The sequence below is a fragment of the Pelodiscus sinensis genome, chromosome 5, assembly GCF_052426305.1.
Source record: "Pelodiscus sinensis isolate ZL-2025 chromosome 5, ASM5242630v1, whole genome shotgun sequence".
Lineage (NCBI taxonomy): Eukaryota > Metazoa > Chordata > Testudines > Trionychidae > Pelodiscus > Pelodiscus sinensis.
In genome coordinates, this window is record NC_143056.1 from 35,352,976 (window position 1) to 35,497,154 (window position 144,179).

Genomic DNA, 144,179 nt, shown 5'->3' on the forward strand with positions numbered 1-144,179 from the left:
CCAATTTCTCCGCATCTTTCTTGAAATGTGGTGCCCAGAACTGGACACAATACTCCAACTGCTGCCTAATCAGTGCAGAGTAGAGCTGAAGAATAACTTCTCGTGTCTTGCTCACAACACACCCGTTAATGCATCCTAGAATCATGTTTGCTTTTTTTGCAACCGTGTCACACTGTTGACTCATATTTAGCTTGTGGTTCACTATAACCCCTAGATTCCTTTCTTCCATACTCCTTCCTAGACAGTCACTTCCCATTCTGTATGTGTGAAACTGATTGTTCCTTCCTAAGTGGAGCACTTTGCATTTGTCCTTATTAAACTTCATCCTATTTACCTCAGACCATTTCTCCAATTTGTCCAGATCATTTTGAATTATGACCCTATCCTCCAAAGCAGTTGCAACCCCTCCCAGTTTGGTATCATCTGCAAACTCAATCACCTAACTTCCCTTTTCCCTGTGCTCTGGCCATGGCCTGGAAAGGCTGGAGCCACTTGCTGCCTACCTTCCCCCCATGCTTTGGCCAGGGCTTTGGGCTGCTCACATTCATGCTCCAGCTAACCCAGGGAAGGATGGACTGGTATTGCCACACACATGCTACCCACCCACTCTACTCCCCTATGTTCTAGCTGTGCACCCTCCTCCCATAATCCTGGGCTGATGGGGAGTGGGTAAAGCTAGCATTGCACACCACCCACTGAGGGAAGGTGTGGCTTGCCCTTACAGTGGGGGGTTGCTTGTTTTTCATGAGGTCCTGGGTGGTAGGAGCAGGGCATCAGGCAGCAGGCGTAGGGCTGGGGGCTTGTTCACCCACTACTCATGGAACTGTGTGACAGACTATGAGTACTTCAAGGCTGCCTCACTTGTGCACTTCAGAACCGTCCATGCATGAGTTAGAGGAAGTAACAGTTTAAGTATTAATTAACTAGAAGACATAGTAGAGAGGGGTAGGTTGGAAGGAAGTGCCAGCGAACCCCAGGAGCTCAGAGAGGTGTGATTTCTCGCCTCTTGCCCCCCCCTCCCACCATGCACTTAGGGAGACCGTAACACTCTTGAGTTGAGGGGAACTTGTTCTGTTATATTCCCACTGTAAATCTGGTATTGAACTTGCCACTGGTGTGCATGAGGACTGTTCAAAGAGGAATCCAGGATGAGGAAACAATACTTCTATATAACAGAGGGTGATATAATGTACGCTAATTGACATAGGTTTATGGAAAATAGATCCTGTCAAACTAATTTTTTCATGATGGTACACATATTTGTTTCTAATAGGTAATAGTGTTGATGTGATGTAAGGTATCTGAATTTGGTACTGTACAACATTTTGATTAAAAAACTGAAAAATGGATTAAAAACTGAGGGTATGTCTACACTACCCTCCTAGTTCGAACTAGGAGGGTAATGTAGGCATACCGCACTTGCAAATGAAGCCCGGGATTTGAATTTCCCGGGCTTCATTTGCATAAGCGGGGAGCCACCATTTTTAAAACCCCGCTGGTTCGAACCCCGTGCAGCGCGGGGCACGAACTAGGCAGTTCGAACTAGGCTTCCTAGTTCGAACTACCGTTACTCCTCATTTCACGAACTACCTAGTTCGTGCCCCGTGTAGCCGCGCTGCACAGGGTTCGAACCAGCGGGGTTTTAAAAATGGCGGCTCCCCGCTTATGCAAATGAAGCCCGGGAAATTCAAATCCCGGGCTTCATTTGCAAGTGCGGTATGCCTACATTACCCCGCTAGTTCGAACTAGGAGGGTAGTGTAGACATACCCTGACTAACTAATAGCAATGTAATTAAAAATGGGGAAATGCCATCACTCAGGTGTTTTGGGCGTGGTCCTAGAGAGAATGGTTCTTGATTCTACACTAATGAATTTTTTTTATCAATGACCCGGAAGAAAACATAAAAATCATCACTGAAGTTTGCAGAAGGCAAAAAAATAAAATGAGTGTTAAATAATGAAAAGGACATGTCACTGATACAGAGCTTTCTGGATTGTTTGGTAAGCTGGTTTCAAGGTAATGATGTCTGTCAAATGGCTACATTTAGGAAGAAAAAAATTAGGCCTTATACACAGGAAGCAGTGGCTCTGAAAAACATTTGGGGGTTGCGGTGGACAGTAAGTTGAACATGATTTCCTAGTATGACACTGTGGCCAAAATAATTAATACAATGCTTGGATGCATATTTTACCTCTCTATTTGTTAATGGTGTGGCTTTGCTGGTTATTCCAGTTTTGATGTTTGAGAAGGATCTGGATAGATTGGAGAGGGTTCAGAGAAAAGGTCAAAAGAATGAGTACAGATTAGAAAACATGCCTTATACTGATACACTTAGGGTATGTCTAGACTACAAGGCTCTTTCAAAAGAGGCTTTTTCGAAAGAGCTCCTTCGAAAAAGCCTCTTTTGAAAGAGATCGTCTAGACAGCAATAACACTTTCGAAAAAGCGATCTGCTTTTTCGAAAGAGAGCACCCAAGCAATCTGGACACTCTTTTGAAAAATCCCTGTTTGCATTCAAGAACACCTTTTTTCGAAAGAGCTCTTTCGAAAAAAGGAGTTTTTCCTCGTAAAATTAGGTTTACCGCTGTCAAAAAAAAGCCACGTTCTTTCAATTTAATTTTGAAAGAACATGACAGCAGTCTAGACGCAGGTAAAGGTTTTTCAAAAAAGACCACTTTTTTTGAAAAAACCCTGTAGTCTAGACATAGCCTTAAAGAGTTCAATCTAACTTAACAAAACAAAAGTCAAGGTGTGACTTGATTTCAGTCTGGGAATACCGACATAGGAACATATATTTAATAATGGATTCATTAAGCCAGCAGAAAAAATATAATGTGCTCCAATAGCTAGAAGTTGAAGCTAGATAAATTTAGACTGCAAGAAAGTGTATTTTTTAAAAAAATGAGAATTAACCAATGTACCAATGGGTGTGGTAAATTCTCCATCTCTGATCATGTTTAACTCATTATATGTATTTAAAAGAGATATGTCCTAGGAATTATTTTGTGGAATAATCTATGTCCTATGTTATACAGGATGTCAGACTTGAGGATGACAGTGTGTCCCTTCTGGCCTTGTAATCTGTGCATTTCACCATAATACAGCACAGTTTGCCTTTACTTTATGCAAGGAAGTGATAGATACTTAGAATTCTGCTGTAATTTCTTACAGAGGTCCTTGAAGGACAGGCCTGACTGCAAGTGATTTAGAGACTTTTTTCCAGTTTTAGTGACTTTGTGTTGGAATTCTGTCAGCAAAATGTATCTTCAAAGACATTTTATCCAGAGCATTTATTACTCAACCAGGTTCACAGAGTGAATAATATTCCTCTGTTGTATCACCATTTTTCTTCCATTGAACTTTCTCCATATCATTAGGAAAATGGCCACTGAAACGTCCTGTTTGAAAATGACCAGAAAATAAAGGTGATCTTTTGCATCCAACTCCTGCACTGAATAAAATGAGCCCTTTAACTAAAGGCAGTGACAATATTTTGCTCTCCATTAGCATGGTATAATACCCTCAAGGTGACCCCACTGATTATATTTGATTTACTCTGGATTTACACCAATGTAACTGAAAGCAGAGTTTGTCCGGTGACTTTTAAATGCCAGGCATCGGGAATGATTGAAAATCTGCAACTGAGGCTTGATTATTAGAAAATATATATTGAATTTCTCTGTGACTGCGCCTGCTACTTAATCCTAGCAATAACCATGGTGACCGTTGTACAGAAATGCACACAGAGGTCAAATTCAATAAAACCTGCTGTGTCACAAAGCACTGACTAATTTAACTCTTCTCAATCTGCTTGTTTCCATTTCCCATGAATTAAACATACAATAGATGCAGCTATTCTTATCCCCCAGATTATTATGTCTGTATAAAATACACAGATGAGTTTGAACTAGTCTGTGTAAACCAGAAATAGTTTTTACGATAGCATAGATCTTCATACCACTTATCCAGCTGGCATTATGCATTATATGTCACCATACAGCATACATTACCAGCTAAAGGGCTTTAGTATTGTTTAATCCCCAATAAAATTATTTACCAATGTTTTCTGTCCTGTTAATCCAAGCTATTCACATTCCACTCAGATTCCTCTATACAAAACAGCCTAGCTGTCTAAAGAGTTTAAGCTTATGTGCAATAAAATGATATTATCTTTTCTTCTGATTGGAAAGTTGTGCTATCTAGGGGATTACAGTGGAATTGCAGCAACCATCACACAGACACGGGTGGGAGTGAGGGGAAACAGGAGATTTTGTCAATTTAAAAATGACTTTTGTAGGAGATCAAAAGATACAATAAAACAAAACCTGCCAACACTAACCCCTTCCTCCCCCCATGTTGACTTTCACATGCTCTAATCCACTCTTGGGTTTTTTCCAAGGGCTTCATGGGCCACTGTATGAAACATGCTGTCATACTGATCACACTGCAAGAGAACACTTCAAAAAATAAACCCAGAGAGAACTCGATAACCTTCATTGTCAAATGGAAGGCAAAAAAGGTGGCAAATGCACTCAAGTGAGATTTTTAAAAAAGAAACTAAGTAGAAAGGTGAAGTAGAAAGACAGAAGAGTTTGTGGCTTGGTGGTTGTCAAGTGGCTTGGTGGACTATGTGGCTTGGTGGTTGTCAAGACCAAAAGATTGTGGATGACAGACTTTTTCTTACTTTATTTTTGGAATTTAAAATAAAGATAATTTCAGATTAAAAGGATATTGTCCCTACAGGATATATACATTCTTCATGGAAAACCCTTATTTAACAATTAATAAATATTTGGAGAATAAAATAAATCAGATGAGACTATTACCTGCCATTTCCACCTTGAGAGAACAGATTATTTTATGCCAGAAAACCTCTGACTGTTATGGCTCCTTCTTAATAAAAATATAAAACAACTATGTTTTAATGTAATGGGAGAAAAATTGTATCATAGTTTCCTTTTTCATATATCAGTTTAAAGCAGAAGTTATATAGATGTAAAACAAAGGAAGAATGAACCTTTATTGTTCAAACATCTAGCAACATTATACGTACAGGCAGTCCCCGGGTTACGTACAAGATAGGGACTGTAGGTTTGTTCTTAAGTTGAATTTGTATGTAAGTCGGAACTGGTACATATTGTAGGGGAAACTCTAGCCAAACATTTCTCCAGAGTTCAGTTTTATTCTCCCACACCTCACTTCCCTCAGTCCTTTATTCTCAAGCTGAGGTGTCTGTTGAGAGAAGCCGCTCCGCGTCTCCCTGGTCTGCTGGGGGGAGCGCTAGCTTCGCGTCTCCCTGGTTTGCTGGGGGGAAGCAGCTAGTGCGGAGTTGCCTCACCCCATTTGTAAGTAGGGATCCGATGCAAGTCGGATCCATGTAACCCGGGGACTGCCTGTACTTAAAAAAAATGCTAAAAACAAACTGATCTTCTTAAATTAATTAGTTTGCTTAATTTTAACTAGGACTTGTTTTGTTTCCTTTCTTCTCTTTGCTGGTATAAACCCCGTTGTTTAACTGGAGCTGTGCTAATGTTAAATCTTTTCAAAGACAACTGTGATCTTTAAACTAATTTGTTTTCCATTATCTATTTTTTTAGTTTAATATCAGTTTAATGTCTTTTTTTTTAGTTTAATTCTCTTTTGGGGGATTTCTCTGACCCTTTAGGATCCTCAGATGAATGAAACAATAAATTTTTTAGTTGAAAATCCACCCACAAAAAGAACAGGGGACGATCAGCATCTTTATATGTGATGTTTGTCCCAGCTCATTCACATTGGTGTATTTGTAAGTGAGGAGTTTGTTCTCAGTATGGTGCTCCATGTTATATTGCACTGCATGAAAACAATGCGATAAGCACACAGAGGAAGATGGCATGCAGTCTAACTACATCTATCCTAAGAACAACTTTCAGTACACATCTTCTTGTCTTAAGCAATGACTCCAACATTTCCCTGTATGGTTTATAGAAAATTGTGTTCAGTTATTAAGAGCTGTGGTTCTACTAGGAGGCCATTTTTGAGGGTCCTGCATGTAGATTCTTAAAGACAAGCATCAGATCACATATTTTCCAACATATGTTGTATTCATTAACGTGAATTGTTAATTATCACTGAGCAGAACTAAACAGCGTGTAGGGTGCTTAAAGCTATGATTATGCCACAGAGGTTATGGGAGTCATGGAATCTGAGACTTCCATTGACCTCTGTGACATTTTCTGCCATGGACTAGACCTCACCATTTTGTCAGGGATATTTTTAGTGAAAGTCAGGTACAGGTCACAGGCTTTTGTGAATTTTTGTTTATTTCCCATGATCTGTCTGTGACTTTTACTAAAAATACCCATGACATAAACTTAGACTTTGTGATGCCACTCAAGTGTCACACAAGCTTCCTCCTGCAGAATGGCTCTGTTGTACCAATGAACCTTTTTGACTACTTATAATATTGACTTCTAGCCAGACATCCAAAAATTGAGACAAACAATCAAACTCCTAAAAGACGTTAAACTTTGATTAACTTTGGTTATTCACCTGTGACCAAATATATATTTAAACCCAGATATCAAAAGATGAAATGCTGAACTGAATATATTTCCAAAATAATTGTATTTTTACCAAGTTTTTCTGAATTAACCCATAGTACTTTAGTATCATAGCCTCATGAAGAATACACGAGGTACCATCTCTCTGTTGTTCTTCAAAATTTATAGAAGGATTATGGCATAAGGCACATAAAACAATTTTGTGGAAGATTTGTAAAGACCAGTTGCCCATTTTTCAAAATCTCCATCCTACAAAACACTCTATTTGAAAGTAGTAAATGCTGAGGTAAGGCATTAGTTGGCCTGCTATTCTTAAAGCCTTCCTGTTTTGCATTTTGGAATATGTTTGCTTTAACTAAACTGGCAAGGATCACTCTCTTGATAATTTTCTTCCTACGCTCTACCAATGAAATTAATTATGTAGCACTTGTGATGAGTACTTGAAATTAAGCCTTCAGACCCCCATTTCCAGTTTCTTTACAAGGCTGCAACAGAAACAAGCAAGGAAATGATATATATTAATAATCTGTAAAACTGAAGGAGTAAATAGCTCTTTTCTCTTTTACTGATTCAGTATCTTGTCTACAAATTAGTGCCCCATAGCCTGGCAATTCATCTTCACTCAGTTCAGTTCTGCACTGCAGGAATACCAGACATCCCAGGGAATTGAAGCATGAAAGCACTTTTTCATGTCACAGCCAGTTTTCCCATGAGCCATAGCTTCACAAATAAAACAAGAATGTATTAGATGCATTTCTGTCTATTTACTTTTAGATCTGTATTATTTTCTCCTCCAAATCTAATGTAAATTAGAATGCACACAGCTCACCAAAGGCTGCAGAATAGCTTCTCTCCTGTGGTCTAAAGTTTACCACCTAAAATATGTTGGCATCTTAACAGTTCCTTATGCCATCCATGGATTGAAGGTTGATTTAGAACTCTGACTTAAATAAACTGTACAGTGAATCAACAGAGTCAAAGTGAGTGTCTTTGCCTCCCAGTTTCCAAAAGAAAGATGTGCAATATCATGAAAACCATGATATCCCATGATACTACCCTTGTTGATAAGCTAAGGATGGAATGTCTATGGAGCTTGATATATTTTCTCTCTAATCAGGAAATTCCTCAAAGTCATGTAGGATAGGGTGGGGAAACTGCCCATGGTTATTAGTTGTAAACCAGATTTTTAGTTTGTGAAGATGTCACCAGCACTAACATTAATACATATAGTTTTTAAAAAAGAAATAAATCTTGTGAAGCATTTTCTTTATTCTGAAAAATGTAAATATATGAGCCATATATCCATATAATCACTCATATTTGAGATAACAGACTTGTTCTGCTTTTTGTCTCAGGTCCTTTTTTCATGAAGAAGGCCTGGTCTTCATGTATTTTGTTAGGAAAACCTCCTTCTGTATTCCAGGCTGCATGTAAAATAAATGAAGAGGGTTCATAAATATGATCAATATGCTTTGTAATATACACTACAGCAGCAGATGGAAAAGATTAAAAATGGCTTTATTACATGACAGGAAAGTGAACTTGGATGTCCACCAATTGATGAGAATGTGTGCAGAACAGGATAGCAGCTGATGCCAACGTTTCTAAGCCTCCCAGCTGAACTTAAGAAAAAAACAATGATCTGAGAACACAACAATCAAGAAATGTGTAGCAACAACCTTTTCATAGACTGAGCACACATTAACAAATTAAGCTTTATGAGGGTTTAAGACACAACTAACCCCTACGGTTTCAAAAAGAGACATTCAAAGACCTAATTAATTTTTCATTTGTTTTATAGCTTGAGCAGATGTTGCATTTTCACAGATGAGCTCATAGCTGAGATGCCTAAAAAAAAGTCTTTGTTAAAATCCAAAATAAAGTATTTTTCAAAACTCATCCAGAATGAAAGCATAGTCTGAGTGACTGCCGTATTGGATTTACCAGGAATATTGTTCTGGGGATGATAAATCTGCAGTGTATACTCTCCTACCATAATATATTTATGATCTGGCAATTAAAAGAGCCAAGAATGCCCTCATGGCCATAGTAAATGTAAAGGCACACCTAAGATAATCCCCTGGAGTGGACTGGAATTGAAAGACTGAAAGCATCTATTAGTGCTCTGCTATGGAAACTGACACAATCTCAAACTTCTACTGATGACCGAATATTGGCCAACTTACAAAATCAAAATATTGCCATAGCTAAATTAAGCACACACCGTAATTCAATTAAATATAAAGGAGTTCCCTAATGATATATAACTCCCTGATGGAGAATCAGTGTGGATAGCCAAACCTACTGATCAGTTTAGATTAGATAGCAATGTAAAACTAATTGTACTTACAAATGTTATGATTTGCCCATTAAAGGGAACCAAGGTTTTAAAATACACTTACACAATGGTTGCATTAGGCATGAGTAAATGATGAGTGGCCATGGAGAAATCAAGAAGTTAGGTAATATACAGAAAGCTATTAAGTGTGCACATGAAAATTTTGAATTTGACAAGAGAACAGAAAAATTAAGCCACTAACAATAAAAAGTCCCTGGATTTGACACCAAATTTATTATATTGGACCACTGTCAAAAAATGCCCAGAGAACTTATATATGTCTTGGTCATTGTAGATGCTTTCTTCAAACATGTAAAACAATCTGGATAGGAAACAACAAGGCATTTACTACTGGAAGATTCTGCTCAAGCTTAGTGTAGTAAGATGAGGGTCTGGAACATAAGCCCATGTATCATAGGCCTGTAGCCTAGATAACAGTGTAAGTCCTGAAGCCTAGATAACAATGGCCAAGATTTTGCTAATATAAAGGAAAATGAAGTTATGAGCAAGAGGCAGGCCCCTGCTCACAGATATTGGCAAGAACAGGGCTGATATTACAGAAATGCTCTTACCTAAGAGGTACTAAGCATAGGCCGTAAATACATTCCAGAGATGTTGTAACAGAAAACCTTATAAAGAAACATCTTGGTGTCAACACACACCCCACAGATAACAGGAACATACCAAACTAAGTTTAGGACAGGGTCTAAACTGACAGCATGATAGATAGTGATTGAATCCCCATGTAAAAGGTAATGGATGGATCTGGTTACATCAGAGGATGGCAACCTGATATGTCAGGAGTGATGTGAAACTTGTTTGTATCTGTCTATAAAATGTACCCCAAAAAATTGCCTTTATCCAATGGAGAGGACAGTGTCTCATTCCTGTGCTGTGTCTGTGTCCATTGTCAGAGTGTTCATATGCGTAGTGGTTCAGTAGAGCCTACTAACAACTATTATTATACTTTATTTGACAATAAACCTGGCACAATGCTTTCAAACCTTATCTGATTTTGTGGTCTTTGGGGGCTTCCCCAGAATCTGCTGTATTGACTACTTACACAAAGTGCTCCACAGCACACAGGAGGAGCACACGCACACACACAGCCAAATGATTATCATCATTGAAAAGCAAGAGACCTGTCAGAACACTCTGTCAGTGACATCTGACTGCCACATTTACCAATAAAATAATGCATAACATTAGAATAATTATTGGAATAAAACACAAACGTCATATTGCTTATCATCCAGAGTCATCAGAACTGGTAAGAAGAAGTAATAGAACATTAAAGGTTATGCTTATTACATATTCTAAAGAAAATTAAATGTCTGACGTGAAGTCCTAGGGTCTATGACACCCATTTGTTGCATAAATATTAGTAATGAGATGGAAACCAATGGAAAAACTAATCTCTGCTGTCTAGTTTGATTTTGTATTTGGCATAAATATCAAGCATGTGCCACACAGGTGAGAAGTACAGAACACTGTGTGGTTACACAACAGTTAAAATACATTTATGAAGGGAAGGTATACCCAATCAGTCAGTTCAATTGATATTTTTATTCCTACATTTGAAACTATCATTGGATCAATCAAAATTTCATATATACCCAAATATGCTAAACCAGTAGGGTTAAAAAGTCAACCAAGCTTTGGCTTCAGGTCTAGGCAATTACCCCCTGACTTGACAGTATTTGTTGCTAAATTAAACCTACTTTTAAAATCTTCGCTAAAATAGAATATAAATCATTGAATTCACATACAAGCATATTAAATATAGTAAACAATGAAACAGAACAAATATTAAAACTAGTTAACTGGTGAAACGACATACATACAACTGGAGAACATTCATCTGTGTCATTTAGCTTTAAAATAGTTATAAATACAAGTGTTGATAGTTGTATGGAAGCTTATAGTGCATTGTAAAGTATATGTTAAAAATTGGCTTAAGAAATGAAAAAGGGAAAAATAATTGGAGTATACTTTTTTACTCATCATGAAAAATAAGTGTCCCCAAAGTATATTTTAAGAAATCATTTCCTACATACATATATAATTCTTTAAACACCAACTATGCATACATCACACTATGATCTATGTGTCACAAACTTTCATTTGATACTACTCATACTCTTTGCTGATAAATACTCTGAGGCTATGTCTACACTATAGGCTTTTTCAGACAGAGTATGCTAATGAAGCACTCATTAGCATTTGTCATGCTGTCATTTGCATATTCTCTGCCGATGCGTTTTGTGCAAGAGGGTTTTGTGCAAAAACAAGCAGTGTAGACAGGTCCATTTTGCACGAAAAGACCCTTTTGAGCAAGATCTTTATGCCTCAAAAAAGGAGGTATAAGAATCTTGTGCAAAAGGGGTTTTTATTGCGCAAAACAGACCCATCTACACTGCTTGTTTTTGCACAAAACCCTCTTGTGCAAAAAGCATCGGCAGAGAATATGCAAATGACAGTGCAACAAATGCTAATGAGTGCTTCATTAGCATATTCTCTGCTGGCAAAAGCCTGCAGTGTAAACATGGCCTGAGGGTAGTGTATCAGAGTTAATAGGAGCTAGTAGGTTCTCTGCCTTCATTCCACCATTTTCTAATTTTCTATTTTTGCAATCTTAATACAATCTGTGTGCGCGCGCGCGCATGTGTGTGTATTCATTCTAATTGCAAACCCACATATACCTACATGAACACCATTTCTGTCCCTCACACTCGCCATATCTATGACATTTCATATATATGTCTACACTGCAGTTTTTTTCGGAAGAGGCTTTTCCAACATTTGGCCCATCTACACGGAGCCAAATGTCAGAAAAACCTCCGCTTTTTGGAACATCCCTTATTCCTCATAATATGAGGGATACAGAGATGCTGAAAGAATGCTTCCGCTTTTTCAAAAACTGTTCCGTAAAAATGGAAGCGTTCTTTGGAGTGGCAGAGATTTTCCAGGATACCGGAAGTATAGACATAGCCATAGTGAAGACACAGTGTAGACATAGTGAAAGATACAGTGTAGACATAGCCATAGTGAAGACATGAACAAGGGAATTCAGACTTCAGTGTGGATGAGAAAATTATTTTCCTTGTACATTAGACATTAGTTGACCTACTTCATTGTTCAGTGTCTACAAACAGGCTTACACAGGAATCCATTGAACTCCTTTGAGCTTCTGAAATGAAAGTCACCACTAGAAACATCCCTATTATTGTAAGACATTTTTCATTGAAGAAAGAAGTTTATTTGTATATTTTCAGAAAATTAGTTTTTACCATGGAAATGCAGTTGAAGGTCTCTAGATGACATACTGTGACATCCAGTTTTATCATGGATGCATTCATTCATACTGAATTTATTGTAGACCTTACACATAGGAAAGTACATTTTTTCAGCATTTTTAATCTCTCCTAAATTCAACTGTGAATCTATTCTGGTTGCACAATCAGTTGTAAAGGAATTAGCCTACCTGAACTTGAGAATTCAGGAAAGGAAAGGGAGAAAGAACAATGGCAGACTGAAAAAGAAACTTAATTCTTCACACAGATTCACAGTTTTTTCCTGATGTTTTTTGAACGCTTCAGGAAAGAAAGAAAGAAGAAAAAGAGCAGAAATTGGTCCACCTTTGACGATTTCTGGTAAACTGGAGGCTGGGATTAATAAAAAATGACAGATGTACAACATTATCATTTGGCTTCACAACCACAAGAGCAGAACAGAGAAATGCCTAAGAGGCATTATTGAGTACACCCTGCCATGCAACCACAATGAAACATTTGGGGATTCCTCAAATGACACTGAAGACCCATTTAATCTCTATGCCACTCATCTGTTAGCAGGCAAGCTGATATGTGAGTCTCAGTTAGAAGGATTTTGAAAAGTCTGGATATGTTTAATGTAAACAAGTAGCAAATGCAGCAACTAGTCTCTGGAAGTCCATACGATGAGATGTGTCATGCCATAGTTATATGTGAACTAAATTGAGGATAAAATTCTTGAGCTAGGAACGGGTGGAAACAAATTGGAAAATGGAGTTCAAAACAAAACAAAATCAATTAAAAAAACAGATATAAAAATCTTCCAAAAGTGAGTTTGGCACATATGTGTTGACTGATTATCCTGGAGTTTATCTATTATAGGTATTTATATGGTCCCCATCTTGGCAGTATCTGAGCATCTTACAAACTATAATGTATTTCTCCTCTTAGCATACATATTATTAACTAATTAAGAAAACAAAATGTACAAATAAATGCTCAGTTTTCATAAGGAGAAATAGTGTTCCCCCCCCCCCCAAAATCTGGAACCTGTGCTAGCCTACATATTCATGAATGGTCGGGACAAAGTCAGAGAGATGTCAAAGTATTAAGATGATACAAAATTATCATAAATAGATGAGTCCAAAGCTTACTGAAAAGACTTACAAAGGGAGCTCACTTGACTGGGTAACAAAATGGCAGATGAAATTTAGTTTTGATGAGTACAAAATACAGAAAATTGAAAAATGTATTTCCAAATATACATATAAAATGATGAGGGCTAAAATAGCTGTTCCCATTCAAGAAAAAGATCCTGGAATCATCATGGAGAGTTCTATAAAAACACTCAAGTGTACAGTAGCAGGGGAAAAAAAGCCAACAGACTATTAGGAATCACTAATAGAGAGGTAGCCATGTTAGTCTGATCTTGCTAAAACAAAAGGAAAAACTATGTAGCACTTTAAAGACTAACAAAATGGTTTAATAGGTGATGAGCTTTCGTGGGCCAGACTCACTTCCTCAGATCTGAGATGGAACAATCTGAAGAAGCGGGTCAGGCCCACGAAAGCTCATCACCTATTAAACCATCTTGTTAGCCTAAAGAGCTACATAGTTTTTCCTTTTGTTTTAGGAATCACTAAGAAAGGGATATATAAGAATATAGTAAATATCATAATGCCAGTACTCAAAAAAATCATGCTATGTTAACACCTAGAATCCTGTCTGTAGCTCTAATTGTTCCATCTCAAACAAAAAACAACAACAACAACAAAACAAAAAAAGAGAGAGAGATTGGAACTGAGAAAGGTACAGAAAAGGGCAACAAAAGTTATTACAGTTATGGTACAGGAAAGCTTCCCCAGGAGGACTGGCTAGGGCTGGGGTGGGACTCTTCATCATCAGAAAGAGGAAAGTAAGAGGGATAGGACAGAAGTCTGTAAAACCATGGCTGGTATGAATCAAGTTGATATTTACTCCTTCACATAACACAAGGACAATTAAATGTAAAGGTAGCTGGTTTAAAACAAAGGATTGCATTTTTTAATACTCCACATAATCTACCTTCAGAATGTATTGCCATAAGATGCTGTGAAGTTCAAAAGTATAATGGGTATTCAAAAAGTATTAGGTAAGATAATAGAGGTTAGGTCAAACAATATCAATCAGCATAGATGTTCAAAGATGCTGCACAAATCACATATCTTATTTCGATCTTATTTTGTAATTGGAGCTGTTTGCACGGCACCATATTTTGAAAATAACCTGCTAGTCCAAAACATCCCTTACTCCTCATGCAATGAGGTTTACAGGAACATCAGAACAACAAGCCTGAAATAACACACTTGCTGTTAAGATGTTGGATACCTATTTCGGGATACAGTGTTTCACTGCAGATGTAGCCTGAGAAAGCTTTATTTCCACTGCAGATATGACAGTTTCCCAGTAATACCAAGCCTGGAAATGTATCAAATAACTAGGAACTATGGGTATGTCTACACTACAGCGCTAATTTGAACTAACTTATTTCGAATTAGTTAATTTGAAATAACGCATCTAGACCCAAAAACTAATTCGAATTAGCATTTTGCTAATTCGAAATAGCACGTCCACATTGAGTGGACCCTGAATCGAAGGTAAGACTGGCCAGAACCAGTTCCTACCCTTATGCCTCACTTTAAAGCAAGAACAAGGAGTTTTGTGGCACCTTAGGGCATGTCTAGACTACATGGCTCCATCGACAGAGCCATGTAAACTAGTGTACCCGACTTAGTCAATGAAGTGGGGATTTAAATAATCCCTGCTTCATTAAAATAAAAACTGCAGCTGTGCTGTGCCGATAATCAGCTGATCTAGCACAGTGCGGCAATCTAGATGCAGATCGGTCGACAAGGGAAGCCTTTGTTGACCGCTCCCTTATTTGTCGTGAAACGGGGTTTATGGGATTGGTCGACAAAGGCCTCCCTTGTTTAGACTACTGCACTGTGCCGGATCAGCTGGTTGTCGGCACAGTGCGGTGGCTATTTTTATTTTAATGAAGCGGGGATTATTTAAATCCCCACTTCATTGACTATGTCGGGTACACTAGTTTACATGGCTCTGTTGACGGAGCCATATAGTCTAGACATACCCTCAGTCTCTAAGGGTATGTCTACACAGCAAAGTTATTTCAAAATAACAGCCGTTATTTCAAAAAGCTTTACTAGCATCTACATAGCCAAACAGCTATTTCGAAATTAAATCAAAATAGCTGAGCACTTATTCCACGAGGAATAATGCCAAATTTGAAATAGCTATTTTGAAATACAGGTAGTCCCCGAGTTACACGGATCCGACTTATGTCGGATCCGCAGTTACGAACGGGGCTTTTCTCGCCTCAGAGGACGGGAGTGGCGGGACGCCTAGATGCGCCGCGGTCCCGCCGCCTGCGTCCTCCGGGGCGAGAAAAGTTGTTCCGCGTCTCCCTGGTCTGCTGGGGGGGGAGCCCCCAACAGACCAGGGAGATGCAGAGCAAAGCCGCGGAGCACGCGGGCAGTGGGACAGCCCCGACCTACCCGGCAGCACCCCAGCTGCTCTGTCCCAGGCGTCCAAATTCAGCCGCTGTTGAAACTGATCAGCGGCTGATTCCAGGAAGCCCAGGGCAGAGCAACTCTGCCTCAGGCTTCCTGTAGTCAGCCGCTAGTCAGTTTCAGCAGCGGCTGAATCTGGACGCCAGTTCCGACTTACATACAAATTCAACTTAAGAACAAACCTACAGTCCCTATCTTGTACGTAACCCGGGGACTGTCTGTAAGTGCTGTGTAGACACTTATATCAAAATAAGGGGGCCTTCAGCCTTCCCAGGGTGCCTTGGTGGCCACTCCAGCTTTAACCAAGAACACTCCTCTCCCTCTCCCCTCCCTGGAGCCCTTAAAGGGATTTACTCTGGCCACAGTGCCTGTGCCAGCTCCAAGCCTGCCATCCCAGAGCCAGCAGTCACTGCCCCGACCCAGTGGCCCCAAAACATGAGCCAGCAAGCCACTGGCAGCTAGCTCTCCAGGGTAAAGATCATGGACTTATTCAAGTTTGGAGGGGGTTGCCCCCAACATCCATGATCTCCGCACTAGACAGATAAATGTGGCCATCTATGGCACGATAGCTGCCAGCCTGGCCACCAAAGGCCACATGCGAACCAGGAGAAGGCTTGCATGAAAATCAAGATGGTCCGGCAAGACCCCCAACCATGAGCCCTGAGCTTCCCCTTCCCCTTCCAGCTCTCTCCTCCCAGGTTTTCCCCTCCCCTCTTCCACCCTCTCTCCTGTCCTCTCCCGCCTCCTTTTCCCCGTCTCCCCACAGTTTCATTCCCCCTCCCCAGTTGTGTTGAATAAAGAGAGTTTGTGTTCATGAAAATACATGTATTTTATTGGACATCAGGAAGGGGGATTAGGAAGGGATAAGTGGAAGGATGTGAGGGAGGAATGAGGCACAAATCCCCACTGGGGCAGACCAGGGAGGCTCTTAGTGCTCCTCAGGGTGAAAGCTCTCCCACAGGGCCTCCTGGATACTGACAGCCCCCGATGGACCTCCCAGAGGGCAGCCTGCAACAAATGCACCCAGGCTCGCAACAACGCATTCAGGAGAAGTACCAGAGTGCCCAGGGGCAGCTTTGGTTCCATGTTGCAGAGTGCTGTGGTGTCCCAAGTGAGGGCAACCAGAGCACGCACAGACACAAATGCTTTGCTGTCCCTCATCGAGGTAGGCAAGCAATCAGGAAAAGCTGAGAACTGGCTGCCTGGGGTGTGGCTCCCTTTAAGCACAAGCCCCAGATCGCCTCAGGCAACAGCCACACAAAGTAACTCCTGACCTGATGCCCTGCTGGACCTGGTTCTGGCTGGCCTTAAATGCGATTCAGCGTCTACTCAGTGTGGACGCACTATTTCAAAATAGCAAAATGCTATGTATTTGTCTCTGTTTAAAATTCCCACCCATTGACAGATGAAGACAGAACTACTCTAACATTCTCCTTTTGTCTATTTTTTAAATTAAATAGGATTAAGATTGTATATGCATATTCTTGTCTGAGCTTCTAGGTTCTTTTACATCTAAATATCTACTGAACATACATAAATTAACCTGCAAAATATGTTATAATTTAGAGACTGACATCCATATGAAGTCAGTAAATACAGAGTAAAAACAAATGTGGTCCTTAATTCATCTTATTGGGTCTAGCTATTTCAGCATATATGGTACCTTAAGGAAGACTTTTTCTTGTTTTGGGGTCCCTTCTCTTCCAGAATACCATTCCAAAGCAATATACTTGGGATTAATGAAATACATGTAATCATTATCAGATACTGGAGAAATTAGAGGTGACATTCAGGTTTTGGTTCAGCAAGTATATCACAACTTGAACCCAGCCACAAACTCTGCTTCAATTCAATGGCATTTGCATTGTAATTGTCATCACCTCTTATCATTACGGTATGCCTTAAAAACAGAGTCCCCAAAACGTCAGCATTCAATCTGACAGGCTAAAACACAGCTGGTTTATGTCCCAGCCTGAATAATTTGCTCACCTCTTAAAACAGAGAATAGTCTCAGATCCAGATGGCAACAGGTTAATGTTCCTTATTTTTTTTATTTTACACATGAAAGTGTATATAAACGATTTAACATCTGTATTGTATCTTTGCTTTATTTTCATTACAGATGATGACCTCATTCTTCAGTTTCCCTGGTACCTACCTTTCCTGATTATTAATAAAACCAAACTCAGTGAGTGGTCACATCTGGATTATTGTATCTGAAGATCAATGGTGGAGCAAAGGGAGAGGTCAGATACCAACATTACAAATCAAAAGTTATAGTACGTGAAATGGTTTCTGTGTTGCGGAAATCCATATATTCCAGATGTCAAACAAGTACACCTTCACTAAACACCCACTGGAGCTGAATGCTGCTAGGAATTCAAATTTGGATGTTACACACAAACTGTAAAAAAAAAAAAAAAAGAGTGGTATTGAGGCCAATGTTGGGATTGGGGAGAATATGTTAATTTTAACCAGCTTGACATATTTTACTTGGAAATAAAAGTTCAAGTTGACTGTAGCAACTGAGATAGAAAAGCAGAGGGTCAGAGGCTATGGAGGAACATATGCAATTAGCTGTGCTAATGGGTCCTAATGGATATTTTTGAAGGGATCTACCCTGTAGTGCACAGGCTCCTGTTTACCCTTCCAATGCACAAATTGTTCGACTTTCTGCCTGCCCTTTAGTCTCAATCTGAAAACATGGACATACATGATCAACATCATTCCCTATCAAAACAGAAGGCAAAGAAGAGAAGAGGCACTGAAAGAAAAGAGGCAGGAAAACAGCACAAAATGCTTGTTCTTGTTAGTTTTCTCTGGCCTCCCCTGCTCTGAACAAAGTTGTGAAATTTAGCATAAGAGGGAGGAAAAACTCAGAATGCTTTTAAAACACACAAGAAATTCTAGTCTGAAATTTTCCTGTGACTATCACTCTAGGAAAATGCTCACTAAACAATTGCTTTTTTACGGTGCATCATGATACTGACTGAGGGCTGTTAGTGCAAATGTAACATAAAAGTGAAATAAAATTAACTATTGAGTCCAATGTTGTCATATATATTACTCATCTCTCTTTAAGTAAGGGAGAAGAGAGAGCTTTCACTACATGCTGAAAATCTTAACAAACAAAGGCTCTTGTACCCCAGAAAAAGAAGCCCCTGCACTAGCATTATTAGAGTATTAAATATTTGTTTGGGGGAGGAGAGGGATAATCTACTTCTGTTCCACCTAAAAACATGTATCTAAAGACGTATACAGATTCAGTCTGTGCAATAAGTAAACATCAGGTTATAGAAAGAAGCAGAGAACACTGATACAGCTTCACTACAAAGTTCATATTCTCTTTTCAAATGAAAGGAAGCGTGTCTAATACAAAAGTAGAGGAAAGCCTCTTTTGTCTGACTGGCTGGGGGTAAGGTCATATTAATAGTTAAACAAAATACTCCTTTCTGTTCCCTTATTTAAAATTTTCAATCTACCTAGTAATTATTATCAACGTCTTAAGGAAACTCATATTGTTCTATTGATTAACAGTAGCTTCATTTTCCAATTATTTCTATAATGAGTTTAGTGGCAATGACCCAGAAAATGGACAAAGACCTCACTATGGATTAATGTTAATTTGGTGTAAATTGTTATTTTTCCCCTCTCTCCAGCAAATGATGATGATAGATTCCTACTGTTAATTAATCAAAACTTCTCAACATAGAGTTCACCAGGTGGAAATAATTAACAGTTAATTGTTTCCTGTTTATTATTCTTCAGGGAGGTAAACAACAAAGACTAGATTTGTTCCACAGTACTTACTAAAAAGCTCCCTGATAAATAAATCAAAGACAGAAATATTGTTATAGATATCAATATTTGTGCTTGTGTAATTGTTTTATGAGACAATGCTTAAGGAAAAGAACTGCTAATTTTCCTTCAAGAAAAAAAAAATACAAGCAGGTGTGAATATTTGACATTTGTTTCATCTTCATTCTTCTTTCTTTGTGTTTATTGTTTCTACACGGCTTAACTGATTGACAAAAACTAACAAAAGAACAACAAAAACAGGTCTTTTCCCGGATGGAACAACTTTCAGTGATGAATCGCAGATCAATAACAGTTTTATGGTGCATCTGCATTTTGATCATGACAATGGCACTTAAAGTTTGACAACAAAAAAAGCACCGCACCAGAATCCTCTTATATAATCCACTCTAGCTAACATGTTTTGCATTTTGTATTTTTTCTTTAATTGATTAAAAATATACTGACTGGATATTTTCTCAATTTCAAAATAAAAATGACTAATGCTTCTGAGAAAATTCATTGAAAGCTCTTCCCAAAATGACAGTCTATACTCTACCTTCCTACACCATCTCCCTCAGTCAAAAGCTTTAACACTAAGATATGTCTTGTAGCATCCCCTAAATAAACAAACTTGAGCTTTTGACAAGTTAAAGGAGAGAATTAATTCCAAAATTAAAGCTCCTCTCCTCCCCCACACGGAGCATGACCTGTATCCCAGAAAACTGCCATCCCACTAGTACTAAAAGAGACATGACAACAAGAGTTGGGCAAGGTTGGGCCCAGTGGGAAAAACAGACTTTATGGGTTTGTCTAGCGCCTTCTCCTGCCTAAGTGGTTGGCACTGTAGTGGCTGCATGCCTCACTCCTGCCAGCCACTGCCACCTGGCTGCACTGAGCACAGTGTCACCAACAGGCACTCAGGGCTTGTGGGAAGGTGGGAAAGGGCAACTCCACGCTCCCAGAAGGTGCAGAGTTTGGGGCAGAAGGGGTACGGGTGGGTGAACATGACATTCTGATTCACCCCAGCTCTTAGTGCTGCTCAGAGCACAGCTCTTTCTTCCCACCACCCCCTCAGTCCTTACAGCTGCCTGGAGCAGCTGCACAGCCCTCCAGCAGCAATTTAAAGGTTACAGGACTGAGGGTGCCACCACAGCTAGAGACGCAGTGGGGAGGACAGACCTCCGGGTCCTTTTGAATTATTAGCCCCCAGGCAATTGACCCCATCAGAGGCCCTGATTGTGCGTACTGCAGTATAAAAGTGCCAATGAGTAGCAGTATCTGTTAATACAGATATTCCAAAAGACCCCGTGATTAAAAAAACGTCACTAACAAAAGTTGAGCATAGAGGAAGCAGATGTTACCGCTACAATATCATCTACCAGCCAGCATCACCATTTTATCTGTATTGAGACTCAACCAACTTACTCTCATTTAAGCCTCTATTTCAGCTAGTCACTGGGAAAGAAAAGTTACCACAGAGATTTATCTATCTGTTTAAGATGAAAAAGAAATGGATTTGAGTGTTGCCATTATAACACATGGCCTCATACCTTAGAACTTTTTTTTAATCTTCCCCAATGGGCTCACATATGTATGAAAAAGGAAAGATAACAGAACTAAACCCTACTATAACCTACCTTAGACAGCCATTGGCACAGAAAAGCAGTTATCCCTTACCCTTTACGTTTTCTCCTAAAAGAAAGTTCAGAGCCCCTTCCATTAATCTTCACATGCTTACAGAAGTGTATAGACAACCAATAGAACTTCATGTCAATAGAATCAAAGGGCTAACAGAATTAGCAAGGAAAATAGAATTGGCATTGCTTGAGGGAGACCAATGAAATGCATCAAAATATACACCTATCTCCAATAACAGTCTATTCATCTGCAGTATATTTAATCTCAGTACAATTCAAAATATGATACCTGTTGGCTGGTTTTAATAAAACTTCCTACTTGAGTCAAATCACAAGGATATAATATTTTCCACCTACAAGTGAAATCTGGCCTGTTTTGATTTCAAACACAGCTTTTCATTACCACCGTGCTTTAAGTTTGCTATGGGTAAAATCAAATCTATTCCCAGGATTATTTCAGAAAAAGGCGTTATTATTTTCATAGAAGTTTTACCATTTTCATAACAAAACATGTTATCTTATATCATTAAATCATATGGGAAAAGGGCACATTTTCAGAATTAGTAACTTTTTTTTGTTAGACACAAAAAGGGAAAAATTCAGAAAAATGAGAAGAAACCATAAATTTGGCAAAACTATTAGATTTTGTTTAAAAACATATCCCAACTGATTTTTCTGAGCTTTTATAGTTTTCTGAAAACCCGATCTTGAAGAAAAATATCTAGGGCTAAAATCATTTCCCCAAATATCTATTGGGAGGGGGGAGATTAGATAATGTTAATTGACTTTATTTAAATGTGAAAAATAAATATTTGATTTATCTTCATGTAAAAAAAATCTGCTGTGTATCTTGGAAAAAACATTTATGCTGGTTTTAAGGCTTCTGGATTCAAATATTGCACTGAAAATGCAGAGCAAGTAAAAACATCAACAATAGTTTGAAAGTCAAGTCCTCAGTGGTTGCTGCATTGGCCTCTTCTCAAGATCACAGCATGACTAAGAGAGAGATTGAAATGACCTTTTGTGACCAGCTAGATCCTTCTATCCTTGTCCCATATATGAGGCTGTTCTGACAGTTGTGAATCACTGGGACTTTGGAACACCCAAACCATGTTCTCCTTCTCATGGGAGAACGACAGCATCTTTCTAGGTAAGTAAAGAATTATTTTCATAGTCTTTAGAACAGACTGACTCTTTCTCCTCAACCACAGGAGACAAATTTGCCACTGAATTTTAAATGCCTAGATGAGTTTTGAAAAGAACTTTGGACAATTTTTTCCCGTCTTTATTATTAAATGAAATAACAGTATTTATGATTATTGTTATTTATTATTCATTATTATATTAAATGAAAATTCAAATGAACCATTCTCCTTCAATCTCTTTGCATACTCATTTCAGTAGGATGCCAACTGGAACTCATTGAAATGAGGGGTAATCTAATGGTTTTGCCTGGTACCATGGCAAACATGTCTTTCACCTTAACAGAGCCATGACAGCTCTTTATCAGGGGATTATACCTTTTAAATGATTCAGTCACTCCTGTATCAGAACATTGGGTTGAGTGAGGGGCTGTTAGATCTAAATGAAAATGAAAATGGAGAAATTGGATTTTTAAAATTTGGCTTAAAAGTTTTACTGAATTCCTGTTTGTTACTCTTATGTGTGCACCTGACAGTAGGGATGGAGGACAGAATAATAGGTTTTCTATGTAGATATATAAAAATTAAAGTATACCCTTCTGGATTATTGCAGAGGCTGTAATTTCATCTTTAGGTTCATTCTCACAATTTATGACATCAAACTGTATGAAATTGCAGTTTGAAGCCCACATAGTGATAGATTTTATTCTCTAGTCAGAAGCTGGCTTGGATAGTACTGAAATATATAGCAGAACCTGCATAAAGGAACCCTACTGTTGTCTAACTGATACAGACATATATAATTCCCTGTCACAGCATTCAGTAGAACTTAATAATATTACTCTAGTTTTATTGTTTTCTCCTTGATTCTTCTCTCCCTTGCTATATGCTTTCATCAATCTCAGCCAAAGATTAGATACAAAAATACCAGATTGATTTGCAAGTTTTGTTTTTTAGATTAAAATGAAACATGCAGCGTTCTGAATGTCTCTTTTTTTTGAACCACCGAATTAGAGGCCCTGAAATTGGAACTGATTTTATACTTTCCTATAATAATATTTTTATGAGTGAAATTGGAAGAACAGCCACTCAATGGGAGAGGAGGGAGAAATGGAGCTGGCTAGTGCTACAGAAATATTTATGGGGAGTTTTGATGTTTAGTTTGGAGCATAAAAGAGAACTTTTATTGCAAAGAACCACATAAAGATCTTTTTGTTCTGTAAACCCCCCTCCAACTAAACAAAAAAGCTTCTTTCTGCTAGGAATGGACTTGCTAATACAAAGACAGAGCTTGGTGCTGCCTTTGGCCTAGTATGTGGAAACTTTTCTATTTTCATACCCACACACTAATAATACCTGACTGTTACATAGTACTTTTCTTTTTTGACCTCAATGTCTTTTGCAAAAGGTGAAAACTGTTTTTATTCTTATTTTGCAGATAGAGAAACTGAGGTACTAAGACTTTCTAAAGTCATTGGTAGAGTCCAGGGGCAGATGACCGTTTTGCGGTGCCCCGGGCAGCATAATTCCACGGGGTCCCCCCTTTGCCACGGCACATGCGCAGCGGCGCCATGGCGCATGCATGGGGCTTTCTGAAGCACAGGGCCCCTCCATACCATCTCCTAACTGTTCCTATGTTACAAAAGTGAGGGAAAAAATCCCTGCCCTATATCCGCCCCTGTTAGAGTCAGTTATTGAAAGCAGGTCATTTGAACACCAGTTCACTTAGCTAGCCACTAGGCCATACTAGTTACTATCTGGCTTGCTATCCTGTAGAACACTATTGTCCAAGTAAAGGGTGAGAATAGAAGGAAAAGTGGTTTCTGTGCCCATTCTTTGGAATATAATAGAGCCCTGAATACAATACAAGATCATTCTAGTTTGTACAGATTCTTGCATGCAGTTTATAATTATATCCCACACAGAAATAAAATGACATTATAGAGCTAGATAACACCCAAGCAAAAACAAGAAGTGAACATAAGAAGGAAATGAAACCCTGGCGACACTGAAGTCAAAGGGAGTTTTGCCTTTGTGTTCAGTATAGCCAGGATTTTGCTCTTGATTTTTAAATGAGATTAGAAAAGAAATGATAAGAGCCAATGAGATGAGGTGAAACAGAAAGACTGTTCTAAACAACAGGAACTGCATTGGAAAAGGCTCTCACATCAATAGTAATGAAAGTTTGAGAAAGGACAATAAAACCAGTGGGTAGGTGAGCAGAAAGCAGTACAGGCTAGTAAGTTGGAGCAAGTACACACATACAAGGATTTTGAAATCATTCTCTTTTCTGGGACATTAATTGTTCCTGTCCAAACAATACCCTTCAGATTTTAGACCTCAAAGTGTTTTATAACTGCATTACAAACACTCACATAAAGACCTTTTTGTTCTGTATATTGTGCCCTCCCCCAGGTTAAAAAAAAAACTCATTAAAGCTGCTTTCTGCTAGGGACGGCTATGCCAGTACAAAGATGGTTGGTTGCATAGTATATGCATTGTCCATGACTAGAGAAGGCATGCACCAATGGAAAACCAATATCTTACTCTGAGAATCACACTCACTCAGAGCCAAGTCAAAGCTCCCCATCCAAATGAATCATCACGTTGATCAATTAAAAGCTTATTAATTTCATAGCCAATGATAACCAAGAAAGGATCAGTATCACATCCAGCTCTCTCAGCTTAATGGATTATGTATTTGTTTTGGAGTTCAGTGAACTGAAGTTCGCCTTTCAGCATGAGATCAAGCAAGCCTCAAATCTATAACTTTCAGGACTGTACTCAACACATTTTAATCACTTGGGGTATGTCTACACTACCGTCCTAGTTCGAACTAGGAGGGTAATGTAGGCATACCGCACTTGCAAATGAAGCCCCGGATTTGAATTTCCCGGGCTTCATTTGCATAAGCAGGGCTCCGCCATTTTTAAATCCCCACTCGTTCGAACCCTGTGCCGCGCGGCTACACGCGGCACAAACTAGGTAGTTCGAACTAGGCTTCCTAGTTTGAACTACTGTTACTCCTCATTCCACAAGGAGTAACGGTAGTTCGAACTAGGAAGCCTAGTTCGAACTACCTAGTTCATGCCGCATGTAGCCGCGCGGCACAGGGTTCGAACGAACGGGGATTTAAAAATGGCAGAGCCCCGCTTATGCAAACGAAGCCCGGGAAATCAAATCCCGGGCTTCATTTGCAAGTGCGGTATGCCTACATTACCTCGCTAGTTAGAACTAGCGGGGTAGTGTACACATACCCTTGGACATCACAGCTCTAAATGCTTTGTGTAAATCTAATAACAAATAAAAATAAATCACATTTATTACGGCTGAAACTGTGTATTCACTTTCAGCCAAGTATTCCAGCAAAGATGTTCATCACCAGCAATATTTGCAGAAATAACAAATTATAAGGGAATTTTATGGATTAAGAATTCATTGACATCAGTGAGAGTCTTCCCTTTCATGTCAATCATCTTTGAATCAGGCTCAATTTGCAGAAAGCAAAGTTTGAATTCTGATTCACTGGAAACCAACTACTAAAGGCAGAACCTCTCTAGTTCAGCATCTTTGGGACCTGACTGGTACCAAACCAAAGAATTTGCTGGACCACGTGAAGTCAGTATTGTCTAGCAGCATTAACAACACTTCCACTGTTTACTGGGCTCTTAGAGGTATTTAGGGATAACTTGGAGCTAAATAACAGCACAGAACACTAAGAGCCAGGACTTGTGGCGGTAAACAAAATTTATAGGACCACAAGAAACATGGCCATACCCACAGTAAATGGACATCCAGCTAACTAAAATCATGGCAGACCACAGATGATGCTAGACCAGAAAATGCCCAGCTATAGAGGTTAAACCCACAGTAGAAACTCATTGGCTGTGTCTACACTGGGCCACTTATTCCAGAAAATCAGCCGCTTTTCCGGAATAAGCTGCGAGCTGTCTACACTGGCCCCTTGAATTTCCGGAAAAGCAACGATGCTGTACTGTACAAAATCAACCGCTATTCCGGAAACCCTACGCTGTTCCCGCTCGGGCATAAGTCCTTATTCCGGAAAAGCTTGAGCTCTGCCACGTGGCGCTGTGCTGCCCAACAGCCGCCTCTCAGCCCAGCATGGCAGCTCCAGGTGGTGAGCCACCTGCACCCGCAGGGGAGGAAGCCCCCAGGGGCTGGAAACGCTGGGCCCCATCCTGGACCCCCAGGGAGCTGGAGACCCTCCTGGACCTCTGGCAGGAGGAGGAGGGTCTCCACAACCTGCAGTCCCGCCACCGCAATGCAGACCTCTCTACACAGCTGGCGCAGAACCTGGCGCAGCAGGGACACCCCAGCCGCAACTGCGAGCAGGTGCGGTCCAAAGTCAAAGAGCTGCAGCTGGGGTATGTGCGGGCCACCGACGGAAGGGGGGCAGGACGCGATGCCTGCCCCTATTACGACCGGCTACATGCACTTCTGAGCCAGCCAGGCCCGGAAGCCCCAGCTGTCCCTGTGGACACCTGCCAACCCCCCCCCCCCATCAACCGTCCCACCGAGCCAGGGGAGGGAGAAGACAGCGCCAGCGTGTCTGGCAGTGAAGAGGCCAGCGTTGCCACCGCCCAGCAGGCCCCCTCCAGCAGTTCCTCCGAGGCCGGGGAGGAACCCACTGGTGAGTTTGTGCAGTTTGCACTCCCAACAGGCGGGGGGGCGGAGGGCGGGGGGGGGCAGGTGCCCGGAGGGAGAAGGGGAAGAGCATGTCACTCAGGACACGTGAGCTGCACGCTGCGTAGCATGAGGCAGCAAGCAGCACATGCAACCACGTGCAGCCTGGTGACCGAGCGGCACGTGGCCACAGCAGGCAGCTGCAGGGCATGCCTGGGACCGTACTCACACACATTCGGCGGGACCAGGGGAAAGGGTGGATGCTGGCTGGAATCGGCCAAGGCCCCAGGGATTCAGACCAGAGCCCGCAGCTCTGCCAAGGGTGCAGCACAGAGAACGGCACACTGTCCCATGCCTCGCTGTGAGGCACAGCCACCTGCTATTGGGTACACCGCAGCGTCACAGTCCTGTGACCCTGGACCCCCACTGAGCTCCTCGCCTGCTCCCGGTGCCTTGGCTGCCTCCCCGAGGGAAGTCCCCACTGTGGCCACACATGTCCCTGGGCTACCGGGCTTGTGGAAGGGATAGTGAGAGGGAGAAGGGCCCCTGAGTGTTTCTGCAAGGATGGAACATCCCCCCACCCAGTCACTCTTCTGGTTCCGTCCAGGAGATATCCCACACGAGGGGATCTGAGAGCCCAGACCGCCTCTGCCAGATGTGCTCCCAGGCACTGCGTGGGGATGCATCTCACTCCCTGTCTAACACCAGTGATTAGCCCAAAGCTTTTCACAGTCTCCACCGGCAGGGAGTTCCACAAGTGAACGCAGCACAAGCACCCTCCCGCCCTCCACGGGGCCAGGATACAGACTGGTGCTTACAGTACTGGAGGGGGGACCCTACTCCAGGGGCGGTCCTCCTTGCAAACATAAAACACGGGGCAGGAGGGGAACCGAGTGGGCCCAAGCCACACAACTGTGGGGTCACCTGGGCTCAGGGGTGGAGGGTATGCGGTGTAGGAACAGTGGACGGCCTGCCTGACTGACCCATCCTTTCTTCTCTTCCCTGCAGCGGGACCCAGCACCAGGCCCTCCACTGCGGCAGCAGCGGCACCCCCAGCAGGCCAACCCCGGAGGCACAGGCTCCGGCAGAGGGACCAGCTGCTTCGCCGGCACGTCAACACCGTGGAGGCAATCCAGGCCTCCATCGCGGAGCGGGTGCAGGGGGACCTGCAGTGGCGGCAGGACAGCTGGGCTGCCTTCCTGGACGAATGCCAAGGGATGCGCACCACAATGGACACACTGACGGCACATATTGTGCATGCGATTCACTATGGTATGGGCGGAGCCCAGGCCCCCGCCATCCCTCCCATAGCACAGCTCATGCCCCATCCCATCCCAGCTCCTGCCCCTGTTCCTGCTCCTCCTCATATCCCAGCCCCTGCCCCTGCCCCTGGGCACCTCCGCATGCAACCTGCCCCGACGCGGTGCTGGGCAGGCTGGCCCCCGGAGGAGCACTCGCAGGGGCTGCCGGTCCCAGTAACTGCCACCCTTCCTGTCCCAGTTGAAGGTCTTCCCCCCCTTCCTGTCCCAGTTGAAGGTCTTCCCCCCCTTCCTGTCCCAGTTGAAGGTCTCCCCCCCCCCCCTTGTAAATAAACAGTTCTCTATTTTGCTGTTCATTCCTGTGTTGGGTATTGTGTAACTCTAGGTAGTGTACGAAATGATGTGAGATGCCAAGTAGCCACTTAAATTTAACATGGTGGCAAACTTTGGAGAACAAAATCTGTACTCTATCACTGGGGGAGCCCTTCGTAAGTGGTCAGTGATTTGTGGCGCAGAAATAAATGCTGACACTTTTCAGTAAAATGTAAACCACAAACTATATTTACATAGATAACAAACTAGCAAGAACGGTTACAAGATGCACACAACAGATAATTAAACATAGTCTAGGCGCAGGGAGGACGATTGGTGACGTTGCTGGCCACCTCAATCCTTTTGTCCTTCCGGGCCTCAGGAGAAGAACAGCCAGGAGATCCCTCGACGGAAGATGACTGGAATCAGGTACGCTGACTTCAGCCTTCTGCACGAACCCCGCATCCTCATGGCTGTTCTTCGGGACAAGCCATGGTGGCCTAAACCCTAGCCTAAGCTAAAAAGAAAAACTCTAACTAAGCCCGACGCACCCGACGAACAGACTCGATGACGGCCGATGTGCTTTGACCCGACGCTTTACAAGTGGGGGGGAGGTAAGTGGAGGGAGTAGGGAAGGGTAGGGGACCGGCGGGAGTAGTCTGGAGAGACCCAGGCAACCCTACTACGGGGCTTGGGCAAACATGTCCACCAGGGCCTCTCTGATGCGCACCGCATCCTGGCACGCCTGGCGGACGGCAGCTGTGTCGGGCTGTTCCAAGGTCTGTGCCTCAGCTGCCACCCATGCAGGGAGGAAGGCCTCCCCACTGCGCTCCACAATGTTGTGGAGCACGCAGCACGCGGCCAGGACCTCCGTTGCATTGTGCTCACCCATCTCGAGACGGGTGAGCAAGCAACGGAAGCGGGCCTTTAAACGTCCAAAGGCCGCCTCCAACCTTCGATACAGTCCAGAGTTCCGGAGGATGCGGGCATCGTGTGCCCGGCCGGACCAGCCCCCGTAAATATCCACGAAGTGGCCCCGGTGGTCCATGAGGGCCTGCAGAACGATGGAACAGTACCCCTTTCGGTTCATGAAATGGCCTGCTCGATGCTCTGGGGAACAGATGGGGATGTGGGTGGCGTCCAGGGCTCCCCCGCAGTTGGGGAACCCGAGGGCAGCGAAGCCGGCCATGGTGTCATCCACGTCACGCAGGCGGATGATTCACGGGAGCAGGACGTAGTTGATGGCATGGACGACCTGCAGAAGGGCGCAGAGAAACACAAGGGAACACATCACATATGGCAGGGGTGAGTGTGCGCTCTCTTGGGCCCCCCCTTGATTCCCTCTGTCCTCTTTCACACACACACACACACACACACACACACACACACACACACACACACACACACTCCCACCCACCCCACAGGGCCCCCCTCGCCGCACGCCCCCCCCCACCGGGTCTGTGCAAGGGAGGGGCGGCCCAAACCCCTGGGCGACCCAGCCGGGAGTCTTGGCTGTCCCTGGGCCTGGAGTGCAGCACCCTCCCCCCATCCCACTCTCCCTGGGACTTACCTCCACGACGATCACTCCGACGGTTGATCTTCCCATCCCGAACTGCTGGGCCACTGAGCGGTAGCTTTCCGGTGTGGCCAGCTTCCAGAGTGCGATGGCGACCCTCTTCTTCACGGGGATGGGTGCCCGCAGCTGGGTGGTGGCTCTCTGCAGCGCAGGGGTGAGCCAGGTGCACAGCTGCAGGAAGGTCCGCTTTCTCATTCGGAAATTCCGGATCCACTGGTGGTCATCCCATTGTGCCACCTGTACATCCCCAACAGGGGCCCGACCAGGCACATGGCCACCTGTGGCTCCATAGCAGACAGAGCAGGGCAGAAAAAAAAAACGCAGGCAAAAGCAGTTGGGGGCCAAAGAGTGGTGTCCCCAAAAGTCAGAGGGCACCCACAGACTCTGCTAAGGGTGTCAGTCCCTGGCAGAGGCCCCAAGGCACGGGAGCAGGAGACCAACGGCTGCCCGGCGAGACCCCCTTAAGCACGTGTCTGAACGGTGCTCTGGCCCCACCCCCGGAAAGGTCTGGTGGCCTTTGCCCTCTTCAAAATGGCTCCGGGCTTCTGCTTTTCCGGAAAAGCGCTTTGTTACGACGATAACTCCGGGGCCAATGTAGACGCTCTTTTTCTGGAAAAACTTATAATGAAAACTATTCCGTTTTAAGCATTTCCGGAAAAAGGTGCCAGTGTAGATGTAGCCATTCTGTGTCTCAAGCATTCCAGGAAGTCTAACCAACACGCCCTAAATATGGAGTAACAGATATTCTCTGTTTACATAGATTGTACATTCTATGGGCAGGAGATAACCTTTTTGGTTTGTGTACTGCACCCAGCACTAAGGGTCCTGCCACATGATTCAGGCTACCACAATATAAATAAACAACAATAACAACAATAATATTCCCAATAATTGGCAGGCCAAGGATTTTGAATGAATTAATTCAAGAAAATGATTAGCATTTCCCAGACAGCTCAACCTGATCCATAAACAATGTTCATTGCTAGTCAGAGACACACCCACACTAAAAGAAAAAAAAAACCAGACTGACTGTGAGAAGTGAGCTAACAGGTATTGTGTCTAACACATTTATCCCAAAACTCAATTACTAAGCTAAGAGTTGTGCTTATTTGTAATTTCAGAGGTATTTAAGTAAGGGTACATCTACACTAGCCCCTTAGTTTGAACTAGGGAGGCTAATGAGGGTGACCAAAATTGTTAATGAAGTGTGGGATTTAAATATTCCATGAGGTTTAACAGTTAATTCGAACTAAGGGGTTTATCTCGGAATCGCGCTTCTCTGCCGCGTGTAGACGCGGGCAGTTACTTTGGGCTAGTTTGTTTCCAAAATGGCGACCGGCTGGGACTATGCTAATCAAGTGTGGGATATTTAAATACCGAGCTTCATTAGCAATTTCGCTGCCCTCATTAGCCTCCCTAGTTTGAATTAGGGGGCTAGTGTAGACATACCCTAAGAGAGGAGAATGACTCCCTCAAACATCATTGAAGCAGAAGAGATAGCAAGGAGTTGCGAGGTGTATTGACATGAATGGTAATGGGCTTGACTTATCAGCAGTGAGAGTAGTAAGCACAAAAGGAGCCCTTTTAATAGACTTAGGGAATGTCTGCACAGAAGGGCAAAACTTTTAATAAGTTACACAACTTAAGCTGCGCTAATTGTGTAGCTTAAGTTGAAATAGCTTGTTTTGAAATTGGCACGTCTACACAGCACATATTTTGAAAAAGAGCACTCTTTCTCTGACTTCCCTTACTCCTGTCCTCATACAATGAGTTTTAGAGAAATCAGAGTAAGAAGCCCATTATTTTGAATTTATTTCAAAATAATGGGCTTTCTGTGTAGATGTGCAATATGTTATATCAGAATAACATCCATTATTCCAAAATAGCATTGCTGCATAGACATATCCTAAGAGAGCCTTACCTGCTTCTGCCTTTTTCTTCCAAGCCATCAAAAAGGAACATCACATTTATCATATGTTTGGAACACAAATTTAGTGAGAGAAAATATCATTATATCAGAAATCTAGTGTCAAAAGCAGAAGGGAAAAAGTAGTTTTTTCTCATGGCTAAGAGACAGAAGGAAAAAGATTGTTCTTGTCAGACAAAACAACAATTACAGAAAACACAAAGCGCATATTTGTTTATGGAATATGCAGCCTTCTCCTTGCATTAAGGTAACTATTCAAATTACTAGCTTTCTTCCAATCTATGAGACCAAAGAGAAATAAATCAGTAAAGCAGTCCTTTCAGAAGGGATCCAGACAGAGTCAGAGAGGGCTAGATGGTTCAGCACAATGAACATTGTCACCTCAATATTATCAAGAACATCTGAGATTGGTTGCTAGCGGTTAAATATCATCACCTCAATTAAAATTATTGTACTGTATAAAGACCCTATGTAGAACAAGACAGTCAATTCAATTCAAGTATTTGGGACCCCCCCCAATTTAAATATAGCCCACGATAAGTTAGCAGTCCTGGCAGAGAGATCATGGATTAAACATCAGAGGTAGTGTCTGCTAAGTCAAGGATGAGCTGTTTTGACAAGACAATATATGGAGAAGCTTGCTTTACCACTACTCTTTCTATACTAGTTCTATGACTCCATTCTCAAGGATTATCAGTCATGGATGATATCTCATTCTAAGGGTGATCATCTGCCCCAGTTTGGATGTAAAAAACCTCTTTCCAAGCTCTGTCTCTGTTTTGACTACACTCTTTGCCATTACTGTTTCAGCTAAACGAGACGTATTCTATTTGCTCTTGCTCAATGAGGTGCAGAGGAACATTTAAGCAAGAGCAAATGGGACAAATGCCTCCTTTTGCTAAAAAAAAAATCATGATATTTTTGTTGTCACCTTGAGCGATCAGCCCTGTATGTTATGGTTTGGTAAGCAGCAACATTATAGCTCCTGGTGTTGCCACTTACCCACTGCCACTTTTAGAGGTTAGGGAAATTTGGGAACTCTAATCTTCCCAGAAATCCTAGTTAGCGTCAATTAAAACATTAATCCTATAACTACAACGAAGCGCATATTAATCTGATAAATGATCCATTTTCCCCCATTTAAATCTCTGTTGTCTTTACCTTCCCTTTATACCTTCTATCTTAATTTTCTTCCTAAACCTCGCTTCTTTCATGATTTCTTCATCTTTAGAAAAAGGTATTATAGCTTCTCTCTGGCCTGACTGTGAATGACTGGGCTGCTGGGCCTGACTGGAAATAACTAGGCCACTAGGCCTGACCCAGAATGACTAAGCTGCTAGGGACTATTGGTGAGGGGTCAGTTTACGGGGTGTCACCTCTCAGAAGAAGCACAGGGCAGGAGACCCCGTCATAGCAAGCATGTGGATTACCTCTTTTATTATTCATTTCCCTCGACACAGTGTCAACTCCTTCATTATACGGAGTGGGTGGTGCAAAAAGGAAACAGGCAAAAGTCAACTGAATAAAGAGCCAACAACTTCAGTATAAAAATAGACTTATCCGTTAACAAAATAATTAAAACAATTACTTTAATAGCCCAGAGTGTATTGTAGAGTAGTTCCTGAGTAATTTTAACCTACTTGCTGACAGGTTATGTGGATTTTCACATGCTAATTTATCAGTACAATAAAAAATATCTGAATAGTCCAGTGTGTATCCTTGTCTGGTTCCCAAGCAACTTAACTTACACATTGACAAGTTATGTGGATTTTCACATACTTATTTACCACTTCAAATCAAAATGTACTTACCATAGTAGCCTCTGTATCATATTACATATAGAATGTTCCTCTTGTAACACTCAATAAATGGTCTCATATGTGTGCCATAAACCTTAGATGTTTGCCAAAGCTGTGAAGAAACAGAATCAATGAGATGGTTTTCTTAGAATGAGATTAAAAATGTACTATAGACTGAGGATGCAGAAAGGAATTCTGTTTGACTTAGAGGGCTGAATCACACCAATATGACTAAATAATAACCAGGTTTGCATCTGCTTGCTGCCTTTTCAAGAATTTCAAAATTCTTGATTACAATGGGTTTATTCATCCAGCTCCAGTCCAATGTATACAAGTATCATACCCACCTCTACAATGGGTAAATCAAAGAAAAGAAAGCTATAAAGCCCCATTTTCATACATGTCCTCTAATTTGGGGTGCTTTGGTTCTTGGTTTTCCAGTCTTAAAAACACTTCAAAATTGTCTCAAGCTTGTTATGCTACCCAAAATCCATTGCCATTTCTGAAAGTCTTGTTCTAAATAATAATACCTATTTCTTATATTGTGCTTTTCATAAATTAATCTCAAAACATACTTAAATGGAAGTAAATATCATTATTCCCATTTCACAGATGGAGAAACCAAGGCACACCAAGGGGAAGTGACTTATCCCAGGTCACACAACAGGCCATTGCAGATGCAGGAACAGAATCCAGGCATTTGGAGCCCATAGCCACTGGTGCTACCCATAAATGCCCAAGGAAGCATAGCAATTTACTAGCATAACTGGGGGTATGAAAGCCCTGGGTTCCTTTTCCCATGATCCAGCCACTAGATCATCTTTTATTTCCATAGCTAAGTAGGTAAGAAATCAGAAAAGTACAATTAGTTGTTTTTTAATAAGGGGAGATGGCATCAATATGAGACTGGAAAACAGAAGATACCTTTTTAAATTGTAGAAGTTACATTAACATGGCACTTTCCAATTGATTCTTTCCAATCTCTAAAACAACAGAAAATGAAAATCACATGTTAACTTTGAGCACTCTACCAGAAACTGTCCACTTTGCATGTATTCACTCTGAGCATCTTTCACACAACAAAAAAGAAGAAAGAGGGAAGAAAGAGGTCAGCTAAGAGACACTGTAAATCAGAACATTGTCCCAGATTAACGAGCCATTCATAAAAATGACTTGATGTTTTCCAAAGTGTTCCCACTCAGATTTCTGGTAAATGTAGCTACAATGAATTCTTTGCATGGCTAAATACTGGAAAGACTACAGGGCTACGTCTAGACTGGCCCCTATTACGAAATAGCCATGCTAATTTCCAACTTTGGAATAGGGAAATCCGTGGGGGATTTAAATATCCCCCGTGGGATTTAAATAAACACGTCCGCCGCTTTTTTCCCGGCTTGGGGAAAGCAGGAATAAGAGATCCTCCGGAAAAGGGCTTTATTCCAGAGGATCACGCCAGTCTAGACGCTTTTTTCCGGCCTTCCCCAAAACATAGATGCTTTCACTCCACATCTCCAAACATATTATAAAATCTGTGTATTTGTGTGAAAGCAGGTACAGGCAGTCCCCGAGTTACGCAGACCCAACTTACATCGGATCCGCAGTTACGAACAGGGATTTTCTCGCCCCGGAGGACTAGAGCGGCGGGACGCCTGGTCCCGCCGCTCGCCTCCTCCGGGGCGAGAAAAGCTGCTCCCCATCTCCCTGGTGTGCTGGTGGAACCAGCAGACCAGGGAGACAGGGAGCAAAGCGGCGGAGGACCCGGGGCCGGACCAGCGGCGCTTCCAGCTGATCTGGAAGCGCCGCGGGTCCGGCCCCGGGTCCTCCGCGGCTTTGCTCAGCGTCTCCCTGGTCTGCAGACCAGGGAGATGCTGAGCAAAGCCGCGGAGGACCCGGGCCGGACCGCGGCGCTGATCTGGAAGTGCCACGGAGGACCCAGGCCAGACCGCGGCGCTGATCTGGAAGTGCCGCGGTCCGGCCCGGGTCCTCCGCCGCTTTGCTCCGCGTCTCCCTGGTCTGCTGGGGGGGGGGGGGGTGGAACGCAGCTAGTGCCCCCCCCAGCAGACCAGGGAGACGTGGAGCAAAGCCCGGGGCCTGTGGTAGAGCAGGTGGGGCGCTGCCGGTTGGTCCCGCAGCACCGCTTCTTGGTGCTACTGGACCAACCCGGCAGCACCCCAGCTGCTCTGCCCTAGGAGTCCTGATTCAGCCGCTGCTGATCAGTTTCAGCAGCGGCTGAATCAGGACGCCTGGGGCAGAGCAGCTGGGGTGCTGCTGGGTTGGTCCAGTAGCGCCGAGGAGCGGCCGCACTACTGGACCAACCCACCAGCACCCGAGCTGCTCTGCCCCAGGTGTCCCCAAGTCAGCCGCTGCTGAAACTGACCAGCGGCTGACTACAGGAAGCCCGAGGCAGAGTTGCTTTGCCCCGGGCTTCCTGGAATCAGCTGCTGATCAGTTTTAGCAGCAGCTGACTTGGGGACGCCTGGGGTTCTTAAGTTGAATCTGTATGTAAGTCGGAAATGGTGTCCAGATTCAGCCGCTGTTGAAACTGATCAGTTTCAGCAGCGGCTGAATCTGGATGCCAGTTCCGACTTACATACAGATTCAACTTAAGAACAAACCTACAGTCCCTATCTTGTACGTAACCCGGGGACTGCCTGTATATGAATTTCACAATTCAAACTTGTTTAACTCCCATCAGGATTCAAGTCTGCTCACAAAAATGATATCGACACTTTTCAACATTAAAAGTAAGTAATCTTTTTGTTCATATTAACACTATTTCAGAGCATAGCACATACAACACACAGAACCCTCTGGCAATTTTTTCACCTGTCACCCATGAAAACTCATGATAGCATTTGCATGTTTTGTTGGTCTTTTAGGTGCTACTAGTCTATTTGTTGTTTTTTAAGTTTTTCCTGTTACAGACTAACTCAGCTTCCTCTCTGAATTTTTTTCTTTGTTATTAAAAGGAACTTCACCTACTAATCTGAGATCTTATATTCTGAATTTGTCAAAAGTAAAATTAACAGAATTTAATAGGAACAGAAAGGTTTTAAGTGTTTAAGTGGTTTAAACATCCAGAGGTGTATATTCTAGTCCAAATACATCAAAGTGAATAGAAGGAAAAATAATTAGTCCAACTTCACCTTACAAACTGAGTAGGACACAAAAAAAGTAAATAGAATAGGTAGCAAATGTATTTTCCTTTTAAAATATATTGTGGTTTCAATGATTCTGAGTTGTTTTTTACCAAGAAGGCTAAGAATGGTGTTGGGTTTCTTTTTAGTATGAATTTTATTATGCCAATAGTATAAGTAAGGGTATGTCTAAACTACAGCGCTAATTCAAAATAACTTATTTCGAATTAGTTAATTCGAAATAAGCTAATTTGAAATAACGCATCTAGACCCAAAAACTAATTTGAATTAGCGTTTTGCTGGGTCGCATTTAAGGGCAGCTGAAACTGGTTCCACTTAGGGTTCCACTTAGGGTACATCTACACTACAGTGTTATTTCGAAATATCTAATTTCAAAATAGTTCATTCGAAATAAAATATTGTGAAATAATGCATCTACACACAAACTGCATTCTGAAATAGCATTTTGCTATTTCGAAATAGTGCGTCGACACTGAGTGAATGCTGAATCACATTTAAGGCCAGCTGGAACCAGTTTAGGCAGGGCATTAGGTCAGTAGTTGCTTTGTGTGGCTGCTGTCTGAGGCTATATGAGGCTTGTGCTTAAAGGGACCCCCTGGACAGATGGTGCTCAGCTTTTTCGCTTGCTTGCCTACCTCGCCGAGGGAAAGAAAAGTGTTTTCCTCTCTGCCTGCCAGTGTCGGTGGTTCCCATTGGGGATGCTGCCGCACTTGGCACCATGGAGTCAGAGCTCGCCCTGGGCATGCTGCTCCAGTTTTTGGACTTGCTGCTGCAAGCCTGCCAGCAATGGTTGGAGGCTGCCTGGCACCATCTGGTGCACATCAGCCCCCTGCCTCTCCCCCTGGCCTCCCTGGGGGCCGTGGAGAAGCTGCAGCAGTGCCTGGATGCCAGCTTGCCCTGCTGCATCTGGTGTCTGGACACCAGCAGCAACTGGTGGGACCACATCATTCTGGAGTGCTGGGGAGACCTACAGTGGACCCAGAACTTCAGGATGAAGGACACCTTCCTGGAGCTCTGCTAGTGGCTCGCCCCTGTTCTGTGGTGAGAGGACACACGCATGAGGCCCGCCATCCCCCTCCAGAAGTGTGTGGCCATCGCCCTGTGGAAGCTCTCCACGCTGGACAGCAACTGATCCGTTGGGAACCAGTTCAGCGTGGGGAAATCCACCGTCGGAGCAGTGCTCATGCAGGTACAGCACTCATCGGCCACTGGGCTGAAGGGGAGGAGGGCTGCAAGGAGGGAATGGGCCACCCCAGAGAAAACGGGGGGGGGGGGGGGGGGGTAGGAAGTGAAAATGCCCCGCACGGGAGGGTTCAGTCTGTCCCAGCCGTACAACACGCCGCCTGCGGCAGCCAGGATCACAGCGGGGGTTGCTTCCGGGAGTGGGGCATGGGGCAATGCCAGGGAATGAACATTCCCAGCCACTCAGGGGCCCCAATGATTCATGGTTTTTTATGTCTTTCTGCAGGAAGTCAGGGCCATCAACCGGGTGCTGCTCTGCAGGGTGGTCCGCCTCGCCGACCCGGACGCGGTCATACAGGGGTCCGGTGCTCTCAGCTTCCCCAACTGCAGGGGGGCCATCGACGGGACTCTCATCCCCATCTATGCCCCAGAACACCAGGATGTCCAGTACATCAACTGCAAGGGGTACTTCTCCGTCCTCCTGCAGGCCACGTCTGACCACCGGGGCCAGTTCACGGACATTAATGTGGGCTGGTGTGGCAAGGCACATGATGCCAGGGTGTTCCACAACTCCTCTGTGTGCCGGAGGCTGCACGCTGGGACCTTCTTCCCCAACCGCCACATCAGGGTCGGGGATGTGAACATGCCCATGTGCCTGGTGGGGGATGCGGCCTACCCACTTCAGCCGTGGCTGATGAAGCCATACACAGGGCACCTCAACCCCGCCCAGTAGGCCTTCAAATGCCTGAAAGCCTCACACGCCTCGACCTCGCCGAGCACAATATCCCTCCCGTGGTGGCAGCATGTTGTGTGCTACACAATGTATGTGAGCAGAAGGGGGAGGCTTTCCTGCCAGCCTGGATGGCTGAGGCTGAGCACATGGCTGGCTAGTACGTGCAGCCCCACACCGCTGCCATCCGGGAGGCCCAACTGGAGGCTGTCCAGATCCGGGAAGCCGTGCGTGAGAGCTTCCTTGTGGAGGAGGACTAAACTCTCTCTGCATGCCCCACTGGGGCCTTCTTGACCCTCCCCTCCTTTCCCCTCCCTAACCCCCCTTCCTAATGTAAAATAAAACCACCTGTTTTGCCAAAAAATATCTCTCTTTATTGTACATAACTGGAGTGGGGGGAGGGAGAAATGAGGGTGGGAGAGGGGAGGGGGAACCTGCGAGGAGGAGCTGGAAGAGGGAGGAAGAGGAGGAAGGAAAGGGAAAGCTCAGGGTTGGCGGTCGATCACCACCCGGGGGGCATGGACTGTGTGAGCCCCCAGGATGAAGTCCAGGGCCTCGTAATGAGGGCATGCCTCTGGGTCAGCCCCTGGCTGGGAGGCTATGGAGTAGGTTTGCCGCAGGTCCTTAATCTTGCAGCGGACCTGCTCCTGGGTCCGCATGTGGCCTCTGGTGGCCAGGCTGGCAGCCATGTAGCTGTAGACGGCCGCGTTCCTGTGCCTAGTGCAGAGATAGTGGACATTGGAGGCCTCCCCCAAACCTCAATGAGGTCCACAATCTCCACACTAGACCAGGCGGGCGCCCACCTTTTGCAGCCTCCTGTGAGCAGCCAGTCTGGTCCTGGGAAGAGGCGGAGGATTGGGTGGCAGCAGGTGACTGGCTCATCCCGTGCCAGGTGCAGGGTCTGCTGGCTGGGTGCTGGCAGGCTTGCAACTGGCATGGGCACTGTGGGAAGACTGTGCCCCTTGAAGAGCTCCGGGTCCGGGAGAAGGGCAGAAGAGATTCCCTGGTTTGGCCCAGAGTGGCCACCAGGGCAACCTGGGAAGGTCTAGCCTCCCACTAGTTCGAATTAAGTGGCTACACACCCCTTAATTAGAACTGCTTAATTTGAACTAGGCGTTACTCCTCGTAGAATGAGCTTTACCTCATTCAAATTAAGCACTCCGCTATTTCGAATTAAATTCGAAATAGCCGTTTGCATTTGTAGCTGCTATTAAAGTTAATTCGAACTAACGGCTGTTAGATTGAATTAACTTTGTAGTGTAGACATACCCTAAGATCTTTGGCTCTTCTCTGGATGCTTTGTGCTGTTCTTGTGTTAAGCATCCTTAAAGCCAACTAAACGTACAATGGGAAGTGTTGGATGGCACTATTGATAAGTTTCTACCCCCTTCTTCAGAAAACAGTACAGTTCCTACATTGCAACCACCCTGGCTCCAGGAATGGTCCCTTGTGGGCATAACTCAGGCTTCATTAACTTATGTCAGGAGCATGAGCAGATGGTTATCAGACTCAGAATCCAGATGCAACAAAGGTGGTTTAAAGGCACCTCTCTCACTCCTTCCACCCTCATCTCAGACTCAGCTTAATTCAGCCAGACAAGAATATCTCTCCCCCTGCTAGTCCCCTCCACACCATCTCCTAACTGTTCCTATGTTACTAAAGTGAGGGAAAAAATCCCTGACAGTATTAATAATAGAATGTTACTGATTCATTCTGTGTTGTGGTATTTTGTGTCATCGCACTGTTACTCTGAAATAGCACTAATAGAACAATGAACCTACCTCACCATTATAACAACAACAGAGACTGTTTTGGAGACTAGTGACAGGATTTGGAAAGCACCTTATAGTTATTAAGTGTTACCACATTCTTTCCATGTAGTTATGGTGGTATTTATTTAATCCCATTCACATGACCATGATAATTGCCAATTAAGACATCTTGGAACTCAGCATGTCAGGCAATTAGTGGACCACACAGGATGGGTTGCTGCACTGGCCTTGAATCATCATTAGTGTATAGTACCACCTTAAGAAGCAGTCTTTTGAAAAATGATGTGCCTGCATGTTGGACTGGTGGTCACAAGGAAATATGCATGACTATGTAGTGTATGGGTAGAAGTCATTTCACCCTTCATTTTAACTTCGCTTTGTCATAAAATATGTTCCCTTTACACACTCTCCTTCCATATCCCTGGACATACTCGGCAGTCACACATGCTGGTGTTCTGAAGGGTGAATTTACTTCTGCATGGAAACCTGTCCCAATAACTGGTGCTCACAGTAGGAAAGTAAAATGCACTGAACCTTTCCCCTAAGAAAGTCTATACTCCTTGCTTTGGCTAGTAGGCAGAATAAAAGTCCTAAAGCCAGGTTCTCCAAGCAGTAAATTACTGTGTTCTCAGAAAGCTCTCAAGATATAACTCCATCAAAATATTATCAGAGGCGAATGGTAGTTTTAACTTTGCAGTGTTCCCTGTAGCATCATTGGCTGTAATCTGATTAGAGTAGTACAAAGGGGAATAATTTTGTAATGAATAATACTCAAGATGAGCATGGAATAGAAATGTGTTGGGTGATGTTACTGAGGTGAATGAGAACTATATACACCACAGGGTTTTAAAATGTACATGCCTCAAAAGTTTTTTAAATGAGAAAACAGGATGTGTTAATATAAACAGTTGTATATGTATTCTACTGCCTTGTTGTTCAGAATGGATTCATGGGTTCCCAACATAGAATCTTACACCTTGCACAGTTAACTAATAGAATACAAAAGATATGATGGATACATTCATTACATTACTAAAGCTATGGATAACAATTAAATCACATGAAGGCATACAACTAATCAGTGATAGATTTTATGAGTGCTTGTATAGAAATGCTGCAAGTCTAAATACAGGTTGAAACGCTCTAAACTGAGATTCTCTGGTCCAGCAACATCCATGGTCTTGTGAGTTCCAGTGGAGGGCCAGCAGCAGGCTGCCTGGTGAGTCTAGAAGCCCTGGTGTGTGGCTGCCCAGCTAGGCCAGGAGCCATAGTAGAGGCAGCTGCCCAGTGGGGTCAGGAGTCCCAGTACATGGATGCCCAGTGGGGCTGGGAACTATGGCAGCAATGGCTGCTCAATGGTGTGCACAGGCCAGCTGAGTTGCCAGGATGCCGGTGGGCCTGGTTGGAGGAGTGGGGGCAGGGAGACCAGGAATGACCTCCGTTGGTCCAGAAAAATTCATCTGGGACTGGTAGCAACCTGTAGTAAAATAGGTGAACTGGAGTGTCTGATATTTAATGAGGATATTTATATAATATTCAACAAAGAAACATGATGGAATGATGGCAATCAATTAATGACATGGTAATATCAAGTACAAAATAAATTGGAATGACAACACTCATTAATGGTTCTCCAAGTCACCATGTTATTTCAGGCCAACTCCACAAGTCAAATACACAGGGAAGGATTGGCACTTAACTTCATTTACAAGTTTAATTCTAATGCAAATGGTATGAACAGGGACATCAGCTGGCTGGCACACTACCTTCTCCATCCTAATGACTTAATCAACCAAACAAACAATGGAGGTGCTAATTGTTCTTATCAACCTCTTGTTGAAACATCTACTCACTGTCTCTCTTTTTTTGTTTCCCCTCCTTTTTTCTCTCCCCCCCTCACCCCTTCCCTGATTTATTCTTGGATTTGGACTTCTAATACTCTAGTCATCTGAAGATACCATCATACCATCTATGTGTTTTGTTAGACTTTAAGGTGCAACTAGACTATTCATTGTTTTTTAAGTTTTTCCTATTACAGACTAACTCAGCTACCCCTCTGAAACTAGGTCATGTTGGTGGGGGAGAGGCACTATACATGAAAGAAAGCATGGAGTCAAATATAATAAAAATCTTAAAAATGAATCAAACTGTATCATAGAATCTCTATGAAAAAACTCATGCTTGAATAATAAAAGTATATCAGTAAGAATACTTGATGATTACTTTTCTGACCATTCTCTCTGAAACACCTAGCACTGGGTACTGTCGGAAGACAGGATGTGGGACTAGATGGACCATTGGTTTGACCCAATATGACCTTCCTTATTGTAGTGAATATGAAATGTACTCGCCAACTGTCTACTATTCATTTTTTGTGTTGTGTGACTGGATCGCCAAACTCACCTGATAGTTCTGCTATTCCCTGATGAAGTGAGTGAAACTTTTTGAACAGGAAAATAACGCAAATATGAAGAGCAGTTTCCAGTATGACTCTAAATACTAGGGATCTGTTCAATTTGCAACACTCCTTGAAATAAATGGGAACTTCTGACACTTGGCATCTCTGGAAATCAGACACTTGGACTAAAAAGTTCAACAAAAATTAGAGACTCACAACATTTCATGAATGCTTAGCAGCCACTCATATGATTTTGCTTCTGAGGAATATAACCTTACAACAACAACAAATCTGCTTTTTGTGTTACCAAAATATTTACAATTTGCTTTTAAAAGTATTTAGCTTTCTCAGGCATATAGCACAATGACAGCCGTGAAGTGACTACAGAGTTATTATAAACTTGAATCTAAAACTTGTCAGAGGAAGAAGTTCAACTTTATCCCCCCCCCCTTTTTTTTTAGAAACTACTGAAATATTACTATTCTTGCATGATGAAGAAAGAAATATAGGAAATGCCAGTCTATTATGATTTCCAGCCCAGATTTACAGTTTCAAGAGCTCTGAAATTCTGTCAAAAGATTCAGATACTTATATGAACCAGGGCCAGATTAACTTTTCTGGGGGCCCAGGAATGTTAGATTTTATAGGCTCTGGGATGGGGCCAAAACAGAGGGGCTCAGAGTACAGGAGAGAGCTGTGGGTTGAGGCACCAGTATGCGGTGTGAGAGGATATGAGGGCTCTCACTGGGGTGCTGGCTCTGTAGTAGAGCTGGGATTTGGAGTGCAGGAGGGAGTTCAGGACAGGGGATTCAGAAGGGGGTGTGGGGTCTAGATGGGATTTATGGTATGGGAGGGGGATCAGGGTAAAGCAAAGGGTTAGGGTGTGGCGCACTTACCTAACCCTTTGCATTAGCCCTGATTTTCCCTTTGGTGTGGGGGGAAGCAGTGAGGGCAGAGCCTGCAGGCAAGGGCAACACCAAGATAAAGCTTCCCCCAGGCTCACAGTAGCAGGCTCTAACCCAGCAGAGGGGAGATGGTAATGCACAGAGCCTCCTCACCTACTAGATAGGGCTGGATAATGCGCAAAGGTGTTAGTGATTGCAACTCAGGACTTTGAGCTAATGGGGCCTGACAAAAAGAGCTGCACTTTTGGGCTGCGTCTAGACTGGCATGATTTTCCACAAATGCTTTTAATGGAAAAGTTTTTCCGTTAAAAGCATTTGTGGAAAAGAGTGTCTAGATTGGCACGGACGCTTTTGCGCAAAAGCACTTTTTGCGGAAAAGCGTCTGTGCCAATCTAGATGCGGTTTTGCGCAAGAAAGCCCCAATTGCCATTTTCACCATTGGGGCTTTTTTGCGCAAAACAGTTTTTAGCTGTCTACACTGGCCCTCTTGTGCAAATACATTTGTGCAAAAGGGCTTTTTCCCCGAACGGGAGCAGCATAGTATTTGCGCAAGAACACTGACAATCTTACATTAGATCATCAGTGTTCTTGCACAAATTCAAGCAGCCAGTGTAGACAGCTGGCAAGTTTTCCACAAAAGCAGCTGCTGTTGTGGAAAAACTTGGCAGTCTAGACGCAGCCTTGGTGTCTGGAGATATTTTTTGGGGCCCATCCCTTTAGGCCAGAATCCTGCTCTGCATCTCCTAAAGCTCCTTTCTTAATCTGGCCCTGATAAGAGTCAAACTTTTCCATTGTAGCCAGTCTTAACAAAGGGGCAGTATTTATTTATTTAAGGCCAGATCATAATATACATACATTGAGTAGCTTTAGTGAAATCAGTGCTATTACTTGAAGGCTATGTCTACATTGGCACCCCTTTCAAGTAGGAATAAGAGATCCTCCGGAAAAGGGCTTATTTTCCGGAGAATCACGTCTAGCCTGGCGCTTTTCTCCGGCTTTTCCCCAAGCCGGAAAAAAGCGGCAGCCATGTAAATGCAAATGCCACAGGGGATATTTAAATCCCCCGCGGAATTGGCAATTCCGAAGTCTACATTAGCATCCCTTTTCTGGAAAGGGGTGCCAATGTAGACACAGCCAAGAGTATTAGAATTGCAGTATCTGGTCCACAGTTTCAAAAAAAATATATTTTCTAAAACACTGTAATAGTGTCTAAATGTGTTAATGGCATGCACTTCTGAAAACCTGAGCCAACAGATAAAAGCACAGTCTATGGACATTTTAACAGATTATTTAATAAAATGAATTATTTGCTTGGTCCCTGAAAGAATTAGTGGTTGTTTCTTCCTACACTCAGCTTTAATAGAGATTGTTTCACCTGTCATATTCAGGAAGTGCAATCTCATGTAACAATGTATTTCTGGGCAAGTGACTTCAGACTCAATCATATTCTTATGAAATACTTTCATATTGATGTTATGCAATCCATACTTTATTAAAAAACAATATTACATTACTCTCCAGGTATGACCTGAACTATATGGACCAGGTTCTCAGGGTAGGTCTATACTTCAATTGTCTGTCCAATGCCAACAGCCTTTCTTTGCTCTAGTGCAGTGAGCAGAAATTCTATGAAGCAGAGAATCTGGGGCTGAAGAAATACACGAATGTATTTCTAATGTTTGACTATTGTTGAACAAATAGTGTAATATTTTATAAGGGTAACAATAATATTGTTTAGATTGTAAACTGTGGGATACCTGTGTCTAGCTTTGCATTTATACATTGTGTACCGAATATTGGTCCTAATTCTGATTGGGGTCTCTGGGCACTGCATAATATGAATATTGCTAAAAATGAACATCAGAAGTTGATGGACAAAAGACAGACTGGTGTTTTTTGGTTAAATCATGGAGCTGGGAGTGAAAACTATTAGATTTTTTCTATATCTGCCCCCCCAGCTTGTTTGAGACAGATTAAATCTGTGCTTCAGTTTACCAGTGAATAAAATGGAGTTCATTAAACTTACCCACTAACAGGGTTTTATGAAAATGATGTAATTTGACAAAAAGTGCTTTAAGGTTCTCTGATGAAAGGCACTGGAAAAGGTAAAGAAGTTTAATAAATATCTGCACTTGTTGGTTTTGTTTCACAAAGTGTATAAAAATCAATGGTGTTTGTTTTGATTTGATATACACAATATTTGTGTCTCTTTCACTGGTAAGATAGAAACAATCAGCAGAGATACTTTTGGTGCATAGAGAAACATGCCTTAGAAATGTGTTGTTTAGTGCAGTGGAGAGCTGTATCAACATGAGACCGAGCATCGGGGGCTACAGAAATACCGAAGAAGTGGGTTGTGCCCAAGAAAGCTCATGATACCATCTACATGTTTTATTAGTCTTTAAGTGCTACCAGTCTACTTGTTGTTCTTTAAGTTTATTCTGTACGGACTACCCCCTGAAGCTTTCCTATTTCTAATGTTTGACTATTGTTGAACAAGTACTGTAATATTTTATATGAATTAATAATCATACTGCTTAGGTTTTCAACTGTGGCAGACCTGTGTCTAGCTTTCTGTTTCCTGATCAGTTTTACTCATGACATATTTTGAAGCGAATTTAAAAACACATTTTAATACATTTTTAATTTTCCATTGTCATTTATGACCCCATTCAATACAATAGTCACAAAGGAAATTGTATTCTGAAGTGCATAAAGTAGGTAAAATTATATCTAATTGAAATTAATTTCTACCAATATTTGTATATATTTTATATTTGGCTATATAAAATACAAATAGTTTATAAGCTAAGAAAAATATAAAACCTGACCAAAAGAACTATAGGGTTTTCAGACTTACAATCACTAATGCTTCTTTATCCACTGAGATTTATTGCATTTTACTGCCAGACATAAACACGTTTAGTTGCACCTGAGTGCTACAAAAAGATGCCTAATATCTGTTTAGTTGTTCGTAAGCTCAGTATGTACCCCTGGCTCCAGTCATTCCTGAAGTACTGTGGCAAAACATCGCAAGAATTGAACACTGCAAATATTATACAGGAACTTGAAAATAAATGGTTTTACAGTATATTTTCCTGATGCTTTTTTAAATATGTTAGTTCAACATACACACCCAATATGCCACACCATCCAAGCTATGCTATATTCAAGCAGATATAAGTAGAGACATGAACCTAAATATAGCAGCTATTACTCATTCAGGAAAACCAATTTTTTTTTTTACTCCAGAGGTTAACAAATGCCAGCAAATGGGAACTATGTCAGAGATAATTACCTCTAAGGTTATTTCCAAATAAGGCACAGAAAACAGTTCTTTCACCTCTTTTTCTCCTTTCAAAATATCTGTGAACATATAAGTTTACCATAATTCATCCATTACACTAACTTATTCACTAAGTATTATTTCAATTTTTGTAACTCTAGGATTTGTCTGAAAATAGTTAAAATGCAAGTTGTACTCCTTAATTCTGCTGATCAAATAAGTCACATATTTCTATTTTCTGACTGGCTGTACATGAAAGCTGTTCTTAAAAAAAAGTATCTGCAAAATTCAGTCATAGGAATGTTCTCTAATGCAAACAAAAATGGGAATCAGCATACACAGCCAAATGGAGTTATTTGACAATCTGAATGAACATTCAATTATTTTACTACTTTTGAGAAGGAAGGAGCAGATTTGGTTATTTGTCACTTTAACATGGTTCATATTATGTTTTAACCAAAATGCCTTCTGGTATGTGGCGTATGAATACATTAGCATATGCTATTAGTGTAATGTACAAAATTATGTTCTATGAGTTTCATCTTAATTTAGAGCCCAGTTATTCTCCTGGGATCCATGCACAGAAAGTAGGTATGTGTAAAATTAGAAAGGCTACGGGACAAAATGATCTCAATGTAGCTAGAGACAAAAAGGGTAAGAAGAAAACATTTTAGAACTATGTGAGAAACAAAAAAGAAGATCAAAGACAAGTCAGGACTGTTACTTAAAGAAGAAAGAAAAACAATAAGAGGAAATGTGGAAATAGCAGAGGAGCTTAATGACTTCTTTGTTTTGGTGTTTACCAAGAAGTTTGGTGGTGATTAGATGCTGAGCATAATGAATGCTGGTGAAATTGAGATAGTTCTTTTCCTATTTTAACTTCTGAACCTATTTTTCTTAGCCAAGTTAGAGTCTTCAAGTAACCAAGGTCTGATGAAATACATTTTAGAATACTCAAAGAAGTGATTGAAGAGATATCTAAGACATTAGCTGTCATCATTCTAGGATTTAGTAACAGGAGCATTGTAAGTAAAACATAAGAATTAATTCTTCCATTCTTCAATGATTAGGCCTCAAGTAAAGTACTGCGTTCATTTCAGTACATCACCTTTCAGGAATGATATGGACAATTTGGAGAAGTTTCAGAAAAGAGAAACACCAATGGTGTAGAAAAAAATGACCTGAAGGGAGATTGAAAGAACTGGTTTGTTTAGTCTGGAAAAGAGGAGACTGAAATGGGACATGATGACAGTTTTCAAGTACCTAAAAGAGTGTCACAAGGAGGAGCGAGAAAAAATTGTTCTCCTTGACCTCTGAAGATAGGAGAAGCAATGGGATTAAACTGCAGCAAGGGAGGTTTAGGTGGGACATTAGGAAAAGCTTCCTGTCAGTGTGATTAAACACTGAAATAAATTGCCTAGGGAGGTTGTGGAATCTCTGTCACTAGAGTTTATAAGAGCAGGTTAGACAAGCGCTTGTCAGAGATTGTCTAGATCAGGGGTGGGCAATGATTTTCACAGGGGGGCACTTCATGAATTTTGGAATATGGTCACAGGCCAGCTCCATGGCCCTTGAAAGGGGCAAGACCTGGAGCAGAAGGTGCGGGGCTGAGGACTAGCCTCTCCCGCAGAGTTGTCTGAGGCCGGAGGCTTTGAATTAAAAACACAGCGAAAGGTGTGCAGATCCTGGCTCCACCTGGCAGCCACCTGGGTTTACTGCTGCTATTTAAAGGAATCATTGCTTTGGCCCCTGCCAGAGTAGCACCACGACCAAGAGCCACAAGCCCTTTAAATAGGATCTTGCTTCCTGATCCACCTCCTAGAAATTCGGTGGTATGGGCAGCAGGATATAAATATAAAGCAACCAGATGCAGTCCATGGGCCAGATCAAAATATTAGGTAGGCCAGATCTGGCCCCCAAGCTACATCTTGCTCAGCCCTGGTCCAGGTGGTGCTTGATCCTTGTGTGCAGAGGACTGAACTTGATGACATCTTGAGATTTTTCCAGCTCTATGATTTTCTGTCAGGAGGGGACACTCTGGCCCTATATTGCTATTATATGTAATAATCATGGAGTTAGCCATAACGAGCAATAGAATAGAAGACAATTGAACATGTGAATATGCCAGCTCACGTGAATCCCAAGTAGTATAGCAGAGGAGAGTATGAGAGCTCAGAAAATGGCATTTGTATTACTAACTACAGGGAAGCAAAACCGATGGGTAACTTGGGACATTATTGTAATAGTTTCAAAGATGAAAACATTTTGTTTTTCTAGATTTTTTTTATAAATTGCTGATGGAAAATATAACACAAGTATAACCAAAATCTGTAAATGAATCTCTGACCAACAATGAAATTAATAGGAATTTACCCTTAGATTTCAACAGGGTCAAGATTTCACCCTCTATGTCTTAACGAATAAATCCTTACTGTTAATTAGTGAATGCTAATCCTGAGGTGGATTAAATAAAACAATCTTCACATATAGTTTTCTTTCCTTTCTGAGTCAATTAGGCAATTACTTTTTGAACAATGAATTGGTTTTAATGTTCAAAAATATTCTACTCTGAACAAAAATATTTAAACAGCCTTTTTTGGTAAGCATAGGCAATATACACAATGTACTGTGCAAGACTCTTTTACATGACATTGTGAACAAAGTACAAATAGTTTGTGGCCAAAAGGTTATTAGCAATGGTTCTGTGGATGCACTATACACACAGTAAGAGTTTGTTTAAACTTTGTGGAAACAGCATATGGTATCACATCATAGTATTTGAAAACTAACATGACTCAGTTTTGTTCTGAGAGGCAGACCAGTTTAAAGTCAGGGTATGTCTAGACTATATCCCTCTGCCAGAAGAGGAATGTAAATGAGGCACTGCGAAAGTGCAAATGAAGCGGGTATTTAAATATCTTGCACTTCATTTGCATAATTATGTCATTGCACTCTATCGAACAAGCACCATTTTGAAAGTAAAACCACATTCTAGACATAGTTCTTTCGAAAATGACAGGTTTTTGCAAATTATCCTTATTTCAAAAAAATAAGGAGTACAGGATCTTTCAAAAAAGCCTGCCATTTTCGAAAGAACCACGTCTAGACCACGGTTTTATTTTTGAAATGGTGCTTGTTTGAAAGAGTGCCATGATGTGATTATGCAAATGAAGTATGGGATATTTAAATATCTGCTTCATTTGCACTTTCGAAGTGCCTCATTTACATCCCTCTGCTGACAGAGGGATGTAGTCTAGACACAGCATCTGGGTGAAGATAAAAGAAGGGAAAAAAGGGTAATGTCATCACTGGGATTTGCTATAAACTACAAAATTAGGAGAACGAATAACAGAAATATCTAAAACAAAAGACCTGGTAGTAATGGGCAGAATTTAATTATCCAACCAACTGTTGGAAAAGTAATATGGCAAAGCACAAAATTTCCAGTAAATACTTGGAATGTGTTGGGGATGACTTATTTCAGATGAGAAGATAATCAAGGGAGAAGGGGTTTTAGACTTGATTTTGGGTCACAGAGAGGAATTTACAGTGGAGCTGAAGGTAGAAGGTAATTTGGATGAAAGCTATTCTAAAATTACAAGATTTCATGATTCTAAGGAAGTACTGGAAGCAGCAAAACAAGGACAACAGAATAAAAAAACCACAGACAATTCAGTGAACTGATAGGTAACATCCCATGGGAACAAAAAAAATAAAGAGAAAATGAGTTCAGGAAAGTTGGTAATTTCTCAGGCTATGTCTAGACTGCAGGCTTCTTTTGGAAGAAGCTTTTCTGGAAAAGATCTTCTGCAAAAACTTTTTCCGAAAGAGAGCGTCTACACAGCAAAAGTGCATCAATAAAGCGATCTGCTTTTTCGAAAGATAGCATCCACACTGAATGGATGCTGTTTCACATTTAAGCTGTGATTATTGTGGACGGAGTGGCTACCAGATCACCTGTGCTTTTTCCTTTTTCCTTTTCTTTCGAAAGAACTTCCTCTTCCATGTCCACACACACATTTTTCCAAAAGAGCTCTTTCGGAAAAAGGCTTCTTCCTTGTAGAAAGAGGCTTACTAATGCAGAAAAACCCCTCTGTTCTTTCGATTTATTTTTGAAAGAACATGATTGCAGTGTGGATGTAACCGGAGTTTTTTCAGAAAAACAGCTGTTTTTCTGAAAATACTCTGCAGCGTATACATACCCTCAAAGAAACAATATTAAAGACACAACAGCCAACTGTCTTGTTATGAAGGAAAATATACAGAGTAGTAAGAGGCCAATATAACTCTAGCAGAAGTTCTTTAACTTGGAAATCAGAATGGAATCCACAAAACATGGAAACTTTGACAAACTGCTAAGGATGAATAAAAAATAGCATATGCTGGGGAAAAATCAGAAAAGTTAAGGCTCAAAATGGGTTATGTCTAGCAAGGGATACAAAATAATTAAGTTCTATGAATACATTAGGAAGAAGAGAAAGATGAAAGGAAGTGTAGGTCTACTAGGCTATGTCTACACTAGGGCACTTTATCGGAAAAAGGTACACAAATTGCACTCCGCAATTTGCATACCTTTTTCTGATATTTTTTCAGAAGAGGCTTTTTTGAAATTTGGCCCATCTACAATGGACCAAATTTTGGAAAAAAAACCCTCTTTTGGAACAGCCCTTCTTCGTTCCCTGGACACAGCAGAGTTTTTCTGGGTATTCCAGAAAACCCCTGTAGTCTAGACGTAGCTCTATTTAGTGAGGAAAGGAGAGCTAATAATGGATGACACCAAGGATATGTTACTGCCTAAGATGTTCCAGTCTTCATGAAAAAAGTTATTTGCAACCAGATGCTGAACACAACTAATATTAAAAATCTGAAGCAAGGAACACAGGACAGATCGAGTGGGGGAAGAACAGAGAAAAGATTCTTTAGCTAAATTAGATGTATTTAAGCTGCTAGGGTCTGACAAAATTCAATTTAGGGTAGGGATTCCCAAACTTAACACCTCCCCCCAGCATGCTATAGAAACTCTATCACCTTATTATATCACAAGAACATTTATTATGCATAGAAAAGTCAGAGCCAAGATTAGGGGGTAGCAAGCAGAGAAATTACCATGCCACAGTGGGTATCACAAAACTAAGTTCATCAGGCTTTGGCTTCAGCTTAGGCTAATAGGGCTCAGAGCCCCAGACTTCAGCCCCAGAAAATGAGGAATCTGCCTTTCTGCTCTTAACTTTAGCTCATGGCCCCTCATTGGCTCTCAGATGCATGGCTGAGAACCATACATCTAGGGTAATTGATAAACCAAGTAAAGCAATCTCAGAACCTTTAAGAATTGGCTTTGTGAACTCATGGAGGACAGGTAAATTTCTAGATAACTGAGAAGGGGCAAACATAGTATTTAAATGTGCATTAAGGGTGTATTCAGGATGGGCAACAAGATAATTTATCAAGGTCCTTCCCAGGCCTACATTTCTGTGATTCTATGATACTATTTCATTAATAACTTCATGTTAATGCACCTTCAAAAAATAAAGATTACACATATGTAGTCTTAATTGTAGCATTCACTAAATTTGTAAGACTTAATGATACACAACCTTAATGATTCTGATCACATTTTTTTTGCATCATTTAAACTGCATTTTTCATCAATACAACATTTTATTACCATTTCCTAAAAATGCCAAAACAAATCACAACCAAGGAAAAACAAACAGGTGATCTAAAACAATAAGAACTGAGTCATAAAAATGTGTTTAAATGGTTTAGTAGAACAAGTAATTCCATTTCTAATATTGTTGTCAGATTGTCCCATTCTACTTGCTGTTCTGATAGCAAGAGATAGAACTCTGTTACAGCATAGAGAGAATTACTGGATAGACAGATTGTTGGATAAATTATAGGAGTAGTCTCACTAGGAATAATGCCTCATGGACACAGATTAACAATTTAAATTCTTTTCAGCACAGCACTAGATTAGAATGGTATGTGCTGGAACAAGAACAACATTCACAATCTGTTTCTTATTTCTTTAAGTTCCTGTGTCATTGCCACATTCACCACCAGTCTCACACAGCCAGCATCTACAATGTAGCAATTATAGAGACAGTCATTTACAGAAGCAGACTGAGGCCGCCTGAAAAACAGCTGTTCACTTGTCACTCATTTAGCAGCAACAGCAACTAGAGCTGGGCTCGGTGTCCAAACCAACATGCATTTTTAAATCAGTGCCAAACAACCTTTTTTGGGGTCACAGAAAATATTTTTCAATACTTCAGCTGCATTAGTCATTTGTGGAGGGCTGAGGGATTAGCCTTATTTTAAAAATGTCAAATCAAAATGTTTTAATATTTGGGGGAGGAGAGAGGTTAAATGACCAAATCAAATTGGCAAATTCAATCCAAATTTCTGAACTTCTTTAGTTTATTTGAATCTGCATTTTCTGTAAAAAAAAATGCTACATCTGGTCATGTTGCCCAGCTCTAGCATCAGCTTACCAATGGGAGGAACTGCAGCAAGGTGCAATATTCGACCCGAAAGCAATGATCCTCCCATGAACTCTGCCAAATCACATTTACAGAAGACTTAGAATACAATTTTAATTGAATTGTCATCAGTTACCTTTGTCAAACAAACATGGAATCACATAAAAATATAGTTTCCCAAAAAAACATGTTGACTGATACTAATTAAACCAACAGCTTTTAACTCTTTATGATGGTATCTAATATCAGCCTTTCCATAGTTTGTCAGAAGTTATGTCTAACAAACTGTCTGATATTTAACTGAAACTTAAACTGAAAGCCCCCTTCTTCCTCATGGAACAGGGAATACGGGGGCTTCCGAAAGAGCACATTTGCTCTTCTGAAAAATAATCAACTGGACGCAGCTGAGTTTTAAACCCTGCAGTCTAGCTGTATCCTTACAGCTCACATCTGCAGGGCATGTAGCCTGTTGGTTCAAGCTGCTTCCCCCCAATTCAGTTCACTTGAGTCTGGAAGGGAAAAGTTTGTCCATCCAAGATACTTTACAATGACAGTGTCTTTCCTGCTAGCACTGGTGTCATATTTTGCAATTCCTACATTTAGGGTTAACATGGTTTGTGACTCCACAACAGCCAAATTAATTACAACAGGCAAAATGCCATTCCAACAATTGGCTGTCCATCAGGCCTATAGCACTGGCTGAACTGAGGTTACGTAAACACACCCAGGATTTATTTCCCATTCCAGCATGAACGGTATTTACATATCAACAGTTGAATAAGTTGCAGAGCTAAACAACTGAGTGAGCATAACTACACCCAGGATTCCTTTCCCCTTCCAGCTGGCTGCATTGGAAGCAGTGATGCAGGTCCTGCTTACACAATACAGTTCGGTGCAGTAATATCATGGTTACAAAGTATAACATTGCAACAGTCAACATTTTTCCCCTCTTCTGAAATAAAAGTAATTAAATGATCAATAATGAAGTCACTGCATAGAGAGATGAGGCCTCACAAATTGATATAACAATTCTATGTGAGGGATATTCCAGCTACATTATATGCTATGAAATATTTCTCAAATGGCATTGGTCCCTTGCTACAAACTGACAGGTACAAGGACCTGATGCTGGTGAAAAAGAAACAATCTCTGCAGATAATGAGGAATCACTGACATGCAAAAACAGTAACTGTCAAGGAAACCTGGTTATTACATTAGATAAAGAATGTGGATTTTATCAGCTCATTATGGCTAACTCCATTAACCAAAGAATATATTTTTCTCTACTCCCTGGAGAATGGGCTACCCATTTAAACACTCAGATGTTGGCTCAGGGCCAGCATCTGTCATTGATAAAGTTGATCAGCTATGGGTTTTTATTGCTGGTGAATTCAAGCAACAATTAAGTTCAGTTCTTCTAATACAAGCAAACAGCTGCATGTTGATAAAGTATTCCTATAATTTATACACAAGTTAGGTGTGACCCTTAGGCTTTATTTTTCCTGTGGTTGACAAAGTGGTCTTCAGTGGTATGTGTGAACCCAGGGGATCCTTCTCTTCAGTAATCACATTTCAGAGACCAGCACTTCTCTATCTTCTGCCTTCAAAAGCAGCTTATTTTAAAGATCAATTTTGAGATCCTAATTAGTGTAATGCTAATGAGTTTACAAGTGGTTGTTCACTTCCTTTTGAGTTAAAACCACTAGCTGCCAGCAATGCTGCTATAGCAGCATCAATGTCCACAGTCCCGGGCACCTCTCCAGGCAGCACTAGGATACCCCTTCTGCCTGGTGCCCTTCCCCTTCTAGGGCATGCAGAGCCCGGTGCCCATACACACCTTGTCTAGAAGCCCGTAGAGGCTGTTGGCTCCTCTGCTGCTGGCTAATACAGTACCAGCCTCAGCCTCAACACCCCTTTATTTTGCCTGAATCCTTCCTTGGATTTGTACATAGCCATTATCAGTCAAGATAGTGTAGCACAGGAACAAATGCTGTGTTGATATATATTAAAAAGGCAACAAATCATTACAGTTTCATGGTACTTTTACTAGTTTTATTTTCATTGTCACTTAAAATGAAAAGGCTTCTTTTCCCATACATCAAAGGGAACAGGCAACTTTTTTGAAATCTTTGGATGTGTTCTCATTATTATTGTTTTTAGGTAGTGGCATTCTTTAACTAGGCACTGTTATACAGATTGCACATTTATGGATTAGCTTACATTTATTTTCTAGCTGCACTTACACAGCAAAGGCTCTATTTTGGGTGGGAAGAGGATACTTTTCATTTTATCTGGTTTTCCTTTATTGTAATGTACTTTAGGAAAAAAATCTTTTGTTCATCCATAGCTTTTGTTCACCTATATCTTCTAGTACTGAACAGCCTTAAAAGCCTGTTGAAAAACCTCTCTCCATGTTCACTAAAATGAGGCAATGTGTATGAACTTCAAAAACTTGTCAAAATATCAAATGTTAGGGATGCTGGAAATCCACCTCCTTTCAAAATTTCAATGCTTGAGATGTATGTTATAACTAATGATGGATGAATTCAAAGAAAGTTTGCCTGCCTAGGATTTTATAACACAACCATCACTGTGAGGCTGGGATAAGAAGTATATCCAAAATATTTCTCAACTGGAGACAGGCCCAAGTTGCAAAGTACAGATGCACATTCGAATATGGTAAAATGTGGGTATTCTCAGATAGAGGGTTCTGGTTTGTCTCACAACAGGAATTGAATCCAGCCATACAATTCTGAATAAGACCAACAATCATCCCCAACATCCAAGTTGTGTTTGGAGCTAGTATCTTGTCTTGGACCCTTTTCTGTTTTAATTTAGCCAAATCAAAAGGATCTGGAAAAAAAAAGAATGGAAACTCAACAAGAAGAGTTGGCTTTAATGACATTTTGGATCATGTGGACAGAACAAGAGTAGAGGCAGGAGAAAGCAAGAAACAGAGAAAAGGATTAGTCAAATGTTTCAGGACTTTGAAAAGGTCCTAAATTGGGGAAAGGTTCAGGGGAGAGGTAGATTGATATTTTTAAAAATGAAACCATTCCTGCAAAAGATCCTACAAGAAGTATATTCCTCCTTCGGATATTAAATTGGGCCATTGCCTGGTAAATATAATCCAGTGTAGAGATTTATCTGTCAAACTGCTTAGTGATTACTGTATAGCCAATTCCACACAGTATTCATTGCTTCTTTGACCTATATTACATACCAGAAGATTTACCTGGCATTGCTTAGGTTCTTAACTCAATTAATTTTTGGTTTTTGGAAAATAAAATGAAAATGTACATGCTTCATTTGAATCATTGCTCTGGGGTGCGGCCAGGGCTGAGGGGTTCAGAATGCAGGCTGCTCTGGGGAGAGAAGTCTACCCCAACCCTCCCTCACTGCAGCAGGTTTGGGTCAGATGAGAAGCACTTCTCCATGGCCACAACAGCACCAGCAGGGAAATCCAGGGGAAGGGCTAATGTCCCCTGGCTGGGGCAGATCTAGATTCATCTGTCTCCTGCACTACCAGCCAGAGTGAGGAATGCAGCAAACTTCACTTTTCCTTCACTCCCTGATGAAGGGGAACAACTTGGAATGTTCCCCTATAAATTAGAAAGGAACTTCAGCTCCCCTCCCCAAATTTCACCTGTTGGATGGAAGGTACTAAGTTGGGGCAATCAGAAAGGGGGGGAAGCACACCCCCAGGCAGCCTCTTTCATCTGGTGATTGTCTCTTTTCTGTATGATTTTATGAGAAGCAATCCCATTCCAGGCACATCCCACTTTCCTAGAACAACCAAACCCTTAAGTTATAATAAAATGAAGCTGTATACTGAATGGCTATGTCTAGACTACATCCCATGAAATAAGGGATGAGAGATCTTTCGAAAAAGGCTTTATTTTTCGAAAGATCAATGTCTAGACTGGCACTTTTCTCCGACAAAGCTCCATGCCAAAAAAAGCGGAAGCCATTTTTATGCTAATGAAGTGTGGGAGATTTAAATCCCTGCTTCATTAGCAATTGCGATACATCTAATTTACATCCCTTTTCCGAAAAAGGGATGTAGTCTAGACAGCCAATTTGGTGAACCCTAGCTCTTACTGTTTGAGAGGAGTTCTTGAACAAACACACAGATGGGCAGACAGAAGATTATATTCACACACGCACACACACAAAAGTTCTAAAAAATAAATCTATATCCCATAAAACATGGCCTGGTTAAAACAATGTCATTAATAATGTAGCATCAGAGGTATCCAAAAGAAGTAGGTGAAAGTGCATAGCTTTGAGATTCCCCAATTCCTTCAATCTAGTGAGAGCCTTCAATTATATGTGCCTGATGCCCTTGAGCTAGCTCCAGGCACCACCATCAAAAACATGTACTTTGTCTTTCGAATCCCCTTAGCCCCTTTCAAACTAACCAGCAGCAACTCCTCAAGTGGAGAACAAGCATCTTATTCTGCAAAACATGTTGCTCACAAAACAGGTTAGTAAGAGGGTATAAAATCTGTATAATTGTCGCCATGGTTCAGATAGTGAAGCTGAAGTACAGGGAAGATAGGTAATTTTTTTCAAGGACACCAAGCAAGACATTGATCTGGGAACCTTGGCTCAGGTGCTCTAACAACTGGACAGGATTCCCACCTAACATTAAACTATCTTTCATTTGTTTGCAAAAGGGAGAAGAGGAACAAAAATGGCTTTTTTTCCCCTCTTTCTGGGTATATTTTGGTATTTCCTCTGTACTAGGCTTCAAGAGACTAACCCCACAGCTGTATTTTTTCCATAGATGTTCTGCTTCAAACCTTTGCTTATTTATCTTGTAATCTCTCTGGAATTCAAAGGCTTTTCATTTCTCTCTCCCTTTTGAAAAGCCATTTCCAGTCTATTCCAACCTAGAGTCTTATTTTAGATTTCCTGGATATTTTGTTATTCCAGCTATCGGGTCATGTACAACAACATTCTTCTTCCCCTGGTTGAAGATGAAAACAAGAAAAAATTTGATTTCTGGCTAAGCAAAAATAAAATAATAATAAAAAATAATAATAGAAGTAAAGAATTTTTCACTGTTCACATCAAAGAAGCCAAGAGGTTCCTAAATTCCATGAACACCAAATTCTACCTTTGGCTCTGAGAATTTACTTGTTTATCTGCTGTGAATTTGGAGAAATGTTTAGACTAAACAAATCCTAACCTGAGTACTGGTATCCATAGTAACAGTCCTGAGAGTAACAGAAAGATATAGCTATCAAGTTTGTTACTGTTCCACCATACAGGCATTCACTGGAAAATATACTTAGGCAGGAATTGGCAAGAGAGCTTGACTAAAGACGGAACCCAACCAAATCCTGAATGTAAGTTTTTGGAGATGCAGAGAGTCCAGGGATGAAGCCCTGAGGCTTTGGCTTCTTCCCAGAGTGGTGGGGTCTAGGATCCCAGTAAACTAAGCCAGTCCTGGTAACCCCAGTAAAATGGTTTCTCAACCTGATTTTGGGTCCCACAACCCACACAGGTTAACACCTGCTAGCTTAGATCATGTCCAACCCAACTTAAATCTCTGAAGTGCTAGAAACCTTGAGGGAGATTGTTTCTGTGAACTTTCTAATTGTGAAGACCTTCTGTATAGAGAGGGTTTGGCGTCTCAGCTTTTTCTTTTGCCAGTTTTTTAAAAAAAGGAATAGAACACTCTTTTGCTTCCTAAGGCACCAGTATGAGAATTTTGCCTGGCCTATCCACAGGCCACTAAATGATCTTCTGTCCTCCCCATGTCCACTTCACATGAACAGCCAGCCCGGTAGAAGCTCACCCTGAAATGCCAGGATTTTCATTTTTCCAAAATAGGAAACTTATTCATCAAAACATAGACTTGCCTGAAGTTCACATAGTCATGATGGAGCTAAGAATGGAATCCCACATACTTGAGTTCCAGTCCTGTGATTTTGCCACAAGATTAACTTGGTCTATCTAGTTTTTTAATTAAGTCATTAATCCAACATAAAAGCCTTTCTGTATGTTGACACTTCTGTTTCTAATGCCAAATGTAACTCTGAAAGGTTCAGGCAGTCTAATAATTAAAAAAAATCAGAAAAACATTAGCCAATCTTTTCTGAACCTCAGACCTGAAAAATACTTTAGGGGCATATATTCGGAGTATTTGTAATTTGTTCCAAGCAGATATTTATTTCCATCGTTATTTTAACTGGAGGATCAAGAAAGAAAATGAACAGTTAAAAGTGGACATTGATGATTCAATAATGGTTCAAGGTTTATTTTAACAGTTAATATATGTGATGAGTGAAAATATGGCAATTATTTTTATGAATTAATGGGGCTGCATACACTACACGATAGAAGTGAACAGGTCCTGAAATGAAAAAGTCCGTATTTAAAATAAAATTGCTGTTGTAAAGGAAGAAATTAACTTCTAGCTCTCTCTCTCTCCGAGTATGTCTATACTACAGTGTTATTCTGAAATATCTTATTTTGAAATAGTTAATTCGAATTAGCTTATTTTGAAATAACACATCTACTCACAAAATGCATGTCGAAATAGCATTTTGCTATTTCAAAATAGTGCATCCACACTGAGTGGACACTGAATTGCATTGAAGGCCGGCCAGAACCAGATCCAGCAGGGCATCAGGTCAGGAGTTTATTTGTGTGGCAGCTGCCTGAGGCTATCTCGGGCTTGCGCTTAAAGGGACACCCGCTCACCAGACAGCCAGTTCTCAGCTTTCCCTGATTGCTTGCCTACCTCAATGAGGGACAGCAAAGCATTTGTGTCTCTGTGTGCTCTGGTTGCCCTCACTCAGGACACCACAGCACTCTGCAACATGGAGCTGGAACTGCCCCTGGGCACTCTGGTGCTTCTCCTGGATGCGTTTCTGCGAGTCTGGCTGCATTTGCTGCAGGCTGCAATCTCGGAGGTCCATCAGGGGCTCTCAGTTTCCAGGAGGCCCTGAGGGAAAGTTTCCACCCCGAGAAGCACTAAGAGCCTCCCTGGCTTGCCCCACTGGAGGGCTTGTGCCTCATTCCTCCCCCACATCATTCCATTTACCCTCCCAGCCCCCTTCCTGATGTCAAATAAAATACATGTATTTTCATGAACACAAACTCTATTTAACAAAACTGGGGAGGATGAAACTGGTGAGACTGGAGGTGGGAGAGGGGAAGAGACAGGGTGGTAGAGGGGAGGGGGAAACCTGGGATGACAGAGCTAGAAGGGGAAAGCAAGGGGAAGAAAGGGAAGGCGAAGGGGAAGCTCAGGGCTCAGGGTTGGAGGTCTTGATGGACCAACTTGATTTTCATGCAAACCTGGGTTCGCATATGGCCTTTGGTGGCCAGGTTGGCAGCTATCCTGCCATAAATGGCCGTGTTCCTTCATCTAGTGTGGAGATCATGGACGTTGGGGGCATCCCTCCCAAATTCGAGTAAGGTCTACCCTGATCTCCACCCTGGACCAGGAAGGTGCCTGCATTCTCCAGGCCCTGGCAGGCTCCTGGGAGGGCTGGCTGCAGTGGCTTGCTGGCTCATGTTTTGGGGCCACTGGGTCTGGGGCAGTGACTGCTGGCTCTGGGCTGGCAGGCTTGGAGCTGGCACAGGCACTGTGGCCAGAGTCAACCCCTTTAAGGGCTCTGGGGAGGGAAGGGAGGGAGAGGAGTGTTCTTCTTTGAGGCTGGAGTGGCCACCAGGGCACCCTTGGAAGGCTGGAGGCCCCCTATTTTGAAATAAGTATCTACACAGCACTTATTTCAAATTAGCTATTTCGAATTTGGCATTATTCCTCATAGAATGATGTTTATGAAATTCAAAATAAGTGCTCCACTATTTCAAATTTATTTTGAAATAGCAGTTTGGCTGTGTAGATGCTATTAAAGTTAGTTCAAAATAATGGCTGTTATTTCAAATTAACTTTTGTGTGTAGACACACCCTCTCTCCCTGTCTCTCTCTCTCTCTCTCTCTCTCTCGAGGCCTTAACCAGACCGAAGGGCTTGATTCTGCAGATGTTTCTTCCACCAGTAAAAGTAACACAAGAAATGAAGTTGTGTAAATAAGACAATTTCTGTATGTATTGGTCATTGTGACAAAGCATTGCAGAGCCAGGGTCTAAGATGGAGTACTAGAGAGAAGGGGAATGCCTTCGGAAGGCTTTTCAAGGCAGTCCTAAAGGGGCTAAAAGTTGATTGCTTTCTTTCCAACTTGATAGGTGACTACTGACCAGGAGTTGGGAAGTACATGCATTAATATTGCCAGGTGAAGGCTATTTTCATAACAGTCTCAGAAGGGTAGAGACAAGAACATGAAATGTAGGAATGAAATAAGTTGAGCCTGCCTGCACTAATCACAGCAGCATGAGAGATGAATATTACTGTCTCTCCAACCTCCCTTTTGCCATCTGCTTTACTTAACTAGCAGTGACACATACTTTACACAGACACCACTCAGGAGGTTACAGACAAAAGAAAGTTAGCCAGACTCACGTTTTCTCAAGGAAGCACATAAATGAGAGCTTTAAAATAATATGGGAACAACGGAGCACATTCTGGCAAGTGACTACTGTGTGCACAACATCCGCTATGGTCATTTTCTTAAACTAGTAGACCTTAGCTGTATTTGTTTAACCTGGAAGTGACCTTACAGAAGTGGATAGCATTTGAGGTAGAACAAGACAATGATGTGCGTTATTGCAACCCCCTCCCATTAATATAACATAACAACTGGGAATCACCATAAATAAGATCTTTATATTCATCTCATAAGCATTAAGCCTTTGAAGGTAGTGCAGTTTCCACACATTTAAGCTTTATCTACACTACGAAGTTTTGTCATCAAAACCTGCCTTTTGGCAACAAAATAGTGAGAGCCTCCACACTGCAATAGGAATTTGTTGGAAAAAACGCCCAGTTTCAGCAACAAAAACTTCCTCCCCTATGAGAGACATTTTCCTTTTCCCCTCCCTTTACTGTCAACAAAGAGCCAGTGCAGTCTCTACTATTGGTTTTGGTGACAGAACTGTATTACACCACTATCCCACAATGCCTGCCCTGATGGATCTGCTCAGTTCTGATCTCTGCAGCCCTGCAAGCATGCATCCCTCCCCTTTCAAAGCTCCAGGAAGTGTCTGACAGCTGAGTGAGCTTCTCTATTTGGGGAACAAACACAGAGCAAATCATTGGACTGCTACTGTTCTTCTCTGAACTAGGAACATAGAGGCAGACAGACTGCTGCTGCAGGAGGAGGGGACGGGATGGTGTTCTGCTTTGTCATTTTTCATCATGAAGCACTCACAGAGCTTCTCATGATACCACTCCACAGGTCCACTCAGAAGAGACTGTGAAAGCACTATGAGGAAATCCCAAGATGTGCATGGATCAGCTCTGCCTTTTCACAACATGGCAGTGTGGGATGCATACCCACACTGAATTGCTCACATTGTCCATGATGGTGCCCCCAGTGTGAATGTGATCTGTTGACCGAGGGAACAAGTGGTGATTTTTGTTTTGTCAACTTTTGAGTGTCAACATAGGTTTTATTGACAAAACTTGGTAGCGTAGACATACCTTTATATCCTCTGTCCTAGAACAAAGATCTATTTAATGCCAATCCAGTGGACATAGATATCTGTCAGAGGGCTTCCACTAGAAACAGAATGGGGACCTTAGTGCCTGCTTCTGTGTCTTCCAGGCTGAAGAGGAGATACAGGCAGCTTTCAGATTCTATGCCACAGAAGAGCTTTAAGAGGAAATATTAGCTGAAAGCAAAAGTAGGACTTGAGTAGAATTGGCTGGGACTTACCCATTGAAAAGGCCTATCTCTGCTTAAGCAGAGTTCTTTCCCAGTCCCTTCACCCACGGAGTTTCAGAGTCTTCCACCCCTTCTTCATTCTTCTGGTTTCAATCAGTAACTCCTTTTCTCAAGTTACAGTTCCTTTTGACCGAGCCTGCTGGATTCTAAATGACTGCTTCCCAGCAGCATTTCTGTATAGTCCTGGAGGACCCATCTTCCCTACTTCTGTTCTGGGGGTGGGGGTGATAGGATAGCAAGGCATGCAACAGTGGATCCTCAAAGGACCTGCTACATCCCATCACAATGTCTCATGACAGTGGCACATCATGGGAGTCTAACCTGGGAGTCAAGTCCATAAGACACTTCAACTTCAGCTCTCATGAGGCACCACAGCATTTCAGGCAAATAAAGTTCAATATTACACCAAGCCAAAATTAAATGTTTCAATATAGATAAAAAAAAGTCAAAGCAAAATATTTCATAATTTCCAAGAAGAAATTTGTCAGAAATTTGTTGTACATAAACAAATTAACACTTCAGCTTTTCATCCCAATTCAAGAGGAAAACACAGGTTGTAATATCAGAATTTTCTACAGAAATTACAATTTTCAACTAGCTCTAATTGTTAGAAAACACTGACAGCTGTCCATGCCCCACTGGCAGGGGAAGCATTCCTGTAAGGTTAAGTTTCTCAAAAATTCCCAGATAGCTGGAAAGAGGGGGGGTTAGAAGAAGAGATGGGTCTTTCACAGCATTCTTAGCGGCTAATAATTTGTAGGGCTGTAATTGCTGTTTATGTTAATAATGAAAATGCCATATGTTATATTCCTTACAATAACAAAATTGTATGGACATGATCTAATTTCACTGGATTTGCAATCCCTCCTCCTATTTGTACATTAAATATTCACCTGTTTTTGAAAGGTGGGCTTGGCAAATACAGCCATCATCCCACCAGGACCTCCCTCAAATACCAACAAGGGCAGATACACATTGTTTATCAATGCACCGAACCCTTCTCTATAGCTACTGAGTTGCTTAAAGTGATCTTCTCTTAGACTTTCTTTATTGACAGCTTCAATAATGAATACCAATTAGTTATAAACAGGCATTATTTTTAAACACTGTATAGAAGAATGTTAGGGCTTAGTCCATTGTTTCAGAGCCAGGTGGTCCTAATTATACCCTGCACAGTAAACACCAAGTTCTAGTCAGTACCCAGAGCACAATGAACTTAACACAATGTACTGGTTTTCATGAGACTATAATAGCTCCTGTAGCAGCAGAGCGTATGTTAGTCTCTATGCAAGATGACATATTAATCTTGAGTTTCTTCCTTGCATTAATTAAAGAAATGTTAACCCCCGACCTATGTGTGGGAGGGCCTCTTCATCATCAGTCAAATCTGTTCCAAAAGCATTTTTATCACCCGTGGAGGATCAATAACATGCTCAGACTGAATTATGGTAGATGTTCAGGTAGGAAAAAGGTTAACACCAAGGATAATATTTTCCCTTATCTGTTCTTATCCCCTCAACATTAGAATAGTTAATGGTCCCCTTCAAACTTACAGCCCACTCATAGTTGCTGATGCTCACTAATGAAGGAACCTTTTGAAGAGCAAACTGTTTTGAATATCAATGCCAAGGGTGGTGAAGAGAAAGCCATAAGTGACTGAACAGCCAATGTGACTTTTCTTTTTCCTTCATTCCTATTAGAGCTCCCAAGCACATCAAGATTAAATAAGCTAAAAAAAAATACAATGAATTTCACACTGACAAAGGATGTCAGACTGACAATCCTGCAGATCACAGTAATTCACAGAGGGAGTAGCAGAGGTGGCATCAGAACAAGCTTCCACTACTGATGTGGCTCAAATCTGGAGGATCACGTCTTTAGGATAAACAAAAACAGGCTCTGTATCCACAATTCATGCAGCCTAAGGTTTCTCTTCTCAGACTACTGAAGTGCAATTTCTCGACTTTGTGATGTGGACAATTATATATCATACATAAAAGTGAATAACCAGAGCAGTTTCAACACATGAAGGGGGAAGCCCATTCCTTTTTAATACAGATTACAAATGTGTTTGATGATAGCATTTTTTACTTAGGTGGCTGATGTTGCTCGATCCTTTCAATAAGTATGTGGCTAGATAGATGAATGTGCTGAAAACAGATAATGCCTTACAGGCAGCATCTGGAATAGAGATTCAACTGCCCACTCATTCAGGACAGGACCATCTCTTTCAGACATGCCAAGGAGGGAGACCATCAGCAATGGCCATAGAGGTCTTTTTTCTTATCCAAAAGGAAGATATTGGACAAGAGCCATCAGCACCAATTGAGTTCTTCCTCTTCCTCATAAGCAGTTTGCTAGATGAATTTCTCCACAACCAGCCAAGTGGAAACATAAGATGCCTGTTTCATTTAAAATCTATTCTGCTCTGCTAATTCAGATATCAACCTAAAGGTATCTGGTGTTTAATATATTTTTTCATTCAGTTCCTTAGTAGTATGCTTCTCAAGAAAGTGAACGTCCTGAATTATTATTGAGGCATAACAAAATTTAAACAAAACTTGGAGAGAAACTAAATTACTCTCATCAAATATTAATCCTATTTCCATAGATCTGGGGGGAGGAGAGATCAGACTTCATTTCTGGTCATCTTCCAATTTTCTTTTCCCCAAGCATGTGGCAGTGGAATACAGGAACATGACACATATCTGCAAACAGCTTTCTCCAGCAGCTTTGTTACTTTGCATGTATTCACAGGAGCGTGCTCAACTACAGCATGCCTAAAAATGACAAAGTTGGTAACTAGAGAACATGGCTAAGACACATATGGTAGGCATCAGACATAGTTAAGCCTTTTTTCTTCCTTGTACTAACTGTTATTTTCATTTAAATGATTGAGGAATGAGAGAGAGATGAAAAAAAATTACACTGAGATTCAAAGGCTCTGAGGAGAAACCATTATTCCAGTTTCAGAGTTGAAAGGGGCCCAACACCCTTTTGAAAGTAAAAGAACATTCTAAATAAGGAGATATCTTGCAACACTATTATACCCTCTCACGTGAATTTTCAAAATGAACAGCATTGGCTGCAGTGGCTACACTGAATGTAAACCTACTATATATTGAGAGAGTCTGTGCCTCTCTCTCAGTATGTCTGTCTGTGCATCCACCTCAGTCTGTTAGTTCAAGAAGTCCTCCCAAACAGTAAAAGCTAGGATCATCAAATTGAGTATGCAGCTTCCTTCTTATCATAACTTAAAGCAAAAGTGAGGGTTTGGTTGTGCCAGCACAATGGAACGTGCTTAGAATCTGATTGTTTCTCACCAAACAGAAAGGGAGGGCTCTGATAGCAGGGACAATTCTACTCTAGAATGACCACAGAGGGGCAGCAAGTGTGGGAGACAGTTATACCCCAGAATCACCACAGGGGGCAGCAAGAGCCCCAGCCCTGTTTAGCTGCTGACCAACACAGTCTGTACCACCACAGGGAGCAGCTGGCCTCAGGGAGCAGCTACTATCCAGCCATCTAGTGCAGCCCCCACTGCTGACAAGCTGGCCCTGAGGAGCAACTGCTGGCTGCCCCCAACTCCTGCCCTGATTCCTGCACCCTCTACTCCCTTCCCTGAGCTCCCCATGCCTCCCAATCCTCTGTCCTGACTCCTACACCACCAACCTTTGCCTTGAGCTTCCCACACACACTCAAACTCCGGCCCTGACTTCTGCACACACCCCCACTCTACCCTGACTCCTGAACCCCCATATCATTCCCTGAGCCCCCATACCTCCAAAGCCCCTGTCCCAACTCCTGCACCTTCATATGTCTGCCCTGAGCCTCCTATCTCCTGCCCTGAATCCTTCACCCTTCATCCCCTCCCTTGAGCACTCCCATGACTCCCAACCCTCTGCTCTGACTCCTGCACCACCATGCCCTGCCCTGAGCCTCCCCTGACTCCTGCACCCCTCACATGCCCAACCCTTTGCTCTGAAGGACCTGAGCAATGCCAGCTAAATCTTCTAGTATTACATATAAGGAAAAGATAGTGTGCACCTAAGCACTGTAAACAATACTTGGGATTCAACTATGAAATCTCTCTATCGTATATAATATAGATTGGTGACAGATAATCATACCGGTAGAAGCAAATAGTCAATACTGCATAAAATGAGTGGGGGAAAGGGAATACTTTCTCCCACCGAATCAGGGCTGCACTGACTATAAATATTTTACACCATTTTGTCTAAACATATAGGCTGCATCTAGACTGGCAAGTTTTTCTGCAAAAGCAGCCACTTTTGTGGAAAAACTTGCCAGCTGTCTACACTGGCCGCTTGAATTTGCGCAAGAACACTGACGATCTAATGTAAAATTGTCAGTGTTCTTGCGCAAATACTATGCTGCTCCTGTTCGGGAAAAAGCCCTCTTGCACAAATGTAGTTGCGCAAGATGGCCAGTGTAGACAGCTAAAAACTGTTTTGCGCAAAAAAGCCTCGATGGCAAAAATGGCGATTGGGGCTTTCTTGTACAAAACCGCGTCTAGATTGGCGCAGACGCTTTTCCGCAGAAAGTGCTTTTGCGCAAAAGTGTCCATGCCAATCTAGACACTCTTTTCCGCAAATGCTTTTAATGGAAAAACTTTTCCATTAAAAGCATTTGCGGAAAATCAGGCCAGTCTAGACGTAGCCACAATGTTATTCAGAAAAACAGATTAATTTGAGCTACATTTATTTTATTTTATATAGAGAAGGAGTTTGCCCTCTCACTGACACACTTATCTATTTGAGGTGGTAAATTTCAAGCAGTTTTTGCCTAGTGCAACTGCTCATACTCATGTCATTGCCGCTATATTTTTATGCAGCAAACTAAGCAAAGGTATGTGTAAATAGTAACCCCAAATAATAATCTGAAAGAATTTACTTCCTGAGTGAAATTAATCAATCTCATGTAACAGGATATAAACATCTTAGCTTCATGGGTTTGAATGAATTGTTCTGTTCTGGAATAGCATTATAAATTGTGAAGAGCTTCAAAAGGATCTTACAAAACTAGGTGACTGGGTAATAAAATGGCAGATGAATTTCAGTGTTAATAAATGCAAAGTAATGCATATTAGAAAACACAATCCCAACTATACGTACAATATGATGGGGACTAGTTTAGCTACAACTATTCGAGAGAGATCTCGGAGTCACTGTGGATAGTTCTCTGAAAACATCCACTCAATGTGCAGCAGTCAAAAAAGCAAATAGAATGTTAGGAATCATTCTAGAGAGTATAGAGACTAGGGTCTAAAAAAGAACTAGATAAATTCGTGAAGGATCATCAATGACTATTAGCCAAGATGGGCAGGAATGATGTCTTCAGCCTCTGTCTGAGGTTGGAAATGGATGACAGGGGAGAGACCACTTGATTACCTGTTCTGTTCATTCCCACTGGGAACCTGACATTAGCCACTGTTGAAAGGCAGGATATTGGGCTAGATGGACCTTTGGTCTGACCCAGTATGGCCATTCTTATGTTCTTATAATAAGCATGAAAGTGGGATTTCACCACCTACTTGAGATTTTGGTAATAACAACTGTTAAATGTAGGGTATTAAAGCGTGTGTAACTTCATCTTGTCAGATTTGGATTAGACCACCTCACTTTACCCCATAATATGCATGGGATGACACAAAGATAATCCCAATTCCCCTCTCCTGCACCCTCCAAAAACACACTTCCATATACACACAAATAAAAAACCAACAACACACATGCACGCAGAAAGCTTGGTATAGAAGTGATCCAAAAGAAGTGAGCCTCCAAAAGTAGAAAAGAAGTACATAAAATACAAGCTCAGAAGAGAGGATGCCAGATTTTGTGACCTTGTGATAAAATCAAGGAAGATGAGAGGGTGTTGAAAAAGTATGACGGTAATGAAGGTACGTTAGATTGTGATTTCCAAAAGGGAAGATGAGGAATTGCAATGTGATTCTTTCTTGACCTATTTCTTACACAGTAAGGCTATGTCTAGACTGTAAGCCTCTTTCGAAAGAGGCTCTTTCAAAAGATACTTTCGAAAGAGCCTTTTTCGAAAGAGAGCGTCTAGACTGCACGCGGAACTTTCGAAAAAGCGGCTTGCTTTTTCGAAAGAAAGCACCCAGTGAGTCTGGATGCTCTCTTTCAAAGAAGCCCTATTTACATTCAAGAACGCCTTCTTTTGAAAGAGGAACTTTCGAAAGAAGGCGTTCTTCCTCGTGCAATGAGGTTTACCGCCGTCGAAAGAAAAGCCACGTTCTTTCGATTTAATTTCGAAAGAACGCGGCTGCAGTCTAGACGCAGGTGAAGTTTTTTTCGAAAAAAGGCTACTTTTTTTGAAAAAAACCCTGAGTCTGGACACAGCCTATGGTACTTCACTATGTCTGGCGGGATTGGCTTTTTTTCTAGAAAAAATAAGTCAGAAAGCAGCATGCTGAACTGAGAAAAAATTTGTCTTGAAATGTGTTTAGACTACCCCTGAATATTTATTGGCTATGTTCAAAGGGATTGTAAATGTAGTTAAATTTCTAAGCCTTTTTAGTGGAGGATGTATTTTTTGGCAAAATTTATGACAAAATATATTGTGTTCTTTTCATTAAATTTTTCATTAAAACAAAAACAGCAAGAAAAGCATACACTTTTCACAAAAAATCATCTCATAAAAACTATCAATTTTCCACTGAAAAAAATGTATTGACAGTGATAAGCTTTTCAACAAGATTTGGTATATCTTGTTTCTGATCAGTTTCTCATTTATTTACAGTAAAATTTCAATAGTCTGGCATTCAGTTGTCTGGCACTCCTGAAAGTCTGTCATCAACTGGAACCCAGCACTGCTCAGGTCAGCCACTCTCACAGCTGGGCCACTGTGAACCGCGTGTGCGCTCACTGCCCCCGCCGTTCCACTCACGGTCTCCAGTACACACAACATCCAGCCTGCATATGTTAGCAGCCTGCCGCTGAGCACAGGCAGCTGCTTCAAGACCCAGACATAAGGTTGGGGGAGAAGGAGGATTGGGTGGCAGCAGGGAGGGAGGTGTTTGGCTCTGGGGAAAGGAAGGGGAGGGGAGGGGGATTGGGTTGCGCACGGTGTCCTGGCCAGCTCCTTGAAAAGCCGGCTGCTCAGGGCACGTGCCCCAGCACCTGGAGGGAGACGCGCGGCTGTACCAGTGACTCCGTGACCTGAGCATAAGGTGGGGGGAGGGGTATTGGGTTGGGAGTATGCCCCCTTATAGTACCTCCTGGTATTCCGGCATATCGGATAATTCGGCACCACGTAGGTCCCAAAGGTGCCGGATTATCGGAAGTCTACTGTACATAGAAATATGGTGTTCATGGCAGTTGATAGACACAGATACAAGGTTTTCTATTAATAGTTATAAGATAGCAAAGCAAATAAAAGTAAAACCGAGTCTTCTCATTTTCAACCTTTACAGGAGTTTGGAATTGAATATAGAATATGTCTACACAGCAGGGTTAAAGTTGGAATAAGCTACACAACTTCAGCTACGTCAAGTGCATAGTTTAAGTCTAAATAGTTTATTTTTAGCTTTTGGCACTCTCTACATAGCAGGAAGCCAAAGGAAGAACACTCTTCCTTCAACTTCCCTTACTCCTCATAAAATGAGGGTTATAGGAGTCAGAGTAAGAAGTCCTCCAGCTCAACATCATTTTGAAATAATGGCTTGTAGTGTAGTCATGCCCTTTGTTATTTCAGAATAACTAAAGTTATTCCAAAATAACACTACTGTGTAGATCAGTGGTCCCCAACACGGTGCCATTTTTGTGCACCCGCCAAGTGCTCGGGGCAGGCCTGGCCCTGGGCACGTGGTGCATGCGCTGTGCCGGAGCCGGCCCGGGCGCATGGTAAGCGCCGGCGCCGGGAGCGCCACGAATTGGCCGATCGTGCCCCGGGCGCGCGGCGCTTGGAGAATGGGGGGCCGCGCGCTTGGGGTGGGGGGCGCCGGCCACCAGTGCACGGTGCTTGGGGGGGGGGAGCGCCGGCCTGGGCGCGCGGCGCTTGGGGGAGGAGGAGGCGCCAGCCCCCGGCGCGTGGCGCTTGCCGGAGGGGTCAGCCCCAGGAGCGCGGTGCTTGCGGGGGGGGGCCGCCCCCGCCCCCCCCGAGCACGTGGCTATGGGGGGTCCCCTCCCCCCAGCATGCGGCTATGGGGGGGCGCCCACCCCCGGGCGCCCAGCAGGTGAATGGCCACGCCCCCTGGCGCTCGGCAGCCTCTAAATGTTGGGGACCACTGGTGTAGATGAACCCTCAATGACAGAGGAATTGGCCAATTATGGTTCCGATCCTGACAAAAAGGAGGAAGGTGCACAGACTGAAAATAAATAAAACAAACAAAAAATTATCAGAACGGTTTTGAACATCAAGAAAGGTTCTATCTAAATTTTTGGTAAACCAACTGTAAAGGCCCTGCAATTGTGCAATTAAAAAGATACTGGTTTTACCTGTGATAAACAAATTCAGTTATCTTGGTACAATTTCTCCTTGAACTCCCCTATCCTATGGATTTTTTGTTTGACAATTAATACGTTTTAAAGGCCACCACTGTATTATAGCTAAAATGATTGTACATAACAAGTTATAAAAATATCACACATATGATAATAGGTTGCCCAAAATAATCTAGTTATTTTTATCTCCAATGTAGTCTGAATATTTCTTCTACTTTTTTATTGCTCTCAGCAGCGTATTTTCAATAACATTATTTGAGGGAGTAAACATCAATTCTCTGAAATGACACTTATCAGTGTTTGATAACAGAAGTACCAGCAGACACTTAGGAAGAGAGAGATCAAGTTTCACTGCTGGAATGCTGCTGATCTTACCTACAATGTGTAAAGAATGATTTTTGAGGATGTTGACTTTTTAGAGAGGAAAAACGACAAAATAATGCTGTTAACCTCCATATCTCATTTATAACACATGACTGAACTACTCTTTCAATTTACCAACACTGCATTCACTACATTTTTAGATATATCCATTGCATCTGGTGTTCTTCAAAATGAATTTTTATTTTTAACAAGGGATGTCAAAATTAGTGAAATAGGTAACCAAAACCAGAAAATGTAAGAGAATCTCAGAGGTTACAAAGTTACATGCTGCAAGCTCTGTTCCCAGGGAGGAGGTTTTCCTGCCACAGAGAAGCTGCCTCCCCAGGAGCAGAGCTAGAAAGAACCAGCTTATAACCTGTAATGGAGATGGGGGCAGGCAGGGATCACAATGGACAGGGGTTGCTCCAGTCAGCCAGCTAGATCAGTCTCTGCCTGTGGTGGGCCCTGCAGGGCTGGAGCAACCCTTTGCCAGAGATGGGTGGGGAGCTGCTCCAGCCCCTGTGGTTAGCTGGAACCAGTAAGCATTACCCATTTATGGTTATGTTTACCAGTTAGAAGGCTAACTGGTTACGTTTTCACATCCCCAATTTCAACAGTTAAACACACATTTCACTTATATTAAGCTCACACAAAGAGTTCCAATCAGTGATCAGAAAATATTTTAAAAATTAGAGGGTATAATTGTTTGACAAAATATTCAAAATTTTGAGCCAAAAATGTTAAGACTGGGGCTCTGAAGTAAGAGATGCTTAAAGCAGTGCAGGAAATGTAGTCAAACATTTACTGTGTATTTAATTTTCAATTTAATATAGTCTAATTTTTTGCAAACATATACTTCTTTATAAGTTGTCCTTAAAGTCCTACACAGTACTTAATTTGGAACTTAATATTCTTACTCATAATTAGCTTTCAAGTAACAAAAAGAACAATACCACTTTACAGTTAAAGCAGAGATTCATGGTTCCTGTCTAGAAGAACTTACAGTCTAATTGCGATAAACAGTGTGTAATTAAATCCCTGAATTGGCTTTCCAAATCCCAGACCATAACCCCTAGCTTCAAGTACCCTCCCCATAGCTATACGTATGATACTGAGAGGAAACCAAAACATATATCTAAGTACCCTACCCATAGGAAGGTTGTCCAAAGCTCCAAATATCTATGGGTATGTCTACACTACAGCACTAATTCGAACTAACTTAATCCGAATTAGTTAATTCGAACTAAGCTAATTCGAACTAGTGCATCTAGACCTAAAAACTAATTCAAATTAGCATTTTGCTAATTCGAACTAGCATGTCCATATTGAGTGGACCCTGAACCAAAGGTAAGGCTGGCCGGAATAGGTGTCGGCAGGGCATCAGGTTAGGACTTAGAGCATGGAGCTGCTGCCTCAGGCTAGCTGAGGGCTGTGCTTAAAGTGACCCGACCCCCACCCCGGACAGACAGTTCTCAGGGTTCCCCGCTTGCTTGTCTACCTCGATGAGGGACAGCAAAGCAGTCCTGGCTTGAAGTGTCCTGAGTGCCCACACGCGGCACATCACAGCACTCGGCCATCAGCCCGGCTGCACTTGCCGCAGGCTGCCATCCGGGGGGAGGGGGGGTCAATCGGGGGGCTGTCAGGATCCAGGAGATCCTGCAGGAGAGCTTCCACCCAAAGGAGCCCGCAGAGCCACCTCAGCCCTCCCCATCGGGGGCTCGTACCCCATTCCTCCCTCACCTCCTTCCACTTACCCCTCCCTAGCCCCCCTTCCTGATGTAAAAAATAAAGGAAATGTGTGTTCAAAAATAGAAACTCTTTATTTAACAAAACTGGTGGTGGTGGGGGAGATTAACCTCTGGGGTGACTGGGAAAAGGAGGTGGGAGAGGAGAAGAGAGAGGGTGGAAGGGGGTAGCCAGGGGAAGGAGGAGAGGAAGTATCAAACTATGGTACGCCATATCTTCTGTACTGTGTACAGATGTGGTCTCCTCACCTCAAAAGAGATGTTTTGGCCTTGGAAAGAGTTCATAAAAGGGCAACTACAATGATTAAGGGTTTGGAACAGGTCCCATATGAAGAGAGGCTAAAGAGACTGGGGCTTTTCATCTTAGAAAAGAGGAGACTGAGGGGGGATATGACAGAGGTCTATAAAATCATGAGTGGTGTGGAGAGGGTGCATAAAGAAAAGTTATTCAGTAGTTCCCATAACAGAAGGACTAGAGGACACCAAATGAAATGAATGGGTAGCAGGCTTCAAACTAATAAGCGAAAGTTCTTCTTCACCAAGCAAAGAATCAACCTGTGGAACTCCTTGCCACAGGAGGCTGTGAAGGCTAGAACTATAACAGACTTTAAAGAGAAGTTAGATAAAGTCATGGAGGTTGGGTCCATGGAGTGCTATTAGCCAGGGGGTAGGAACGGTGTCCCTGGCCTCTGTTTGTGGAAGGCTGGAGATGGATGGCACGAGACAAATTGCTTGGTCATGGTCTTCAGTCCATCCTCTCCGGCAGAGCTGGTGTTGGCCGCTGTCAGCAGACAGGCTACTGGGCTAGATGGACCTTTGGTCTGACCCAGTACGGCCATTCTTATGTTCTTATGTTCTAAGCTAAGGGTCGGGAGGTCTCACTGGACCACCTTGATTTTCATGCAAACCTGCTCCTGGGTTCGCATGTGGCCTTTGGTGGTCAGGCTGGCAGCTATCCTGCCCTAGACAGCCACTTTCCTGTGCCTAGTGCGGAGGTCGTGGTTGTTGGAGGCCTCCCCCCGAACCTGGATGAGGTCCACGATCTCCGCACTAGATCAGGCGGGTGCCCGCCTCTTGTGGCCCTGGGCAGGCTCCTGGGAGCCATCAGCCTGGTCCCGGGAAGAGGCAGAGGGCTGGGTGGCAGCGGGTGGCTGGCTCATGCTGTGCCAGGTGCAGTGTCTGCTGGCTAGGTGCTGGCAGGCTTGCACCTGGAACAAGCACCGTAGCCAGACCATGTTCCTTTAGGGGCTCCATGGCCGGGAGGGGGGCAGAAGAGTTTCCCTGGTTTGGCCCAGAGTGGCCACCAGGGCAAGCTGGGAAGTACTAGCCTCCCACTAGTTCGAATTAAGTGGCTTCACAGACCTTAATTCGGACTACTTAATTCGAGCTAGGCGTTAGTCCTCATAGAATGAGGTTTACCTGGTTCAAATTAAGCGCTCTGCTAGTTCGAATTAAGTTCGAACTAATGGTTTGTATGTGTAGCACCTATGAAAGTTAATTCGAACTAACGTCTGTTAGTTCGAATTAACTTTGTAGTGTAAACATACCCTATTAGAACACTATATTCAAGTAACCTAGGCAGAGGAATCCTACCTCCGAGGAATCCTACTCTACCCATAGGATTCCCCACGGTAGGGTGTGGAGTCCTTCCCATAGGAACTCTAACCCTAGCTCCAAACACCCTATCCATAAAATCCCTAATGTAAACTCCCAAATACCGTACTGTGATATACTGTACCTTAAAATATCATGCTGCAATATCCAGCCTTATCTGTATCATACATCCTTTCTATAAGATGAGGATATTTTTAAAGATACCATATAATCAGTCATGATCCACAGAAACCCATTATTCTGTCAAAATACGTGTATCTTCATTGTATATGAAATTTTTCTATAGGGTTGCTATTGAAATATATTGCAAGTTTGGGAGACTAGCTCTGCTATCTCTCTAGTATCAACAAAAGTGGTGACCCTTACCTAAACAGTTATTAAGTGAGACATTGACCAGCAGGGGAAATGTAAACAAGAGATTTACAATTCCCACATAACGGGAATTTCTCAACGTGGTGTCTCAGAAAGGCCCACAGGACATGTCTGGGCCAGTATCTTTCCAGGGACATAAATTGAGATTATAAAATAAGGTACAGTGGCAACATGAGAAACCCTCCCTCCCCATTTACACTGAAGCCCACAAGAATACTGAGAAGACAAATATTTCCAATAAAAGAGATTAGACCCAGTCTAAGAAGGCAATTCAGCCTGTGTAGTAAGAAGAGGGAGTGAGTTGTCTATTAGGGAGAGAAAAAACTGATTAGAATCTTGCTTAGTCTGATAAAGTTTGCTATTTAGACTGCATTTCTACTTTTATTTTTTGAAACTATCTTTGTCCTATATGTATATCACTTATAATCACTTAAAAATCTATCTTTTGTACTTAATAAACTTATTTAAATGTTTTATTCCTTCCAGGTAGTTTGTCTAAAGTGTCTGGAAAACTGCTCAGATTACAAAGAGTGGTGCATGTCCACTATCATTGATGAAGTAGCAAATTGATTAATGAGCTTCCCTTGTCCCAGAGAAGATCTTGATCAGTGTAAAAAAGTTCATTTCTGGGGAGCAAGGCTCGGGGCTGTGGATACGTGCTTGTGTCTCCCTTTGTATGAATGGTTTGGAGAACATTCAGGCAACTTAGATGGGTGGGTCTCTTCATAAGTGCAACTAATGCCTGGAGAAGTTTCCTGATCCTCACTAGCAAAGCATTGTGACAGACTGCTCAGGATGGACAGTTAGGGTGTGTCTACACAGCACTCTTACCTCAAATGAGCAACACAATTTGCAAATTGCTTAGCTTATTTTGAGGTAATTTCAAAATAAAGTGCTATTCTGACAAATCCCTTAACCCTCATGGAACAAGGATTACAGGGATGCCAGAATAGCACGCCCATTATTTCAAAATATATTTAGAAATAACAGGTGTGTTTAAAGATGTGGGATTGCTATTTTGGGATACTTCTAGTATCCCAAAATAGCCCTGCTGTCTAGATATAGCCTCAGGGAGCATAGTGGATCCACTGTTGCATGTTTTACCCTCGGGATCCTGTCATACTTACTCATGGAAACCCCAATCCCAGGGCAGTGAATCCTACCTATAGGTACCATAATCCTATGGAGGGGGAACCCTACTCGTAGGAACTATAACCCTAGGGTGGGGAGCCCTATCCATAAAAACCCTAACTTCAACGGCCAGTACTTTACCCACAGGAACTGTAACCTTTGCTTCAAATACTAAACCCATAGATAGGGTCCTCCCAAATTAACAGCCACAGAAAAATTCATCATAGACTGTGAAATCTGGTCTTGTGTGCTTTTACACTATACTATTCAGGGATTTCACAGGGGAGACCAGCATTTCTCTAACTGGGAGTTCTGATGCAACAGCAAATATAGCAGATACAGAGGGATTGCAAGGTTATTTTAGGGGCAATGCCTTCAGAGTGGCAGATGTTGACTGCACACCCAGCTTGAGTGGCAATACTACACCATGCCACCCTTACTCCTGTGCTGGTGCCTTTAGAGTTGGCAGTTGAAGAGTGGCAGCTGATGACTGAGAGCCCATCTGTGCAGGTAGCAGTGCAGAAATAAGGGTGACAATACCATACCATGTCATGCTTACTTCTGCACTGCTGCTGGGAATGGCTCTTCCTTCAGAGCTGGGCTACCAGCCATCAGCCACTGCTCTCCAGATGCCCATCTCTGAAGACACTGCTGCAGCTAGGAGCAGTGGCCACATTAAGAGAAGCAGTAACACAACCCCTCACCCCTCCAAAATAACTTTGAAACCTGTAGTAGTTTAGGACAAAATAGACTGTGATTTTAATAGGGCCCTACTCATAGGAACCCTAATCCTTGGGCAGGGATTTCTACCCATAGGGGCTTTAACCCTAAGGCAGAAACTTCTACCCATTGGAAACCTGACCCTAGTTACAAGTACCCTAGACATAAGAACTATAACACAATGGGGAGAGGAGAGTGTTAACCACAGGAACCCTAATCCTGGAGAAGGTAACTCTACATATAGGAAACCTAAGCATAGGATTAGGAATCCTATGGGTAGTGTACCTTGAATTAATTCCAAGTACCTACAGATAGGAACCCTAATCCTAGGGTGGAGGTCTATACCTATGGAAACCCTAACTCTAGTTCCAAATACACTATCCTACCCTATAGCTTGATATTATCTGCAAATACATTCTAAGATTAAAGTAACTTCTACCATTACACATTCTACCATAATACAAAAGATGTTCTTACATTAAAGAGCAGTCCTAATGGCAAAAGGGTTACCAAACTGAGTATTGATGACCCTTCTGGTCTGTTCCTGCCTTAGCATTAGTGACAGACAGAAACTATCTGCTGCACTTTTACCAACAGCACTAGGCCATTTCTTTCTGCTAGTCACTGAGGCACATGGCACTGCACAAGGCTCATCATTATATTCTTATACAAACGCTGAAATATTACATTTTAGCTACACCAACAGGAATTCTATGTACTCTACTAACAGGAACTCTAACCCTAGGGTAGGAATTCCGAAAAAACCCTATGCCTAGGGTATGAAGTCTCTCTCATAGAAACTGTAACCCTCAATCTAGGGATGCCTTAATCATAGGAACCCTAACTCTTTCACCAAGAACTGTATATGTGGGAACCATAACTCCAAATGCCCTACTTATTGGAATCCTAGTTAGCCACTGACAGGAACCCTAATTCAATGTTTGTGAGCCTTGATGATATGCATCCTGACCCTCACTCCAAGTACCCTGAACATAGGAACTCCAACCCTAACTGCAGGAGCCCTATTCAAAAGAACCCTAATCTAAGTTCCAATACCCAGCCCAGAATGCTACTCCAGGAAGAGAAGTCCTACCTTTTGAAATCCTATCTAGTTCAAGTATGCTACCTATAGGGACCCTAACCCCAGTTCCAACCCTAAATCCTAATTTGGAAATGAATTTTCAAATTGCTGACTAATTTTCTGAGCAGAGTAATTTAAAATCCATGGAAATTGCTGGATGCTTGGCATTTCCTAAAATTCTCTCTCTTTAGATGTACATCATTGCACCTGGGAGCTTCACTATAGGCTGTCATATGAAATTCTTAGCCTTAGTGCTTACTGAAGATATATTCAATTTATAGTAGTCACTTGGGTCAGTAGAATGGGGCTGGAGACTATGTTGTATGAAGCTTTTAAATGGGTTTTCTGGTACTTTATGATTTCAATCTAGCTGGAAATCAGATGCTTCTATCAAATTGTTTTTTAGCTACACAATGCCTTCGGGCAAAGGCTCAGGGCAAAGACAAAGAATGGGGAAAAACAAGATTATTATGCTTTTATTTTATTTTTTTAAGACATACTTTTTGGTTCAAGTTTGACCTAATACAGTTCACCCATCCCTAGGTCAGAGCAGTTAGAGAATCTTCTTTTCATGGGCTTTGATTTGGCAAGATACACAATGATCAAGATTTGTTTCAACATCATAATTTGTTCTATAAATTATAGGTTTTTATTTTGTTCTTTGTACTGTTGTTTTCAGTTTCATTTTATTGAATTTCATTCTGCCTTGTCAAAATTTATTTCTGTTTATGATTTTTTCTTCTTCACAAGAGAATTTAACTTATTCATGGCTCTATGAAAACATTTTATTTGTGTGTGTGGCCTGAATAGAAAATATTTGTCCATTCTTAGAGGAATTGCCCCCGTCCCTCCGGCCCTGTAATTCAAACAAGGACAATTCCTGTGGTCACTAAGTGTCCTCTTCTTGACAGCTAATGATGGAAGACAGAGTCAGGAGAGGTGAGGATGTGGGTTAGAGGACTGACACTGAACACAAGATAAGTGGCACTGACTGACAGCAGCAGAAATATGTGGTCATGAGTCCTGTTAATTTAGCTAAAACACAAAATATAAACAATGGGGAATCTTTCTAAAAGAATTACAACACTACATTAATTTGGAAAGACAGTTTAAACAACTATCCTGAAATGAGAGTTTTACTGTTCAGCTCTTCACATTTGTACATCATTCTGAATTAGGAGGAAAGCCTTTAGAGTCATTTGAGATCACACTGTGATTGTAGCCCATCCGCTAGTTCCATCAGTATAGAAATTGTACTACTCTACATAAAAGTGTAAATTACAGTTCAGAGTTTGCATTCAATTAACCTCCCCTCCTGAAATTTGGATATGTATATAAATTATCTAAAGGGATGTGCAGTGGCCTGTGATATGGGAAACCCAGGGACAAGTACAGGTTGACCCTCTCTAATCTGACATTCTCTGATCCAACAACATCCATGGTCTGGCATGATTTTAGTTATCCAGATGTCCACTTATAATGGGTGTGGCCAAGTTTCCTGTCATCCCATAAAGTTTGTCTGCAGCCACCAATTCTGGCTTTCATTGTTCTGTGCTGTTATATAGCTCTAATTTACCCCTAAATGTCTTCCAAGAGCCCAGTAAGCAGTGAAAGTGTTGGTAATGCTGCTAGACAATATTGACCTTCCGTGGTTCTGCAAATTCTCTGGTTTGGTACCAGTCAAGTCCAGAGGGTGCTGGACTAGAGAGGTTCAAGTTAGCTTTGTCTGACTGAGACAGGAGTTTTCATCCCAGATCACTCCAAATCAAGTTCTCATTCTCTTCAGTGAAAGAGCAATTGGTGAAAATGTTCCAACAGCTCTGTAGTTCAGGGCTATGACATGATCCACAGAAAACCCTAATATAGATCTGTCAGATGGGATTTCTTTAAGTTATGCACAATTATGCTTCTACTAAAGTGAATAGTAAAATTGCCTTTAGTTTCAATAGGAGCAACAGTTGGGCCAGTCCAGAGTGGTTTTCCAAATCTCATCCTTTAAATATTATGGGCACAGGGTCAGATTTACAAAGGTATGTAGTTGCTTAATACACAGATACATACCTAGGCATTTTCAGAAACACTTAAATGAGCTAGGCACCTAACTTCTCATTGACTTTAAATCTGCCCACTGGTCTAGAAAATAGTTGCTTCAATAGTTTATTGTTCAGTTTGACCCAGTGCATGTTAATGAGCCAATATTATTTACCCCGAGTTTGTCAGTTAAATCAAGTTTTTGAAGCCAAAATGAAGCCTTAAAAATCAATCTTTATGCAAATCCATTGTTACTCTTTTAACAAAAAACAAGTAACTTGTTACTTCGTAGTTGTGGCTTCATTGCATTGTTCACTAAAAAAGTTCAGGCTATAGTGATGTCTCGCTATTTTTTCTCTGATGACCAGACATTTTATTTTATTTAAACAGATAAAGCATTTTGAATTTGAAATTAAGCTGTTGGGAACTGGTTACTCTCTATGAATAGAAATGGCATGTAATAGAAGAACTGTAGATAGGAAACAAACTAATTAAAAAATCTTACCAAATCCCTATTGTACTAAAATCTGTTGCTTAAGAGAGTATACAAACGAAGTCAATTTAAAGGACTGACACTGGCTCAAGATGAATCAAGTTAGAAATGTTTCACTTCCAGCACAGTCTTTTGGGATCCAGTATTTTTTGAATCAAAGGAAAAAGTATATTACAAAACATTTTCTGAACTGTGAATCATAGTGTGTAAAAATTATGGCTTGTATTTTTTTTATGGAAGGAGACTCAGTTAATTTTAAGAATTATCTTGGTGGTGAGAATGGAATGGTCCTCACTTATATTGGTACAGATAAAAAATGGGGCAAAACCTATGGAGTATATAACTTATACTGTATACATAATAGCTTTATATGGGCAATGCCATAAACCATGACTATTCAGTCCCATGTCCTTTATTAGACCATTTCTGAAAAGAAGATAGGATCTGTAATATCAGGCCTGCCCTGGGGCTCAGTGATTCAAAAGGGCTCAGGCTTTCAGATGCTGCTGCCACAGTGGCTGAAACTTTGAGCCCTTTAAATAGCTGCTGAAGCCCCGCATGGAGCTCTGGGCAGTATTGAAGGCTACCTGAGGTAGGCACAGTATGCTCCAGCAGTGCTCAGGGCTGCCTGGGAGAGGCTTGCCCTAGCACTGCCCCTTCCAGGGACGCAGAGCTGCCGCCCCCACTCCTTGCCCAAGGGCCTGGCAAGTATCAGGGCCCCACTGTGAAATATGCTGACGGTAATGTTACACTTCCATTTAAAGAACACTATCCGATCTAACAGAGGTGTATTTTCTAACTCTCATAATACGTTAAAATAAATGTAGTGTGCACACATAGTGCCAATCTGAGCACCCAGCAACTTAGAAGCCTCACAGAACAGGTACACTATGAGCAGCATTTTGCTGGCCTGCCATGTTCATCTATGAAAGTACTTCTCTCATGTCTAGGACAATATACACAAATCAGGGGTTGAGCTGTTGTGGGGTGGAGGAGGTAGGAGAAGGGAGAGGCATATAGGAAACAGGATATGGTAAAAAAAAAATATGTAGTTGGCTCTAATAAACAAGTTATACTAAAATTATGTGTCTATAAATCTTGGAAATTGTATGCCCTCTGAGTCAGATCTTCAGCTAGTGTGAAACAACCTGGCCAACTAAAGGCATTGCCATGCTGCTGATACTGATAGAATTCTGGATGCACATAGGCACCTCAGAGACCATTCCCAACATTGTCATACCATAGTCTGATGTACCATGCAGACACTCTGCCCTCAGACATTATTAATGTGCCTATACCAGTAATATATTACTGGGTGCAATCATATCTAACAATGGCTGTGACAAACAGTAATGAATTAAACCACAAGCGAGGTTCCAAACCCACCTGTCTCAGAAGCATTACAGGTGCTCTTAAGCAGTTTTTCTGTTCCTTTAGACTTATGCAGACTTCATCTCCTATTGGATATTCAAGTGGATTATATTTCCTTTCATCTCTCTGTCACAAAATGAGGGGGGAATCTTCTCAGTCCCCATTCCTATTTGTGTTTTCTTCATTTTCTCAAGATGAGGACCTGACAATGGCATCCTGTTCTGTGCTTTCACATTTTCTCTTGTGCTGGGGGAAGGGAACAGAGAAATTAAAATGCTATCACAATCAGCAGTACTTAGCGTGCTTCTCAACCCTAGAACATCTTATAAGAGAAACTGGGGCTACTCCAAGATATTCTGAACATCCCTCTTTGAACTTCCAGGAATATAGCATATGGAAACCATGTCTGATGTTCTTGGGGCCCCTACACAGAACCCAATTTGCATAGCCAATTTGCATAATCTAGCCAATGAACTAGCCTCATTTTTTTAATCTGCATGCTGTTGGAGAGCAGAAAAAGAGATCTGAAACAGGGTTGAAAGAGGTTAGATCAGAGGATAACAAAGGAGAAAACATTGTTTCAAAGGGGACCATTCAGTCTAATTTGTAATTTAAACAAAGGAAAGCAGTGAACTGAGCTTTTACACCAACAGTGTACTACCCACTGCATCTTTCCAGGTTTCTAGCAGCAACTAGGTTAAGTAATGAATATTCTCTTAGCTGTTCTATTCTATTCCTGTCAACAAGCTTTCTCCCATGGCATATTGCTAGATCAAAAGAAAAGTTTCCTCTATGTTCCTACTATCTCCTTTTATGTGATTCAAGACACCTGGCGGCCAGTTGCTAATTAAATGTACTCAAGCTTCAGTTGTCACTCTTTAAATTTTCACCTGTCCTGCTAGCAAATACTGAAAATTTCCATGTAATCATCTGTCTATAGCAAAGTAGGGAAATAACGCTTATACTGGGGGCTTATGACCAGATCCACACAGGGACAGGCATAAGGATTTTGTGCAAAATGGGACTTGGGGGCAAAACAGAAGTGGCTACGCTGCTTCTTTTTGCGCAAAAACCCTTTGTGGAAAAAGAATCGGCAGAAAATATGCTAATGATATTGTGACTTATGCTAATGAGTCCCTCAGCATATTTTCTGAAGGAAAAACTCAGTGTAGACAAAGCCTGAGTGAATTCTCATGTGTGGATCTCTCCTCATCACTTCCTGTTCAAATCCTCATCTATGTCCAGCCAGATTTTAAAAGGGACCTTAACCAGGAGGAGGCTTTGAGCATGTCCACCAGATTGGGTCTTGCACATGATGTTGTTGGCTAAATGCCTGTCTTTCCCAGGCAGTTCACTTATACTCAGAAGTGGAAACATAGCTCCCTCAATAGCTTTTACTTTGCTAATGTAGGATCTGAGTGAGTTTAGGGAGCCTAAAACTGGAATATCAGCACCCATACTTACCTAAATATGAGGGTTAGGTGCTTAAATTAAGATTTGGATCTGGAATTTCACAATTTATCTACCCTCCTTTTATCATCCCTGTGAATTTAGAGAGGACCAGGCTGAGGTCCCCACTGTGGAACTGGGGACTGGATTTGAGGGAAAAAGCCTCTCAAGGCCCTTCTGGAACCTAGTAGTCATGTCCTGGGAGAATACGGATTGGATCGATAGATGAAAGGCCAAAATGGCTGCCAAATGTACCTTAATAGAAGAGTGTGCTAAGCCTTGATTTTTCAGATGAAACAGGTACTCCAAAATGAAAGGAAGCATGTAAGGGTGAAGTGCCCAGAACAGTCACCCAATGGGAAAATCTGGTCCACTCCACCAGGTACATCTGTCTGTTTGAGGACGTCTGACTGCCAAAAGGATTTGTCACACCCCTTCTAAACAGGACTGCTGCTCATGATTTAACAAGGCAGTATCCATCTGTGAGGTGGAGCAACAGGAGCCCAGGATTTAAAAGCTGTCAAGAGTCTGTGACATTGGATCCAGACGATTTGGCAAGGGCCACGAGAAGGAGCACAGCAGTGTTCTGAACCAGTTAACAGCTTTGTCTTGCTTGACATTGCTTGAGATCTTTTTGATGAGAGAGATTGGTAGGAATGTGTACAGCAGCTCCTCTCTCCTCCCCATCCAGGGCAGGAGGAAAGTATTGGAGGGGGAGCAGAACTTGTGACACTTCCTTCTCAGCCTGGTGTTAAAAATGGTACTGGCATCCAGTTGATGTATCTCAAAAATTTAACTACAAGAACAAAGTTTAATGAGAAGCAACAGCATTAGCTTTTTCCCCCCAAAGAACCTCATCTAGACTGCTGTTTCACTTTCATAATACCCCTTTTTGAAAGAATGCTGTGATGCGATTATGCAAATGAAGTGCGGGATATTTAAATCCCTGCTTCATTTGCACTTTTGGTCTGCCTAATTTACATCCCTCTTTCGAAGGAGGGATGTAGTTTAGACATGCCCAGGGTGTTTTAGGGCCCTACCTATATTGAATGTAGATAACCATGTTATAACCCTGCACCTGTGAGATTAGCATCAGATACCATGTATGGTTCAGAATATAGGATGTCTGCATGCTGCATCATCATGTTGGCTTTGTGGTATAACCTGTCCCAGCCTGAAGAGCTAGATCCAGTGCATTCTGATACTTAGCTATGATTTTTAGTACTATATTCTATATATTTAATATTTAATTCTATCGTAACTGTGATGGAGCCGGCGGGCTCCGCACTCCCCAAGCGCCGCCCCTCTCCCCCGGTGAGAAGGCCCGGGAATGCCACAAGCCCCAGAAAGTGACACCAGCAGCTGGGTTGGGACCCCACACCCAGACAGGACGGCTCGAGATGGGCCGCTGGGGGTAAGAGCCAGCGGGGGCCACTGGCACAATCTGGGGAGTGGCTCTGTGGCCCGGCGCCGATGTAGAAGCCGGCTGGGTCGAGGCTGGAGGCAACGGGCTGAGTGTGCCCCGCTCCAACACTGGTGCAGGCGCAGTCCCGCCCGCGGGGGGGGCACCTATGGAGGATGGGGGTGGGGTCAGAGACGCGGGACAAGACAGGCCCTGGGGGTGGGGCAGCCCCAGTGGAGCCATATTCAAAATGGCCCAAAACCCGGGGGAAAGGAGAGTGTGCCCGGAGAGCATGGGGAACCACGGACAGGGCGCCTCCAAATGGAGGGGCAGGGAGGGCCTTCCCACAGACACACTGTGACCCGGTAGGACAGAGGGCATTGGTTGAGTAGGAAGAAGTCCAGGGCAGGGCATTGGCCTGTGAGTCAGTGAGTTTTGGGCGGCATCCCCACTGGCTGAGGGAGGTGGAGAGACGTGAATCTCCCCCTCCCTAGGACTCTGGGCTAGGACCTGGAAGTGGAAGCAGGCCCAGGTCCCCATACTCCCCACATGGTGTTGGGAAAGCAGTGCGGCACGAGGCCCTCCGGGAAATACGAGGGGGAAACTAGAGGTGTGGACAATAAACCTGAAGGTGTGTGACAAACTGAAACAAGGACGGGGGTGGGGGAGGGCGGAGAGCCCCGGTGAGGGGACAAGACCCTCACACTACCATATTTCAAAAATATTATATCTGCTATGTCTCACTTATAATCAATTTACCCTACTGCCAAAGCTAACTTCTCACAGGACAAGATCCCTGCAGGTCTTGCGTTATTGCTAAAATAGAATGAAAATAGTGAAAAGTTTATAGAGAATATATCAGTTCGCAGGCAAGGTTAAGCTTGGAGGCTATACATATAGCATGACTGGAATACTGCTGCAGCTCCTTGGAGACTGTTGCAAGTGACTCAACTAAGGGCAGCACAGTCTGCTTTAATTGTTCGTTGGGACTGAATCACTGCCCAAGTGTTCTGGGAGTAGAAGAGCTAATACTCAGATTCTGATCCTCAGTGTCTGTCATGGATTGCATGAAATCAGAAGAGACAAAGTGGAAATGATTCTATTCTCATGTAAATCAGAAATAACTGCACTGGAATCAGTAGTTACACAGGTGCAAAACTGGTGTGAGAAACTGGAGTAGCAGAGAATGTTGGATGGCCACATATCAAGTTACAATGAGAGGGAAAAAGAGACTTTGGTGTCCAAGGAGCCCCTTTCACAACAATGCCAATTTCCAATTCCCCTTCCCTGTAGGTCCTAGATCTTATATAAGTGGGCTAAGTATAGAAAATAGCTATCATAGTGAGGGGAAGCCCTGCTGGTGGGCTTTTACAGAAATGATTCCCATTTCTCCTCAGCTGGCTGTCTATGGAAGCCACTGGGGCAGGGTGAAATCATGAGTGGGCTCTGCAAAACTGGGTGGTATTATAAGAACGGCTTTGTGATTAAGGCACTGGACTGAGACGCAAGAGCCCTTTATTCAAGTGCCTGCTCTGATGCTCCTCCAAAGTATTGGTGACCTTGAGCAAGTCACCTCAGTTCTCATGTGAAAAATGAGAATAAAACTTTGCTCAGGCTGTTGTGAGAATAGCTAACAAACACCATTGAATGTATACTACAGTGAGGAAGTCCATAGAGATAGATTTGTAAGCTGCTGGAGTAGCAGGTACATATTTGCAGCCAGGAGTCACTGAAGATTCCAATTCTTTCTGCATTTCTCTTCTCATGTCCATTCACATTTTAAAAGTAATGTATGCCCTTTCATTAACTCCTGGGAGGGGATTGAGAGGAACATGGAGAGAAAAGGAATAGAGGGTGTCAGGGTGCAAGCCCCCTATCATGCCTCAGTGCCCCCTGACTGTCCTCATCTAGCCCATCTCAGGGCAAGTTACAGTCTGTATGGGTTGCTCATCATTGGCATTTGTCGCAACAACTCTGCTTACCTAGTCGGCCTCCTGATCAGCCCGCAAACCAGAGTCTTTGTCTCCAGTCCCTAGCCAAGGGGAGTCTTGGCTGCCCTACTTCCAGCCTTTGCTGGCTCTCCCCAGCTTGTTTCCCTCCAAGGAGCTCCCGCTTCCTCTGCAGTCAACCCTCCACTGGCTCTCCCCAAGTAAACTGTGCTTCTCCATTTATAGCTGTCAGCTGGGCTCTCACTTGCCCTAATGGTTTCAGCTGGCTTCTACAAGCCAATTGTGCTGCCCTAGATAGTTGCCAGCTGGGCTCTCCCTAGCCCAAACAGCTCCAGCTGGCCTCTTTGTTTCTAGCCCCGGCTCAGGGCCTGAGTCCTGGTCTTAAAGGGCCAGTGCAGGGCAGGCACCCTGTCACAGAGGAGTACCTTGATCTGTCCTCACAAAGTAGAATGGAGAAACTAAGTGTAAAGTTATCAAAGCCAGAAGGCTCCCAAACTTTACCAAAACAAAAACCAACTTACACTTCTTCATTGCAGTTACACCACCTATATGCATGACAGGAATATCTTTTTTAACCAGACAATATTTTTATAATGCCCACATAGATATAGCCACATATGTGTGAGGACTGCAAACAGAGAGATGTAGCATCAACACAGATGTGCCTGTAATAAATTAGTCATATTTGAAACCACCTATGGATAAATGGAATTACCAACCGGCAGTGGGTTGCCTGACCTGTATCCATCAAAATGTCAAATAAGATATTGGTAGACAGCAGGTAGGCACCCTAGAAAGAATAGGACACACATTAATCTCTGACACTACTCCATGCTGTTTCAGGTAATTGTGACATAGTATGACTTACAGGTCTATACATGTGACCAGAAAAAAAGGAGCAATAGATTGTCCTTTTCTTTGTTTGTTTTATTCTATTTGCTGTGAAGTGAAACTTCCTGATTTTCTATAGACTTTGTTTGGGCTTGTGGAGTACATTTTTATAAAAGATTTTTTTACTGAAAAATTATTAAATATTCTGTATAAAAAGTCCTATTGAATTTAATTGGTAATTGTAAGGCTTTACATTAAATATTTTTAGTCAGACTATAGAACTAAAGAGTGAATTATATCCCTTCTACAAATTATAAAGCAGAGTTCGAAAATCTTCTGAAAGGAGCTTATTCAGTAAATATATTCTATAGGATTTTTCAATAATTTCAATAGTACACTAATAAATGTTAAAGTATTATACTGGTTTAATCTCTATCATATCATGAAGGAATTTTCCTATATGAGTATTATTAATAAGAAAAATTAATATCTCTTTGCAAGCAGATGTAGCTCTCCTCTCTGCTCTGAAAAGAATATTTACATACCTCATACAGTCCAATTTAACCATTTTCTATAATTGCTCCCTTTTTGGTAACTCAGATATAAACTACCAGGCATGACATTTAACTTCAGTTTGCTCCCAAAGTATAGTAATAACAATACCCAGTAGTTATATAGCTCTTTTCACCTGTAGATCTTAGAGTGGTTCTTTACAAAGGAAGTTAATGTTACAATCCCCAGTTTACAGTTAGGAAAAACTAAAGTGCAGAGATGCAAAATGACTTGACCAAGTTACCCCAGCAGGCTAACAGCAGAACCAGGAGTAGAACCTAGATGTTCTGAAGCTCAATACAATACTTTATCTACTAGATCACACTGCTCTGCATTGGAACAGGGTTTTTTTTTTCCTTGAAGGACCTCTTTTTCACACACTAGTCCCATTTTTCCTTGAAAATAGCAAAACAGACAACAACATTTATTCATCCCTAGTTTTAATATTTGAATTCCTGAAGCTGTTTCACTGTTGGTGCTGAAGTTCTAGTTTCTGAAATACCAATTTAACATCAGCGAGTCAGAAAAATTCTTGATGATCTCCATGAGCACTATCTACTTCAGCAGGCACTATAGGAATATGTCTACACTGCAATGCTATTTTGCAATACCAGATTATCCCCAAATAGCTATCCTGCATCTTAACAGCAAGTCTCTTATTTCAGGCTTGCTAGTCTGATGTCCCTGTAAACCTCATTCCACGAGGAGTAAGGGACATTTCAGAATAGTGAGTCATTTCAAAATTTGATTCTGGGAAAACAGTGCCAAGTTATGAAATAAGCTATTTTGAAATATGAACAAAATAAAATATGCAATTTGCAGTGCTGAGTAGATGTAGCCTAGCAGTGCTTCAGGCTCTTGTCCACTTAGGTAACATTCCTGAGAACACCCAGGTACATGAATAACTACAAGAGAATGGCAGAGGACTGTTCTCGGATGTAAAAGTTATTCATTGGTTAAGGGTTTGCAAGCACGGGGACTTAAATTGGAGAACATAAGATATTTTGGAACTTGGAGTTTACAGAGGTGAGAAAAATACATTCAGGCTGCGTCTAGACCGGCTAGCTTTTCCGCAAAAGCAATCGCTTTTGTGCAAAAACTTGCCAGCTGTCTACACTGGCCGCTTGATTTTGCGCAAAAGCACTGATGTTCTACTGTCCAAAATCAGTGCTTCTTGCGCAAATGCTTTGACGTTCCCATTCAGGCAAAAGCCCTTCTCTGGAAATGTTTTTGTGCAAGAGGGCCAGTGTAGACAGCTAAAAACTGTTTTGCACAAAAAAGCTCCGATGGCGAAAATGGTGATCGGGGCTTTCTTGCGCAAAACCGCGTCTAGATTGGCACGGACGCTTTCCCGCAAAATGTGCAAAATGATGCTCTTTTCGACAAATGCTTTTAACAGAAAAACTTTTCCGTTAAAAGCATTTGCGGAAAATCATGCCAGTCTAGACGTAGCCTCACATTGTAACATCTGCATATCTATATTTATGAGATGGGGCTATGTCTAGACTTCAGGCTTCTTTCAGGCTGCCAAAGCGCTCTGCTTTTTTCCAAAGATAGCATCCACACTGATTGAGTGCTTCTCGCATAAAAGGCCACCCAGAACCAGTTCAGCCAGGGCATTAGGTCACCACGGGTACGTCTACACTAGCTTGTTAGTTCGAGCTAGGTAGGGTCATTAGGGCAAGCGCAGTTGCAAATGAAGCCCGGGATTTAAATATCCCGGGATTCATTTGCATGTTCCCGGGCACCACCATTTTAAAATCCCCCTTAGTCTGAACTCCGTGCTCATGGCTAACGTGGCACAGAGTAAGTAGTTCGAATTAAAGATCCTATTCGAACTACCGTTACTCCGCGGAAGGAGGAGGGTTCATAACCTGGAGGGAGGGAGAAGGGGGGCTGAGAACATAGAGTGGGGAGGGAGCTCAGGGCTGGGAGTGGTGTGGAGACAGCTGTAAGTGCCACCTCGGGTGTGGGGACCTCGACAAACTTGACGTTGGGTGGATCCAGGGACCACAGGGGAGGTGGACAGGAGAGGGGGCTGGAGTGGGATCAGGGATGGCAGGGGGAGGGGGCATTGCTTGGGGAGGGAGCAGAAGCACTTTGAGAGTAAGAAGGGGAATGGGCATAGTGGCGGGGGCAGGAGGGTGACAGGTAGAAGCAGCAACAGCAGCAGGGTATGTCATAATTTTGTGCATGAAGGCACACATGTTATTGCCCTGCCACGTGAGCTGGTACCACATGTGGGTCCACCACTCTGCGTCCTCCTGAACCTTCTGCGCCAAACTCTGCTGCATGTTGCACAGGACACCCACATGCTGCCTCATGAGGTCTTCCTGAACCTTGGAGCACTTTCGGGTCCCCTGAGGCCGGGCAGCTGGCTGAGGTGGCGTGTCTGCCCCTCAATCCCAGCTGGTTCTGCTGTGGAGAACATAAAGAGGGAGAGGCAGTCAGTCATCCATGCAGACACTGTGCCTGAGGCCTCCTATGTGCTCAGCGACCAACAGTCTTCGGGCCAGAGGTGAGGGATGTCTCAGGAGCAAGGCCATGTGTGGCCTGCACAACAGTCCCAGCCTCATAGGGACCCTGAAGTTCCCAGGGAACCATGCTGGGCCCCTTTCTCCCCCCAGTGAACAAGCAGGCAAGGGAAGTGAACAGCTACAGTGGGCGGCTGAGGAGCTAGGAACAACAAGACCCTCCCTGGGGACTGAACACACACCTACATCTCACAGAGCTGTCTGCTGAAGCAAGTGGTGCCTTTCATGTGCAGACATGCCTGTGTGCTGTGTGTGGCACTCCTCGGTGTGTCTGGGGTTGTGCCTGCACCCTTGTTGCTAACCTGCTTCCAGTCATGGCAGGTGGTGGGAGGGCGTCCCCCACTCACTCCGGGGCTATACTTGTGTGTGGCCTCCCCTAAGCCTGGGAACTGGAGCCTGGGGGTACTCAGGGACTGCCTGTGGAGTCCTCATGGTGCACAATAACACTGCTCGTAGTTCCTCATGCTTGGACTGCAGCATGATGTCCTGCCTGAGGAGGCTGAGCGACACTCACACCCCATCCCCTCTGCACCCATCTCCCTGGTCCTGTATGTGTGACAAACTGACAGTGCTCACCTAAAGTTCCCTCCCTAGTATCAGATGATGCCTGCAACATGTCCAGGCTCACAGATAAAGGCTTCAGGGACAGCATGACTGTCATTCCTCCTCCTGTTGTCTTCCTCCTCCTGTTGCCCCTGCTGTCACTTGTCCTCCTTCTCCTCCGCGATCTTCGGCCGGGCAACTACAGGTGTCTTGAAGCCAGAGTTGATGACCATGGATCTGGTGTAGCTCACTGAAGTAGGGTCAGGAGTGGGGTCCTTCCCCAGAGCACGAGCTGCTCTTTCTGGTCCTCTCATAGCCTTGGCAGATCTCCTTGACTTTACTCCAGACCTGTCCCCACTCCACCAGAGCATTGGCCATCTAGCCATAAATGTCTGTTTTGCAGCATTTGGAGTGGAGATACTGTAGGGTCTCCTCCTCCCCCCACAGCTCAAGGAGGGACAGGATCTCTGCTCCAGACCAGGAGAGTGACCGCTGATTGGTACCCCTTGGTAGGTCCTGGGAGCCCTGGTCATGCTTCCTCACAAGGCCAGGGGGGGTCTCTGGGGACTTCTGGCTGTGCTATGGGTCAGAAGGCCTGTGGCAGGGAAAGCCGTGCAATCATGGTGCTGGCCCAGGCTGGATTCTTGCCACAAGACTTGTCCAGGGTGTCTGCAGCTTTAAGAGGTGCCAGGAGACAGGAACTATGGAGTTGTGATTACTTCAGACCGAGTGGTCACCAGGGCACCTGTGTTATTTCCTGAAGGCCTCTTCTTTCAAAAGAAAACCCTTTTCTCCATCCTCACATGCCTTTTTCCGAAAGAGCTCTTTTGGAAAAGGTGTTCTTCCTCCTAGAAAGAGGTTTACCGCTGTTGGAAAAGCCCCTCCGTTCTTTTTACTTATTGAAAGAACATGATTCCAGTGTGGTCATAACTGATTTTTTTTTTTTGAAAAACGGCCATTTTTCCGAAAAAAACTCTGCAGTGTAGACATACCCAAGGTGTATGAGGTTCTATTTTTATTAGACCAGCTTCTTTTGGTCATAGAGACAAATTTGAAACTCTTAAAAATGTAATAGAGTGCTATAGAAATAATTGAAATAATTATTTACAGAATAAAATCCTTTCAACAGATTTTGAACAAGGGATATATAGCAGGGATTTAACTCCTTCCTCAATAGAATGGCTAAAGTATTCTATATAAAGCCTTACTATGGCCAATTAATTTCTTTAGGACTTTTCCAGAAAGAATATGTAATAACATATCATAGCACGAATCCTTTAAAAAACACAACATACTGAACTAGTCCAAATTAATTTTTAGCTCAGCCGAAAATCCGAATGGTTCATTTGGCACCAAGCTTGGAAGCTTGTCTCTCTCACCAATAGAAGTTGGTCCAATAAAGGATATTACCTCATCCACATTGTCTTTCTAATATCCTGGGACCAATATGACTATAACACTACATATATCTTTATTTATGACATGTTCATTTTCTTCATCTTAGAAGGTCTTCAAATTTAGCTCCTTTTAAAGTGGATTGTAAAAGCTTTCCACTTCTGAAAGCTTTCTGCATGGCACATTGGTTTGATTTTATGCTCTTATATTTTATATTGGTTTTATTGTGTTTTATGTAAAGAAGCCAAGAATATAGCTGATGAATAGACATCTAAGAAATAAAATTAATGTTAGTTCAACGAAGACTTATGATTAATTCTTGTTTAAAAATTCATCCTCCATAAAAATAAGTTGTTATTAAATGTAAATCAATGCAGGTATCCTATATTAGACAAACTATTTTACAAATGTTACTTTTCAACTTCTTTTTAAACACGGTTTATTCTGTGTCAGCAATTTCTAGGTACAAATCGCCATGGACATCATTTAGGTCATTTAAAAGCTGGCCAAATAGTAAGTAAAAAGATTAGCAAATAATTTGGAGTCTACAGCATACTGTAATTTGGAGTGGAGCATTATATCATTTTTACCTGATATTCATGAATAACTTTGAATTCTGAAAGTTTCATGAATTTTAGGATGACTCATCCATTATCTGATGTTCATTGGTCACTGTTAATTTTTCACCTTTGCTTAAAAAAATTTGGTCATCTATTCAGAAAGCAGAAGCAGTATCAGTAGACTTAGATGATTTACTATATGCAGTGAATAACAAATAGAATAAATGAAGCAAGCAGTTTATAAATAAGCCATCATGAAAAGCACTCTTTCATGCTACTGAATGAATCCCCAATTAAAGTTTTAAAAAAAGAAGTCAAAACCAGTCCATAAAAGACTCACTAACCAGAGGGCAGTCTAAATTCATAATGGCTAGTATCCATAAAACATAGTTCAAGCATTGTGGAGTAACTGCCCCACTCTGGCTAACAAAGGGTTAAAAGCAGGGGAGGGAACCAGAACAAACCTAGACAATCAGAGATAGGCTTATAGGGAGCAAATCAAAGTGTGGCTTGCTGGGGCATCCCTGACATAAGGAGCTGCTCAGCAGAGAAGAGAGCAGTTGGGTCCTGATCGGATGGGTAAAGGACTGGCTCCCAAGGAAGGCAGAGCACCTTAAACAGAGCAGTGCTGGGCAGACTTAGGGGAGCTGGAGAGAAGCTCTAGCCTGATACTTCTCAGGCTGTAGTCCTGATACAAGGGCTGGGAAGGTGCAAGGGTAACAGGCAAGTGGCCCAGGGAATGCAAGCAATCAAGGTGAGAGGATGGCAGGAAATGGCTGATTGTAGAGGGCCCCTGGTTCAGGATCCAGAGTAGTGGGAGGGCCTGAGTCCCCCCTCTTCTGCCTTGTATTGCACATGGCCATGCCGGAGCATGACCTATACAGACTCCAGCTTGCCCCTGAGGCAAGGGGTTAGACTTTGGAGCTGCAATTGGCCATGGTGGCTATGGGAAGAAACTGGAGTAGTGGGCACTGCTGGAGGGCAGTGTCCCGAAGAGGATGTTGCAGGGCAAGGAATGATGAAGGACCACAGAGACACAGTGGAGAGCAGACCAGACAACAGGCAAGACTCAATCAGAAGGCAGTGGATTCCATACAGTGAGCTTGTAACCAATAGGAGGCACAGCAATAGTGAGTTGACCTCGTTACAAAGGCTTTAAAATCAAGAAGGGTAATATGAAGCCTACAATGAATCAGCAATAATACCTTTATTTCGTATAGCGCTTTTCATCAGTATATGTCAAAGGTTTTACAAAGATTAGCATCAGAGATGGAAAAACTGAGGGTATGTCTACACTACAGCACTAATTCGAACTAACTTAATTCGAATTAGTTAATTCGAACTAAGCTAATTCCAACTAGTGCATTTAGACCTAAAAACGAGTTCAAATTAGCATTTTGCTAATTCGAACTAGCATGTCCACATTGAGTGGACCCTGAACCGAGGTTGAGGATGGCCGGAAGCAGTGCCGGCAGGGCATCAGGTTAGGACTTGGAGTGTGGAGCTGCTGTCTCAGGCTAGCCGAGGGCTGTGCTTAAAGGGACCCGAAACCCCCCCGCCAGACAGTTCTTAGGGGTTCCCCGCTTGCTTGTCTAACTTGATGAGGGACAGCAAAGCAGTCCTGGCTTGGAGTGCCCTGAATGCCCACACTCGGCACATCACAGCACTCGGCCATCAGCCCGGCTGCACTTGCCACAGGCTGCCATGGGGGGGGGGGTCAATTAGGGAGCTGCAGGAAAGTTTCCACCCCAAGGATTCCGCAGAGCCACCCCAGTCCTCCCCATCAGGGGCTCGTACCCCATTCCTCCCTCACCTCCTTCAATTTACCCCTTCCTAGCCCCCTTCCTAATGTACAAAATAAAGGACACGTGTGTTCAAAAATAGAAACTCTCTTTATTGAACAAAACTGAGGAAGACTGGGAAAAGGAGGTGGGAGAGGGGAAGAGAGAGGGTGGGAGAGGGGAGGGCAACTAAAATGATCAGGGGTTTGGAACGGGTCCCATATGAAGAGAGGCTAAAGAGACTGGGACTTTTCAGCTTAGAAAAGAGGAGACTGAGGGGGGATATAATAGAGGTCTATAAAAGCATGCGTGATGTAGAGAGGGTGCATAAAGAAAAGTTCTTCATTAATTCCCATGATAGAAGGACTAGAGGACACCAAATGAAATGAATGGGTAGCAGGCTTCAAACTAATAACAGAAAGTTCTTCTTCACAAATCAAATAGTCTACCTGTGGAACTCCCTGCTGCAGGAGGCTGTGAAGGCTAGAACTAGAACAGAGTTTAAAGAGAAGTTAGATAAATTCATGGAGGTTGGGTCCATGGAGTGCTATTAGCCAGGGGGTAGAAATGGTGTCCCTGGCCTCTGTTTGTGGAAGGCTGGAGATGGATGGCACAAGACAAATGGCTTGGTCATTGTCTTCGGTCTGTCCCCTCCGGGGTAGCTGGTGTTGGCCGCTGTCAGCAGACAGGCTACTGGGCTAGATGGACCTTTGGTCTGACCCAGTTCGGCCATTCTAAGCTCAGGGCTCAGAGTCGGGGGTCTCACTGGACCACCTTGATTTTCATGCAAACCTGCTCTTGGGTGGCCAGGCTGGCAGCTATCCTGCCCTAGATGGCCACTATCCTGTGCCTAGTGTGGAGGTCATGGATGAGGTCCACGATGTCCGCACTAGACCAGGCAGGCGCCCGCCTCTTGCGGCCCCGGGAAGGCTCCTGGGAGCCGCCAGCCTGGTCCCGGGAAGAGGCGGAGGGCTGGGTGGCAGCGGGTGGCTGGCTCATGCCGTGCCAGGTGCAGGGTTTGCTGGCTGAGTGTTGGCAGGCTTCACCTGGCACGGGCACCGTAACCAGACCGTGCCCCTTTAAGGGCTCTGGGGCCGGGAGGGGGGCAGATGAGTTTTCCTGGTGGTGCCCAGAGTGGCCACCAGGGCAAGCTGGGGAGGGCTAGCCTCCCACTAGTTCAAATTAATTGGCTACACAGCCTTTAATTCGAACTACTTAATTCGAACTAGGCGTTAGTCCTCGTAGAATGAGGTTTACCTAGTTCGAATTAAGCCCTCCACTAGTTCGAATTAAGTTCGAAGTAGCGGTTTGCCTGTGTAGCGCCTATCAAAGTTAATTCGAACTAATGTCTTTTAGTTCGAATTAACTTTGTAGTGTAGACATAGCCTAAGGTACCATGTGCCAGAAGCCTTCTAGTAGGGGTTGTGACAATTTTCTTCCACTGTTTGATCTGAGGAAGTGGGTCTGGCCCACGAAAGCTCATCACCTAATAAACCATCTTGTTAGTCTTTAAAGTGCTACATAGTCCTGTTTTTTTGTTCTAGCAGGGTAACGGCTAAGTCAGGAACAGAACCCATATTTATTGAGTCTTAATCCTGTGCAGTAGCCAGTAGGGCACAAAATAATTGTTTGAAGAGACTTCTAATGTGTTTGAGATTTACTGTGTGAATTAAATTCTGCCTCTATTGAAGTTGACAGGAGTTTTGCTATTAACTTTAATGGAGGGCCAGGATTTCAACTCAGAGTGCTTCAGACAGGTGCATTGTGCACATGCCGAAATTTAGAGAGCTGTAATTTGGAAGGAACACCACGAGTAAGGAAGAAGGAATAATCAAGAGGTGAAGTAGATTTGGATGACTATTTTGGTAGTGGTGAAATGTAATCAACTGTTTACAAAGGCAATATAAAAGTGAGAGGGGATTTTGGTCTGTGTTCTTTTTCCATTCATGGAAAGCAATAGTATACTTTCTGTTTGAATTACTTTGATTTTACCTTTGAGAAGAAAAAACAGCAACAACAAACGTTAAGTCTGTGGGAGAGAACAGAGTGTATGTTTCCTTTGAAAGAAACAGCTTCTATTTCTTTTCACAAAACTCCCCTTCAGAGAAGGTACAGCAATAAGGGAATATGTTACATAGCTATACTCACTAGTTTGAAAGCTTTGTGGAAGTGCATTCACTCTAGAAATATTACACAAATGAATCTTAAAACTTGACTGAAATCCAAGGATTTTAATTCCTGGGCATCAAGACCATGAATTTCATTTTGAACTCTATGGCTGAAGATTCTACAAAACAGTTTGTGTAACAGAAGACTCTCATTTTACTACTTCTAAAACTTGTAGCTATGTAGCAGTAATTATTTCTCATAATGTTAATTTCTACATCCTGTTGGAAGTTACTGATCTTTAGACTTGAGTCAATAAGTCTCAGTTGTCATCACTGTGTCATCTTGCTCAGACACCCAGCACTAAGAGTGTGATGCTGTGTGATTAATGATTAAAATATGGCTTTTTATATAATTTAATATTGTCACTGTTAGACAATTGTACCAAATGTTGTACAAAATATGTCATATAAAGTATCAGTGGAGAAAAGTTACAGTCTATCAAATATAATTATCCTGTTTGTATGTATCTATTATCTGTGTATCTAAAGTTATGAATATTGACTATGTACTAGTATTTCAAACTAGCCAATTAGCCTGTCATAAGACAGGATTTTCAGGTCTCTCCTCCACCTTGGTCTTCTCTCCTGAGCCTCTCATCTCTCGCTTCCTCTTTCTCTCTCCTCCTACTGCCTCCTGCGCTCTCTCAGCTCTCCTCTGCCTCCTGCCTCTCCATCTCTTTATTTCTCTTCTCTCCCTCCTGCCTCTCAGGGTATGTCTACACTACCCCGCTAGTTCGAACTAGCGGGGTAATGTATGCATACCAAACTTGCTAATGAAGCCCGGGATTTGAATTTCCTGGGCTTCATTAGCATGAAGCCGGTGCCGCCATTTTTAAAAGCCGGCTAGTGCGAACCCCGTGCCGCGCGGCTACACGCGGCACGGGCTAGATAGTTCGAACTACGTAGCCATTCCGAACTATCTGTACTCCTCGTGGAACTCATCAGAAAATCTTGTGCCTCGATGGTGAAACAAGGGGTGTGATTCCTGAGGAGACTGTGGTTTACAGTTCTTGTTAATCAGTATGGTGAGACAGAGGTTTGCTTTGGTTTCTGGTTTGTTTTCTACTATATATTTTAGAGAGCATATCTATTTGATCAAGAACTCCTCCTTTACAGTAAGACTACCAAATTCTATATACAGGTTCCTCTTATCATAACTTAAAGAAACGTAAAGGTTTGTTTGTGCCAGGAATAAAGGATATGCTTGAAATAGGATTGCACCTCACAAAACTGACCAGTCCACAAAATTGGCATAACTGAGTGAATGTTGAAAGAGACTGACCCAAGATGATCCAGAAAAACAGGACAAACCTCAAATAGGATTGTTTCTCAATTAACCTTTCAGAAAAGAGATAAAACAGAGAAATGTTGAGTAGTCCTCTGTTTTGGCACAGCTATAGCAATGCTTAAAGTCTGAAAACTAGAAGATAATATTATTGGAAAACAAACTGACTATAGACCTTTTTTGGTAAAACTTGGTGAATGATAAAAGTTTATCAGGGTTGAAGACAAAAATACGCTTGATGTAATTCTCATTTAAAAAAATACTAAAAAAATTAAACAAGAATTTGAACAATCCCCTTTTTAAGAAATCTGAAATAAAAATTAACTTAATAAAAAAACACTGTATTTTTGAAAAATAATCATTTAAATAAAGCATTTACATTTTTCTTTTATTCCCCTTCTTCCCTCCCCCCCCCCAAAATTAATTAAGTTAAGGATCAGAACAATTCTGGGTAAATCTGCTAGATGCCCTTCTCCAGTGTTCAGTCCTTCTCCCAGAATATTCACAGAAGTAGTTAAGTTCACACATATCAGACCCAACACTGAAATGGTATTTATAACAAAACAATAATAAGTTTATTATCAATGGACATGAATGTAAGAGATTTCTAGAAAAAGTGAAGGAAATATGAAAGATTACAAACAAAACAAAGAAATCACAAACTTAACTTCAGCAAGTTACAATCATTGTATATGCAGGTTTCTCATCTATTGTCAGCTCCCAGAGATTCCATCCTAGATTCAAGAACTCCAGTCTCTTGCACCCCTCAGTTGATGGATGACAAAATCACTTACTGCTTCTGCTTACATTTCCCAAAGTCCATTGTCTCACTTTCAAGAGCCAGAAGGTTTTCCAGCAAGTAGAGACTGTAGCCATTGTCATGACATTAAATGATATTCTACTCTATTTGCTAGTTTGGTTGTTTGTTTACCTTTTATATAAATGCTAGCCAATTAGCCCATCATAAAATGGGATTTTCAGGTCTCTCCTCCACATCGGTCTTCTCTCCTGAGCCTCTGATCTCTTGCTCGCTCCCTCTCTCTCTCTCTCTCCTCCTCCTCCTGCTGCCTCTCCCTCTCTCTCTCTCAGCTCTCCTCCGCCTTCTGCCTCTCTCTCCATCTTTCTTTATCTTCTTCCCCTCCTGCCTTTCACTCTCTCTTTCTCTTCTCGCCCTCCTGCCTCTCACTCTCTCTCCGCACCCAGGTGAGTCCGGCTCCCCACTGGCTGATTCCCTCTCTCCGCCCCCCTGCCAACCAATTCCTCCTCCGATTTCCCACAGCCAGCCTCACTGCCCCCGACTCCCACCCCTCGGCCAGCTTTGCTTCCTGCCAGCCAGCTCTGTGGCCACCGACCCCCACCCTCGACCAGCTTTGCTTCCCGCCAGCTGCCCCTCCCCCATTATCCCCTAGTCAGCTATGCTACCTCTAACCCCCCCTCCAGCTCTGCTTCCCACCCTTCACCCCCCCTCCTACCAGCCAGCCCCGCTCCTCTCCCAGCCGGTCTCTCCCTCCTCCGGTCCCCGATCAATGGTGTCCAGTTTTTTTTACCCTACCCTAGTGATGTACACGGCCAGGGGGCAGGGCCATGTATGTCACTGCGCTGCCCCCCTTCCCCTCCCACCGTGGCACTCGGCTGAATTCTGTGCCACTCAACCGGGCTGCTGTGGGGGAGCAAGTGGAGCAAGCAGCCATTTGGGCTCCCCTGTGGTGGCCCGGCTGAGCGGCGCAGAACTCAGACGAACACCAGGGCGGGAGGTGAAGGGGGACAGGGCGGTGATGTACACGGCCGGGCCCCGCCCCCGCCCATATACGTCACCACCCTGTCCCCTTCCCCTCCCACCGTGGCGCTCGGCTGAATTCTGCGCCACTTAGCAGAGCTGCGGCAGGGGAGCAAGTGGCCATTTGGGCTCCCCTGCGGCGACCCGGCTGAGTGGCACATAACTCTGCCGAAGGCCACAGCGCGAGGCAACAGCGCCCCCCAGAGGTGACTCATAATGCTACAGAGTCGCAGACATTGTGCTACTATATATATGATCTCTGGCAAGTACATCACACAATAGTATTAATGATCAGCATGTTATCAGTTTGCATATGATACCTTACATGACAGCCTTTTAAATTGTGAGGACAGATTGTAAGAACAGTTTGTTGGAGCAATATGTATATCGGTCTAGAAGTGAATTATAATATGGTGTAACTTCTGCCTGTGGGGATTGGGTCATAATTACAAGGTAGAAAGAATTTCAAAATCCTACCATCCCTTAATAGTTTATTGGAATACCTTTTATATGTGTTCCCAATATTTTTTGAAACTGGACACTGGACAATGATATTTCCTCCTTGCTCAGGGCTGATAAGGTTCTCTAGAGCAGCTTTAAACTTCACAACGGCCTATCACACATTGAAAACAAACTTACATCTAGCATTTTTTTAAATGAAATGAGCCAATGTCAAAGGCACATTTTATCTCCAGCAAGGTTATGCATCTAACAAGTCTCCTCTGTATTCACTTCTGTTGAGAATAAGTATTTTTCATAGATCAATATTTCTGTCTATTTGCCTTGTTGAACAGATACCAGTGCATGTGTAAAATCGACTCGGCAGATGTGACTTTCCAGCCTACCAAACCGGTACATGAGCTGAGAAACATCTAATTGGACCAACCGTCCATATAGCTCCAAGGCGTTCCATTAAATTCTGTATTTCTGCTTGCTCACAAGGGGTTTATGATACCCCAGGCTACAGAGTGTTAATATGTGTTGAGTTTTTTCCAATTTATACTGATACTGTGAAAGACGGGAATACTTTAGCTATTGGATTTTTCCCCTTTTCCATTATGGTCTATTAATCTAGCTGAGAATGACAGAGTTATGCCCTGCTCGCTGAATTCTATTGGCAGCTCCCAGCCACCCTGCAGAGAAACCCCTAATGTACACTAAACCTTTGCTTCTGTTTGGCACTTCTGTGTCCTTGTCTGGCCTGCTTCCTTATGTAGATGTTATTGTTAGTTTTCCTGATGGAGTCAGAGATGCTATTTAATTTCCCTATATAAGGGAAAGAAATTCCATTAGTGTTTGTAGCCTGTCAGTGAAGATTGTATCACTGTCTCCTGTAAACTACAAATGTGCTAGTTTGATCAGCTGAACCTGAGGCAGCGAAGGGACTACTGGTAGATAGGGTTATGTGTCTCTTATAGACCTCATTGCTTGCAGAAAGCTTCCTTTGCTCAGGGAAGAAGAAGAAGAAAAAGAAAAAGAAAAAAAAAGCTGATACTTCTTCAAGGAAATCCTCAGAGTTCTAGGAAAAGTTTTTTGCTGAGATATAGTGCAAATAGAGAATTATTGTCTTAAAATTCTCCCTGACCTGTGGGAAGATTTTCTATTCTGCAAGATTAATTCAGAACAATGCCTGATTCTGGGAAATATTCTGCTAGCCTTATTCACAACTGAGCAATGTTTTGCTCCATTAGCGGTCCCTCTCTCCTTTCAAAGCAATTACTCCCAGTATAAAATATTATTCAGCAGAATTAAGAGATGCAGAGTCTTTCCATATGTGAGGCGGGAAATAGTACCTGTGGTATTTGTTTCAGTGGAATAAATGGGCCCAGAGAATTAAACATGTTAGCATGAACCTGTCACAGTAAAATGTTAATGATTTAAAACAATAGTTAGGTTTCCAAATATAGAGACCGTGGTCTCTTTAGTTCCATGGCTAATACATCATTACAATTTCTTATAATTTAATCTTTTATTAAAGATACAGAAAAAGAAGGGGGGAAATGGCGTCACAGCGTATTCTGGGTCCCAGGAGAAATTGGGGGAGATAGTGTAAAGAATAAAGTTTACTTCTCTCAGTTCACCCATCTCTAATTCAGTGATTGTTGTCAGACAATTTAACATCCCCCCGTCTTTTCTTTTAGGAACCCAAAAGGGGAGTGATGGATGGAATAGACCACAACCTCATTATTTTGCGTAACGGTTTGGCCTAATTTTCAACACACCAATTTTGGACCATTAATTATTGGTACCACACTTTTCTTGTTTACTACACATAATTTTAGTACAATCTTTAAGTTATATTAATAGGTCAATCTGTTTAAAATAATTCAGTTTTATTTTGTTTTTTCTCCCGTTTGTATCACCATTGACATTTGGGCTGTGTCTACACTGCACCCCTTTTCCAGAAAATGGATGCAGATGAGACAAGTCGGAATTGCAAATGAAGCGGGGGATTTAAATATCCCCCGCTTCATTTGTATAAACATGGCTGCTGCTTTTTTCCGGCTCGGGGCTTTGCTGGAAAAAAGCACCAGTCTAGATGGGGATCTTTTGGAAAATAAAGCCTTTTCCGAAAGGTCCCTTATTCCTCTTAAAATCAGTAATAAGGGACCTTTCAGAAAATGCTTTATTTTTCCGGAAAAGGGGTGCAGTGTAGACACAGCCTTGCTGTTTTAAGTCGGGGTAAGGAACGTCTGGATCACAAGCTGAACACAGTTTGTCAGGATTAGCCACTGGTGGGCTGCAAGATGTTTTGTTTACCAAAGCATCTGCAGCCATGACAGCTTACAGTTCTGAGTAGCCATGGTTCACCATTCCTGTTCAATGGGAGCTGCGGGAAGCAGTGGCCTGGTCAACTGGAGCCGAGGAAAGTGGTGGCGCTGCCTGTGCCATTTCCCGTAGCTCCCAGTGTCTGGGAATGATGCAGATGGCCATTGAGAGTGGTGAGCAGCTGTGCCTGTGGATGCTCAGGCAAAAAATAGTGTTGCTTGCTGACATTGCGTAATGTTGATGAACCCCACCCTTGTCATAGGTTATTGTGACATTTCATGAATTTTCAGTTACTTCTTAATGTTAAGCTTAAAATTAGGATAAATGTGTAGGCTGAATTATCACAACATATATGATAGATGCCATAACTGTATTTCTATATTGCTCCAGATTTCCAAACTCCGTGTGTTTAAGGGGGATGTCAATGGTCTAATGCAAAAAAGACTCTCACAAAAATGCATGTGCACCAAAACCATCTTCATTGGCACATGCAAACTAGCATTTGAGCAGATAAAATGGATAGTTGCCCCTGCCAGTTGACCTTTGGTCTTTGTCTAAACTAGAAAAGGAAGGTATTAGCTAATATTTGTTAACTGACATGTTAATAGCCTAGTGTACACTTGTTAAACATTGACGTGTACTGTCATGTCAAAACATGTGAAAGTGACCCTCTGGGAAATGCTGTTTTGTTTATATCAGACTGTTAACTCAGCTAACACATTACAAATCCTCATCTAGACATAAATTTACACAAATAATTAACTATTTTACACAAACGCACACATAAAGTTTTGCAGCCAGGCTAGATACCAGCATTATGTATGGCATTGGATTAACACGATTCAGCAACTCACTGTTGTTTCTTATAGCACAATGTTTCTATGGCACAATGTGCACTTTTCTTGATAGTTCATTCCTGAGTAAATACTTGGGCTAAATCTATTTTCAGAAACCATTCAACAGAACTCTTTTATTCAATCACAGAAGCGCCTTTATGATGATCCAAATTTGCCTAACAGCAAGTGTTTCAATTTATAGTGTCAATATATAATTTAATGCACACAAGGTTGTTTTACAGTGTTTTCCTTTATTCACATTTCTTGTTTGGCTATTCATTTTCTTATTGTTCAGATGAGTTCTTCATCTTCTCCCACATTCAAGTCACAGGGTTTACCAAACTTAATTGTTTCCATTATTTCAGAAATGTTCAGTTCAGTCACAATAAAGTATGTTTTCCAACAAAAACAATATTAGTCTCTTAAGTCTCTTTTTTAATCTAAACCTTGAGGGTAAGTCTACATTACAGTACTATTTCAAATTAACTTAATTCAAATTACAGAATTCGAATTAAGCTAATTTGAAATAACGCATCTAGACACAAAAACTAATTCAAAATAGCATTTTTCTAATTCGAAATAGCACGTCCACATTGAGTGGACCCTGAATCGAAAGTAAGGCTGGCCAAAAGACCAGTGCCAAAAGGGCATCAGGGTCAGACTTAGTGTGTGGGGCTGCTGCCTGAGGCTAGCCGAGGTCTGTGCTTAAAGGGACCCAACCCCCCATCTCGGACAGACAGTTCTCAGGTTTTTCTGCTTGTTGGTCCACCTCACTGAGGGAAAGCAAAGCATTCTTGTCTCAGAGTGCTCTGCTTGTCCTCACTCGGGACACCACTGCACTCTGCAGCATGGAACCAGAACTGTCCCTGGGCACGCCGGTGCATCTCGTGGGGTTGTTGCCATCAGCCCGGCTGCACTTGCTGTAGGCTGCCATCTGGGGGGTCTATTGTGGGGCTGTCAGGATCCAGGAGGCATGCGGGAAAGCATCCACACAGAGGAGCCCTCAGAGCCACACCGGTCCTCCCCACTGGGGGCTCGTACCCCATTCCTCCCTCACGTCCTTCCACTTGCCCTTCCCTAGCCTCCTCTTCCTGATGTCAAATAAAATACAAAAATGTTTATTGAACACAACTGGGGAGGGGCAATGAAACTCTGGGGAGACGGGGAAAGGAGGCAGGAGAGGGCAGGAGAATGGGTAGGAGAAGGGAGGGGGAAAACTGGTAGGAGGGAGCTGGGAGGGGAAGCTCAGCGCTCAGGGCTGGGGATCTCACCAGGCCAACCGCCTCCCAGCACAGCGAGGGAGGGGGCCTCGACGTCCCCGGGAGGATGGGGTGGAGGGGTGTGGAGGTTGAGTTGGGGAGGTGTGGATATTGAGGGGGAGGATGTGGAGGTTGAGGAGGAAGAGGTGGGAGAGGGGCAGGAGCGGGAGGAGGGACAGGTGTTGGGGGCGGGGGCAGCAGGAGCAGGACTGGCACAGGGCACCATGCTCTGCAGCAGGGCCTGCCGGTGACAGTTCCTTGCTCGGTCCTCCGCAAGCTTTTCCCGGTGGAGCTGCAGGTCCTCCAGCATCCAGGTCTGGACGGTGTAGTGCAGGGCTCGCAGGGCCCCCAGGTGCTGGTCCCAGTACTCCTGTCACGTGGTGGTGGTCCAGAGCAGGCCGTGGGTGTGGGAGCTTGTCCCGGGTGGGGTGGCGTGTCCTGCATGAGCAGCTGGTGCAGCTGTAGAGAAAGATGAGAAGTGGTCAGTTCTCCCTGGGGACACAGTGGATGATGCCTAGCCCCTCTCCCCTCCAATGTGAGGGTGACTGTGCCCTGTACTCTCAGAGCTGCTGTGCTTGCACAGAGGCCAGGGTCAGGACGTCCTACTGGGTCCCACCCCAGGGTCAGGAGTGTCAGGTCTCTTCACATGCACTTGTGCCTATTGGGCCATGGCTCCTGGGTGTCACGCAGCTGGAGACACCTGCCCAAGGGTGGCATGGCACGTACTCGCATGTGTCCAGGTGGCTGCGTGATCCGTGGGAGGCATGGCCCACGCAAGCAGTCCTTGGTCTCCCTTCCTGCTTCCCCCCGGGCAGGGGACATTGCTGGCACTTACCTGGTATGGCCTCCCTGGATGATCCTGCCGACTGTGGTGCTGGAACAGCTGGCGGTGGCCCCTCCGGTGCACCCAGGTCAGGGCCCTCCAGCCCTGGCTTGCTACCTCCTTGCTGCCTCAACCAGGAGTTGGTCAAGGGTGGGGAAATAGGGGCAGGTGGCAGCCCCTGCTGCAGGACCACCCCTGGTGGCCCTGGCATATGCCTGCCGCAGCTCTTTGACTTTCAGGAGCACCTGCTCCTAGGTGCGCCTGTGTCCCTTTCGGGCCATGGTGGCTGCTATACGGCCATACACGGCCACGTTCCTCCTCCTAGTGCAGAGATCATGGATGTTGGGGGCCTGCCCCCAAACCTTATTGAGGTCCATGACCTCTGCACTAGTCCAGGAGGGCACATGCTGTCTACAGCCCCTGACTGGTTCCTAGGTGCTGGGGGACTGGGCAGGGGACGGCTGGCTGTCACTGGCTGCCTGGCTCATCCTGGGCCACTGGGACAGGGGCAGAGACTTCTGAAGGGCTGGCTCTGGCAAGTGCCATCTGGCCAGAGTCTACCCCTTTAAGGGCCCCGGGACTGGGAGAGAGGAGAGGAGTTTTCCTGGTTTGGCCCAGAGTGGCCACCAGGGGGAACCTGGAACAAATTAAGTGGCTACACAGCACTTAATTCGAACTACTTAATTCAAAGTTGGCATTACTCCTTGTAGAATGAGGTTTATCTAATTCGAATTAAGTGCTCTGCTATTTCAAATTAAATTCAAACTATCTGTTTGCATGTATAGCCGCTATTAAAGTTAATTCAAACTAACGGCTGTTAGTTCGAATTAACTTTGTGGTGTAGACATATTCTAATTGTCTCGTTGCTCCTTCTCTTCAAAGTGGGATTAAATTCTTATGTTATGGTCTTTCCTACTTAAAACACTGTGTGGAGATTGAGATTGTGGTATAGATTAAGGGCATCTCTACCCTAGAAACACTACAATGGCACAGCTGCAGCAGTGCAGCTGTCCAGATTTAATGCTATATTAGAGATATTTACTGCAGCATTGGAAGGGTTTTTTCCATTACAGTAGTAAATCCACTTCTCTGAAAGGCAATAATTAGGTTGATGGAAGAATTCTTCCATTGTCTGCCATGAGGCTTAGATTGTCTTATTTAAATCACAGAGGCCATGACATTTTTCACAGATCTGAACAATGTAATTATGCCAACTTAACTTTCTAGTGCAGACCAGCCCAAAGTGAGGTTAAGTCTAACCACTGCTATGCTTATTAATTTTGTAGAGTATTGTTCTAGCAGTATATTAACAAAATACATCTACCTCAGATAACTCTCTTCATTCTTCAGTTAACTCTTTAAGGATCTTCAAAAATAAAAGCAATTTTGAACGGAATGCTAGGTTATCTCAGAAAACATCATAGACCTTAACATCCTGTATTCCTTTTACAGCTTTTTTCTGCTCACCTAACATTAGCATTCTTTCTGTTTCGTTCCACAGTTTCAATACAACTGTGGCAGCCTTTCTCTTTGTCAATTGAAAGAATCTTCTTGTTTTTCTCCAACACACTGATTCTCTCATTAGTGAAGATGAGTGTCTACATATTAAGTCTACATATTAAGAACAAAATGAAAGCCACCATGAGAAAGCATAGGATGTGGTTCTCCTCCATTAAAGTCTGCTTTAACATTGAATGACTCCTGCACTCTGTGAACAGGAAGGGGTTTTAGAAATTTAAACAGTTAGCATGTAGAAAGCACAAGACGTCATATTTATATTTGCCAAAACATACCCAGTATAAGTAGTGGTCATTTTATAGAAGCATGATATAGTGACCTAAATCCATCAATTAGCTATTCCTAGTTATAATGGCAGTTCTCTGTGCTAAAGAAGAAAAGAAACAGGATATGTGTTTTAATAGATTTCATCACACTTATATGGGATGCTGCAAAATTAAAAAGTAATTAACAGAAATAGGAATCCCTGTATACTGAATACATTAGAAAAAGCAGCACTGATACAATTATTTTCTGTTAGACAAATTAAAGTCTACTCCTGCAGATAACTTAGTTCATTTTCTTTCTTTCTTTCTTTCTTTCTTTCTTTCTTTCTTTCTTTCTTTCTTTCTTTCGGTACGTCTAGACTACCGCGTTTTGTCGACGGAAACTTCCGTCGACAATTAGCGTCCAGACACATGGAGTTCTGTCGACAAAGCAAGCCGCTTTGTCGACAGAACTCCGTAGTCTGGACGCAGTGTTACAGGCAATAACACCTTCTGTCGACAGAGTTCTGTCGACAGAAAGTGTTATGCCTCGTAAAATGAGGTATACCAGCGTCGACAAAACCGCGGAGTTCTGTCGACGTTATGTCGACAGAACTCCGCGGTAGTGTAGACGCTGGTATTGTTTTGTCGACAAAAGTCCACTTTTGTCGACAAAACTAGGTAGTCTAGACACACCCTTTCTTTCTTTCTTTCTTTCTTTCTTTCTTTCTTTCTTTCTTTCTTTCTTTCTTTCTTTCTTTCTTTATGGGCAGGGTAAAAGTTAGGGTGACTTTTAGGCTTCAATCTTTCTAAATAATGTACTTTTTACTCTTGGCTGCTCAACATCAGTACATTTCAATTATTAAGATGTAAACATTGCAAGGAGACACAACACATTGGCTGTCACAATGAGTTAAACTTGAATGTCTGATTCCGTGAGCAACCACAGAGAGAGGAAGAGGGTATGTGTGTGTATGCGTGTGTGCATGAGTGAGTGAGTGAGAGAGAAAGAGTGCTCTTGATCAGGAATTCAGCTGTGTCAATTTGAGGAGGAGAAATGATCATAGAAATGGAAGATATGGATTCCATCAAGTTCAGACATGACCTTCATCAGCCTTCCACTTTCATTCAGGAGATAGAATCAAATCATTAATGGGCCTGTAAAGCTCATAATCAAAAGCTCTCATCTAAGAATGGAACTTAGAACAAATTTCAATTGGCCCCTATAGTTTATTAAAACTTAATCCTAAAAGTTACTCTCACCACCCCCAATGCAAGTGTATAATATATATATTCTAAAAGGTTACCAATCAAAAGAAGAACAAATCCTTTAGAAAATAGAGTAGTTAATTATTTTGTTTTCAGATCATTAGCAATTTGAGATGAGCACATTGTAAAATTGTTATAGCATCAGTCTATGCTCATTTTTACTCCTTCGTTAATAAGTTTACCTGCACATCCTTCTTTATTTTCATGAGCAAGAGAGGATTAGGGATATAGGACTTATCAATACTAGGAACACTTAGTTGCAGCAAACTGAGGAGTAAATCTACTCTGCACTAGCCTGCTGCACATAAAATATCTGTGTGGACTGTGTTACTATGTATTAAAAATTCAGCAATGAGCTTTGACTTTCCCTGCTTTCAAACAGGAGTACAGAAAAGCACATTAGGGAACTTCTGATTTATGGCAGTAGGTTCCACAAGGGGAGTTAGTGTATAGTAGGCTATCTAAAATAGATTCACACCTAAGCTTGTCACAGAATAAGTGTACACATGTATAGACTAGCCCATAGTTCAGCACTATAATGCCCAATTTTTTGCTCCCTGCTACTTAGTGGAACCGATAGCCCCGAGTTAGGTGCTAAGGCTTCTTATCCAATACATAAGAACATAAGAACGGCCATAGTGGCCAATGCTAGGTGCCCTCAGAGGGATTTGAACAGATTAGTTATGCATCTAAGAATGGGATTCATAAAAGCCAGAAAGTTGAATGGGGAGCTTCTTAATTTAATAAGAACTGCCAAGTAGAGGGACCTAAGTCCTTCTCCTCAAAGGGACACAGGTACCTCCCTCTGGAATAGAGTTAGGCATCTATCTCCACTGAGGATTTGCTGTTGTGAACCCTCTCCTGGACTAAGGCACCTAGAGTCTCTTTCAAGATGAAATCTCAGAAGCAGGAGTCCTTTCCCCTCATACTTCATATGAGGGGAAAGTGCCAAGCAAACTCAATCCTACCGCAGGAGATCTTTTCAGCCCCACTCTGCCTCAGAGAAGCATGGGCTTGAATCCAAGTTTTCTATGTGAGAACCTCAACCACTGTGCTGTGGGGTATTCCAGAAGATGGGCTTTTCTTCAGTGACTCCTGTTGAAGATGTTCCACTTTCTTTCTTGACCACGACCATAAGTATTTCAAGCAGAGTGAGAATGGCTTTGTAGCCTACTGGTTGGGGCACTCCCCTAAAATGTAGAAAAGCCATGTTTAAGTCCCTTATTTAATGAATATTTATGCATTTGATATTACACTGGAGTAATGTCATTGATTTTGGGGGAGAACGTAAGTGACTATCAGGCTAACAAAAGAGAGTGGTCTATTGGCAGCACTTTCTTTACTTCACATTTTGTTTGTTTGTTTGCAAACTATCTTCATACAGTCTATAATTTAGCCAAATGCATCAATTATTCAAAATTATTGGACAAACATTTTCTCAAATACATCCCTAAAAATCTGTATCTGATCATAGAAATTAAAAAGGTACCTAAATAAATCTAATCAAAGGTTCACAACAAATAGTTTGCCAACTCCTATTTATAATGGTAGTCTCAACCTAGGATCTATGCTTCTCTGGGAATTACATGAGCTCACCCCCTCCCCCTGTTCTCAAACAAAAATAAATCCTTTATGAGCATCATTACAAAATGCAGTCACATGGCAAGCTTCTTAGTAAAGCAAGATGAAATTTTATGTAGTGTCTACTATTAAAATTGCTCTGATATTTATCTTAACCTATACTGTAAAATAAGTTTATTTTAACTATAATAGTTAACATTCAGCCATAATTTCTGAAAATGAGTTAGTTTAATTATTCTCAGAAAATCCCACTGTTATTTTAAGATATTTAAGGGGTGACAAAATATAACAACAAAGTTTCTCAAAATAACAAGTAACTACGTTTAGGAAGCCATATTTCCACATAAATTAATAGGATTGGGTTTATTGGATTTTGCATTACTTTCTGAAATTGAAGTCTGCATCTGTTCTAAGACTGCAGAAACAAATGGCACAATTAAGGGTGAAAATAGAAAGCAGTAAATGGTGAAAAGGATAAGAAAAAATGCATTTCTCAACAAGAAAGCACATTATTATTGGGAAATAATTAAAAGAAATCAACTGATCCAATAATTCAACGTAGATTCCAACCAACTGATGAGGTATTTGGGTATCTTGTAAAGAATATGCCACTATGCCCTGGTGTGAACTAGGACCTTATTTTGAAATAACCACTCGTCCCACAAGTCAAATTTATAAGCAGTGCCTCCTCACTACCAAGCCCATTATTTTGAAATAAAGGGCCACAGAATTAAAACTCTGTACTGCTTTTTATCAGGAGTAATGCTAATTCTGAAATATTAATGTCAATATAACGATAGCATGGACACTCTGGTGCAACTAATTCAAACTTATTGGCCTCCAGGAGGCCTCCTGCAGCTCCCCAGAGTGCTTCCTGGGCCTAAGTCTGAGGTAGTACATCCACATTAATGGAGCTTGCCTCAAAGAAATGTTAATGCTTCCTCATAGTGAGGACACACTAGTTTGAATTTGTTAAATCAGGAGTTCTTAAGTCAAATTTAGTAATTTTGAAACAGTTTCCTAGTGTAGACATGACCTATGGTGGTAACTCACCAGTACAATTTCAAGCATTTATTTGGTTCGCCTGCAATTTGTCTTCCCCTATAAAATCCCTATCAAAACAGGTAGATGGAAAAGAACAGAAAAAAAATCAATTATTTTCCAGCCACTAACCACTGTTCACAGAAATGCACAAATAGCTTGGGTGCACTGGCTACAGAAGCTGTGTGTGAAATATACCTTCAGGTAGAAATAAGAAACTTACAAGCATGTTTTAATTATTATTACATGTCGATTATTAGTTTGGTGTATTTGTTGCAGTGGAGATAGTAATCAAATGGGGAATAAAACTAAGCTTTAGTCTCTGCATTTCCTGATTGTTTGCTACATGTAAGTTCTACGGTATAGGTAGTGCTAATACCACCCATGTTTGCAAATTGCTACTTTCACATTATTCTTCTACATCCTCCCTTTCAGGACAGATCTGTCCAATACAAACATGCACTGGGGATGCATAGAAAAGCCCAGTGTGGTGTATCAAATAAAATAAGCACAGAGAATTGCTACTTCACCACTTTACTAGGGTCACTGGACTAATATTCTTCTGAAGTTCAGACACAGTACAACAGTCAACCAAAATGAATTGCATTTGATAGTGGCCGCTCCTGGATTTGGAAAACCACATGTTTTAAAGAAGAGAAACTCATACATGGATCATCTCACTATCCCAGAATTTACTACTTTCTTACCACTGGAGGCAGCTACAAGAAAAGCACACGTTTAACAGAAACAACTTAAACACCTCTACGCTTGAGTTTTTAGCTGTGTTCTGATGTGTGCTAATTAAGCACATGTTAACAAACAAGACGATACATTCTAGTGTGGGGTCACTATGAAAATATGTTTTTCTAATTATGTTTAACTCTACGCTGCAATGCCACTAGGGACAGCATCCTGTCTACATCAGACTTTACAACCATGTTAGTTAATATAGGCTAAATAACATGTTAAAACATAAATAAAAGCTGATACTGTCTTTGACAATCTATGGTCCTGGCAAGCTTTAAAATGAAGTAATTAATAATAATGCTCACATTAAGGGATGTTTCAAATATCATGGCAATGGACACAAGATAAATCCAAAGCAGAGAAAGATAAAACATAAATCTCTATTTCCATAATCATTTAGCCACAGAGGAAGAAATTGGCAATGCACTCTGTAAATGTAAATCAGCCATTATCTGATGACTTCTACAATCAATTAACTGGCTACATGGAAAATGGAGTTCACATATTTTACACTGATTAAGATAGACGGTGATTTATAGAGATTTAAATGTGATTTGTCATTAAATCTTGTAATATATTATTCAGTAACATCTATGGAATTTTGTACAAATTTTTCAATTTTCATTTCACAAAAATTACATAAAACAAGCTATCAATTTAATCTTCCAGCTATGAAAGTAAATACATATCTGATTGGTTTACACCACCTTGCACACTGAGAACCACATACACTGATAGTTTAAGCCAGTGCAGATGGACTGAACAAAACAGAACTATGTAAGGCTGATTTTTACCTTCATAAAGCCATAGTTAACAGTGTTGTGAGAATCACATAAAGCCTTAAACAGTGATTCAAAACACATTCTACATCCTTCTTTAATAAAATGACATTTGGGATTTTTAATTTATGGGACGGGGTAACAGAGCAGTGGTGAGGTCATCTTTTATGCTATATTTTAGTCCAAATAAATGACAGTTTAAGTGGTTCATGGTTGCACAGTTGTGGAGGGCCAGACACAAGGCATGTGCCCTTTATGTCTCAAACTCTTTGATGCTATCCTCACTATATTTCAGCTGTTAACATTTAAACATTTTTGTGCCAGAAGATGGTAAAAACACCCTTAGGGAATAAAATCCTAATAAAAAAAATTGCCAGTCTTTGCATGGTCTACAAAAAAATCCCTCCTGACTCCCACAAGGGCAATTCCTAAGTAAATAACTAATACTACATTTAACATAGATATTGCAGAATACTGTAGTAATCCCATTTTCTGCGTAAATAATAAACACCATTCAATTCCACTGTTTCTACTGGAAATCCGTTAAACTTTGTGACTTTGTAAAAGAGTTTCTGTTTAAATTCTCTTGTATATGCCTTCTAAACTTAAGCTTTTATCTCCTAGTTCTACTCTGTCCAACAATCTCAAACACTAAATCATCCTGTTTAAATGTTATAATAACCCTTAGCTAATTTAAATGTTTCAATCTTGCCATTTCTTAATCATATGAGGCTTTGCTGCTGGCTAAATTATACAGTTAATGGTCAAAAACTCAGTACCAGCTAGAACAAAAGATGTCATCACTGGGCAATATTTCATAAGAGATGGCACACCCCCACTGATGAACTCAGAACTCTGATTTATAGCTTACTTCAAATGTGAATAGATCAAAATCTGGATCTTTTCTTTTCAAAGGGCTGGATAATGTCTAGAACTATGTGCTTTCCAAGGAATTGAGGAGTCGGAATGCCCCTCACACTGCAGCATAGCTTATAGGGAAGGCTGTTGGATATGGAGTGAGTAGGAATAGACACAAAGAGGTGGAAACTAATTTACACTCCCCCTTTTCACTGTCCAGAGAAGCTGAGCTACTTTGTGGGTTATGGTAATTTTCTGCTGGTATTAGTGAGGGCTGTCCCTGTAATTAATGCTCCATTTTTCTAAAAAGAAAGGAAGAGTTTTGTGCACATATAGCTGGGACCATTGTGATCATCTGTAGTCCAACCTCCTGCAAGTCATAGAACTTCCCCAAAACTATTCCTAGCACACATACTTTACAAATAACTTCCATGTGTACATCTATATTAGATATACTTGCAGTTGCATGTGAAGACTGCATACATGTATTTGCAAATGAGTGATTGGATACTAACTTCTCATTTACGTACTCAATTATTTACCCAATTTTATATGCTTATCATTATTGTACACACACATTTTTTTGCATTTGGAAATAGGCTTCTTTCATTTAAAAAACAAGTGTCTGTTATATAGCAGCCTTTGAATCTCAAGGCCTGGGGCAAAAAAGTTTGAGGATCTTTTTTCAGGATTCCTGTCACAATTTTGCAGTTCCAATAAGTCAGGATAAAACATCCATTCCTTTGCATTCACTCAAAATACAACAATAAGAATAAGAATACCTAGCTGTTATATAGCACTTTTATTTAGTAGATTTGAAAGTGCTTTATAAATGGTACAGAACATTTTCTATTTTTCAGGTGAGGAAATGAAGGCACAGGCCACTACCCAAAAGTACTTTCTTTGGTGCATAGCCCCCTGCCTTAGGTGTGTAAATCCCATTCTTTAAGCACTACTCTGATCCACAAAACTCTCGCTCAGCTGTGGCCTGAACCCTGCAGTGAAAGTTAACTAAGTGCCAGTGTTTCTGTCTGTGAGCATATGTTCTGCTACCTCACAATCTCCCACCAAAGGCCCAGATCAATCCACTGAACAGACTAAATTAGGCACTTCTCCACCAAAGTCATCTCTCGGGTCCAATCCAGAAGGCACACTGAGGCTGTGTCCAGACTCCATGCCTCCGTCGACGGAGGCATGTAGATTAGCCAGCTCGGAAGAGGGAAATGAAGCCGCGATTAAAATAATCGCGGCTTCATTTAAATTTAAATGGCTGCCCCGATCTGCCGATCAGCTGTTTGTCGGCAGATCGGGAGAGTCTGGACGCGATGCCCCGACAAAGAAGCCTTTCTTCATCGACACAGGTAAGCCTCGTGAAACCAGGTTTACCTGTGTCGATGAAGAAAGGCTTCTTTGTCGGGGCATCGCGTCCAGACTCTCCCGATCTGCCGACAAACAGCTGATCGGCAGATCGGGGCAGCCATTTAAATTTAAATGAAGCCGCGATTATTTTAATCGCGGCTTCATTTCCCTCTTCCGAGCTGGCTAATCTACATGCCTCCGTCGACGGAGGCATGGAGTCTGGACACAGCCTGAGAGGCCACACACACAAAAAAAAAAAAGAAAAACAGGATGTATGAGGACCTTGGTTTCAAGTCTGCCCTCTAGCTGATTAAGAGAAAAGATATGAATAAATCTGGCAACTCTCAGGTAAATGCATTAGTTACTAGAATATGGAATATTCTGATGTGGGGCTCGCCTATTAAAATTGTCCCACTTTAATTAAACAGTTGAATCTTAAATAGGCTGGAGAAAGAATAAAAATTACTTTATTGCTTCATCTAGCATGCTGGCATTCTGAATAGCAGTCAAATGTGCTCTCCTTGCTCATTATATAAAAGCATAGGCATCGAACTCAGACTTCATGGATCTTGGTGTTGTTTCTGTGATATTTTCTTCTGGACATCATAATGCTATGCCTAAGTCGCTTTATGAATATGGACTAAAGTGACTTGTCCAGGGTCACCCAGGAGCAGAGCCCAAATCTCCTGATGGCCAGTCAGAACTCCATCCGGTAGGCAGGGATGTCTTTAGGGAAATATAAGGCCTCAAGCAACCCCTCCTCTGCCCCCCAATGTGCCAAGCATGGGGCCCAACCCAATCCTTCTGCACCAGGCCCTGCCCCCACTCTGCCTCTGCCCATGCCCCAGCTCTGCTCTATCGCATCCCATCCACACCCCTTGCCCAAAGTCTCCTCCTCTGAGTAATGCGAACCGGAGATTATGTGGACAAAGAGGAGGGCTGGCATGGGGCAGCAGCAGGGGTGGGCCCCGCTTCCTGCACTCACTGTGTCAGCAGGAGCTGGAGCAATCCTGCAGCCTGCTCTGCTCTGCCCCTTCCTGTCTGCTGTTCTCTTTTTCCCACTGCCTCAGTGTGAGCGGATACCATAACATCATCTGGAAGGATGGTCCCAACTATGAGATGGTTTCCCCCTCCTCCAGTTGAATGTTTTCCTTCTCTGAGCCTTTCACCCTCCTTAACAGCACAGGAGATATCTGACTGGAGGTGGGATATCTGACTGCTATGGCCAAGGCTATGACATCATCAACAAAATGCAGGTAAGAAACTGTAGCATGGCATCCAAGCAAAGAAACATGAACTAAATCCAAGCACTTTCTTTGTTCCTTATGGCTATTCCCTCCAGCTGGTTGTGTCAGATGCAGCATCATCTTCTTTAGAGTCAGTATCTCTCTTCAGAGTACAGCAAACATTAAAAGTCCTGTTGTCAGCATTATCTATCAGGTGGAAGACCCTGACAGACATTGTTATACATCTGACCATGAAGCCACTAGCGACACTCACTGGGAGAACTGCATTGACAGTGTAAGTTCAGAGAGGTACCAGGTGACCTAGGTTTATGACACCTGGATGGGAATTGGCACAGTCGAGTAAAGACAAGGTTGGAATCCAATATAAAGTGCAAAAACTGGCAAGCCAGATCACTGATTTCAAATTTCTGGTCTTTGTTGTGGTTTTGCATGGTTTCCCATTCCAAGTCAATGTTGTAAGCAAGGCATAAAAAACTCAGTCAGTGGACATCATGAATGCTATTACTTCAGTGAGAAGCTGTCTGGATTTCATTGTGGCCTACAGAGACAATGGTTTTGAAGTTGCCATCATTCCTGCCAAAAGAAATCATGAAAAACTTAGGAGCTGAGCCTGTCTTCAAGGAAACTCATATTCATTTTGAAAAAGAGACAGTTTGGTTGCAAAGGCAGAGATAAGGTGATGATAAGCTTAGAAGAAAAAAATCAAAAGGGAATTCTCTGCTCACTTGTTGATAATGAACAAGTGTCTATTGAATAATGGTTTGGGCAAATAAAGTACCACAAAAAGACAATGGTGGGGCGTGGGGGGTTATATGATATTAGTCTACTGCTGATGGACAGAAAACACTTTTTAATGCTTTTATAGAACTTCACAGATACTGACACATAGGGAATGTTTGGAGGCCAGTGATAAAGACCTATATTTACTATATTTATAATTACTGTTTGCTATTTTATGTCTTGTAAAGGACATTGGCCAGTCTTTAGATCTCTTTGACCCTGTGCATCAGTTTGTGAAGGTAAAAGAAAGAAAAGTGTTCTTTTGAACTAAAGGTTCAAAACTAGCTAACTAGGTTGGACTAACTAGGGTTAACATTTTAAGGTTATCTACTTTAATACCGGTCCACAGAATGATGGTGCACAGCATACTTTCTTGATGTTCGTACATTTCATTTATTCTGAAAATTTTTCCATAAGTTTATTGGAAATGATTTCATTTGCTTATATATGACATAAATAAATACAGATTTACAGATCCTATTATGCAAATTGATTGTTTTATATGACGGGGTAAATCATTTATGCAATGTCGTGAAATGAGTTACAAATGCTTTTAAAATAAAGTATTTATAAGGTGTGGATGACTTTAAGATGGGGGAAAAGGTAGATATACTAGACAGTGTGGATAGGGTCCAAAGTAACCTATACAAATTCAAAGAATGAACAAAAGAAATCTGGTATTGCACCCAGATTGTACCTCTTCCCCCACTATAGAAAGGATGTGGACAAATTGGAGAGAGTCCAGCAGAGGGCAACAAAAATGATTAGGTGGCTGATGCACATGCCTCATGAGAGAGATTTGGGGAACTGGACTTATTTAATATATAGAAGAGAAAAATGAGAAGGGATTTGATAGCAGCCTTCAATTATATGAAGAGGGGTTGCAAAGAAGATGATAGAACAAGAAACAATGGTTTCAAGCAGAGGGGGAGTTCTAGGTTGGTTATTAGAAAACATCTATTTTGCTAGGAGGGTGATGAAACACTGGTTACCTAAGGAGGTGGTGGAATCTCCATCCTTTGAGATTTTTAAGGCAAGACTTGACAATGTAAAGGCAAAGACTTGATGATTTAGTTGGGACTGGTCCTGCTTTGAGCGGGGGGTCGGACTGGATGACCTACTGAGGTCTTCTCCAATGCTAATCTTCTATTCTATTAAAAAAATTAACAAATGGAAGGGGGCATCATTTGGTCTAGGGCCAGCCATGCTGCCATTTGCTCTGCGGCAGCCTGAGCCCTGGCTATCAAGATTTGTGTGTTAGGTTGAGTTCAAACCCAGGGATTGTAGACATAGCCTGTGTGTCCCCAGCTGTGGTGATTTTGTCTCTCTGCAAACGAGGACTACATTCTGATATTAAGAGTCCTGTGCTTTGAGTTATATCAGCAGAGCTAAATTAATCCTATTAAAGGGGAACTGAGAATATGTTCAAAAAGATTTATAATTAGTGTTTGCTCATTATCTTTTCATGTATTCTATATGGGAAATTTCTGAATCATGTTGACAATTGAAGATCAGATATAGTCTTGATTATTCTAATAATTCAGGGTTTTGCCAATTCTTTTCAAAGAATGGTGCAGTGTGAATTTAAAATTCAATCCAACTTAGAAATGTTATATAGTTTAAATAGCACACGTATATAAGACTAAAAATAGGAAATGCGACCATTCCTCTTCACAGCAATTACATTTCCATTACATCTTTAAATCATTATGTTTGAAAATGATCATTTATTCATTGAGATGGCACTTTTCAGCAGTATAGTATCAAAGTGTTTTATGTGGAGTATAACATAAAATATGAATTATTCAAGTGTGATTTTCTACTGACAAGCCAAAGCAAAAGGAATAGGAAATATATACAGTGGCAGTGCTAACTGTAATTAGAGATTGGCAGACAAATTTAGGTGGAGTTAAAATGGCCTGAAATTTCACCCTAAACTTAATGGAATCTGGAGCTTTATTCATATTAGAAATTGTTCACCTATCTTCCCTCCTTTCACTCACTATTTCGAAGGTGCACCATCCATGCCATTCCTTGTTCTGGTTAGAATCTGAAGCTAAATAATAATAATAAAATAGCATAACATATCTCATTTCCATGGCTTTTAATCCACTGATTTAAGAGCACTTTTACAAAGATCAATATAGTTATTCCCTTTTTTACAAATGGGAAAACTGAGGCACAGGGAAGGAAGTGACTTGCTCAAAGTCACCTTACAGTCCAGAGCTAGGAATTCAATCCTGATCTCCATAATCTTAAATAGGGCTGTAAAATCCCAGTTAACCAGTTAACAAGTTAAATATTAGGTTAACCTAAGTTTAATCAGTTAACTGACAAAGTGGGATCTCACCATTCCTGCCTGTAGGGCTCCCCTTCCCAGTTCCACGCTGGCATGTGGGTTGTCTGCTAACTCCCAGCACCAGCCACACGGGGCTGGCTGTTGGGGCTATAGCAGCCCTCTGACTACAGGCTGCTCCTGGGGAACCGGTTAACCAGTTACCCATTAAGCATCACCCAGTAAGAGTGATGCTTACTCTGGGTAACCAGTTACTGGTTAACACATCCCTAGTCCTAAACCAATACCTTTTCTACTAGCCCACACTGCTTTTTGAATGTGACAAACTGACAAAAATCCTGATGCAAAGCCCACTGAATTCTTTCTGTTGACTTCGTTACATTTTGGTTCACACGCATGAAAAAGACATTCTTAATGGTGTTTCTAGCCTAACAGGAAGCAGGAAGTATCAGAGGGTTTTTTTTAGTAGTTCCACAAAAGTGACACAAATAAGGTTACATTATACTTCTACTTCTTAGTGCTTACAGAACCATTCATCTGAGCACTTTGAGGATCATCAATTACAGATATGAAGTCATGAAAGAAAAAAATTGCACACAAAACTTTGTCTCAACTGAATTAACAATACAAATCCTTCACATCATTTATTATCAGTCCTTTTCTCTACAATGTAATCTGTATTTTCCAGTTTTCTTTCATGGAAACTATGGATTTAAAAATCCCTTCTTGGAGATGCTTTGTTGTCAGCTAATTAAATATAAACTTTTCACATAATGTTCGATTTAATGAACACCTTTTTGCATCCAAATTTCATTTGCTAAGGAGCTATTTGCTCTGTTTGCCTTGATATGTGCAGTCAGTCTTCATTAGTAAATTTCTGTCCGTCACAGTGGAGGCTGTTTATAATGAGAAATAAAAATTACAGGTGATGTATCTTTGTATTACTCTCCTGTTTAAAAAGTTTCAGTCATTCTACCAAGAAGCAGAAATTGCAACACATTAATTAGCTGATCTATAAACTCACATACGCAGGCACACACATACTACAAAAAATGAATACCAAGTTGTCAAAGTGAATAACTCTTAAACTGTAAATTGTCCAAATTATTTAGCAAATACTTATGAATAGCATATCGATCTGCAGACATCAGGATATTTTCTTGAATGGCTTAATGTAGTCAGCTACAGCATTAGACCAAACAAATAAACTGACTTATTTTCAGTGTCATTAGTAAATAAAATAGTAGTAGTAAGTATCTCCTTAAGGTAAATGCTATGTAGAAATACTAAGATATTTCTTAATTAATAGCTAAATCTTTGGTTAACAAATAAAATGATATCATGGGACAACAAACTTAAAGCCCTCTAAATAGCAGTGGCATTGGTACAATATATAGTGTCTGTGAAGCTTTGTCAATATCAGTTAACGCAAACAATATTATATTGCCTTTCAAATAATTGTTTTTGCAAATTACAAAGTCTCACCACGCTTTATATACAAAGGGAGTTATCTTTTTTCCACTCAACCAGGGTAAGCACCATGGCTTTGTATACATTAATATTATTTACTCGGTATGCTTTTAGGGAGCATACCTAGACATTTACATTGTAGTGAAACTTGACTAATGTTAACAAGTAACATTATATCTAGTCAGCATCAGCACAACATTATAGAATAATCTACTTTCAGGTGTTAAAAAAGGATTTTAATTAGCAGCCTGATCATTTATTCTTGAATATGATGTTTTTCTCTGCCTGAGTTTTGACTGTTATGGATTTTAGTCATTTAAATAGAGAGTAGTCAGTTCAAATATATTTAATATTTCCTTTATTATTATTATTCTCGTACAACATTACAGGAGCTATGAAAATACATAATAGCTGCTTGTGAGCCTTCAAAAAGAGTTATGAGGCCTCTAGAATTATTCAGTGGCTTATCTTAAATTTCAGCTTCTTAGAACAGTTTCTTCCTCTGTGGATATTAAGGAAGCTCTCTGACATTTTCTTAATCCTTCTGTCCCTCCCCCAAATCTTGCTTCATAACAGTCTTTCCTCTCATTCTGGTATAGTTTGAACATCGTAAACAGGGACTCTCTAGACCATGAATGTTGCTAGATCAAAGAGCCCAAGCACCTAGAAGTGGGAGATAGCTGGGAGACCAGAGTCCAGGAGCCCCATCTAGGGTCAGCAATAGAGGGGCCAGCAGCAGTTGGGTATCCCCAGTTTTAGAGAGCCCCAGCCAGGCTGGCAGAAGTGGAATTGTTCAACCTGTATAGACAAAATCATGTCATCCTTCACCCGTAATAAAGAAGAGTTGTTTATTCTTTCCCATAACACAACTAGGGGTCTCCAAATGAAATTAATAGGTAGAAGGCTTAAACAAATAGAAGGAAGTGCTCTTTCACACAATGCACAGTCAACCAGTGGAACTTCTTGCTAGAGGATGTTGTGAGGGCCAAGACTATTACAGTGATAGAAATGTAGCCAAGACTATTACAGGATTCCAAAAAAGATCTAGATAAATTCATGGAGAATAGGTCCATCAATGACAGGCTGAGATGGTGTCCCTAGCCTCTGTTTTTCAGAAGCTGGGAATGGGTGACAGGGCATGGATCACTTTATGACTACCTGTTCTGTATGCCACCTTACATTGGCCACTGTCAGAAGACAGAATACTGTACTAGCTGGACTTTTAGTACGGACATATTTTTTATGTACTTTTTCCTGGAGATCTGAGTTTTCCACTAATTTGCATTACAGAGTTGTAGAAAGGGATAATTTGCAGTGAAATCTTTCTGTAATTTTAAAGACATACAAAAACTGCATGGAATGGTCAGAATTTATGTCCTGAACATTTTGTGCCTCCCCTCTCTGACATTAAAGATAAGCACTCACAGCAGAACAATCCTCACTGTCCCTGGACAGAGAACATATTTTCCATAGAATAAAGCAACTCAACTGACTTATTTTTGGTCAGAAATCTTTGAAGATTTAAGGTGAGAAAATGAAAATACAGCCTGAGCTCCACAGACAACCTTGAGATTATTGTGACGTTAGCTGCAACCTATTTTTAAGATAGCTGTAAAATCACAGGTTCATTGGAAGTTAGATAACATGACTTTACCTTCTGAGGTCCAGGGTTAATATTTTGAAGCATCTAAGTACTGGGAAGGGAATGGGATGGCCTTAAGGAAGCCAGAGTTGGAAATATTATCTGAGAAATAAATCTGTGCAGCCTAAACTTCATTCCTGGTATGCACATCATAAAAATTCACATAGTCAACTCTGTCATTTAAATGGAAAAGAGGGAAAATGTGCTGTAGATGCAGAGTTCAAACAATGAAATTATTTTTGATGATATAAAGGGGGAGGTCCTTCCTAAAGCCATTATTGTAAGATATTGTGTGTAAATGCTGTGGTACTGTATGTTTTGGCACAAACATAAGAGGATTTGATCACTGAAGTGGACAGGAGCCTCTTAACTTCTGTGACACGCATAAAACTATGTGAAGAGCATGATATGTTTCTTCTTCCCATTAGCAATATTCTTTTAAAGCTCACAAATACTGCTGTTGGAGGCCTTGTTCTTTTTATATTGATTTAAACTCTTTCTATTAGTGTTTATGGTTGCCTGCTGGTTTACAGCAATGTTACACTTGAAATATTAGAGAAATGGAAAGCACTTTCTTCTCATAAATATAATTTCCAGTATCTGGTAGAACAAGGTTGGGTGGGGCGGAGGAAGAGTTGAAAGGGTCTATTTTTACTTATTAAGAAAAATACTGTATTTGGAAATTGTACTAAGACAGAAGATCTCAGGGTATGTCTACTCTAGCTCATTAGTTCGAGCTAGGTAGGGTAATTAGGACTACCGGAGTGGCAAATGAAGCCCGGGATTTAAATATCTCGGGCTTCATTTGCACGTTCCTGGGCGCCGCCATTTTTAAATCCCCCTTAGTCCGAACTACGTGCCCACGGCTACACACGGCATGGAGTAATGGTAGTTCGAATTAGGATCTCTAATTCGAACTACCTACTCCGTGCCGCATGAAGCTGCAGGCACAGAGTTCGGACTAAGGGGGATTTAAAAATGGCGGCACACAGGAACATGCAAATGAAGCCCGGGATATTTAAATCCCGGGCTTCATTTGCAACTACGCTTGCCCTAATGACCCTACCTAGTTCGAACTAATGAGCTAGTGTAGACATACCCCCAGTGAATTAAGGATAGAAGATTCTGATTTCAGTCTTCACAACCTGAACAAAGATTTCATGCAAAGAGGCTTTCTCACAGTATCGCTGATACTTTCTGTCATGACCCAGAAGTGGAAACAGAACACAGTAGTGCAGAGGCATGAAAATGAGAGAGGCCCAGATTTTCAAAGTTATTTAAGAACCAATGTTATTTTAAAAGTCTTAGGAATTCAGTGGAAATTAGGACCTTAAAAACCTTTGAAGATCAGGTATTAACCATCTCAGAACTTTCACAACGCATGGGTTCATGTCATTCTAGAAAAAAATAAAGAGAAAGGCTGTGAATTTTTTTCCTGAGACATTTCTATGATGCTTTAAACACCCTGATGTGTCCGTAGTACTTCCTTATGTAAATAAAGCATGTCTTCTTTATTCGAGAAATTATAAGAACATAAGAACAGCTATTGGGTCAGACCAAAGGTCCATCTAGCTCAGTATCCTGATGATGATTACTATGGATGTGTGGCCATTTTCCTTTATTGCTTTTGCATCCCACTCTGTTTTATATCAGTTAAAAGGCAGACCTCTCCCCCTAATTCACTGAATATTTTTAAGATGACTCTCACAGTTTTCCCCACTCACCCATTAATTCCCCCTCTATCATCCAGCAAGCACACCTATTTTAGGGCTTCAGTTCCAGGATGTCACCTCTCTTGGATAGAAACCTGCCTCTCTCTCCTTCATGATGAGGGTTGTTCCAGTTCCCTGCCGACATCGTTATTCCCTGAAAACCAGACTGCCTCAATAGGCCCGCATCTGTGCTTTCTTTTTGCACTTGCTCTCTCTTTCTTTAGAGGAAATCTGTGTTGTATTTGCCCACAGTCGTAGATTACCTCCATAATCATTTCCAAGTAAGCGAGTTTATTCTAAGGTGAGAAAACATTTTAAAATAATAAATAATAATGCTTACAAAAATCTTATTGGAGATTACTCTCACTCCCTTCAACCCAACTCCAGCAGGGGTTCTGAGAGGAGTAAGTTCTACAAGGGTTTTTTCTGTGTTACAAAGTCATAACAGTTTTAGCTCAGAACAAGCACATTAACTGTGCAGTCTGTATGTCTCTATATACAGCTTGGGCCTTTCAGCTCCAAACTTCAGAACAGATAAGCAGATAATCACCTTCCCCTGAAGAGGTTCCAGGGCTTGGGGCAACATCTCCTATTGTAGGCCCCATGCCGCCTCTGCTCAACTCCTTCCCCAAATTCCGCCTCTGCTCCCTCCCTCCAAGCAGAGCAGCAGATGGGGAGTTACAAGATCCTGGTGCGGCAGCAGTAGTGTTCACCTCCCCCTCATTAACCATGTGGGTTGCTGGAGCCAGAGTGGTCTAACAGCCTCTGCCCCTCCATGGTGGCAGGAAGTAGAGCACCTTGTGCTCAGAGCACCCTGTGATCAGAGCACAGTGCTTCCAGACGCCACTAAGAAACATGCACGGTAGGCTGGGAGAGGGTGGCACAGCACAGCAGTTGCCCTGATTCATCCTATGGACAGGATGGTTCTATTCAAAGGGCAGTGTTTTTGTTAAACTGAAGACCAAGAAGGGGAAGAAATTCATATTTACGCCCCCCTCCCAGATATTTCCGTAGAAGTCCACATCACATATCATAGAATCATAGACTACTTAGGACTGGAAGGGACCTCGAGAGGTCATTGAGTCCTGTCCCCTGCCCTCATGGCAGGACCAAAACTGTCTAGACCATCCCTGAAAGACATTTATTTAACCTACTCTTAAATATTTCCAGAGTCGGGTATTCTGCAACCTCCCTGGGCAATTTATTCCAGTGTTTGACTACCCTGACAGTTAAGAATTTTTTCCTAATGTCCAACCTAAACCTCCCTTGCTGCAGTTTATGCAGATTGCTTTTTGTTCTATCCTCATAGGCCATGATGAACAAGTTTTCTCCCTCCTCCTTATAACACCCTTTTAGATACCTGAAAACTGCTAGCATGTCCCCCCTCAATCTTCTCTTTTCTAATATAAACAAACCCAATTCTTTCAGCCTTCCTTCATAGCTCATGTTCTCTAGACCTTTAATCATTCTTGTTGTTCTTCTCTGGACGCTCTCCAATTTCTCCACATCTTTCTTGAAATGCGGTGCCCAGAACTGGGCACAATACTCCAACTGAGGCCTAACCAATGCAGAGTAGAGTGGAAGAATGACTTCTCATGTCTTGCTCACAACACACTTGTTAATGCATCCCAGAATCATATTTGCTTTTTGTGCAACAGCATCACACTGCTGACTCATATTCAGCTAGTGGTCCACTATAACCCCTAGATCCCTTCTCCTTCCTAGACAGTCGCTTCCCGTTATATATGTGTGAAAATGATTGTTCCTTCCTAAGTGGAGCACTTTGCACACAAAGGCCTTTATATATTGCACACAAAGACCTTTCTAGTCATCACATGGTTCAAGATAGTCCTTTGATCACAAAAATGCATAACCTTTTCATTTAATGCAATGATACTTAGATTTAGAATCACAGAATCATAGAATCCTAAGTCTGGAAGAGACTTGATTCAACAAGGTTTTCCAAAGATACTATAGGAAATTGCTATAACTGTCACAATGACTAAAAACTTTTTTCTCTAAATTTGTATCTTTTGTGTAAATCACTATGTTGCAATGAGCTTAACTGACAGAGGAAGAGTGGTGTGATGTTTCTTTTAAATAAATCATTTAAGTTCTCATATTTTATGGGGTAAGTTTTTTACTGTGGCATATGAGGATTTCATTACTTCTTCAATATAGTGTGTTGAGATTAACTAACAAGCCCCTATTGGTGCCATAAAGATAAATTCCACAAACTACAATGAAATTATACCTGTTCTTCTTTGTGCCATTTCCCCTTTAGGGGGTGACAACTTTTATAGCCTTCTTCCAAAGCTCATGATTATATGCCAGGCTGCTATGCAGATTTGTCTCCCTGAAGTCTGTTGATATCTGGTCCACATGTTGAATCATTCAACTCCTTCCATTAACAATCAGGGTGAGAGTGATCCCACTGATATAGGTCTTCAGTCTCTGCTGGATATGCCCACACCAATGTAGCCTAGCCTCCCTCAACTTACCTTCATTTGGCATCACCTGAATTAAACCCCTTACAACCTCATTTTGTTTCCTGCCATGCAAGCTATCACTACTTGTAATTAGGAGTGTGGAAGATGCTGCAGGGTTTACAGTTTAGTTTGGTAGCTCCCTGTACTCACCCTTGCCCTGTAACATTGTTTCAATACCTCTGCCTTCTGATAATCACTCAGCAGAAATTGATAAGTGACATCAACACAGTCTATGTGTAACAGAAGGAGAGGTATATTTAAAAATACTCACTATAGAGTTGGATAATTTGGGAACTTTCTTCCTTCCTGTTTACACATATGTAGGTTTTCTCTCTAGTTTCTTGCATGACAGAATGTGGTCTAATATTCAGGTCAGCGGTCTAAGAGTCAGAGTTTGTAGGATCTGTTCCTATATCTGACACATGGTGAGTCTTTTAACATGTCATGTATCTTCTATATTTCTCAGTTTATCTATCACACTTCCTGTGCTAAATTAGTATAAGTGCTTTGGGACATTCAGATGAAAGGTTTTCACTCTCTCTTTATATATATGTTCCTGCTTATTTATATGGAAAGTCATTAAAGGACTTGTGAACTACATTCTGTCTTTTTTAGAAAATCACTCTTTCATGTAATCAGTAGGGATTGATCAAAGAAATCTCTGTGTGCATGTCATTGCAAAAGAGCTGTATAGTCACAAAAAGTTGCAAAAAGGTTCAAAAATAAAATAGCATCTCAAGGCACAGCATTCCTCCAGTATTCAAGTCTGTTGTTACTTGAACTCATTCTCTGAGTTGAGAGAAACATAGATGCTATGTCTTTACAAAAATGATTCAAATTGTTTGCATGGTTTCCCTAAATATTTTTATGCCCATTCAATATTGTTTTCTTGAATATTAGGGATAAACAAAGGCATTTGGGAGAAAACAAACACACACAAAAAAACCTTCCTCAAGATTATGTCCAGTTCTAGAACTGAACCTAACTGATTTTTTTTAAATTGAAGTTTGTTTTTCCCCTTGTTATTTTGTGTATCAGTTTATGCATACTGTCAGGCAAAAGTGCGACAAAATGAATAAAATGGCTGTTCCAGAGCAGGAACAGGATGTGTTGTAACTTCTACAAGTAATCTGTTCTCATGAGATCTACAACTCAAATATTGTAGACTCAAGAAAATTTGACAAGTTCAGATAAAAGCAGCATGTGAAATTTACACTCCTGAAGGTCTTCCCATTGCTAATGTATTATGGGAATGTCGGTCAATCTGTAATGAGAAAAATATTATAGCCACAGATAAGACATGATACCATTCATCACCCCTGAGGTATTCAAGCATTAACTGAAGATTCAATTGTGGTATTTGAACAGATGCTTGTGCAAAGGGAGTGTTCAGCTGCTTTACTTTGAGGAAGCATTGGGGAAATTCTGCTTTAGAAGGCATAGTCTCTGCTATCTTTTGGTGCACCTGGGATGGGAAGGATATTCACCCTTGCCTATTTCTTGGGATATTGGTGATTATATCATCCTAGTGTGCTAGTCCTACTCTGTGGGCTGGTGTGGAGGAGGATATGGCCATGGCTGCTTCTTTTCTGTGTATCTCATTCTTTTCTGTTTTGCTTGTTCCTCAGAAGAGACAAAAATTGTACCATCTCTCTTTAAAGGCAATGCAATCATCTCTTCTATTAGGCTACAGCAGCATTTACAGTACAAAGACTGTACATGCAGCTAGCATAAGTAGAATGAAGACAGTGAGCTGTCTTAAGATAGCAATGTACCCTACTCACCTGAACCTTCAGGTATACAACCTACATGGCTCTTTACACACTCAAGCAGTGCCTTCCACATCCACACCACTATTTTTAACATGTAGTCCTGCTTCTGAAGCCTTTCTCTGATGTCCTCCTTGAGTTCTTAAATTATTAGGAACTCAGATTGTTCCCCCTGGTTTGCCATCCTAAGCGCATGAAATGACTTGAAAAAGCCCTGGCTAGGATGGTTTACTTAGGGTTGGTCCTGCTTTGGGCAGGGCACTGGACTCAATGACCTCCTGAGGTCCCTTCCAGCCCTAGGATTCTATGATTAACCAGACCTCTCGTCTCCCATGTTCCAGAGGAGCTCTGACACATCTCATGATGGCCATGCCTAGTTTCCCTGCTCCCAGTGACATTCTGGTCCACAGCATTTCCTAGATGTACTATGGTCTCACCAGTCCTAGCAGATTCTGAGCTACACCACCATCTAATGGTACCACATATATGCTCACTTCTGACTGGCTCATTTTCCCTAGTGAGGGTAGACAGGTGAGTTCACCCCTCAGCAATGAAGTCTGGCCATGACAGGATTATACCTGAGGCCTTGGGTTTTAATCCTATAACATCAGAATAAAAAACAGCACATTGAGAAAAATAACTATCCATTCCCATAATCAGAACCCCAAAAGAGTCTTTAGTATCCATAATGACTCAGACTACAGGCAGAGTGATGGAGTTTATTATATCCACACATGTCTGCCTACTGGCCCTTGATTGGGCACAACTTTTTGTCTTTCCTCCTGGATCCCATCGGTGTGACTTGACCCACTTTTCTTATTTCAGCTGCATGCATTTGTTCTGGTCAGTGAGCTTTTTGCTTCTGTGTTTCTGCCTCCTCACTCAGCCACTGGCCTCCAGTTCCATCCATCTCTCCTCTAGAAGCAGCCTGTTCCATGCCTGGCTCTACAGCCTCTACACCCCTTGCTATCGCTGCTGACTGCACTACATGTTATGGAATCATCTGCATAGTCTCTTGCATATCCTCTAGGAGAAAGAGGCCCTTTCCTTCCCCAATGTGAGCACAGCATGGTCACCAGCTCCAGTTTCTTCTGACCAACTGCTGAGAAACCTTGCTGTGCACAGAGCTCTTCTAGTTGTTTCTTGGTCAACTTAGCATATGTCTCTTTGCTCAACTTACCTTTTCCAATGCTTATTCATCTTATTCTTTCCCGATTTTTTCATTAATATTTTCCACCCTATATGTTCTCAATAAATGAATAACAAAGTATCTTTGTTATCTTCCCTTATACCTCCAAAGTTCATTGTCTTTGCGCCCCAGAGACAGGACAACAACAGGTAGTTTAATCTCTGACTTCCCAGCAACTTTTTATTCCATATGCAGAGTTTACATTTGGCAGAGAGGGACACATCTTATCTCCTGACTGGGAGAAAGCTGTTTATCAGCTCTGCTTTAATACAGACTTGTTGGGAACATATTTTCAGCGTATACACATACCTCTTTCCCTAGGGACATACATAGATTTCACAGAGATTTAAGAAGAACTGCATGACATAAGCCTTTATTCAATATCTTACAATTGGTCAAATACCATGAAAACAGTGTGTTGAGTGTAGTGACTTTGTCAGGCCTGATAGAATTCGTTGACACAGAACAATGACCCAATGGGTCTCTCTGTTATGCTTTCAAAGCTTACAAAAGGCTAAAGTGTGGCCTGGCTTTTATGGCCATATAGGACAATAAGAAGGCATCTAGTATTCTCTTATCCCCATACACTGGCTATTGATGTTTTGCAGAGCTATGCATGAAGAAAAATTGTCTTCCTGGCATCAGAATGTTCTGCCCCTTTCTTGCTCATGTCTAAAAGAGTAAGGGGTATATAGTGGAGGTGGGGAGAATGAGTAGCTACTGCTCTTTCAGCAACAGGAACCTGGGAGAGTATATCTTAAAAGTTACAGTCTACCTCCTGAATAGGTCCTAGGGCTTGTAGCAAAGTCACACTTTAGTCCATAACAATGCAAACTGGTATTTGTAAACTCTGGAAACCAGATTAAAAAAAAATTCTTTGGATTTTCCCCAAAAATTGTAATTTTAGGACATTATGGTAAGGATATCAATTTCTTTCTTTCTGATGTTGGAGGTATAAATAAAATATTCACAATATGTTTCTTCTGGGTTTGATACTGAAATCTCACAAATTTTGATTTGCAATCAAAGCATATATTTCTGCTGTTGAACAACCTGCATCTTATTTATCAGCTTGGGATAATTTTATGTTCCTTAGCATATTAGGAATTTGTTTCTGAATGGAAATCTGAGATAGAACTCCTGAGGTAGATCTAGACTACAGAGCTTTTCCGGAATATCTTGGTATCCCGGAAAAGTTCTTCTGTGTCCAAGAAATGTATCTGCTTTTCCAAAAAAAAAGTCAGAAAAGTGGACGCATTTTGTTGGCATCCTTGTAAACCCTGTTTTACAAGGAAGATGGGATGTTCCGAAAGAGGGCTTTTTCCTGACGTTTGGCCCCATATAATTTCTTGTGTACAATAGTCTAAATGCTCAGTGTAAAATAACAGAGAGAAGTCTTTCTAGTGTAACCCTAGCTTTTCCAGCCTCTGCTTTAATCTTACTGAGGGAATCACTTCTCAAGTGTTAGATTTATAGTAGATACTATGATTATTCTTCCCTCTGGGCAAATAAATTATAATGCATGTTTTTTCATATATTGAGGCACATAACAAAATAATCATTCATTAGATAAGGGACTGTAACAGCTCCTTCAAAGATACTTTATAAGCACTGATAAATAATACATGTAAGCAACAAAGTACATATATTACACATTCCAAAACATACATTGAGCTAAGTTAATGCTTTCTGGTGATTTACATACTGAGTATTTTATTAGTTTGGCGAGGGTTTTTTTCTTGTATTAATAACTATGTATTTAATAGTGATGGATTAACCTTAAGTTTGAAGGTGTAATTCAGAAAGATTCTGAGAAGAATTTGAAAATTTTATGTCTACAAAGTGGGATGTAAATCTCATAAAAAAGAAGCTATTTTGCAAGATTTAGAGAATTTATGTGAATGGCAAGGAGGGGGACATAATTAACATGAGAAGAAGCTTTCTGAAGAGATTTCAGTACCTTTGATCTTATCTGGAAATCAGAGTGCAGAGGTATATAAAGCTGAACAAAAAGTAGAGGGGGCAATATTAACACAAGTTTTAATGAGGTAACTTTGTTACTTTGTATCTATACAAATAATGAGGAGCCCTGTGGCAGCTTAAAGACTATCAGGTTTATTTAGGCATAAACTTTTGTGGGTAAAAATCACTTTGTCAGATGCATGGAGTGGAAATCATAGAGGTAGGGATATGTGTTTATTTATGTAATATAATGTAGAAGCATATCAAAAGAAGGGAGTTCCTTATAAAGTGAAGGACCAGTGTTAATAAGGCTAATTCAGTTAAGCTGGATGTGGCTCACTCTTAATAATTGATGAGGAGGTGTGAATACTAAGAGTGGGAAAATTGCTTTTGTAGGGAGAATCTTATTCAGTCCTAATTTAATAGTGTTAAATTTGCAAATGAATTGCAGCTCTGCTGTTTCAGTTTGTAGTCTGCTTTTGAAGTGTTTTTTGTTTTGTTTTTTTATAGAAGGATGACTACTTTTAAATCCATAACTGAGTGTCCAGTGTAGTTAAAGTGTTCCCCTACGGGGTTTTGTTGTTGCCTTTCCTAATGCCTAATCTGCGTCCATTTTTCCTGTGGCATAGAGACTGTTTGGTTTGGCCAATATAAATGGCGGAGAGGCTTTGCTGGCACATAATAGTATATATCACGTTCATATATGCGCAGGAGAATGAGCCCCTGATGGTGTGGCTCTTGTGGTGATGCTGTTGCTTGTGTAGATATGTGGACAGAGTTGGCAACAGGGTATGTTGAAGGGATAGGTTCCTCAGTTAGTATTTCTGTGGTGTGGTGTGTTTCTGCTGGTGAGCATTTACTTCAAGTTGGGGGAGGGGAGGCTGCAAGGAGGTTTAACAGTAGTTCGAATTAGGAGCTTTAATTCGAGCTACCTAGTCCGTGCCATGTGTAGCCGCAGGCAGGTAGTTCGAACTACAGGGCATTTAAAAATGGCGGCACCCGGGAACATGCAAATAAAGCCCGGGATATTTAAATCCCGAGCTTCATTTGCAAGTTCAAGTGCCTACATTAGCCACCCTAGTTCGAACTAGCGTGGCAGTGTAGACATACCCCGAGGCTGTGTCTAGACTGGCATGATTTTGCGCAAATACTTTTAAAGGAAAAGTTTTTCCGTTAAAAGTATTTGCGCAAGAGGGTGTCTATACTGGCACGTGCCTTTGCACAGAAGATTTGCTTTTGCACAAAAGCATCCGTGCCAGTGTAGACGCTCTCTTGTGCAAGAAAGCTCCAATGGCCATTTTAGAATTATTGCGCAAGAGGTTTATCCCTGAGTGGGAGCATCCGAGTATTTGCGCAAGAACCACTGATTTTGTACAAGTCAGTGTTCTTGTGCAAATACTTGCGGCCAGTGTAGACAGGTGGCAAGATTTTGCGCAAAAGCGGCTGCTTTTTGGGCATAATCATGCCAGTCTAGATGCAGCCTGAGGGTGAAGGATCATTTTCCAGGAGAGGTTGTAGATTGTCAATGATTCACTGAAAGAGTTTTAGCTGGGGTACTGTAGATGATAGCAAATGGTGTTCTGTTATTTTCCTTGTTAGTCCTGTGGATCACTTCTGGATACTTGTCAGGTTCTGTCATCTGTTTCTTCACTTTCCCAGGTGGATATTGTAGTTTAACTATGCATAAGTGCTTGTCTGAGGGACTAGAGAACATGCGGTTGTATCTTAGGGTACGTCTAGACTACAGGCTTCTGTCGACAAAACTTCTGTCGACAAAGAGCGTCTAGACTACATTGAGTTCTGTTGACAAAGCAAGCTGCTTTGTCGACATGGTAGTGTGGACGCAAAGAACAGTTTACATGCAATAACACCTTCTGTCGACAGAAACTCTGTCGACAGAAGGTGTTATGCCTCGTAAAATGAGGTTTACCAGCGTCGACAAAACTGCTGAGTTCTGTCGATGTTATGTCGACAGAACTCAGCGGTAGTGTGGACGCAGGTATAGTTTTGTCGACAAAAGTCCACTTTTGTCGACAAAACCCTGTAGTCTAGACGCACCCATAGGGCTTGGCTGTAGACAATGGATCGTGTAATGTGTTCTGGATGGAAGTTGGAGGCATGACAGTAAGAAGAGCAGTCAGAAGGTTTCTGGTATAGGTGGTGCTTATGGGACCATCTTTTATTTTCACTGTGTTGTCCTGGAAGTTGAAATACAGTAGAAATAAACTGAAGTCCAGACGTTTTACAAAACATGCAAAAAATTTCAGCTGAGAATGATATCTAGGAGGAGGGATTCTTGATTTTATTTTGGTAGTGGGGAGGACTTCCTGTTTCATAAAAATGTTCTCCTAGACCTAATATTTTTATGAATATTCCACCAAACATGTTACCTTGGAATAGGTGGATAATTGTACCTTGCATTAATGTTGAAAAAATATTAGGAAAAGAAATTTCAGTTAGATCTCAATGATATTACATAATCATAATTCTGCGCTAAACTAAAATTTGTGTGGAGAATCCATGGAAAGGTTGTTCTTGGCTGCAGAAATGTAAATGCAAAGTATTCTACATCCACTGAGTGTCCATATACATGGCTCAAGTGCTCCTAACACCCTGCAGAACTGGTGTGCAGATGCTTTGTTTACTACATATGTAGACAGGAGTATTCAATTTCATTATCTCTAACAGTACAGGATTCAGGGTAGCAGAGACATGTATCAGCCCCACATGGCTTTGTGTGGCATGATTATTTGGATGCACTTTCCAGGCAAAGTCACACTGATGCAAAGATACTCAAACAGTACTTTTCTCTTACTTTTCAAATATTTTTTTATACCTTTTCAGAGAAAATACCAGTTTGAGCCTGGAGAACTTTTGACCCTTACCAGTAATCCAAATACTAACATTTACTCTTCATGAGCAAATAGAGTTCCCAGGTGTCTGGTATTGACCCGGACAGTCCGGTATTGACCTGGACAGTCCAGTATTTTCACCTCCTTTCTGGTAAAAAAAAATTCAGAAAATACTGGACACCTAGAATATCAGGTATTTTCTCATTTTTTTCCTTACCAGGAGGAGAAAATACTGGACACCTGGCAACTCTATACACACACAGCAACCGGGCCCAGCCCCCACCCACTCCCGGACCTCTGGTCCTCCCAGACCTCTGAACCCCCCCACTTACCTGGTTCCATAGGGAACCTGCCTTCTGGCTCCAATCAAGAAAACAAGATGGCCGCTGGCAAAAAGCCTAAAGACTTTTCTTAAAGCAGCCATGCTGTTTTAATGCTGTTTTATTTATTTATTTATTTTTTTCTTAATAACTCGGGGTTCTTTTTTTTTTTCTCTTCTCAACAACTTTGGTCCCCACCCTTTTTTTTTCCTCAACAGAATTTTTTCCCCGGTGTTTTTTTTTGGGGGGGGGGGGTAAGGAGGGCAGGGGGCAGGTTCGGTATTTTCAGCTAAACCATCTGGCAACCGTATGAGCAAATAATAAGTTTGACTCTTTCACCTCAGAAACATCCAAAAGGCTGTGGAGGCCCATTATCCCTGCATCTCACCACCAAATTGTCTCCTCCCCATGGAACAGTCTTTTGTTGGAATATGTGAGGAGATCTCAGAGGGATGAGGCACATCTCTCTCACCTATCACCATAGTAGTTTAACTTCATCCTTTCATTCAATCCCCACTTCTTCAAGTTTCTAATAAAAGTGCTGGTGGCACTGGCTTGATGATTTGAATCTAAACCATGGCCCAGGCACAATCTGTTTCAATGTATAGATTCATAAACAGAGATGAACTCTTTCTTGGGAAATAGAGATATTCTGAGTAAACACAAAATAATCGGAAAAATAATGAAATTGTCTACATATTTATGAGCCCAGTATAGAAACTTGTTCTCACTGTTTTTCTGCAGTGAATTGGTCACACAAAATAAGAGATTTGAGGAAATACAGTATGTGGCAACCATTAAATTGAAGACAAATGTGTGTATGTGTAAACGTGTTTTCTGAGGTTTACAGTAGTTCCTCTTTCTAGGGAAACCATTCTTTTTTACCATTCATTTTACATTTAGAATGGCTGACTCAGTCAGATATTGGCTTCTGTGGAGAACATATAATATTGGGGAAAGAAAAGCTAATAATAAATATGCAATTTTTTAGGAAACAAATTAAAAGGAGATGTAGGTAGACAGGAAGCAGCAGAGAGAGATGGAAGATTAAAGATATTAATGATTATGGAAAGATTCAATATTCACTGTATTTACCTGGGACCTTGTGATATTCTAACAATGCAATCCGTAACTAATTAGCTAAATATAAGAGGTTAGACCTTCAGCAGGTATAAATAAGCATAGCTTCATTGATTTCAGTGGAAGTCTAGTGATTTATATTAACTCAAGAACTACTCCTAAGAATCTTAAATTTCACTGAGCCTTATTCTTTCTCAGGAGAAGAGCAACAAACTAAAAATAGATCACGTCAGTTTATAATAATCAAATTTACATTGTTGTTATGGATTGAAAATATTCTCTTCTCATCTTTTGGGCCAGATGATCTGTTTGCACATCTCAGGCTACAGAATCTCACCCATTTTCTGTAACTGACCCATGACCTCTGGTTGAATTACTGAAGTCCTGATTTAAAGATGTGAATGAACAGAGAATCCACCATTTATTGTAATTTAAATCCGCAAGTGAAGCAGTCCCACAATTCAGGGGAAGGAAGAAATACCCCAGGCCATTTTCCAATGTGATTTATGGGAAAGGTTCTTCTTGAACACAAATATGGTGATCAGTTGGGTCTTGAGCATGTCAGCAAGGCAGCCAGACACCTGGGGAAAAAATCTCTGTAGTAACCCAGCGCTCTCTCCCAGTGTCCCAACTCTGGCCATTAGAGATATTTACCACTAGCAGGGCCATGTGTTATTGTGAGCAGTTTCATCATCTCCTCCATAAAGTTATCAAGCTCAGCGCTGAAGCCCATAACATTATTTGAGCTCATTGCAACCCTTGGAATATTGTTCCAGAACTGCACACCTCTGATGGTTAGACACCTTCACCTAATTTTAAGCCTAAATTTGTTGATGGCTAGTTTATATCCATTTGTTCTTGTGCATATTTGGTGCTTAAATAATTCCTTACCCTTCCTTGTATATCCTTTTGATGTATTTATGGAGAGCAATCATATCTCCTCTCAGCATTTTTTTGGTTAGGCCAAACAAGCCAAGCTCTTTGAGTCTTCTCTTCTAAGATAGTTATGGGGGTGATGGAGACATGTCAATGTCTTCATTCCACTATAGAGCCCATAGAGAGTGCTTGTCTACAGAGAATGTTATACAACACATGTCATAGACTTGGTGAATGTAGGTGTTTTACACTGCCTCCAATATTCTGCCTCTTCTTGTATCATTGAATCTTTTGTGCACACAATATTTTACAGATTATGAAAAAGAAAAAGTTGTGAAAACCCAAAGCACCTAACTCACAACTGCTAAAACTTACATATTGTCTACAATCATGATAACTTTATTTAAGAAAATAAGAACAATCATATTGGGCCAGACCAAAGATCCATCTAGACCAGTATCCTGTCTTCTGGCAGTGGTCAATGCCAGGTGTCCTAGAGGAAATGAACAGAAGAGGTATCATTAAGTAATCCAACCCTTCTTGCCCATTCCCAGCTTCTGAGAAACTTAATTTTATGCTATGTAGTTCTAAGATGAGATAGAGTTCTCAGTGGATGAATTGGAGTGAGTGGATAACAAGAATGGAATCACCAAAAAATAAAGAAATATAAAACTCTATACCTTATAAAAAGTTGATATTGTGATTCTCACATGCCTCATTAAACAGCAAGTTATCAGCATGAGCTCTGGTACATAGGAAGCCTCCTGCTGCTTATTGGACCTCCTGCTGGTGTTGTTGCTACACTTCTGGTCCCTCCGCTGTGCCTCCCAAGGTGTTTCCTTCCTATTGTAAGCTGTGAATGCCACGTCTATGTGCTCACCTCCAAAAATGTATAGCTACAAGTAAAAGAACTATTCCCTCCCACATCATCCCTAAAGTCAGAAGTTGATCCTTGTATTTTCCTGTCATGGAACTATAGTCTGTAACCCAGAGGAACAAAGATAATCCATAAAGAGGAAGGATTTGCTGGCAAGCACTTTAAGAAATCGTGCGTTCTTTAGCAGTCTTGACTGTTTGGTTTTCCTTCCAATTATTTCCTGTTTCAAGGATAGTGATACCTCTTTTGTGAGCAGACAGCCCTAAGATTCAGTGTAAAAAAATGTGGCAACCAGGGCTAAATTTACTTCTCTTCTCACTCTCCTGTGGGTAAAACAACATGTACTCATTATCATTCATTATTAGAGTTAATATTTAAAGGACCAGGACCCAATTTGATTCAGACCCCTTTAGTGCTAGGCACTGTACTAACAGGAAAAGGAAACCTTAGTCAGAGGCTACTTCTGTATCAAGGTGTTGGCAGTCTAAACAGATAAAAGGTGGGAGGAGAAATGGAGGCACAGAAATATAAAATGACTTGCTCCAAATCATAGAGCTGGTTGGTGGCAGAGTCAGAATATAATATAGGGTTCATGAACCCCAGTCTAAAGCCATGTTAATTAAACTACACAGCCTCTCTGTCATATAAAGCAACATGTAATTATCATTGGTCATGTTAGAGTAACCACAGACCCCATTGTCAGGGATTGGGATCAAACCTGAGACCTCTGGAGCTTTGTTCATAAGCTTCTATTGCAGGAGTGGACAATAAAAAAAAAATTGGTGGTCCACCAGGGTACTCCCTGGCAGGCTGCCATCCCTATATTTAGCGGTGCCTCTGCAGGTATCAAGCGACTGCAGCTCTTGTTGGCCACAGATCACCAATCACAGCCAATGGAAGTGACAGGAAGAGGCGTGGACTTGGTAAATATAGAGGTAAATATAGAGGTAGGAGCCCATCAGGGACTACTCTTGCAGACCTGATCTGGCGTATGGGTCAGAATTTGCCCACCCCTATTCTACTGTGTATGAGCTAAAAACAGTCCACATACATATTGCTTGTAGAAGGCTCATCAATCTCATCAATGTCACAGTAAACAGGCATGGGTTACATAAGCACTAGTGAGACTTGACTGTTAGATGTTTTTTGTTAATTACAGTTTAATATCTTCAGAGTCTCTTTTTCACTGCTTTCGGAGATAAGTCTGATGCAAGGGATGAAGTTACAGAGAAGGGAACCATGGCAGGACCAGTCACTATATAGGGCACCTCAAACAGCAAATGTGAGCTGACTTTGATCCAAAAAGGTACCCAATATAACTAATGAGGATGGTGCTTGCTGAAATCACAAAAAATATTAAGATATTCATTTGAATAGTTGAGAAATTAGCTAAATACATTATTAAATGGTTAACTGTACAAAATAATTGCTTGATTCATTCCTTCCTGATAATTTTATGACTGTGAGTTATTAAATATTCCTGGAATTTCTTTCCTGGTATGTTCAGATAATTTATGTCAGCATTCTCCTATAAGTGAGTTCACCTTTAAATGTTTGTTAACTTGCCAATAACTGTATTGGAAGTTGAATCAGAATATGTAACACTGTGATTCAATTGGTACCACATACTTGTGATTTCTTGGATGCTTTAGGGGAAGACGAGGCCTGATTCTCCAGGAAAATGCCAAAATGTAAAGATGTATGTGTGTAGCATGTGTAATAGTGATAGAGAGCCGTGTTAGTCTGGGGTAGCTGAAGCAAAATGCAGGACAATGTAGCACTTTAAAGACTAACAAGATGGTATATTAGATGATGAGCTTCCGTGGGCCAGACCCACTTCCTCAGATCAAATAGTGGAAGAAAGTAGTCACAACCATATATACCAAAGGATACAATTAAAAAAAATGAACAAATATGAAAAGGACAAATCACATTGCAGAACAGAAGGGGGATGCGGGGGGGGGGGGGAGGGCGAGGGAGGAAGGAAGGTAAGTGTCTGTGAATTGATGATATTAGAGGTAGGGAGAGTGGGATGTTTGTGGTTGTGGGATGTAGCACGTGTGTGTGGGAAAAAAAGGAGGATCTCTCTCTATGGTATCATATAGATATTCATATTTTTTTCAGCTGAAGCCCAGATCATATAAACTATGCAATCTAGAAATGACTATTCATAAAGGGATGCAGTTTCTCTCTGATATTATATACAGTAAATGCTATGTACAAGTCAGCTAGAGATACATATAATAATTAGACTGTTGATTAATCATGGTTAAGCGATAGGATTAACTAAACAAAATTAATCATAATTAATTACAGATTTAAATCATACTGTTAAACAATATAATACAAATTTGTATTTATTAAATATTTTGGATGTTTCCTATATTTCTAAATATATTGATTTCAATACAACACAGAATACAAAGTGTAAACTGTGCATTCTGTATTTTTATTAAAATATTTGCACTATAAAAAGACAAACAATAACTAATATTTTAGTTTACCTTTACAAATACTGTAATTCAACTGCTTTGTCATGAAAGTGCAAATTACAAATGTAGATTTTTTTTTGTTACATACTTGCACACAAAAACAAAACAAAGCCTTAGTGTCTACAGGTCCACTCAGTCATACTTCTTGTTCAGCCAGTTATTAAGATAGCAAGTGTTTACATTTACAGGCGAAAATGCTGACTGTTTCTTATTTATACTATCACCTGATGTTCACATGGCATTTTGTAGCAGGCATTGCAAGGTATTTACCTGCCAGATGTACTTAATATTCAAATACCCCTTCATTCTTCACACATTAACATAAAAATGGCTGCTGCTTTTTTCCGTCTTGGAGCTTTGCCGGAAAAAAGCACTAGTCTAGATGTGGATCTTTCGAAAAATAAAGCCTTTTCTGAAAGATCTCTTATTCCTCTTAAAATGAGGAATAAGGGATCTTTTGGAAAAGGCTTTAATTTCCGAAAGATCCGCTTCTAGACTGGTGCTTTTTTCCGGCAAAGCTCCGTGCCGAAAAAAAGCGGCAGCCATTTTTATGCAAATGAAGAGGAGGGAATTTAAATCCCCGCTTCATTTGCAATTGTGATATGTCTAATTTGCATACCTTTTACGAAAAAGGGATGCAATCTAGACGTAGCCAAAGAAGGAACCAAGTAGGGATGTTAAATATTGATTATATTGAATGATCAATTAATCTCATGAATTCTTATTGGTTACTTGACTATTCTATAGTCTTAGTGTTCTCTCTAAGAGTCTCTGACTGGATGGAGCTGATAAATCACCTTTGAAGTTGTGCTTCCACACAGTTTAGAAGGAACAAAGGTAGCCAGGGGTAGAACCAGCAGCCAGTGCACTCTGTCCCCACTCCCAAGGAGCCCCCTGCCACTCTGCACTGCTTCCTCTGGGTCTGTATCATAGGCAGCACTGTAGGGTGCTAGGTGAGAGCTAGTCCACAAGGGCAGCCAGTTTAAAAACCAGCTACAGAGGCAGCAGCGTGGAGTGGCAGCAGTCCCTGTCCAGGGTGGGATCTGAGCTCCCAGACTCATTGCAAGCTGGAACTGAGCCAGGCTGCCTTCTAGCCTGAATCCTAATACACTTTGAATGCAGAGCCACAGCAGGGGTAGATCCCGGAGCCAATACGAGTTGGGACTGAGCTTGGCGGCTGGCCAACCTGCTAAAAAATTTACTGGCAAGGAGGGGAGAGGGGAATTTTTTTTAATTGTGTAGTCTATAGCATTAACCAATAAGATTTTGCTTATCAATTAATCTGTTAATTGACTATACTATTGCATCCCTAGTACCAATATGAGAATTTTAAGAATAGCTAGAATACTTGACCCAACATTTAAGAATCCTAAGGACTTCACAAAATGTGAGTGATAAGGTGGGGCACATGCTTTCAGATGCTTTAAATGAGCAGTATTCCAATGGGGAAACTATCAAACCAGAACCATCAAATAAGAAAATCAACCATCAGTTGATGGCATCTGATTCAGATGATGAAAATCAACATGCATCAATCTGCATTGCTTTGGATCATTATTGAACAGAAGCTGTCATCAGAATAGAAGCATGTCCCCAAGATGGTGTCTGAAGTATGAAGGGGCATATACATATTTAATGTATCCATTACATAAATACCATGCAATGCCAGCTTCAGAAGTTCCATGCAAAAACCTGTTCTCACATTCAAATGAAATTATAAACAGGAAGCAGACTGCATAATCTCCTGCAAAGGTAAACCAACTTGTTTGTCTTATCGATTGACTGAACAAGTGGGTCTGAATGGACTTACAGGCTCTACAGTTTTACATTGTCTTATTTTGAATGCAGTTATTTTTTGACATAATTCTATATTTATAAGTTCTACTTTCATGATAAAGAGATTATATTACAGTACAGGTTTCTAGTCTGGCACACTTGGGAACTGATTGGTGCCAAACCAGAGGATTTGCCAAACCACAGGAGGTCAACATTGTTTTCAGAGAGTCTCTTTTTATTTTTATTTTGTCAGGATGAGTAAATGGAATGATATACAAATGTAGCCTTTACCAAATTCTGCAACAGCTCCACGTTTTACGTATCAGCTCAGCAGCATTATCAACACTTCCACTGCTTGCTGGACTCTTAGAAGACTTACTCAATGATAAATTGAAACTGAATAACAGCCAGAGCCTGAGAGCCAGGACTGATGGCTATAAATAAACTTTGCAGGACTGCAGGAAACTTGGCTCCACCCACAATAAATGGATATGGAGGACCACAGATGTTTCCTTCTATCTGCTCAACCTGTACTTGTATTAGGTGACTTGAAAATAATATACCTCTAGTTTTTAGAGTACAAATATTTGTAAGAAAAATAAATATAAAGTGAGTACTGAATGCTTTGTATTCTGTGTTGCAATTGAAATCAGTATAGTTGAAAATCTAGATAATTTCCAAAATATTTAAATAAATGGTTTGCTACTTTTAGCACTGCAATTAATTATACAATTAATCAAGATTATTTTTAATTATGCAATTAATTGTAATTTGTGTTTTAATCACTTAGCCTTGATATAAATACTCCATGAATGTCAGCGGTATCCTTGCACAAGGACAACAATCAAATACATTTTTTGACTTGAAGAATGTCCACTAGGCTCACATTCCTCTTATTTAGTACAATTTCATCAAAGGTCATTGTGACAACCTGTTAGATGAGGAAGATTGGAAATTCTGTTCCTCAAACCCTTCAAAGATACTCCATCTGTTGACCAGAACACAGCAAAACTGAAGTACAGTACAACTGAGTCCTTTCTCTTCTATAAGTAATTAGAAGTTACAGGACACAGGATACTGTGATTTTCCTTTGCTCCATACC

At 41.8% G+C, this 144,179-nt stretch overlaps 1 long non-coding RNA gene across 1 annotated transcript; it reads right to left on the bottom strand.

Annotated features, from left to right (window-relative positions):
* Positions 1 to 41,727: 41,727 nt before the first annotated feature.
* LOC142828965 (uncharacterized) lies at positions 41,728 to 87,927 on the bottom strand. Its single transcript, XR_012903153.2, has 3 exons — positions 87,772 to 87,927; positions 82,954 to 83,184; positions 41,728 to 42,135 (listed from the first exon to the last, which is right to left on the bottom strand). It is a non-coding gene; the product is annotated as an uncharacterized LOC142828965 (long non-coding RNA).
* Between the last annotated feature and the right edge of the window lie 56,252 nt (positions 87,928 to 144,179).